Source organism: Budorcas taxicolor, chromosome 11 (assembly GCF_023091745.1).
Source record: "Budorcas taxicolor isolate Tak-1 chromosome 11, Takin1.1, whole genome shotgun sequence".
Lineage (NCBI taxonomy): Eukaryota > Metazoa > Chordata > Mammalia > Artiodactyla > Bovidae > Budorcas > Budorcas taxicolor.
In genome coordinates, this window is record NC_068920.1 from 65287385 (window position 1) to 65431563 (window position 144179).

The window sequence follows — 144179 nt, forward strand, 5'->3', positions numbered from 1 at the left end:
CCAGCTGCGAGTACGCTATATGATAGAGTGTATCCTCGACGGGATGGAAATGTCCTCTCGTAAGGTTGTAAACCTCCTCAAACTAGATGAGGTGACCCAGGGGCCCGACGAAAACCCAGCCATGTTCCTTAATCGGCTGACCGAGGCCCTCGTCCAATACACCAGGCTGTCCCCTGAGTCCCCCATCGGGGCGGCCACCTTGGCCAATCGTTTTATCTCCCAGTCTGCCCCCGATATCCGAAAAAAGTTGGCCAAGGCTGAGGACGGCCCTCAGACCCCTATCCGAGACCTGGTAAAAATGGCTTTTAAGGTCTACAATGCCCGCGAAGAAACTGCTGAGGCCAGCCGAGAGGCAAGGCTCAAGCAAAAGGCCGAATTTCAGGCAAGCCTCCTAAACCAGCAAACCCAGGCCTTGGTAGCGGCCCTGCGGCCGGCGGCGGGCTCGGGGCCTGCTTCAAGTGCGGCCAAGAAGGGCACTGGGCCAAGATGTGCCCCAATCCGCGGCCTCCTTCCAAGCCGTGCCCGTTGTGCAAACGACGAGGACACTGGGCTAGTGACTGTCCCCAGGCCTCTCGGGCCTCGACCTCTAGGGGCCGGGGACCAGAGCGCCCCAGGGAGACCTCCTGCCCTCCTCCGGCTTTGGAGCTGCTGAGCTTTGACGGTGACTGACGCCGCCCAGACTCGGGGACCCCAATAACCCAAGGCGAGCCCAGGGTAACACTCCAGGTAGTGGGTAAGTCCATCAATTTTTTGGTTGATATGGGGGCTACCTATTCGGTCCTTCCCTCTTTTGGAGGCTCTCTACGTCCTTCCCAGGTTTCGGTTATGGGCACTGACGGCCAACCCCCGTGTCCGCTCCAAACCCAACCACTATCCTGTCAATTAGATTCCTGTCTATTTACCCACTCCTTTCTGGTCATTCCCTCCTGCCCTACTCCTCTCTTGGGAAGAGATATACTTGCTAAGCTGAAGGCCACTCTTCAGCTAGCTCCAGGATCGGCTCCCACGTCAGGGGCCTTCCTAATGCTACTTGTTGACCCTCCAACCCCTTCTGTTAATCCTGAGATCTGGGACACCCGAGTCCCGGTGGTGGCTCGGCACCACCCTCCAGTCCTCATCCGGCTAAGGGACCCCACCTGTTTCCCAGCCTGGCCCCAGTTTCCTTTGTCTACTCGCAACCTCAGGGGGCTAAAGCCCATCATCGACTGTCTCATGGGACAGGGCCTCCTGATCCCCACGACCTCCCCCTGTAACACGCCCATCCTCCCTGTTCGAAAGACTTCAGGAGACTACCGGCTAGTGCAGGATCTCCGCCTGATCAACGCGGCGGTGATCCCTGCCCATCCACTTGTCCCTAACCCCTACACCTTCCTTTCTTCCATACCTCCGCAGACCTCTCATTTCACCGTTATCGACCTCAAGGATGCCTTTTTTACCATCCCACTCCACCCCGACTGCCAATTTCTCTTTGCGTTCACCTGGACTGACCCCGACACCCAGCTGACCACACAACTCACATGGACTGTACTCCCTCAGGGGTTCAGAGACAGTCCCCACTACCTCGGGCAGGCTCTGTCCCGGGACCTGGCCAGATGCTCGCTTCGCCCTAGCACCCTCCTCCAATACGTAGACGACTTGCTCCTTTGCAGCCCCTCAGAAGAGACCTCCCGACAACACACTACAACTCTCCTCAATTTCCTTGGTTCCCAGGGTTACAGAGCCTCACAATCCAAAGCCCAACTGACTCAGACTTCTGTCGTCTATCTGGGCCTCCAAATCACTCCGACCACTAAAGCCCTGACAGCAGACCGGTGTAGCCTCCTCAGGTCCACCTGCCCTCCGGCCGACGGAGACCAGATATTGTCCTTCTTAGGGCTGACGGGATTCTTCCGACACTGGGTCCCGAATTATGCTACCCTGGACAAACCTCTATATGCGGCAGGTAAAGAGACTCCCACAGGGCCGCTGTCTTCCCCCACTGAAGTGACTCAGGCCTTCCACCTTTACGCTCAACCCTATTGGCTGCACCCCCTCTCTTTCTCCCAAATCCCAACTATCCGCACCACCTATACTCTGATGAAAGGGGAGGGATAGCCTTTGGAGCCTTGGTGCAACCGATTGGCCCCGAATTGCTGCCTATTGCTTACATATCCAAACAACTTGACCCCACAGCCAGGGGATGGTTCCCCTGCCCGCGGGCACTAGCGGCAGCGACTACGTTGTACGCCGATGCTAAAAAGCTGATTCATGGCCAACCCCTGACCATCTTCTCGCCTCACCGTCTTGGCGACCTTTTAGCCTCTAGATTTCTTTCTGAACTCAGCGAGTCCAGGCTCCAACAATTTCACCTGGTATTTCTGGACAATCCTCAGGTTTCCGTGGGCCGCTCCCCACAATTAAACCCGCTTTCCTCGCTACCCTCACTCCCTCTCTCCTCAGAACCCCCAGCCCACTCATGCTCGGAGGCCCTTGAGTCCCTTATGCAACCACCCCACAACCTGTTCTCCAAACCTCTACCAAATCCAGAGCTAACTTTGTTCGTCGATGGGAGCTCAAAGCGAGACCCCAGTGGAAACCGAAGGGCGGCTTATGCTGTGGTAACCACCCGGGAAGTCCTAGCAGCTCAGCCCTTGCCACCCGGGACGACTTCTCAGAAGGCTGAACTAACAGCCCTAACTAGAGCCTTACACCTAGCAGTAGAAAAGACGGCCAATATTTACACAGACTCCAAGTATGCCTTCTTGATTGCCCATTCTCACGCGGCAATCTGGAAAGAACGGGGCTTCCTGACCACTAAAGGATCCCCCATCTGTAATGCCCCCCACATTACTCGACTGTTGGATGCCCTATCCCTGCCCAAAGAGGTCGCTATCATACACTGCAAGGGACACCAAAATACCCATGACACTGTCGCTCTGGGTAATAATATGGCAGATCAAGTGGCTTGACAAATTACCTTACAACAAGCTCCCGAGCCCCTGCTGACTTTGAGATCCACCCTCAACCCAGATTATTCAAGCGAGGAAGCCAGAGCCTTGCTGGCGCAAGAAGGGGCTCGGAGGCACCCGTCGGGATGGACACTACTCCATAATAAACCGGTGCTTCCTGAGCACCAGGCTAAGGCCATAATATCCCAAATCCACAATACCCTCCACATCGGACCAAGGGCTCTCTTTTCCTTTCTCAGCCCTGTCTTTTCTCCCCTACATCTCAGACAGACCATATATGCCGTCCACCGCTCCTGCCTAACATGCGCCTCCACCTCTCCTCAAGGAGGACTCCGACCCCCACAGGAGACTCACCAGTTGAGGGGACATATGCCCGGGCAGGATTGGCAGATAGACTTCACCCACATGCCCAGACATCGAACCTACCGCCGTCTGCTGGTCTTGGTGGACACCTTTTCAGGATGGGTCGAGGCCTTCCCCACCGCCCGGGAGACGGCAGCGGCGGTGGCGGAGGTCTTGACGGCCCATCTCATTCCCAGATTTGGGTTGCCAAACTCTCTCCAGTCTGACAACGGGCCTGCATTTATCTCGCAGATCTCTCAGCAGGTGGCTGCGGCCCTGGGTATCGACTGGCATCTCCACATCCCCTATCGGCCCCAATTGTCAGGCAAGGTAGAGCGGGTGAACGGCATCATCAAGACGCATCTGACCAAGCTTGCCTCAGAACTGCGGCTGTCTTGGGTCGACCACCTTCCTCTGGCGCTCACTCACATTCGCACCACACCACACTCCAAAACAGGTTTGACCCCTTTTGAACTGCTCTACAGCAGGCCCTATCTCCTGACTCACCTCCCCGAGGGAGAGGCTCCCCCACTTGCAGGATACCTCCCCCTCTTCTCCCTCCTACGATCCTTGCTGAGGGAACATGCAGACTGGGTCCTGCCACAACCGACAGACGACGAGGGGCCCACCCGGCCTCTGGCCCCAGGAGATCAGGTACTGCTAAAAACCCTGAGTCCCCGCCCACTACAGCCTCGCTGGACGGGACCCCATACTGTAATCCTCACCACTCCTACAGCAGCCAAACTCCTGGGACACGAGCCCTGGTACCACCTGACCCGACTCAAACGAGCTCCCACGGGTCTCCCAGAGACAGGGGTGGCCCCGGCCCCGACCACTTCTCTCGATCACTCCTACCGCTCCACCCCCATGGGGCCGACCAAACTGACCATTACCCGAACCCCTCTGTCGCCGATTCCTGAGTGACTGAGAGACCACAGTCCAGTTCGATCCGATGCTGGCCTGGCATCACCCGCTGTGGCTGCTGACGATTACAGCTCTGACCATACTTTTTACCTATACTTTCACCTCCAACAGCTAACTGAGACCTCATGGGCCCAGGCATATCTCAGAAAGGTCGGGTTTTATGCCTGCCCAGGACATCAGCGGGAAAACATAAAGACCTGTGGGGGAATGGTGAGCCGCTACTGTAAATCCTGGGACTGTGTCAACACAGTCCAGCTGATGGTGCTGCGACAGCAGTACCAAGGGCTTCCAACAAGCACTCTGTGACAAAATTAACAGCAGACGCCCCCTGTCATCCCGGCCACACCCTACCCCTCACCACCCCCATTCAGCAGGAAGTAGCCAGAGAGGACCGACGCCCCTTGTCCTATATCAAAAAGGCTGGGATGAAAGGTCGGGCAAGGTCGGGCATGTTGAGGCAAGCCCAGACATGTTGAGGCGTGCCCGGGCGTGTTGAGGCATGCCCCGAAAAAGTGCCGCAGACAAGTCCCGGAGGCGGGCCGACAACCAAGCCATCCAATCAGGTGCCGACACGGAGCCCTTCGACACCAACCACCGCTGAGCCCGCGCTTTCTTCCTTATATGGGAGCCCGGCCCTGGCTATAAAACCTTTCCCCACCCCTTATACCTCGCAGACTCCCTTTGCTTCCTTGCTCACCCGCCCCCGGGAGTTCTGCCCAAGAGCGACCGCCCAATAAAGGCTCTGATCAACGGTCCATAGAGGGGGCTCTTTCTTCCCAAGGTGTTTCTTACACTACTGAGATCAGTGGAGAACTAACTCCAGAAAGAGTGAAGAGACAAAGCAAAAGCAAAAACAACACCCGGTTGTGGACGTGACTGGTGATGGAAGGAAAGTCCAATGCTGTAAAGAGCAATATTGCATAGGAACCTGGATTGTTAGCACCACGAATCAAGGCAAACTGCAGCAGCGGGAGGCCGAGAGGAGATAGGCCATGTCCAAGGTCAGGAGTGGCGGTCGAGAGGAGATACCCCACATCCACGGAAAGGAGCAGCAGCTGCGCTTTCCTGGAGCAGCCGTGAAGAGATACCTCAGGTCCCAAGTAGGAGAAATCGTAGTAAGATGGAAGGAGCTGAGAGAGGGCATCAGAGGACAGACAGACTGAAACCAGTCACAGCAAAGTAGCCAATCTGATCACATGGACCACAGCCTTGTCTAACTCAATGAAACTAAGCCATGCCGTATAGGGCCACTCAAGTCAGACGGGTCATGGTAGAGTTCTGACAGAATGTGGTCCACTGGAGAAGGGAATGGCAAACCACTTCAGTATTCTTCCCTTGAGAACCCCATGAACAGTATGAAAAGCAAAAAGGATAGGACACTGAAAGATGAATTCCCTAGGTCGGTAGGTGCCCAATATGCTACTGGGATCAGTGGAGAACTAACTCCAGAAAGAATGAAGAGACAAAGAGAAAGCAAAACACCACCCGGTTGTGGACGTGACTGGTGATGGAAGGAAAGTCCAGTGCTGTAAAGAGCAATACTGCATAGGAACCTGGAATGTTAGCGTAAGGCCGGACCCTGGGGCCATGATGGGCCACCCTCGTCTCTCCCGCCGGTGAGAAAGCCCCTAACGGAAGGATCCTCCCAGATCCCAGGGAACCAACGACAGCACCTTTTGCCAGCTAAAGCCGCCCCACCCCAGCCACGTAGAAGGACCTATCAGCCTGCGCGACACCTCGACCTAACAACCTGTCCGAACCCCCGTCCACTAACTGTACCTTTTGTGGGTGATCTAGCCTGACCACCCCTCGCAACGAACGCATATAAGCCGCTCCCCAGCACAGCCCGGGTGCCTCGTTCGGGTCCGGGAACCCCGCCCGGGGGCGCCTGTTAAGACACTCTTTTGGTGTCCTGGTCGTCTTTTACCTAACGCTTGGCACCCACCGTGGGGCTCGAGGTGAGGGCCCATCCTGCGACGAGCGGGATTTGCAGCCCCCTCGGGTCTGGCCTGCACCTGACCAGGTCACCCTGCCACCCCGCTGGGACCATCCAACCGTCTGGCAGGATATGAGGTTAAGTTCCACTGGTCAGGTTCTGGGGGGTGTTGCTCCCACGGTGATTATTCCTAGGGTGTCTCGGTCCTTTTAAATCGCGGCCGCGTCCGGACCCCTCCACAGGCCAGGCCTGCTATTCCTCGGCGCCAGTCAACTCGGAGACGTCTGTCTTGGCTGAGTGGCCCTCTCCTCGCTGGGTTGACGGCCCGTCTGGGGACGCCTGACCGGACCACTCCCAGCTCCACTAACGACTGGTCCAGAACCTTCATTTCATATTCGCCATGGGGGCAGCTGCCTCCAAGGCCGACCAACCCTGGTCTACACCGCTAGAATGTGTACTCGCCAACCTCAGAACTCTACATATCTCTGGAGAAATTCACTCCAAACGCTTAGCCTTCCTCTGTTCTGAGGCATGGCCCCCATATTCTTTAGATAACGGCTCACAGTGGCCGCCAACCGGAACTTTCGATTTTAACATCCTCCGTGACTTAGATAATTACTGCCGGAGGATGGGAAAATGGTCTGAGGTACCCTACGTACAGGCTTTCTGGCTGTTGCACTCCTGTCCCACCCTATGTACCCGCTGTTCCCCTTCTGAAATTCTCCTAACCATGGCTCTCCCTAGCCCTACACCACGAAGGCGGCCATCAGCGGCCCACCCAGGGATGCCCGAGGCGGAAACTTCTGCCCTCACAGTGCCTCCGGAAGACCTGGTGGCCCCCCCACCTTACACTCCGGCCCCTGCTACTTCCTCGACCCCTCCACCCCTGTGGGGCCCCAAGTGGAGAAACCCCTATGGGCATAAGAGTAACATGCTAAGCTTGGGCTTAAAGAAAACACACGCATTGCGGTTAGAAGCTAAGATAGCGCCTGCAGGAAGGAGTGAAGGCCGAATCTATATTGTTTGTCAAAATTTTTGATTGGCTCTCTTGATTTCCATGCTCGTGCACAACAGGTGATCACCATAGACCCGTCATGATGTAAGCGCATGGTAATCTGACCTTTAACTTGATTGGCAGAACTATGGAAAGTCCCTTGCAGAACCCCCTTGCTTGCCTATATAAACCAAGAGTTTGTGGCAATAAAGCGGAACTGCTCAGACAGAACCCCTGTCGCGTCTGATTGTCTCTCGCTCGCCGGGGGGCTGGGTTGGCGGACAGCAGGCTCACCTCTCCTCGGGACCCCTCGGCCTTGCTGAGGGAAGTTCCACGGCCTCTCTCTTTCTGCGGCGCACCCACTGCAAAAACTGGCGCCCAACATGGGGCTCGAAGTGGACCGACTGAGGCTGTGACACCGTGTGGCTTTGAAAGAAGCTACCAGTGGCCACTAAACGGGCCCCGGTGCGGCGTTTCCCTGAAGAGAAACGACACCCAGGTAAAGCCAGACTTCAAGGTGAGTCCCCCGTATAGGGGAATTGGTGAAACCGTCTTTGCTCATTTTCCTTCTTTTTCTCTTTTCTGATTTATCCTTAGTTTCTTTTTTCAGGAGTTTCAGTGAACAGGCAAACGGTTGTGGAGGCAATTGACAAGTCCCGGCTAGGGCCACTCTCTGGTGGACTTTGAAGGCCCCATGATGGGTAAGCCTCAGTAGCTAGAGCCCGATCGGGTGAAACTCTCCTTCAAACATTCTGAACTGAGGACTTGGCCTAGAATCTTACCTGTGGGCACGCGTCAGGCACTTAAAGACTCCCGTGACAGGACAAGGGGGTCACAGAACGGGCTGGAGACCCTTAGGGTGCCCGCCCCCAGCAAGAAAACTTCCGTGCAACAGTGTAGGCACATAAATAGTTCCAAAAGCATACCACAAACCCAACTTCCTGGCCGCCACCGCTCCCGGTAGGATTTCTGGTGGTTGTCCTCAGTGACTCTTCTCTCTGTTCTCCCTTGGCAGCATGGGAAATAACATCGGCCAGTCTGATGAGCCTGCACTCAAGGCACTGAGATGTATGTTCAAAAGCAGGGAACTTGAGATTTCCGACGCTCAGGCCATCAAGGTCTGGGGGACCGTTGTATGGTTGGCCCCCTGGGTTGCTTCAGCCAATTTCTTCTCTTGGGACACTTGGGATTGAGTGCAAACCCTTGCTAGGCAACGAGAGGTTTGATACGGCGAGAAGGCCCCCTTAGGGTTCTGTCTGACCATTTCGGCCCTCAAGCTCTCCTTTTCACGGAGCGAGGAGCACGCCACTGATACGGGTACCCCCAATTCAAAGTCAGAAAAACAATGAGAGAAGTTAGACGAGGAACGAGTCATGTCGGACCAAAATACAGCAAAAGAGACTGCAGGGGATAAAGACTCTAGAGCAAATAGTGGGCCATGGGAGCCTTTCGGGGATGATAAAGGGACGGAAGAGAATAGAGACCCCCGTGACGCCTCGGGACCGGGAGCCCAGGGGAGAGACCTGTACCCCTCCCTGCCTCCCCCGGTTGAGGAAGTTTCAGGAGCACCTTGGGTGGGAGAGACAATGAGGTCACCTTGGAGGGGGAGAGCCTATCCCGAGGACCCTTGGGGATCCTCGCTGCCCTTTATTGGCCCGACTCAAGCCTTTCCTGTAATTATTAACCCGGGGGGGGGGGGGGCCAGGCCGGCCGCCTGGTACCCCTGGGAGGCCAATGATTTAAAAGAGCTCAAAAAGGCAGTGGCGGAGGATGGCCCAAACTCCCCGTGGGCGGAGACTATTCTCCAGGGCCTGGCTCATCAACCTTGTACGACCCAAGACTGGATGATGCTATGTAAGGCAATGCTCCCTAGCAGCACCTATATCAAATGGTGTGCCTTTTTCAAAGGAGAATGTCATGCTCAGGCAGAAAGAAATCAAGCTGCCAACCCTGCTATCCCGGTGACTTTCGGGATGGTGTCAGGGACGGCAGATCAATGGAGCACGGGGCCCCAGCAGGCCACCATTCCTGCTCCTTATACTGATCACGTACAGGCCATATGCCTAGCTGCCTGGAAAAAGCTTGCAGAGGGCCACAGTGAGCCTCCCATGTCAGGTATTACTCAAAAAATAATGAAGACCTCTCCACCTTCATAGATCGGGTGGAAAAGGGCATACAGAGAAAATTTCCTCCAGGGCCCCTGAGAGATCAATTTGTTAGGCTATTAGTCTGGGAAGGGATGAACTCAGACCATAAATTGGCTTGCGCAGGACAGAAGGACCGCTCTATGGAGCGATGGATTGTAGCCACCAAAGACGTGGGGACACAGAGCCATCAGACCCGCTCTATTTTGACTGCCCTTCAGGCCCAGACTGAAGCCCTTACCGAGGCGATGACCAAGGCCCTCTCCGCTATGACGGCCTCTGGGGGAACCGTATCTAAGGGACCCCTACTCCCCCCAAAACTGGGTCAATCCTTTGGCTGCGGACAAGAGGGACACTTTAAGAAGGAGTGCCCTCAAGGCGGGGGAAGACCTCCTGGTCGGAGACCCCCCACTACTCCATGCCCGCAATGCAGGAAGGCAGAGTGCAAATCTAAGTTTGATAAAGACGGCAAGCCTTTAAACTAGATGAGGGGCAACCCCCAGCCCCGTCACCCCAAGGGGGACCTTGTTTCTCTCCAGATTATATTGAAAAGCTCCTTCAAAAACCCTTCCCCGGAGGATGCGTTTCGCTCCAACCGCCTACCCGGCTAATGGGGATCAATAAGGCCAAAGAGCCCCCCAGAGCCAATTGGACTGTGCCTACTGTGCCTGGATTAAGGCCTAAAATGGATATTACCATAGGAGGAAAGAAATTTCGATGTCTCATCGACACAGGAGCTAATCGGACCATCCTCAGAGAAGAGGAGGTCCCACCTAGTTGGAAATTGGTCCCTGGGCCTCAATTATTGGGTGTTGGGGGGAACACTCGATCTGAAGAGACTGATGAATGACTCCCCTGGAAAGATGCTGATGGTTCTACAGGAGAGGCTCGGCCCCTGATAGCTTCTGGATTGAATGTAAATTTGCTTGGTCAAGATATTTGGGGACAGGCAGATGTATATATTACTACTGATTATATGGGTTCTTATGATGACCCCCTCGATGAGGAGGAATATCAACATTTTAAATGTTCTCCCATACCAAACTATAGGGGAGATTCTGGATTTGATAAACTTCGCAAGAGAGAGCCCCTAACCAATGGAAGGTGCCTCCCAATCCTAAGGGCCACTGCCCCCCAGGTCCCTCCTACACAATGGAAACCCAGACCTCCAATATGGGTGGAGCAGTGGCCTCTTCCATCCACAAAGTTACAAGCCCTTAGAGAAATCATCTCTGAACAACTAAATTTGGAACACATCCGCCCTTCCACTAGCCCTCGGAATACCCCGATATTTGTAATTAAAAAATCCTCGGGAAAATGGAGGATGTTACAAGATCTTAGAAAGATCAATGAGAGAATGATCATTCAAGGGACACCCCTAAGGGGGTTACCCTGGATACCAGCTATTCCTAGTAATTTACGTCTTATGGTAACAGATACCAAAGACTGTTTCTTTTCTATACCTCTACAACCCCAAGATTGTGAAAAGTTTGCCTTTTCGGTACCCTCCACTAATTCTGAGGGGCCTGATGAGCATTGTGAATGGACAGTTTTACCACAGGGAATGGCAAACAGCCCTGCCTATTGTCAAAACTATGTGAAAGATCTTCTCCAACCAGTTAGAGATTTGACATTATATGTTTATACGGATGATATCATCTTGGGTGCCCCGACTGCTAAACCGCTGACAGAAGCATATAAAATCTTACAAAAGTGTCTATCAGAAGGGGGACTCCATATATCCTCTGATAAAGTCCAGGTTGTCCCGCCTTTTAAGATTCTGGGGTCACAGCTGTCCCTAGAAGGTGTGAGCCCCCTAAAACCTCAGCTGTACATCCAAGACTCCTACTCCCTGACTGGCCTACAACGGGTCTTGGGAGAACTCAATTGGCTACGACCCTGGATCCCTGTTTCAACAGGACAACTCTTGTCCCTCTTTGATCTATTAAAAGATAGACAGCCCAATGATGAGATAACCCTTCTACCTCCCCACAAGAAGATCTTTCAAGACATTCAAAGGCCCCTCAATGAGGCCCAGCTTGCCAGATATATTCCTGAAGAGAGTTTGCAATTGTGGGTCCTGCCTAATCCGTCCTTACTTACGGCAGCCTTGGTAAAGAGGGAAAGCCTTTACAATGGGTACACATCTCCTTGGGGGGAACTCCCCGAGTCTATACCTGTATAGATCAAATGGCTGACTTAACACAGAAGGGAAGAGATATCGCGGTCCGATGCTATGCGCATGAACCCGATAGGATTGTTATCCCATATAGACTATCAGATTTTGAATGGATTCAAAGAAACAATGGGAGAACAGCCTTAGCCCTGGAGGGGTACCTAGGCATCCCTGACTGTCATTATGGGCCACACAAATGGGTTACTTCTTTTGGCCGCCTAGATGGGAGGGTGTCCCGACTATTTCTCTTTAAGCCTATACCAGATGCCCTCAATGTTTTTTCTGATGGAGGAAAGAGTGGTGCAGCAGTCGTCATGTTCCGGCCACCACAACAGTCACAACAGGCAAATCAACATATACGAAAATACTTTGGGCCTTGTGAGGGGTCCGCACAGTTTAAAGAATTATTTGCTGTTGTCATGGCGCTCACAAAAGTCCCTGAGCCGATAAACCTGTTTTCTGACAGTCTCTATGTAGTAAACTTGCTTCCAGGATTGCTACATTCTCACATACGGCTAGACAGCAATCCTATCACACCCCTCGTGGTACAAGCCCGTACCCTGTTACTTGAACGGGTTAACCCCATTTATGTACACCATCTTAGGGGTCATCTAAATTTACCTGGATTGCTTTCAATGGGAAATTCCTTGGCCGATGGAGCGGCCTCCCTCACAATCCAAGCTTGTAATTTACAAGATGCCTATGATCTTCACGATCTTGCTTACATAAATTGGAGAGGACTACATAAAAGGTTCCAACAGATCCCTATTAGAGAATTAAAGAAAATTATACATACTTGTAAATCCTGTCTTGTTTACAAATACCGCCTTTACAGCCCCCAGGAGTAAACCCTCTAGGGCTAAAACCCAATGTGCTGTGGCAAACTGATGTAACCCATTACTCCCCTTTCGGAAAACTTAAGTATGCCTTTGTGTCCATTTACACTTACTCTCATGCCTGTTGGGCTACTGCCTACACAGGAGAGAAAGCAAAACACGCTCAAAGCCATTTTTTACAATGTTTTGCGACGTTGGGCCTTCCCCATCAAATAAAGACAGATAATGGCCCTTGCTTCATCAGCCAGAGCTTACAAAAATTCTTCCAACAATGGCACATTCGTCATAACACCGGAATCCCACACAACCCCCAGGGACAAGCCATAATTGAGCACCACCATCAAAATTTAAAGGCTCAATTACGAAAACAAAAAGGGGGAATAAGCCCTCACCAGCAACTTGGAATGGCACTCTTTACAATAAACATTTTAAATTTTTCAAAAAGGAACAGATACCATGTTTTCAAAAACATTGGTCTAACCAAGAAATAAAACCTGAAATACAAGTGAGATGGAAAGACTCCATCACTGGCCAGTGGAAGGGGCCTGATCCACTCCTTACAACGGGAAGAGGATTCGGATGCGTATTCCCCACTGGGGACCCCAGCCCTATACGGATACCAGCAAAAAACCTTAAATAATACCACAGGATAGAGATCAAATCTCAAATCTCAAAATCTGACACATATTAATGAGACACTCACGTATGAGCCCAAGAACAAAAAGTTCCTGAGGCGATCTTTTCTTCCCTTTCAGATCACCGATGCGGCGACCCTGGTGGACACTGCTTGAAAGGTCGGGCATATTGAGGCATGTCCAAGCATGTTGAGGCATGCCCCGGAAAAGTGCCGCAGACAAGTCCCGGAGGCGGGCCGACCCCCTGCAACCTGGTCCAATCAGGTGCCGACACGGAGCCCTTGGACACCAACCACCGTTGGCCGAGCCCCTGCAACCTGGTCCAATCAGGTGCCGACACGGAGCCCTTGGACACCAACCACCGCTGTAGCCCGCGCTTTCTACCTTATATGGGAGCCCGGCCCTGGCTATAAAACCTTTCCCCACCCCTCATACCTTGCAGACTCCCTTTGCTTCCTTGCTCACCCGCCCCCGGGAGTTCTGCCTGAGAGCGACCGCCCAATAAAGGCCTGGATCAACGGTCCATAGAGGTGGCTCCTTCTTCCCGCGGCGTTTCTTACGTCTGGTGCCCAACGTGGGGCTCAAGGTGAGGGTCCCCGGCACTCGCCGTTGAGGCCCCCTCGAGCTCCACCGCCGCAGTAGCCCCGGACCCAGGCGGCTGACCAACCCCCCGGACGGCAAGATACGGGGTAAGTCCCTTCGGCTTTGGGGCCCGCCCTCCCTGGCGACCACCTCCTAGGGCTCGGTAACGAGTGCGCACTTACTGGGCCCTCCCGGTCACCAGCTTGTGGGGGAGACATCCCCAGCGGCTGAGCAGACCTCCGGCTTCGGCCCCTCCTGTTCCCCAGCTCGTGAGGAAGCCATTCCGAACGGCTGCACGGACCTCCGGCTTCCCTTGGCACGTCCGAAGACGTTCGGGCAGCGGGGGTTGCCTCCACGCTCTGTGGTCACCATGGGATCGACGGCCTCCAAACCCGATCCCCAATACTCCACGCCCTTAGAGTGCCTGCTGGCTAACCTGCGGACCCTAAGACTAAAGGGATATATCCGCCCCAAGCAGCTCACTTTTCTGTGTTCACGAGCCTGGCCTCAGTATCCCCTAGATAATGGCTCACAGTGGCCAACCACAGGGACATTGGACTTTGACGTCCTTCGTGATTTAGATAATTACTGCCAGAGCACGGGAAAACGGTCTGAGGTCCCCTACGTTCAGGCCTTCTGGGCGTTGCGCTCTCGCCCCACCCTGTGCACCACGTGTGCTCCCAGCCAAATCCTACTTACCATGGCTCCCCCGACTCCACCCTCCCGGGCCAAGCTAGCTCTCCTCCCTATACCTCTCCCACGGTCCCTACCCCCTCCACTCTGGTTCCTGCCCCCTCCCCTTCCACTCCGGTTCCTCCTACCTCCACTCCCGCCCCTGAGACTCCACCGCCGGCCCCGGATCCTCCGGCCCTTAACCCCATCTCGTATCCTCCTCTTCTCCCCGTCACTCCCTCCCCTTCCCCGGTTAGCTCCCACACTCGCTCCCACAGCAACCCTCCGGGAGCCTCCCCTTCCCTTCCCCCAGCCCCGCTATTCCCTCTCCGACAAGTAGCCGGAGCTGAGGGTCTAGCCCAAGTCCATGTCCCTTTCTCCCTCCAAGACTTAGCACAGATTGAGGCCAAACTGGGTTCCTTCTCGTCCAACCCCACTCAGTACATTAAGCAGTTTACTGGTCTGACCCGCACATACGCCTTGACATGGCAGGACATATATGTCATCCTGGGGTCTACCACCACCCCCGAAGAGAGGCAGGCCATCTGGACGGCAGCCAAGGCTCAGGCCGACCAGCGGCACTATGCCAACCCCTCCCCCGAGCGCCCCCCGGGGGCCCAGCCGGTTCCCGACACTGACCCTGATTGGAACTACCAGGAAAGGGGTGGCGGCCAGCTGCGAGTACGCTATATGATAGAGTGTATCCTCGACGGGATGGAAATGTCCTCTCGTAAGGTTGTAAACCTCCTCAAACTAGATGAGGTGACCCAGGGGCCCGACGAAAACCCAGCCATGTTCCTTAATCGGCTGACCGAGGCCCTCGTCCAATACACCAGGCTGTCCCCTGAGTCCCCCATCGGGGCGGCCACCTTGGCCAATCGTTTTATCTCCCAGTCTGCCCCCGATATCCGAAAAAAGTTGGCCAAGGCTGAGGACGGCCCTCAGACCCCTATCCGAGACCTGGTAAAAATGGCTTTTAAGGTCTACAATGCCCGCGAAGAAACTGCTGAGGCCAGCCGAGAGGCAAGGCTCAAGCAAAAGGCCGAATTTCAGGCAAGCCTCCTAAACCAGCAAACCCAGGCCTTGGTAGCGGCCCTGCGGCCGGCGGCGGGCTCGGGGCCTGCTTCAAGTGCGGCCAAGAAGGGCACTGGGCCAAGATGTGCCCCAATCCGCGGCCTCCTTCCAAGCCGTGCCCGTTGTGCAAACGACGAGGACACTGGGCTAGTGACTGTCCCCAGGCCTCTCGGGCCTCGACCTCTAGGGGCCGGGGACCAGAGCGCCCCAGGGAGACCTCCTGCCCTCCTCCGGCTTTGGAGCTGCTGAGCTTTGACGGTGACTGACGCCGCCCAGACTCGGGGACCCCAATAACCCAAGGCGAGCCCAGGGTAACACTCCAGGTAGTGGGTAAGTCCATCAATTTTTTGGTTGATATGGGGGCTACCTATTCGGTCCTTCCCTCTTTTGGAGGCTCTCTACGTCCTTCCCAGGTTTCGGTTATGGGCACTGACGGCCAACCCCCGTGTCCGCTCCAAACCCAACCACTATCCTGTCAATTAGATTCCTGTCTATTTACCCACTCCTTTCTGGTCATTCCCTCCTGCCCTACTCCTCTCTTGGGAAGAGATATACTTGCTAAGCTGAAGGCCACTCTTCAGCTAGCTCCAGGATCGGCTCCCACGTCAGGGGCCTTCCTAATGCTACTTGTTGACCCTCCAACCCCTTCTGTTAATCCTGAGATCTGGGACACCCGAGTCCCGGTGGTGGCTCGGCACCACCCTCCAGTCCTCATCCGGCTAAGGGACCCCACCTGTTTCCCAGCCTGGCCCCAGTTTCCTTTGTCTACTCGCAACCTCAGGGGGCTAAAGCCCATCATCGACTGTCTCATGGGACAGGGCCTCCTGATCCCCACGACCTCCCCCTGTAACACGCCCATCCTCCCTGTTCGAAAGACTTCAGGAGACTACCGGCTAGTGCAGGATCTCCGCCTGATCAACGCGGCGGTGATCCCTGCCCATCCACTTGTCCCTAACCCCTACACCTTCCTTTCTTCCATACCTCCGCAGACCTCTCATTTCACCGTTATCGACCTCAAGGATGCCTTTTTTACCATCCCACTCCACCCCGACTGCCAATTTCTCTTTGCGTTCACCTGGACTGACCCCGACACCCAGCTGACCACACAACTCACATGGACTGTACTCCCTCAGGGGTTCAGAGACAGTCCCCACTACCTCGGGCAGGCTCTGTCCCGGGACCTGGCCAGATGCTCGCTTCGCCCTAGCACCCTCCTCCAATACGTAGACGACTTGCTCCTTTGCAGCCCCTCAGAAGAGACCTCCCGACAACACACTACAACTCTCCTCAATTTCCTTGGTTCCCAGGGTTACAGAGCCTCACAATCCAAAGCCCAACTGACTCAGACTTCTGTCGTCTATCTGGGCCTCCAAATCACTCCGACCACTAAAGCCCTGACAGCAGACCGGTGTAGCCTCCTCAGGTCCACCTGCCCTCCGGCCGACGGAGACCAGATATTGTCCTTCTTAGGACTGACGGGATTCTTCCGACACTGGGTCCCGAATTATGCTACCCTGGACAAACCTCTATATGTGGCAGGTAAAGAGACTCCCACAGGGCCGCTGTCTTCCCCCACCGAAGTGACTCAGGCCTTCCACCTTTACGCTCAACCCTATTGGCTGCACCCCCTCTCTTTCTCCCAAATCCCAACTATCCGCACCACCTATACTCTGATGAAAGGGGAGGGATAGCCTTTGGAGCCTTGGTGCAACCGATTGGCCCCGAATTGCTGCCTATTGCTTACATATCCAAACAACTTGACCCCACAGCCAGGGGATGGTTCCCCTGCCCGCGGGCACTAGCGGCAGCGACTACGTTGTACGCCGATGCTAAAAAGCTGATTCATGGCCAACCCCTGACCATCTTCTCGCCTCACCGTCTTGGCGACCTTTTAGCCTCTAGATTTCTTTCTGAACTCAGCGAGTCCAGGCTCCAACAATTTCACCTGGTATTTCTGGACAATCCTCAGGTTTCCGTGGGCCGCTCCCCACAATTAAACCCGCTTTCCTCGCTACCCTCACTCCCTCTCTCCTCAGAACCCCCAGCCCACTCATGCTCGGAGGCCCTTGAGTCCCTTATGCAACCACCCCACAACCTGTTCTCCAAACCTCTACCAAATCCAGAGCTAACTTTGTTCGTCGATGGGAGCTCAAAGCGAGACCCCAGTGGAAACCGAAGGGCGGCTTATGCTGTGGTAACCACCCGGGAAGTCCTAGCAGCTCAGCCCTTGCCACCCGGGACGACTTCTCAGAAGGCTGAACTAACAGCCCTAACTAGAGCCTTACACCTAGCAGTAGAAAAGACGGCCAATATTTACACAGACTCCAAGTATGCCTTCTTGATTGCCCATTCTCACGCGGCAATCTGGAAAGAACGGGGCTTCCTGACCACTAAAGGATCCCCCATCTGTAATGCCCCCCACATTACTCGACTGTTGGATGCCTTATCCCTGCCCAAAGAGGTCGCTATCATACACTGCAAGGGACACCAAAATACCCATGACACTGTCGCTCTGGGTAATAATATGGCAGATCAAGTGGCTTGACAAATTACCTTACAACAAGCTCCCGAGCCCCTGCTGACTTTGAGATCCACCCTCAACCCAGATTATTCAAGCGAGGAAGCCAGAGCCTTGCTGGCGCAAGAAGGGGCTCGGAGGCACCCGTCGGGATGGACACTACTCCATAATAAACCGGTGCTTCCTGAGCACCAGGCTAAGGCCATAATATCCCAAATCCACAATACCCTCCACATCGGACCAAGGGCTCTCTTTTCCTTTCTCAGCCCTGTCTTTTCTCCCCTACATCTCAGACAGACCATATATGCCGTCCACCGCTCCTGCCTAACATGCGCCTCCACCTCTCCTCAAGGAGGACTCCGACCCCCACAGGAGACTCACCAGTTGAGGGGACACATGCCCGGGCAGGATTGGCAGATAGACTTCACCCACATGCCCAGACATTGAACCTACCACCGTCTGCTGGTCTTGGTGGACACCTTTTCAGGATGGGTCGAGGCCTTCCCCACCGCCCGGGAGATGGCAGCGGCGGTGGCGGAGGTCTTGATGGCCCATCTCATTCCCAGATTTGGGTTGCCAAACTCTCTCCAGTCTGACAATGGGCCTGCATTTATCTCGCAGATCTCTCAGCAGGTGGCTGTGGCCCTGGGTATCGACTGGCATCTCCACATCCCCTATCGGCCCCAATCGTCAGGCAAGGTAGAGCGGGTGAACGGCATCATCAAGACGTATCTGACCAAGCTAGCCTCAGAACTGTGGCTGTCTTGGGTCGACCTCCTTCCTCTGGCGCTCACTCGCATTCGTACCACACCACACTCCAAAACAGGGGGGGCTCTGCGCAGCCCTCAAAGAAGAATGCTGTTTCTACGCTGATGATACTGGGGTGGTTCGAGAGTCCATGGCTAAAGTAAGAGAGGGATTAGAACGCAGGAAGAGACAGAGGGAGGCCCAGCAGGGCTGGTTTGAGTCCTGGTTCCAGAGCTCCCCTTGGCTGACAACTTTGCTATCCTCCCTAATGGGACCACTCGTCATTCTCCTGGTGCTCCTGACTTTCGGGCCCTGTATCCTAAATAAACTTTTGGCCTTTATCAAACAACGGCTCAACACATTCCAGCTGATGGTGCTGCGACAGCAGTACCAAGGGCTTCCGACAAGCACTCCGTGACAAAATTAACAGTAGACGCCCCCTGTCATCCCGGCCACACCCTACCCCTCGCCGCCCCCGTTCAGCAGGAAGTAGCCAGAGAGGACCGACGCCCCTTGTCCTATATCAAAAAGGCCGGGATGAAAGGTCGGGTATATTGAGGCATGTCCGAGCATGTTGAGGCATGCCCCGGAAAAGTGCCGCAGACAAGTCCTGGAGGCAGGCCGACAACCAAGCAGTCCAATCAGGTGCCGACACGGAGCTCTTGGACACCAACCACCGCTGGCCGACCCCCTGCAGCCTGGTCCAATCAGGTGCCGACACGGAGCCCTTGGACACCAACCACCGCTGTAGCCCGCGCTTTCTACCTTATATGGGAGCCCGGCCCTGGCTATAAAACCCTTCCCCACCCCTCATACCTCGCAGACTCCCTTTGCTTCCTTGCTCACCCGCCCCCGGGAGTTCTGCCCGAGAGCAACCGCCCAATAAAGGCCTGGATCAACGGTCCATAGAGGTGGCTCTTTCTTCCCGCGGCATTTCTTACACTGCTCCTGGCGATCGTCAGAGTACCTATCCTCTCCTTGGTGACCTTCGTCATTGCCACAGCTGTGCAACGGTTTTTAGAATCTTTGAAGCCTGGTTTAACGACACACAAGGCCATCAACCATGAGGGTACAACAGTGTCAGCATCCGTGCTGAGAGTTCAACAAGCTCAGACCATCGAGGTTATAAACAACATATCCACTGCCTCTGCTCAAGGATTTCAAACCAGCTCACACCAGCTCAAACACCTGAGATCTTCCGGCGGGAGAGATAGGGGCGTGGGGCGGGAGAGATAGGGGCGTGGTCTATGTTAAAGTTTTTGATTGGCTCTCTTGACATCCGTACACATGGACAGTGCGTGATTACCATAGACTCCTGTTAAGCTCATGACGACTTGACCTTTTATGCATATTATAATTTGGCCTTTAACGTGATTGGTGCAACTATGGCACATTATAATTTGACCTTTAACGTGATTGGTGCAACTATGGGAGGTCCCTCGCAGAACCCCCTTCCTTGCCTATATAAACCAAGGGTTTGTGGCAATAAAGCGGAACTGCTCAGACGGAACCCCTGTCGTGTCTGATTGTCTCTCGCTTGCCAAGGGGCTGGCTTGGCCGACAGTAGGCTCACCTCTCCTTGGGACCCCTCGGCTTTGCTGAGGGAAGATCCACTGCCTCTCTCTTTCTGCAGAGCGCCCCCCGCAAGCTCCGAGAGGACATCAGAGGACAGACAGACTGAAACCACAGTCACAGCAAAGTAGCCAATCTCATATCACTGACCACAGCCTTGTCTAACTCAATAAAACTAAGCCACGCCTTATAGGGCCACCCAAGTCGGATGGGTCATGGTGGAGAGTTCTGACACAATGTGGACCACTGGAGAAGGGATTGGCAAACCACTTAAGTATTCTTCCCTTGAGAACCCCATGAACAGTATGAAAAGCAAAACAGACAGGACATTGAAACATGAACTCCCCAGGTGAGTAGGTGCCCAATATGCTAATGAGATCAGTGGAGAACTAACTCCAGAAAGAATGAAGAGTCAGAGCCAAAGCAAAAACAACAGGCTGTGGATGTGACTGGTGATGGAAGGGAACTACCAATGTTGTAAAGAGTAATACTGCATACGAACTTGGAATGTCAGGTCCACGAATCAAGGCAAATTGGAGCAGCGAGCAGCTGAGAGGAGAACCCCATGTCCAAGTTCAACAGTGGCGGCTAGGAGGAGATACCCCACGTCAAAGGTAAGGAGCAACAACGGTGCTTTGCTGGACCAGTTGTGAAGAGATACCTCACATCCAAAGTAAGAGAAATCCTAGTAAGATGGTAGGAGCTGAGAGGGCATCAGAGGGCAGACAGACTGAAACCACAATCACAGCAAAGTAGCCCATCTGATCACATGGACCAGAGCCTTGTCTAACTCAGTGAACCTAAGTCATGCCGTGTAGCGCCACCCAAGACAGACGGGTCATGGTGCAGAGGTCTCACAAAATGTGTCCACTGGAGAAGGGATTGGCAAACCACTTCAGTATTCTTGCCTTGAGAACCCCATGAACAGTATGAAAGCAAAAAAGATACGACACTGAAAGATGAACTCCCTAGGCCGGTAGGTGCCCAACAGGCTACTGAGAAGAGTGGAGAACTATTGCAGAAAGAATGAAGAGACGGAGCCAAAGCAAAAACAACAATCAATTTGGATGTGACTGCTGATGGAACAAAAGTCCAATGCTGTAAAGAGCAATATTGCTAGTAACCTGGAATTTTAGGACCACCAGTCAAGGCAAATTGGAGCAGCCAGAGGCCGAAGGAGATATGCCATGTCCAAGGTCAGGAGCAGGAGCCAAAAGGACATACCCCGCGTCGAAAGTAAGGAGCAGCGGCGGCGCTTTACTCAAGCAGGCATGAAGAGATACCCCATGTCCAATGTAAGTGAAACTCACGTAATATGGTAAGAGCTCAGAAAGGGCATCAGAGGACAGACAGACTTAAACCACAGTCACAGCAAAGTAGCCAATCTGATCACATGGACCACAGCCTTGTCTAACTCCATGAAACTAAGCCATGCCATATAGGGCCACCTAAGTCAGATGGGTCACTGTGGAGAGTTCTGACACATTGTGGACCACTGGAGAAGGTAATGGCAAACCACTTAAGTATTCTTCCCTTGAGAACCCCATGAACAGTATGAAAAGCAAAAAGGATAGGACACTGAAAGATGAACTCCTGCCGGGAACGAGCCCAGGAGATCCCACCCATGGCAAGGTCATGCGAAAGAGACCTGATAAGCAAGGCACAGGACTCGAGGGACTCCCTTGGCCGATCCCACCTGTGACAAGGTCATGCGGAAGAGTCCAGATGAGCAAGGCGGATCAGGACTCGAGGGACCCCTGGACCTGCTTGAGCATCTACCCCAAAACCAGAATCTGTCTGTCTTACTCTTTTATGCCTTTCACCAACTCTTCTGACATTAACGGGGGGCTATCCCCGACCACCTTTCTCTGGAGAAAATCAACTTAGGGCTCTAGTTGATAAATCTCCTGGGCATGAAAGGAGTATTTCAATTCAAACCCCCTGTTAGCCTTCTAGCTTACTAGGCAGGTTTATCCAGACTCGTGCAACATTGTTGAGCCAATGCTTGCTGCCAAGTTCCCTCATCCCTTATGCATTGTATTCCTGGGAGTGCACAGAGTTAGGATGTAGAAAAAACAAGTAGTAGCCTTAGCATTAGCAACATTAGACTTTGAGTTAGTAAGTTCTTTCTTTGCTGTAACCCACTGAACCTTTGCTCCATAAAAATGTAACTCTGTACTTTAAGGGTGACGCAGGCTAAGGAATTTAAGAGAAAACATTTCAAGGGAAATAAGTGTTCTAGCTGACCAACCTTTATCAAAAAGGGGTCATAAAATGTCAACAGGCCTCCAGGCCAGAAGATAATGTACAAAAAATAAGACCCTGGTTTATGAAACGGTATGCAGGAAGAAACCTGGTATCGATAAAAGTTAATACTGATGGAATGTTGAGCTGACTCTGCATTTTTTCACTTTGCTCAATGTACAACTCAGGGTATAAAAGCTCCCTCTGAAAATAAAGCGACGGGCCTCACTCACCGAAGCTTGGTCACCCCGTGTCATTCTTTCATTCTTTTCACCAACGCCGTCCATTCTGATGTTATCCCTGGACTCTGCTGAGGCTGGACCCCAGCAAGTGGTGCCCGAACAGGGACATCCAAAGGTAAGCTCCCCCACTGTGCAGTTTTTCGGGATGGCTAGGACCCCACTCAGGGTGTCGTGGACCCCCCTGCATAAGATAGGTAGGTTGAGTAGGAGTGGGTAGTGTTGAATCTTTCTTTGCAGACAGAAATCTCTGACATGGGTAACAACGAGTCAAAAGAACGACAAGTCTTTATAGAGTAATTTTGCAACTGTTAAACAAGAGAGGAATTAAAGTTAAGGCTAATGTTCAATCCTTTTTTACATTTGTACAAGAGCAATGTCCTTGGTTTCCAGAAGAGGGCATTGTTGATTTAGATACTTGGGAGAAGGTTGGGAAACAGCTGAAAACTTATTATACTTTGCATGGGCCAGAAAAGGTTCCTGTAGATGCTTTTGCTCTGTGGAATATGATTAAGAATGTCCTGGATCCCCATCATGAGGCTGTTAGACAGCCTATGGGGGAAGCTATAGCAGTGGATGGTGGTGGGTCTCCACCTTCTGCGCAGATCATATTTTCTGCCATTGACAAAGAAAAGGAGGGAGACTGTGCTCTGCCTCCCGAGAAAGGAGAGGGCTTGCAGGATGCTCTGGCCAGGCGCCCTGGCGAGCCCCCTCCCCCTCTATGCAAACCTTTAAAAATTTATCCACCACTTTCTGATTTAAGGTGACCACTACCACCTCCGCTGCACCTACCAGGGCCCAGGAGTTCCCCACTTTGCCTCCAAAGCCTCCCAGAGCATTGCATAAGGCTAAGAAAGATAAAGAGGTTTTTTTTGAAACAAAGGAGCTTTTAAAGCAGACAATATTTAAATGCAAAATTTAAATGCACAATATACAGAGCCTGCTCCTTGGAGAAAACGCCCTCAGGGGGGCCTCACCCAGGCTAAAAAAAAAAGAAAAATAATCATAATAAAAAAGATTCTACAAATAAAAAATGTTTCTCTTGTGGCCAAATGGGGCATTTTTGCCAGCAATGTTCTGCCAAGCAGGGACAACAAGCCGTGCCAATCAACCCCACGTAGCTCAGGACTGGACAACAAGCCATGCCAATCAACCCCAGGTAGCTCAGGACTGGACCTCAGTTCCACCACCACACAATATTAAGCCCTGATGTGCAGGTTACTCCGATTCCAATGGGAGTGGCCGGCCCCCTGCCTGAGGGCATTATAGGACTTGTGCTAGGGCGTAGCTCGCTTTCTTTTCAAGGGATTTCGGTGGTGCCTGGTGTAGTCGATTCTGATTATACTGAGGAAATTAAAGTTTTGATCTTGCCGCCTGCTAAAACTGTACAAATAAAGGTCAAAGAACAGCACGGCCTTTGCTTTCACCTTATTATCAGACAGGAAAAACCTTGGCTTCTCAAGCTAGGGGCCCCAGAGGATTTGGATCTAGTGACCTAGCTTTTTGGGTGCAGGAAATTACAGCTTCTAGGCCTTTAAAAGATCTTTTAATTCAAGGAAATAAAATGTCAGGGCTGTTAGATACTAGAGCAGACATCTCTTGCATTGCTGGAAAAGATCAAAAAGACAGTTAACTGCTGAAGCTCAAGAGGCTTTACATAAGGTAAAACAGGCTTTGTCTAATAGCTATGTAAAAATAATTAACCTCATAGCCCCTTGGCAGTTTCTTTGCCTAGCTACTCCCATTGCACCACAGGTGCCTTGTGGCAGGAGGGCCCTCTAGAATGGGTTAATTTTCCTGCTCAGGCCAAAAGGGTGGTAGCCTCATACCCGGGACTCATGGCTGCTCTTATATTAAAAGGGAGAAGATGTAGTCTTGAATTATCTGGCAAAGAACCATTAGAAATTGTAATTCCATATAACAAAGAAAAGCTTGATGCTCTTCTAATGTTTGATGAAAATTGGCAGATTGCTATAGGAAACTATTTTGGTCAAATTCTACATCATTTACCCTCACATGCTTTGTTAAACTTTATATCTAAATACCCAGTTATTTTCCCTGTTAGGTGCAAACAATTCCCTATTCCAGATGCTCAAATGGTCTTTACTGACAGGTCAGCTAATGGCAGAGCTTCTATAGTTACAAGAAATCAGCATAAGGTTTTACAAACACAGAAAACTTCAACTCAAAAAGCTGAACTCACAGCTGTTATAGAGACTTTCGTTATGTTTGCAGAAGAAAAATTTAACCTTTATTCTGACTCTCAGTATGTGGTCAGGCTGTTTCTACACATTGAGATTGTGGTTCTGCCTGAAAACAAAACTACAATATTTCACTTATTAACGAAATTACAACATGAAATTTGGAAACGGAACCAAGCCTTTTACACTGACCATATTCAAGGCCATTCTGGATTGCCCGGCCCTTTAAATGTCCTAAATGATCTGACAGATTCGTTAACCAAGGTCACAGTGACACCTGCCTTTGAAGAAGCCCGAGCCTCTCACTCACTTCATCATCAAAATGCTACCGCATTAAGGTATCAGTTTCAGATTCCTCGAGAATCTGCTCGAGAGATTGCTCGTTCCTGTTCACTGCTATGAAAAATTTGCCTATGAGAGCTAACCCTCGTGGTCTTAAACCTATTAGGCTCTGACAGATGAACGTGACTCATATTTCCTCATTTAAAAAATTGTCTTTTGTTCATGTAACCATAGATACTTTTTCTCATGTCATCACTGCAACTGCCCGCATGGGGAAAGCATATAAAGGTATAGTACAACGTCTCTTTACCTGTTTTCTCCTATTTAGGCTTACCAAAGGCTTTAAAACCTGACAACGCTCCTGCTTACACTTTCAAGTCTTTCCAAAAATTTTATATAAAGTTTCAAATAAAACATAACACAGGCATCCCTTATAACCTGCAAGGACAAGCTATAGTAGAAAGAACACATCAAACATTAAAAATACAAATCCAAAAACTGCAAAAAGGAGAGTTCAAATATAGTTCCCCCCATCAGATTCTTCAACATGCTCTCTTTGTAATAAATAACCTAAATGCTGATTTGTCCAAAACCACTGCAATGCTTCATCATTGGTATCCAGAACAACAAAATACAAAGCCGTTGGTGAAATGGAAGGACCTCCTCTCCGGACAGTGGAGGGGTCCTGACTCATTGTTAACTAGCAGTTGAGGATATGCTTGTATTTTTCCACAGGACGCAGATTCTCCGATTTGGATCCTGGACAGACTGATTCATCATGTCGCAGCCCCCCAGGCACCCGGTTCCCCCATTGCCTCGACCACAAAAGAGGAAGGTCACTCCTCTGCCCCTGCCTCCGGTGCCCACCTGGAAAGTCCAGCAGAACCCAAGACAACCGACGTCAGAGATCCCGGATGAACAGTGAGTGGACCCACCCACCAGACAGTTGTCACAGCTCCATATAAGAGATCATGTTCCCCCTATTCCTTTACACCACAAAAAATCACCAAGACGCCCTGCTTGGGCGACTCAGCAAGCCTCCATACTTACCTGGGGGCAGATTAAAATGCTCTGCCACCAGGCACAGGGGATAGCTTCTGCACAGGGATCTTCAACCTCCCGAGAGAGTGTTTATTGCTATGCTTGCCTTACTATCTTGCCAGGTAAGCGCCTCCTCTTCCACAGCGGGAAATAACTGGACATACTTCCTTGATCCTCCAACTTTTGAAGTAGTTACATGGAGCAGTGACCCTATAAGGGTTAATACAGACCAACCTCGTCTTCTGGGAGGATCTTATACTTCCTATGTAAAAGGCCACTACCCTATTAATTTCAATTATACCTTTAGGGGATTGGCAGATGATCATCCTGTTTGCTTTAACTTCCCCTTTAGCCATACAGAAAACTTTATTACTCCCACTATAGAGGGATATATTGGAGCCTCCAGAAAGGCAATTCTGACAGATTCCCCAACCTCAAGATTTACATTTAAAGGGGATGGGTCAGTTTGGATATTACAAGCTCGTATGCCCGGGGTCCTTGACCCCTATAAATCCTTATTCCTCAAAGCTCCATCAAAATATCCAAATTGTAATGATGTTGCTCCCTCAGATGTCATATGGAAAACTACAGACGACCGTTTAGGGTATCTGATTTGGAAATCTTGTACTTATAATTAGAAAATTGATTACAGAATACCAGAAGGAGGAAATTATACAATTCAGGACTGGAACAACCCAAATCCAGGTCAGGACGCAACATCCGATTGTGATTTTACCGACAGACTTGCCGATTGGCAGGAATACTCGGTTCCGTGGCCGTTAGCCACCAACAGATGGCACCATAATCAAATGGTTCCTCCTATGTGGTCCTGTGCGACCAAAGACAGAACCTTTTGGCATCCGGAGACTGGGAGAGCCCTTGCCGCTACTGCCTCTATTACGTTAACCCAGCCAGAAAATGATTCTAGTTACTCTATTTTAGCCTGTCTACCCTCTCCCTGTGGTTTTCTCTTCACTAATGATTCCGGAAGACTTAATATGCAAGTGAATTATTCAGGTGGACCTAACGTAGTATCTTGTGCACAATGTATGCTCTCATCCTGTTTGACCCCTCAATATAACGTTTGTTCCTTTGTGGTGTTGCAACGTCCACCCTGTATTATGGTGCCTGTGACTTATTGGTATAACTATGGTCTTGCTGTGTTACAACAATTACAAGATTTAATGCGATCGCAATGGTTTGTGGGCTTACTTATCTTGGGAGTATCAGCTTTAATAACTACAATTACTTCTGTTACTGTGGCAGCGATAACACTGCCTCAACAAGTGCATACTGCTCAATATGATCATGTCTAAAAACGTTTCTGTAACACTGGCAACACAGGAAGTTACAGATAAAAGGCTGTAAATGAAGGCAGATGCCCTGGAAGGAGTGGTAACCATACTGGGACTGAATCACAGACACTAAAAGTGAAGCTGGCACTGTCCTGTCATGCCGACTGCCAGTGGATTTGTGTAACACCCCTAAAAGTGAACGAGACAGATTATAACTGAGAGAAAATTAAAAACCACATTTCGGGGGTATGGAATAGTTCCAACATTAGTCTAGATTTAGGGAAACTTCATAATCAGAGAAAGACCATGGAACACTCCCGATTAGATTTTACTGCTGCAGGAGCAACAGATGACTTTTCCCATACATTTTCTAACTTTATTTCAGGGAGAAACATTCTGTCTAGTATTTTTAGCTATGCTGCCGTGGCTGCTCTATTTCTGCTTCTCATAATTATTCTTCCTTGTATTGTTAAATCTCTTCGACAGAACACTCAGAAGCTTGCGACTGAATTACATCTGGCTATCTTAAAAAATAAAAGAGGGGGAGATGCCAGGAGCCAGCACGAGAGATCCCACCCATGACAAGGTCATGCAAAGGAGACCTGACAAGCAAGGCTTCAGGACTTGAGGGACTCCCTGGGCCTATCCCACCCATGAGAAGGTCATACGGAAGAGACCTGAAGAGCAAGACACATCAGGACTCGAGGGCGCCCCCGGACCTGCTTGAGCGTCTACCCCAAAACCAGAATCTGTCTGTCTTACTCTTTTATGCCTTTCACCAACTCTTCTGACATTAACGGGGGGCTATCCCTGACCACCTTTCTCTGGAGAAAATCAACTTAGGGCTCTAGTTGATAAATCTCCTGGGCATGAAAGGAGTATTTCAACTCAAACCCCTTGTTAGCATTCCCATTGTGTTCCTGGGAGTGCATATAGTTAGGATGTAGAAAAAACAAGTAGTAGCCTTAGCATTAGCATCGTTAGACTTTGAGTTAATTAAGTTCTTTCTTTGCTGTAACCCACTGAACCTTTGCTCCATAAAAATGTAACTGTACTTTAAGGGTGACGCAGGCTAGAGAATTTAAGAGAAAACATTTCAAGGGAAAGTAAGTGTTCTAGCTGACCAACCTTTATCAAAAAGGGGTCATAAAATGTAAACAGGCCTCCGGGCCAGAAGACAATGTACAAAAAATAAGACCCTGGTTTATAAACGGTATGTAGGAAGAAACCTGGTATTGGTAAAAGTTAATACTGATGGAATGTTGAGCTGACTCTGCATGACTCTGCATTTTTTCACTTTGCTCAATGTACAACTCAGGGTATAAAGCTCCCTCTGAAAATAAAGTGATGGGCCTCGCTCACCAAAGCTTGGTCACCCCGTGTCATTCTTTCATTCTTTTCACCAGCGCCGTCCATCCTGAGGGTATCCCTGGACTCTGCTGAAGCTGGACCCCGGCAAACTCCCCAGGTCGGTAGGTGCCCAATACGCTACTGAGATCAGTGGAGAACTAACTCCACAAAGAATGAAGAGACGGAGCCAAAGCAAAAACAACACCAGGCAGTGGATGTGACTGGTGATGGAAGGGAAGTACCAATGTTGTAAAGAGCAATATTGCATAGGAACCTGGACTGTTAGGTCCGTGAATCAAGGCAAATTGGAACAGTGAGCGGCCAAGAGGAGAACCCCATGTCCAAATTCAACCCCAGTGACGAGAAGAGATACCCAACATTCAAGGTAAGGAGCCACGGCCGTGCTTTGCTCAAGCAGCCGTGAAGAGACACCGCACGTCCAATGTAAGTGAAACCCAAGTAAGACGGTAAGAGCTCAGAGAGCGCATCGGAGGACAGAGAGACTGAAATCACAGTCACAGCGAAGCAGCCAATCTGATACCACGGACCACAGCCTTGTCTAACTCAGTGAAACTAAGCCATGCCATGTAGGGCCACCTAAGACGGACTGGTCATGGTGGACAGGTCTCTCAAAATGTGTCCACTGGAGAAAGGAATGGCAAACCATTTCAGTATTCTTGCCTTGAGAACTCCATGAACAGTATGAAAAGGAAAAAAGATAGGACCATGAAATATGAACTTCCCAGTTCAGTGGCACCCAATATGCTACTGGAGATCAGCGGAGAAAAAACTCCAGAAAGATTGAAGAGACAAAGCCAAAGCAAAAACAACACCTGATTGTGGATGTGCTGCTGATGCAAGGGAAGCACCAATGTGGTAAAGAGCAATACTGCATAGGAACCTGGTATGTTAGGTCCACAAATCAAGGCAAACTGGCCCAGTGAGTGGCCGAGAGTAGACCCCACACGTCCAAGGTAAGGAGCAGAGGCTGCGCTTTGCGGGAACAGATGGGAAGAGACAACCCACGTTTTAAGTAAGGAGCAGCGGCAGTGCTTTGCTGGAGAAGCCGTGAAGAGATACTCCACATACAACGTAAGAAAAACCCAAGACGGTAAGAGCTCCGAGAGGGCATCAGAGGACTGAGAGACTGAAACCACAGTCACAGCAAAGTAGCCAATCTGATCACATGGACCACAGCCTTGTCTAACTCATCAAAATAAGCCATGCCGTATAGGGCCACCCAAGTCGCACGGATCATGGTGGAGAGTTCTGACAAAATGTGGTCCACTGGAGAAGAGAATGGCAAAACACTTCAGTATTCTCCCCTTGAGAACCCCATGAACAGTATGAAAAGCAAAAAAGACAGGACACTGAAAGATGAACTCCCCAGGTCGGTAGGTGCCCAATAGGCTACTGAGAAGAGTGGAGAACTAACTCCAGAAAGAATGAAGAGATGGAGCCAAAGCAAAAACAACAATCAATTTGGATGTGACTGCTGATGGAATGAAAGTCCAACGCTGTAAAGAGCAATATTGCTAGGAACCTGGAATTTTAGGACCAAGAGTCAAGGCAAATTGGAGCAGCCAGAGGCCGAAGGAGATACGCCATGTCCAAGGTCAGGAGCGGCGGTCAAGAGGAGATACGCCATGTCCAAGGTCAGGAGCGGCAGCCAAGAGGAGATACACCATATCCAAGGTCAGGAGCGGCAGACATGAGGAGATACACCATGTCCAAGGTCAGGAGCGGCGGTCGAGAGGAGATATGTCATGTCCAAGGTCAGGAGTGGCAGCCAAGAGGAGATACGCCATGTCCAAGGTCAGGAGCGGCAGCCAAGAGGAGATACACCATATCCAAGGTCAGGAGCGGCGGTCGAGAGGAGATATGTCATGTCCAAGGTCAGGAGTGGCAGCCAAGAGGAGATACGCCATGTCCAAGGTCAGGAGCGGCAGCCAAGAGGAGATACACCATATCCAAGGTCAGGAGCGGCGGTCGAGAGGAGATATGTCATGTCCAAGGTCAGGAGTGGCAGCCAAGAGGAGATACGCCATATCCAAGGTCAGGAGCGGCGGACATAAGGAGATACCCCGCGTCCAAAGTAAGGAGCTGTGGCGGCTCTTTGCTAGAGCAGCTGTGAAGAGACACCCCACGTCCAAGGTAAGAGAAACCCAAATAAGATGGTAAGAGCTGAGAGAGGGCATCAGAGGACAGATAGACTGAAACCACAGTCACAGCAATGTAGCCAATCTGATCACATGGACAACAGCTGTGTCTAACTCAATGAAACTAAGCCATGCCATGTAGGGTCGCCCAAGACGGATGGGTCATGGTGCAGAGGTCTCACAAAATGTCCACTGGAGCAGGGAATGGCAAACCACTTCTATATTCTTGCCTTGAGAACCCCATGAACAGTATGAGAAGCAAAAAGATAGGACACTGAAAGAATGAGTCCTCAGGTCCGTAGGTGCCCAATATGCTACTGGAGATCAGTGGAGAACTAACTCCAGAAAGAATGAAGCTGCTAAGTCACGTCAGTCGTGTCCGACTCTGTGTGACCCCATAGACGGCAGCCCACCAGGCTCCCCCGTCCCTGGGATTCTCCAGGCAAGAACACTGGAGTGGGTTGCCATTTCCTTCTCCAATGCATGAAAGTGAAAAGTGAAAGTGAAGTCACTCAGTCGTGTCTGACTCTTAGCAACCCCATGGACTGCCTACCAGGCTCCTCCGTCCATGGGATTTTCCAGGCAAGAGTACTGGAGTGGGTTGCCATTGACTTCTCCGAGAAAGAATGAAGAGACGGAGCCAAAGTAAATACAACAACCGGTTGTGGATGTGACTGGTGATGGAAGGAAAGTCCAATGCTGTAAAGAGCAATATTGCACAGGAACCTGGATTGTAGGTCCATGAATCAAGGCAAATTTGAGCAGCGAGCGGGTAAGAGGAGATACCCCATGTCCAAAGTCAGGAGCGGCGGCCGAGAGGAGATACCCCACGTCCAACTAAGGAGCAGCAGCTACACTTTACTGGAGCAGCCATGAAGACATACCCCGTGTCCAAGGTAAGAGAAACCCCATTAAGACAGGAGGAGCTGAGAGAGGGCATCAGAGGGCAGACAGACTGAAACCACCATCACAGCAAAGTAGCCCATCTGATCACATGGACCACAGCCCTGTCTAACTCAATGAACCTAAGAGCCAAACCCTGTAGGGCCACTCAAGATGGTTGGGTCATAGTGGAGAGTTCTGACGAAAAGTGGTCCACTGGAGAAGGGAACGGCAAACCACTTCAGTATTCTTTCCTTGAGAACCCCATGAGCAGTATGAAAAGGCAAAAAGATAGGACACTGAAAGAATGGGTCCTCGGGTAGGTAGGTGCCCCATATGCTACTGGAGATCAGTGGAGAACTAACTCCAGAAAGAATGAAGAGATGGAGCCAAGGCAAAAACAACACCCAGTTGTGGATGTGACTGGTGATAGAAGCAAGGTCTGATGCTGTAAAGAGCAATATTGCATAGGAACCCGGAATGTCAGGTCCATGAATCAAGGCAAACTGGAAGTGGTCAAACAGGAGATGGCAAGAGTGAACATCGATATTCTAGGAATCAGCGAACTAAAATGGACTGGAATGGGTGAATTTAACTCAGATGACCATTCTATCTACTAAGGGTAAGAATCCCTTAGAACAAATGGAGTAGCCATCATGCTTAACAAAAGAGTCCGAAATGCAGTACTTGGATACGATCTCAAAACCGATGTAGTGATCTCTGTTCATTTCTAAGGCAAACCATTCAATATCACAGTAATCCAAGCCTATGCCCAGACCAGTAACGCTGAAGAAGCTGACGTTTATCAGTTCTATAAGACCTACAAGACCTTTTAGAACTAACACCCAAATAAGATGTCCTTTTTATTACAGGGGACTGGAATACAAGAGTAGGAAGTCAAGAAACACCTGGAGCAACAGGCAAATTTGGCCTTGGAATGTGGAATAAAGCAGGGCAAAGACTAATAGAGTTTTGCCAGAGAACGCACTGGTCATAGCAAACACCCTCTTCCAACAACACAAGAGAAGACTCTACACATGGACATCACCAAGCTGCTTCCCTGCCCTGCCTGGCCTTGCCTGCAGAAACATCAGTACGATGAAGGCCCTGCCCCCTGCTTTCCCTTCACTCCTGTGCCTGCCTCCCCGACTATGCTGCTTCCCCAGAGCAGCGTGTCCCTCATTTCCAGCAAACTGTGAGTAACAATGAACCTTCTTTCAACGGCACTGACCCTCTCCATGTTGCCACTCAGTCACTGTTACAAATTAAGACCCAGGCACAAATCAGAGCTACTGCCCCAACACGGCCAAGTACAGTGGCAGGACGTTCATTTCTTCGTTATTTATTCTGCAGAAATACCCTAATTCAATGTTTGTTGTTCAGCTGCTTAGTCGTGTCTGACTGCTTGCGACCCCATGGGCTGCAGCGTGCCAGACTTTCCTGTCTTTCACCATCTCCTGGAGCTTGCTCACACTCATGCCCACTGAGTCGGTGATGCCATCCAACCATCTCGTCCTCTGTCTCCCCCTTCTCCTCCTGCCCTCACTCTTTCCCAGCACCAGGCTCTTTTCTAATGAGCTGGCTCTTTGCATCTGGTGGCCAAAACATTGTCTTTTTGATACATACTTAAGATTCACTACTAAAAGCTACTTAATAGGATTCAGCAGATTTTGGTACTTTGTTGTTTTTTTTTTTTTTTTTAGCGCTAAGTTGAGAGGTGAAAGTCCAGGTAAGGAATTGTGAAGGTGAGAAGACCTTCTTCTGGGACACAGAAGTCAATGGCTTAGAGTTAGGCATCCAGGCCTAGTGCAGGGAAGGTGATATCTGCCAACTTTCAGGGTACCGTTTCGCCTGTGTGGCTGGTACAGATGTCCCTACCATTCAAATCTGGCTCAGATGATAAAGAATCCACCTACCAACGCAGGAGACATGGGTCCAACCCCTACGTCGGGAAGATCCCCTGTAGAAGAGGATGGCAGCCCACTCTGGTGTCCTCGCCTGGAGAATTCCATGGACAGAGGAGCCTGGCAGGCTACCATCCATGGGGTCGCAAAGAGTTGGACATGACTGAGCAACTAACACTTTCCTTGGGAATTAGGTGTTGATGAACCATAGAATCAGAACAGGGCCTTTCAGGAGGGATGGCGTGCTAAACACTGAGAGCTTCTTCCTGCAAGCTGCCACTGCTACTCACGTTAAAATGGGAGAAGGGAAACCTCCCTACCTGACTCCAGGCACAGCTGCATAAAATGAAACCCGTGCTTTACACAAAAAGAAACCACCCTCGTTGATTTTCCTCCTAATGAGCTATATTGATTCTTCTCCATATTTTTTAGATTTCTTTATTATTTGAAAGACAGCATCTAATTTTAAACAGTAATTTAAGTGGTGGGAGAAAATATAAAGAAAGACAAGGAGGAGAAGAAACAGATGAATATTTTTTAAAAAAGCAGGTCATAGATCCGAATGACTTTATGTAATATAGCTAGGTCAGGCAACAGAGTATTTTCGTTGTATCAATGGCCAACTTTCAAATAATTTTATGACAAAATGGTAATATCATGGTTCACAGCAATTTTACCATCTATAAATTTGTTCTTTGATGACTGAAAAGCCTTGTCCTAAGACCTGACATATGTTAAGAGTTGAGTTACAACTTACTAAATATTTTCTTGGCGTTTTCTTGGTTTGAGTAAAGAAGCAGTTCAAGCAAAGACATCTCTTTGATTATAAGGATGTGATCCTTATTATATAGAATGGGATCACCCTTCAAAATTTGGCATGTGAATTGGTTAGAACCTATGGTGGTTGCATGGATAAACCTTGAAACTTTAAAATTTTTTTAAATTTGGAACTTAAAAAAAGATTCTTTCAATTCAGATGACAGGGATACACAGGAAACAAGATACCCACCCCCGACCCCAGCAAAATTGCCTGGACTTTCAGAATACTGTCTGTCACGGTATCAGCTGCATTTCAAAGACACAGGCAGGGATGGAATTATGAATCAAGTCACGCAGGAGAGTGACTGGAAAAATATCTAACAGAGTGTACTGTGCTTCCAGTGTTAAAGGAAGAAAAATTACTCCCCTACACTTTCATCACTCTAAGCAGATTCTGCTTTTATTCTGATGTAACTAGAGCATTAGGACCAGAAAGTTTTCAGTGAAGTTAAACTGGAATGCTCCGACTTTGAACAAGGAATTACATTATTATCTGAGATATCCTTAGAAATGACATCTCTATCATAGTAAAAAAAAAAACAAAACAAAACAGGAAGGCAGGAACAGGGAGGCATGTGGACCACTCTGTTTTAACTAGACTTGTAGCAAACCAGAGCTGGGATTCCTGGAAGTTTGTAAAAGGAAGCTTTCCTCCTAATACGACTTGGGATATTGTTTCTTTCATTCGGCTTCATGATAAATAATGTAATCCAAGTGCTCAGGAAGCACCCCCCTCCTTCTGTTTTGAATGATGTGGAGGTGTGAGGCTCCACAGAGCATGAAGCAGCGGCAGTCCATTCCCTTTGGTGTCAAAAACCAAAAAAATAAAAAAAGAAGCTTTTGACTTTGAAAATGAACTTATGTTTGCCAGGGGAATGGATAATTAGGGAGTCAGGGATGGACATGTACACACTGCCATATTTAAAATGGCTAACCAACAAAGACCTATTGTGTGGTACAGGGAATTCTGCTCAATGTGATGTACTAGCCTGGATGGGAGCAGGGTTTGGGGGAGAATGGATACATGTATATGTATGGCTGAGCCCCTTCAATTTTCACCTGCAACTATCACAACATTGTTAATCTGCTATATCCCAATACAAAATAAACAGTTCAAAGTTAAAAATAAAGGAAAAAATTTCTGCTGCTCTGGTCTGCATCATCACTGCTGACCAGGCTTTTATATGAGAACACTCGGAATGACAATATGGCTCAGAAAGGGGCAGACCGAATCAGGAAGAGGTAACAATGACTCTGGTTAAAGAACTGTGCGAGTTACGACATTTCAAGAGTGAGGCTGAGAAAGCTATAGCATCCAGCTGGTAGGAGGAAACTCTTATACTCTGAGCACAGAAACTTAACTTCAGGACATCTCCTGGAGAAAGTAGGATCACATTGTGGTTATCTGGACACCCCCACACAGAACAGCAATGGTAAGGCTTTAAAAGATTTTCAAGAAGAGAAAGACCACGGTCAAGGAACACCCACGGCAGCCAAGAACCACTCCTAACAGAGGCTGCTGGTACACTGCAGCTTTGCTTTCTGTTCGGTGATCAGCTTAGGCTGTAATGCCTAAAAATGGTGACCACTACTGTCCGTGCAGGGGCTTCCCAAGTGGTGCTAGGGGCAAAGGATTCACCTGCCAATGCAAGAGAGGCCTGGGGCGGCAAGATTCCCTGGAGAAGGAAACGGCAACCCACTCCGGTATTCTTGCCTAGAAAATTCCCTGGACAGAGGAGCCTGGCGGGCTACACACAGCCCATGGCATCGCAAAGAGTCGGACATGACAGAGAGATTGGGCACACACATTGTCAATGCATGAATTAATAGCATATTTCAGAAATCACTTGGCCAAATTGCCTTTAAACCATGTTTAAGATGAGATTTGAGATACACAGTGTGTAAGGCACTGGAAACAGGGATTGGAGAATACCTTCAAATTTTCTCTTTGTGATTAAGATAAGTATTTGCTCACTCCATAATGAAACTGAGTTTTAGCCACTGAAACCTCCTACAACTAAAAACAAATATGACTATGAAGTCTTTCTAATAAAAATGCTTGATGGGATTGATGAACCAACCACCATTGGTCATCATTAACTGCATTTTTTAAAACTCAAACATCACATATCTTGAATGAATAATAAAGCAAAACTCAAAGCTGTGATAACTCTCTAATGTGGTTTTCATCATCTCGTCATCAAAAACATCCAACTCACAGACCAAGAAGCCACCTAAACATACCAGCTGTTAGGCCAGTGAGAATGAGTCAGCACATCATGTTCAAATGGTTATTCCAACTAACATCATCAATATGCACTAGGGGGTTGGAAGTTATAGACTGTATTTCAATAGATAACAACTAGTCGGATCATAGTAAAACTTAAAAAAAAAAAATTTTTAGGCTGGGTTTGGAAAAAAAACTTGCTAAATATTTACATCCCATACCCACCTCCCTCTCTTTGTATACTGTCCTGGTATGCTTTCTTGGGATAAATAGATACCGAATTCATAGCAGGTTTTTAATGTCTATCAGTGGATGGACTACTACTACTACTACTAAGTCACTTCAGTCGTGTCCGACTCTGTGCGACCCCATAGACAGCAGCCCACCAAGCTCCCCTGTCCCTGGGATTCTCAAGGCAAGAACGCTGGAGTGGGGTGCCATTTCCTTCTCCGATGTATCAAAGTGAAAAGCGAAAGTCAAGTCGCTCAGTTGTGTCTGACCCTCAGCGATCCCATGGACTGCAGCCTTTCAGGCTCTTCCATCCATGGGATTTTCCAGGCAAGAGTACTGGAGTGGGGTGCCATTGCCTTCTCCAAGTGGATGGACAGTGAGCTCAAATTTACTGATGAGTCTAACATCTAATGCCATTCTGTGTAGAAACATGACATTTTCTAAATGCTTCACACCCACTGGATTAATAAGACACTGTGTTTCCAAGGGGTTCTCTGCACTATTTTGGTTGTATTCTTAACATCCCAATATGGGTAGAATTCTAGCTCCCTTTATTTATCCTGTGATGTGTGGGTGTGCATGTGGGTGTGTATGCATGCACAAATACATATCCTCAAATCAACTACACTATTTTCAGGTTTTTCTACATCCAAAGTACACCTTTTTATATTCTGATATTCATTTAGCTACCACATTCAAACTACTGCAGGACACAAGAACACAGCTCTATTTGGTTCTATACTACTTCTTGGATAAGGACTAACTTCACCCCCCACACTGGACAACGATTTGATTGCTCCATTTCACAGTGACACACAAAGCATGTTTTCAGCTAGCCTGGACTCTGAGAAATATGCTTCCAGATAACAAGACAGTTTCCCTCTTACTATCCACGCACCCAAGCGAGCTGTTCCCATCTGGAGGAGCAAGACACTTCACTGGGAAGGCAATCTTCTTTCTGGCAAAACCTAAACCACTTGTCAATCATCTTTAGTGTATTGAGCACTGGAAGCATCTGTTCCAGAGAGATTTTTTAGGTTGTTTTCCAACCATGGGATCCATTCAGATTTCAGGCTCACCTTGTATGGAGTCAGATTCCATCTAGAACAGACTTAACTTCTGAGTAGGAGACAACATCTGCCAAGTGCTCCATTCTGGAACCCTATCAACAAGCATTTTACAAAGCATGGTGGATGGATGTTAACTCGTCCGTGCCTGGCACGCCTCATAAAAACTCACGGCCTTCCAGAAACCTCGACAGAAATCAACTACTTCTCTCCTTGCTATTAACGCGCTCCTGCTGACTATTCCTCTTACGCGTGATGATGACTAATATTCGCCAAATGGCAAGCAGGTGCTCCTTCACCGAGATCATGCCCAGTGTGGTCAGTTGAGCCTTCCATGCCAATGGCAACACCGCCAGCATCCACCAGGACCACATGGGACCACCAGGGTTACTCTGCAAAAGAAAGGAAGACAAAATCACCAGCTCAAGTAGAAGCCTGTTCCCAATGTGGTCTTCTGTCTCATCGACACAAGCAAGAATTAAATGCTGCCTTCTCTTTGAGATCTTCTGCACCATTCATTCAGCACTAAAACACAAAGCTTACTTTTTAAAAAGCTTTTTATAATTTACTTATTTCTGGCCGTGCCGGGTCTTTGCTGGTGTGTGGGCTTTCCTCCAGCTGCCGAGACTGGGGGCTACTCTCTGGCTGCAGTGCGCGGGTTTCTCATTGCTGTGGCTTCTCTTGTTGTGAAGCAGGGGCTCTAGCGTGCACAGGCTTCAGCACTCGCAGTTTCCAGGCTTTACAGCACAGGCTCAGTACTTGGCACACATGCTTAGCTGCTCTGTGGAATGTGGGGTCTTCCCGGATCGGGGATCGAACCCGTGTCTCCTGCACCGGCAGGCAGAGTCTCTACCACAGAGCTACCAGGGAAGCCCGGACAAAGCTTTCTTGTATGTCACACACTTAAATGGGGGACATTCACATAAGGAAGAACCTGCCAAGAGACGCATCTTCCACAGGAAAACTCTTCATGAATTAGTCGTTCTTAGCCCCTTAAAGCTCTAGTTCACAATTCCCCTGGCAGCTCAGTGACTAAGACTCTAAGCTCCCAATACAGGGGGCCTGGGTTCAATCCCTGGTCAGGGAACTGGATCCCACATGCCACAACTAATAAGGCCAAGCACAGCCAAATTAATAATAAAGCTCTAGTTCAAAGTCTATGACCCATTAGAAGAAGCGATCATAATTTTTATCTCTACTTTCCAATGTTCTGTTATTGTTTTCTAAACATGCTCTACAAAGCAAACTGTTTATAAAGAAACAGTATAGGCACAAATTTGACTGTTATAAATCTTACAATAAAGTCAGTGAGACAAACATACATATATATAAAATAGCTATATGTATGAGTTACTGTTAAATATATATATGTGTGTGGTATCATGGTTTAATTGCTAAGTCGTGTCTGACTCTTGTGACCTCACGGACTGTAGCCCACCAGACTCCTCTGTTCATGGACTTTTCCAGATAAGACTACTGGAATGGTTAGCCATTTCCTTCTCAGGGGATCTTCCTGACCCAGGGATCAAACCCAGGTCTCCTGCAATTTAGGTGTAATTTTTTACCAACTGAGCCACCAGGAAAGCCCATTTAATGAGTTACTATTAAATATATATATGAATTATTATGCCACCTGATAGCCTTTATTTCATAACCAAACAGGCACTTCTGGATTGAGCTCTGAGCAAAAGGTAACCACAGAGTTGTTTTCAATATTCCCAGAACTGAAACCAAGATACCCAGGTCTCCCTGCTTCTCCTCCATCCCCACTCTAGAAGCAAGAAGAATCCAAACTGGGAACCAGGGAGGGTGGCTCCGGGCTCACCTTAGCTCAGGGTGAGAGATGAAGAATGGCACCAAGGTCAAAGTGTATGGTGCAGCCCACATCATGGTACAGAAGGCACCCACCTCCCCTCCAAGGGAAGACGGCACAAGTGTTGGACAACACAACCTTCTGTATGGTTCATACTCTTTTCTCTCCTCACTTTACTGAGTAGGGAGACACTGAGTAGCAGGCTTAATGGGGAAGCCTCAGCATAAAGGGTCGCTCGGACGGTAAAGAATCCGCCTGCAATGGAAGAGACCCAGGTTCGATCCCTGGGTTGGGAAGATTCCCCTGGAGAAGGGAATGGTTACCCACTCCAGTATTCTTGCCTAGAGAGTCCCATGGACAGCGGAGCCTGGCGGGCTACAGTCCATGGGGATGCAAGGAGCTGGACACAACTAAGTGACTAACGCTTTCACTTTCAGCATAAAAATAACTCCCACATAGGACCTAAAATCCTCCGTGGTGGGAAGACAAGCGGTCTCCCAAAGGTGTTCACCTTTCGGTTCCTGAAGCCCGTGACTATGCAGCTTACACGGCGGCAGGGACCCTGCAGATGTGACTGAGTGAGGGACCTGGAGGAGTGCAGAGATGATGCTGAATTGTTCCTGGCGGGTTCAACCTCATCACAAAGGTCCTTCCAGCAGAGAGCTGCTCTGGGCTGTGGTCAGAGTGGGGTACGAATTATGGAAGAAGGGTCAGAGGTCAACTCTGCTAGCCTGGAAGATGGAGGAAGGGGCCAGAGCCAAGGAACACCAGTAGCCTTTCAAGCCCAGAGAAGGGGAGGAAATGGACTCCCCTTCAGAGCCTCCAGCAAGGAATCAAGTCTTGCCATCACTTTGATCACAGCCTGGTGAGGCCTGTAAGGGATTTCTAATCCCCAAACTGTGCGATAATAAATTTCTGCTGTTTTTAAGCCATGACAATCATGCAATGTGTTACAATTAGAGAAAAATTTGGGTTAAAAGCAGAAGCACCTAGAAAACAGGGTAATTCACACTGTCATCAAGGTAGCCTGACCACCTTGCTTTCTGAATCTGAGCTACAAAACAGAAGAGCAGCAGAGATTATAATAGAGCGGAGGGTGAGGAATGCCTGAGGGTGACTTTTGACCGAAAGCATTTTCCTGGGTCTGGAAAACACAGAACTCACACGAGACACGAGCCACCAAGAGACACGGAAAGAAAGGAAAATCGATGGAAACAATACAAAAGACACTTCGCCTGACCCTAAACCCGCCGAGACCTGGCCCTGTCCCCTCCGCTGCCTCCAGGACAGGTGAGCAGGCACAGCAGGAGCAGCTATACACTCAGTCACAAGCCCGCACCAGCCCCTCTTGGCTCCGCACACGGGGCAGACGAGCCATTTGCACTTAGCAATGCTTCACAGACCTGAAGCCTGGTCATCACTGAAATACAACGGAATATTACTCATCCATAAGAGGAACAAAACTGGGTCCTCTGGAGCCATGTGGATGAACCTAGAGTCTGTCATACAGAGCGGAGTAAGTCAGGAAGAGGAAAACAAACGCTGTATATTAACACATGTACATGGAATCTAGAAAGACGGTGCTGATGGACCTATTTGCAGGGCAGGAATAGAGGAGCAGACGTACAGAACAGAATTGTGGACACAGAGCGGGAAGGAGAGGGAGGGACGAATGAGTCAGGAGCACTGAAATATACCCACTACTATGTGTAAAAACAGGTAGCTAGTGGGAATGTGCTATATAACACAGGCGCTCAGCTCGGTGATCTGTGGTGACCTAGGGGGTGGGATGCTGGGGGAGAGGAAGGAGGCTGAAGAGGGAGGGGATGTATGCACTCACGTGGCTGATTCACTCTGCTGTACAGCAGAAACTAACACAACATTGTAAAGCAACTACACTCCAATAAAAACAAAACCCTATGAGAAGCCATAACGGAAAAGAACACTAATAAAAGAATGCACACATAGGTATAACTGAATCGCTTTGCTGTATAACAAATTAACACTGTAAATCTACTATGCTGCTGCTGCTGCTGCTAAGTCACTTCAGTCGTGTCTGACTCTGTGCGACCCCACAGACGGCAGCCCACCAGGCTCCCCCGTCCCTGGGATTCTCCAGGCAAGAACACTGGAGTGGGCTGCCATTTCCTTCTCCAATGCATGAAAGTGAAAAGTGAAAGTGAAGTCGCTCAGTTGTGTCTGACTCTTAGTGACCCCATGGACTGCAGCCCACCAGGCTCCTCTGTCCATGGGATTTTCCAGGCAAGAGTACTGGAGTGGGGTGCCATTGCTTCTCCGGTAAATCTACTATACTTCAATAAAAATAAATAAATAAGAAAAAGAAAGAAAACCCAGCATCACTGGAGCACTCCTGGGAGCAGAGAGAAAGCCCGTGAAGATGGACAGAGGACTGGGAACGCCTCTAAGTTAATGACAGAGAATTTCCTCATTTACTCAACGCCTGTTCAGTAGGGGTAAGGCAGGATTAGGTACAAAACACAGAGTCTATCCTGCTGATAGACGACAATTACCAAACCTTCTGATGCTGGTGAGAGAAGTACAAGAGACAGCCAACCAGAATAAACTGATTACTGACAGAAAACAAATTACCTTCACGTAGTATTTATCAGAAAGCATTTATCATTCTTGCTCCACAAGGCACATGCTAGTCTACCAGGTGCTGATAAATGAAAGTTTCATAAACGGCCGTAATGGAGTTGGCAGCAGAGCAGGCACTGCCAAGCTTCACTGGGGTGTGATGTGTCTCAGCACATGACGGCAGGAAGTATCAGCACAGCATACCTGAGGCTCAGGTTCTCTGTCTGGCACTGACCCACAATGGCTTGAAATCTGCTCTTTCATGGGATCCTGAAGTGACGCGAACCAGGACACAGACTGCTGATAAACTGAATCGCGCAGCATGCCGAGTTCCTCGCACTCTGGGCCTTCCACCTGGTCAAGGGAGAGAGACAGCCTTTTCAGTGATTCATTATCACACTTGTGTGTCCATTACACAGTGACCACGGCCACGTCTGCTGAGCAGATTCCTGGCATTAGCACTTCAGTGATTCATCAGCATTTCAATAAACGGACAGGTGGCGCTACTGGTAAGGAATCTGCCTGCCAACGCAGGAGATGTGGGTTCCATCCCTGGGTCGGCAAGATGCCCTGGAGAAGGAAATGGCAACCCACTCCGCTACTCTTGCCTGGGAAATTCCATGGACAGAGGAGCCTGGCAGGCTGCAGTGCTCGGGGTGCAAAGATCGGACAGGATGGAGCACACATACACAGGTACACAAGCTCAATGTGGAAGTCTGCACTGTTACACAGCGGTGCCCGACCTATCCCATGTCCATCGGCAACACCCAGATGCTTCTCTCACTATCTTAAGAGAAAAATGCATCTGAAATGATCAGGAATCATTTTTAATGGCTACGTGCAATCCTACATTTGAAATATACCACAACTTATTCAACCATTCACATAAGATGTATTTTATTAATAAGATAACACAGATAATATTAAGTAATTATGCAAAGTGGTTTTCTTCATATGTGCGTGAGAAGGGGCTGTCATTGCCTCAGGACAGATTCCCAGAAGCAGAATTACCAAGTCAAAGAGTGTTGTTTAGTTGCTTAGTCGTGTCTGACTCTGTGACCCATGGATTATAGCCCACCAGGCTCCTCTGTCTATGGGATTTTCAGGCAAGAATACTGGACTGGGTTGCCATTTCCTTCTCCAGAGGATCTTTCCAATCCAGGAATGGAACTCTTGTCTTCTGCACCGGTAGGCAGATTCTTTACCACTGAGCCACCAGGGAAGTTCAAGTCAAAGAGTTACAGCAGTTTAAAACCTGTATTTCATGCCACCAAACTATACTTTAAAAGATATGCTACGGCAACAGTCCACTCACAGCCTGAGCCTGATGCCAGGGGAGATCCTACGGCTTTAGAAGGACACACCCTGCTGCCTGGGCCCCTCTCACTGCCCAAGGCTCCGTCCTACGTAGGAACACTGAGCAGAAACAGCTCCAGGGGGCCCGGGTTTGTTCTGGCTTCGTCCCTGCCTCTCATGTGGGAATGCTAGCCAGTTGTTCAGTTGCCTTAGGGTAGAACTTCCTCATCTGTAAAACAGGAGTAAACCACTAAGGTCCTTTCTGATTGCAAGACTACAGCATTTATGAAAACTGGGGTAGACTCTGGAATTAGACTATAACACACAACCATTCTTAATTTGATTAAAAAGCAAAGACATCATTTTGCCAACAAAGATCTACATAGTCAAAGTTACGGTTTTTCCAGTAGTCATGTACAGATGTGAGTTGGACCATAAAGAAGGCTGAGCGCCAAAGCATTGATGCTTTCAAACTGTGCAGTTGGAGAAGACTCTTGAGAGTTCCCTGGACAGCAAGATCAAACAAGTCAATCCGAAAGGAAATCAACCCTGAATCCTATTTGGAAGGACTGATGCTAAAACTTAAGTTCCAATACTTTGGCCACCTGATGTGAAGAGCCAACTCACTGAAAAAGACTCTGATGCTGGAAACGACTGAAGGCAGGAGAAGGGGATGACAGGATGAGACGGTTGGATGGCATCACTGATTCAATGGACATGAACTTGGACGAGTTCCAGGAGATGGTGAGGGACAGAGAAGACTGGTGTGCTGCAGTCCATGGGGTTGCAAAGAGTCAGACACGACTCAGCAACTAAACAGCAACAGCAACAACAGAAGAGGAGCCCCGAGAGCCGCCACACTCAGCCATCATCTTCCAACCAGTTCCCCGTGCCCCGGACCTCGCCGTTCACCCGGCTGCATTCTGCCCTCTGGCCCATGAGGCCCGGTGCCCACAGGGAAAGAGCGGCTGGAGAGGGGACGGGGCTGGCCCTGCAGGTGTGACTACCCACCCTTTCATCTTCTGAGTATTCAATGGCTGCCTGTTGTAGCCGTCTCTGTGACGGTGGCTCAAAACCCGGAAGCAGCCGATCCCCACGGCATCAATGACGGAGCCGCCATCGGGGAATGTCCTGACGTCCTTGACTGCCAGCATGCAGCCGTACTCTGAGACCCTGGCGGGACAGGTGGGAGAGACAGCCAAGAATCAGCAGCTGTGATGTTCAAGGGGAAGGAGTGGGAGCCGAGACTAGGATGAAAGGTGAAATCACAACACAGATGTCCCCAGGCTTATACTTCGTTGTGTAATAGGAGCCACTAGGGATTACCAACATCATCTTAAGTTGTTCTCTAAGAAAAACGAAAAATGATGCATTTAATTATAAGCCCCCTCCTCTTTTTAATCTTTTGGCTGCACCACACAGCATGTTCACAATTACACAGTGTCAGTCGCTCAGTCCTGTCCAACTCTTTGTGACCCCATGGACTGGACCGCCAGGCTCCTCTGTTCATGGGATTTTCCAGGCAAGAATACTGGAGTGAGCAGCTGTTCCCTTCTCCAGGGGAATATTGCCAACCCAGGGATCAAAACCAGACCTCCACGTTGCAGGCAGATTATTTACGATTTGAGCCACCAGGGAAGCCCCGCCACTCAGCATGTGGGATCTTTTTTCCCCAACCAGGAATCAAACCTGTATCCCCTGCATTGGAAGCGTGGGGTCTTAACCACTGGGAAGTGCCCAGAACCTTCTCTTTGAATACTGGTAACTCTTACCCCACGTGCTCAGCAGATAAACACATGCCACTCCATTTGGTGCCTGTTTCCAGGCATCTTCGTATCATAAGCCAATAGCGGGGCTCAAAGACGTGGAGCAGGCAGGGCACGGTGGGGAAGGCTATGGCGCACACAAAGATGGGCACATCTCTGGTCAGACTGTGGGGTAAGAGGAAGTTAACTAGATGTGGGAGCTGACAGACACGGAAGGGCATGACAGCCGCGGTTCTCTTAATGACAAAACCCTTGGGCTTGCCTAAGCCTTAGGTGGGAAAAGAAAGTCAACAGTCACAGCATGAGAAAGTGCTCAGCAAGCCCTCTTATTTAATCTAATGAGAGAACTTGCTTAAGATCACTATGAACACATTCTCATGACCTTGAGGGCTCAGCACTAAGTGACGTAAGTCAGACAGAGAAAGACAGAAAGTGTATGACTTCATTTAAATATGGTATCTAAAAACAAACAAAACCAAGTTCATAGATACAGAGGACAGACAGGGTTACCAGGAGAGAGAGAGAGTGTGTGTGTGTGTGTGTCTGTGCGTGTGTGTATCTGTGTGCGCAATGGGTGAAGGGGGTCAAAAAGCACAAAGTTCCAGTTATAAAATAAACAAGTCCTGGAGATGCAAGGCACAGCATGGTGACCATAGTTAATAATACTGTATTGCATATTTTAAAGTTGCTAAGAGAATAAATCTTAAAAAGCTCTTATCACAATAAAAATATTCTGTCTGGAGACAGATGTTAACTTAGATTTACTATGGTGATCATTTCACCATATTCACAAATGTCAACTCACTCTGTTGTACACCTGAAACTAGTATAATGTTAAACGTTGGTTACATCACAAGAGAAATAAATAAGAAAAAATTCTGATGAAAGCAAAAATGACAGATGTCAAATGTAATGAGTTCTACTAATAAATAAAAAAGACAAGAAGAATGATAAGATCTCAATACAGGGTACTACAACACAAAACTTTAATCACTTTAAAAGAAAGAAAAAAAAAACAACTGTCAAACCTATTTTGAGGGGAAAAAAGCCTGTTTTCAAATACCTTCTGTTTTGAATGAACTGTGCCTTTTCAGTTCTGAAAAATTCAGTATTGCTTATTTAGATATAAAAAGCAGCCATATGATTTTGTCAAAACACGCTTTTGGAATATTTCTTACAACTTTCTTCAATTAAATTCCATAAACTCTTTGCAATTAATTTTTTTTATTTTTTGAGGCCAATTTTTCTGTCAAAGAGGGGGAAAAATAACAGATAGAGCTGTGAGGTTAGCCAGGATTTTCTTCTTGTAACCTCAACTCAGCACGAAGTACCTAGAACACGAGGACTTACCGTGACAGCTCCGTCATTTCTTCATCACAGATTCTCTTTCTGTCAGACAGCTAATCTGAGAAATACCGAAATATTAATTCTTCGGCCAGAGTAGTTGTATTAAATTTTCTGCTTGCTAACAACTGTAACAAAACAAAGTTAAATAATGATGCCATTTTTCAAGATTTCTCTTTTTTTGACGTGGACCATTTTTAAAGTCTTTATTGAGTTTGTAAAAATATTGTTTCTGTTTTACATTTTGGTTTTTTGTCTGCAAGACATGCCAGATCTTAGCTCCTTAACCAGGGATGGAACCCATGCACTCTGGAGGGGAAGGTGAAGTCTTAACCACTGCACCACCAAAGGAAGTCCTATGGTAATCAGTTCTTAAGGAAAAAGAGCTCTCTTTTGTAGGGAGCTGGGGTCTCAGAAGACAAAAGGGACTGAGGAGAGAGAGATGGAAGGTCGGGCCCGTGAGGAAGGGGCAGGCTGTCCCTCCCCCAGGAAAGCAGCTCAGGAGACAGGGTTTGCCTGGAAGAAGGAAGAGGCAATTCCCATCTTGCTGGCGTCTACACTCCATGGAGAATCAGGTCAGGGAGGGTAGAGGGACTGAGTAGCAGGTGGTGGAAGACAAGAGAAATATCAAAGAGTCGCCCTGGAGAGTGAAATGTTGAAGCTACCAGAGCAGCACAGCAAAAATGACTAATGGTGTATCAAGTCTCAGATTTAAGATTGTGAATTTCTTTAATCCTCCCTACTTTGTGGGCCCTTTCCCAATAAAATCTCTTGCTTTGTCAGCACACGTCTCCTCGGACAGTTCATTTCCGAGTGTTAGACAAGAGCCCAGTTTCGGGGCCTGGAAGGGGTCCCTCTTCCTGCAACAAATGGTGACTCTGGCGGGACTCTTCTTTGCTGAGACTGACATCCTGACCACTCAGGGTACTCAGGGGCCAGCCTGCCTGCCAATGGACCAGACCCAGCGGCCGCAACTGGGACCCTTTTGTCCCTGGTCTCCTCTTGATGCGGACAACTGGCCAGAGTGCCCTGACTGGTAAGGAACAAGAGACTTTATTGACGTCTCTCCCCTTCCCTCTCTCTTTCCTCTCCTTAATGCTTCCTATCCCTCCCTGTTTTTCTAGTCCCCCGGTCCTGGACGCAGGAATCTGGTTGAAGGGCCCTCAGCCTGAGCTGAGGATTGGAGACTGATCACCTCCTCTTGGCAGAGAACTCGAATTCTGTTTCTGGTCTGGTCTAATTTCTGACAGGGCCAAGTTCCAGTCCTCCCTTCTCTGGAGGCCCAGGGAAAAGTCCCATAACGTCTGAGCATCTGTAGGTGGCAGGAGATGTCTGTAAGGCCACCCCTTTCGCCCCCCTCTCCCGCCTCTGCCCCCTTCTTCTTTCAACCTGGCTTCCTTTCCTCCCTTGAAATCTTTGATGTTAGTACTTGGATTCTTGTATTTAAGGCCTTCCCTGGTGGTGCAGAGGTTAAAGCGTCTGCCTGCAATGTGGGAGACCTGGGTTTGATCCCTGGGTCGGGAAGATCCCCTGGAGAAGGAAATGGCAACCCACTCCAGTACTCTTGCCTGGAGAATCCCATGGACAGAGGAGCTTGATGGGCTACAGTCCACGGGTCGCAAAGAGTCGGACACGACTGAGCGACTTCACTTCACTATACAGACACACACAAAAGCAAAAAGAGCTGACTTTGTCAGGACTGAGAATGGGAGCTAAGGGACCAAGGAATTAAAAGCTGCATGTGAAGGGAAAGGAGGTGGAGGGAAATTTTTAGAAGTGCCCGGATTTGTCATTTCCACAGAAATACTTACTTCTGCACAAGGGACAATGCAGGGCGTGGTCCAGGCAGCGCTCGAGGCATTTCAGGCAAAACATGTGTCCACAGGGCGTAGTCACAGGTTCAAAGAACAACCTGCAGAAACATCTGGGTTTTCAGCAAGACATGTCCACAATAGACTTTCAAAGAATCTATTCATTTTATAAGAACTCTAGAAACCACTTATACCCATTTTCCATTTTTATCTTACCAGATTTTTATAAAATAAAGCAATTGTTATTGAGGTGTACGTAATTTCTCTGACAATAGGAGACACAGAGGTAAAGAGCAGACTTTCTGACTCAGTGGGAGAAGGCAAGGGTGGGATGATTTGAGAGAACAGCATTGAAACATATACATTATCGATGTAGAACAGATGACCAGTGGAAGTTTGACGCGTGAAGCAGGACAACTTGGAGGAATGAGGTGGGGAGGGAGTTGGGAGGGGGTTTCAGGATGGAGGGGACACAGGTGTACTTATGGCTAACTCAGACAGATGGGTGGCAAAAACCATCACAATATTGCAATTAACCTCCAATTAAAACAAATACTTTTTTAAAAGCCCATTACATTTACGATACAAAGTTCAGAAAGGCTGGATTTTTCACAGTGCCGTAGATGCTATGTCACCATACCTCATACAAAGGGCACACTCAAAGTCAGCCACCTCTATGGGGAGCTCTTCACTTTCTCCTGTGTTAGAGTTCACATTTCTTTGGGGTAAGGAGTCGGCCTCTGAAAAAATTTAAATGCTATAATTAACACTTGCACATCTGGGTAAGAGAAAGCAATAAAGTGTATTTCCTCTGGCTAAAGTGTGTTACAGGCTTCTCTGGTGCCTCAGATGGTAAAGAACATGCCCACAATGTGGGAGATTCAGGTTCAATCCTTGGGTCAGGAAGATCCCCTGGAGAAGAGCTATCCACTACAGTATTCTTGCCTAGAGAATTCCATGGACAGAGGAGTCTGGTGGGCTACAGTCCACTGGGTCACAAAGAGCTGGACATGACTGAAGCGACAGAGCACGCACGCAGGGACACATTTAGATGAGTTTTAAATGTCCTTGACAGTTCTGGGCTCCCCAGGGATGCCAAGATCCCTGATGCTGGATGGAGTCCCTTACAGAAAATCGTGTGGTGTTTGCGAATAACCTAAGCACAGCGTCCCACACACAGACACAGCCCAGAGGCATCTCGGGGTCCGTTCCAGTCCACCGCAATAAAGCGAATACTGCAATAAACTGAGTCATACAAACTGTTTTTGGTTTCTCAGTGCATGTGAAACTTACACATGCCTTCCCTGGTGGCTCAGGGTTAAAGAATCTACCTGTCAAGGCAGGAGACATGAGTTTGATCACTGACTCGGGAAGATCCCACCTGCCAAGGGAAAACTAAGCCTGTGCACCGCAACTACTGAGCCTGTGCTCTAGAGCCGGGGAGCCGCAACTACTGAAGCCTGAGCACCCGCGAGCCCGCTCTGCCACAGGAGCCGCCGCTGCAGGAGGAGTCTGAGCACCGCAAGAGAGTAGCCCTCACGCCGCACCACTAGAGGGAGCCCTCGAGCCGCAACACGGACCCAGCACAGCCAAAAATAAAGTTAAAAAAAAATCTTATGTTTACACTATATTGCAGCGCGCTAAGTGTGCAGCAGCATTATGCCTAAAAAGCAATACACATACGTTAATTTAAAATAGGGTTAGTCACTCAGCCGTGTCTGACTCTTTGTGACCCCATGGACTATAGCCCACCAGGCTCCTCTGTCCATGGAATTCTCCAGGCAAGAATACTGGAGTGGGTAACCATTCCCTTCTCCAGGGGATCTTCCGAATCCAGGGATCAAACCTTGGTCTCCAGCATTACAGGCAGATTCTTTACCATCTGAGCCACCAGGGAAGCCCTAATTAAAAATGATTTATTGCTAAAAGGGCTAACCATTTCCTGACAACACAGGTTTGCCACAAACCTTCAATCTGTTAAAAATAATAATAATAATCTGCAAAGCACAATACGTGAGGCACGCCTATACCTTAAATCATCTCCAGATTATTAAAACTACTTATAGCAATACATGTAAATGTTATGTAAACAGTTGCTACACAGGGTAAGTTTTGCTTTTTGGCACTTTCTGAAACTTTTTTCCCAATATTTTTGATCCGTGGTTGGTTGAATTCACTTGTACTGAGGCCTGACTATATATAGCCATTATTTATCTATAAGCCTTGAATAAAAGGTAAAGTTATACCTAAACTTCTCTGCTTTTTTTTTGGCTATGAAGTCTTTATAGAAGTAACCACTGAAACTGGCCTATAATCTGAAAGGTGATATATTCATCTCATTATTCATCTTAAACTGCCTGTATAAAATTTTTTAAAGTGTATTCAGCATCAGCCAATTGTCTCTCACTCTATGGTCACATACTCCAAGACAAACAGCCTACTGACCTTTCCTGGGAATTTTCCCAGGGGCATTCACAGCATGTGCATCCTCTGAGTCATTTGGAAACTGTCTCTTTAAACCAGCGCTGGGCTCCGTTGGAAGGATGCCGTCTAACACCTCCTGATCCTCTTCACAGTGTAAGCCCAGGATGAAACGCAAAACTGAGGAACTGCTATTTCTAAACACATCAGGTTTCTCAGATGGATTCTGATAAAGTACAAAAAAAGAATCCTGAATATTAAAGACATCATAGCGTAAGAAAAAAAGTTCATGCAATAGGGAGCAACTGAATACCGGTATTCATATATTCAAATTATCCCTGTGCTTTCTTTTCTCTAAGACAAAATAATTTCAAATCTCCTGAGGTTTTGGGTGTTTTGGAATATTCTAGAAGTTTCTTTCAATCTTCAGTGATTTTCTTTTTTTTTAATATTTTATTTATCTACTTGGCTGCCCCCCTCTTAGTTGCATCATGTGGAATCTTTAGTTGCAGCATGTGGGACCTAGTTCCCTGACCAGGGATCAAACCCAGGCTCCCTGCATTGCAGGCACAGAGTCTTAGCCACTGGACTACTAGGGAAGTCCCATCAATCTTCAGTGATTTTCAGTACTTCCACCAACATCTTTGGAAAGTTTTAACTCTCAAGAGGAGAAGCCAGAACTGGTCTTGAGAAGTACTAGCTAATGGAATGTCAACATCTGAATAACCTGTAAATGTTCAAAACTATATTAAGCTTAGTCGAGATAATTTTGACAGTGACTTCCCTGGTGGTTCAGCGGTTAAGAAGCCACCTCTCAATGCAGGTGACGTGGTTCCATTCCTGTCCAGGGAACTAAGCAAAGCCCAAGAGCCACAATTGGAGAGGCCGTGTGCTGCAACAAGAGATCCTGTGTGCTGCAACTGAGACCTTATGCAGCTCAATTTAAAAAAAAAAAAAAAGATAATGTTGACAAATACATGCACTTCCTACCTTAGACCCTCCTGCACTGCCACCTTCCTCCACAGGACCCTGGCTGTTCACATGGCTCTGATATTGAGCCTTTAGTCTCACGTTCAACAGTATACTTTGGGTGGAAGATGTTAAATTCTTTTTTTTTTTTTTTAAAGATATTAAATTCTGAGGCATGTATTCTGAGGCTGGGAAAAACACCTCACACAGTACCTAAAAAATTGCCAAGAGGAAAAAAGCATTTTTTAAAACACTTTTGAAAAATACGTAACAAACTAACTTAAAAGATTCAGAGGAAATGTAAAAACAAGAACTCACGGTCACTGGAAATGCTATTTTTAACAGGGCAGATCTTTACACCAAGTGTGACTGGATGACCTCTAATAAGATGAGGCTAAAGATCTGCATAAAAGAGTAGATATGTCTGCATCTTGTTGGTGAAGCTTTCCTGAAAATTTCAAGTAAAGCTATGCAGCTGAATTGATAGATTTTGCACATAGCACAATGTCTTTTATGTGGCCCCTGCACTAACTATAACATCTGAATTACAAACCCTAGGTTAAATCATCTTGCATCCCCAGCGTCATGCATTAACCTCGTCTCACTGATACATGTCATTAGTTCAGCAGAAGTGAGATATCTATGCCTTGACTCGTGAAATGTGCTGCATTATCCATGGATGACAGTTATCAAACGTGTGAACTCATCATTATCACTGTGCATTTGAAATCACACTGTCATGAATATTCAGAGTTACATTTCTTGCTTATTTTACACAAAGGAGCTACTCAGCATGAATACAAAGGCAGAAAGTAAGACTCAAAGAAGCAAAGCAAGTCATTGAAAGGGAATCACACCTTCTGGGCTGCTTTCTTCACTGAGTTACACTCAAGATTTAGAGCAAGGCAGTAGAGAAACTCCCTCCACGTCTCCTTACTTCTTCCCAGTCCAGAGAGAGCCTGGGCTTTCACATGATGCCCCTGGATGCATCCAAAGACAAACATTTGAAAAAAACAGTGTGATGATACACTTGCGTACAAACAGCCCTGAAAAAAAAAAAATCACTGGAACTGTTTTACTTTCATATTAAATAGAATAAACACAAGCTCACAGAGGATGGCTTCAGATCGACCACTTTCCAAATCGGGCAAACCTGAATGTCCCACAAGCATGATCCATGATCAGAACAACAGAGTCCACACTTGGGGTCTGATCCCAAAGCAGATCCAAGGGACCGGCTAAGAGAGCACTGGACGCCCAGCACCTTTAACTCACTCAATGATCAGCAGTCACTACCAAGTCCCCATCTTCAAGGTGCATATGGTCTTGTGGGAGCAGACACACATGACAGAAGTAACTATAACAAAGTGTTGGCATACAGAGTGCCACAACAGAAATTAACAAAACACAACATGGGTCAGTATTTCCCAACAGCATTTTGTTTTTGCTTTATGGATGCAATATTTTCTCAAATCACTGTATATATTGTGCTTTGTTTGACTAGTTCACGTGTTACATTTCCATTGGAGTCAGTTGTTTCCATCATTTAATCTTTCTCTTCTGCACTGTTGAATTTTTTTCTTTTTGGTCCTCAGTTCTTTGCTCGTATTTAAGAAAGATGAATTACTTCCAGCAGGTTTCCCCTGACACTGGGTCAGTTAGAGCCTTGGATGACTGGATGGATGGATGGACACTGGATAGATGGATGGATGGATGACTGGATGGATGGATGACTGGATGGAAGACCATATAGATGGGCGGATGGATGACTGGGTGTACGGATGACTGGTAGGTGAATGACTGGGTGGATGACTGGACAGATGGACAGGTGGATGACTAGATAGACAGACGGATGGATGGATGAATGGATGGGTGGATGAACGGATAGATGGGTGGATGAATGGATGAATGGATAGATGGATGGATGATTGGATGGATGAATGATTGGATGACTGGATGGATGGATGTCTTGCTGGATGGATGACTGGCTGGATGAATGGATGACTGGATGGTTGGATAGATGAGAAAATGAATGGATGGATGGATGACTGGGTGGATAAAATAAAGGAAAAAGGGAGAACAAGCTACATATTATCTATTAACCTCGGTTACTGTTTCTTCGGTGTATCTAAAACAAAGGTAATTAGAAAGTAATACAGCAGGAGGAAAAATATCTTAATTATTAAATAGAGAATGCTATAGGTGTTCATCTCATCACAAGTTCTTTAAAATTTTAAAATCTCTTAAGGAGTTTAAAATTCAAAGATTCATGAAGAAAGGTATACCTTTTATTCTTTGGCTTATAAACCTTCTCAAGGACAACTTAAGCTATCATTGTTAGGTCAGTTCAGTTCAGTTCAGTCGCTCAGCCATGTCCGACTCTGTGACCCCATGAATCGCAGCACACCAAGCCTCCCTGTCCATCACCAACTCCCGGAGTTCACTCAGGCTCACGTTCATCGAGTCAGTGATGCCATCCAGCCATCTCATCCTCGGTCGTCCCCTTCTCCTCCTGCCCCCAATCCCACCCAGCATCAAAGTCTTTTTCCAATGAGTCAACTCTTCTCATGAGGTGGCCAAAATACTGGAGTTTCAGCTTTAGCATCATTCCTTCCAAAGAAATCCCAGGGTTGATCTCCTTCAGAATGGACTGGTTGGATCTCCTTGCAGTCCAAGGGACTCTCAAGAGTCTTCTCCAACACCACAGTTTAAAACCATCAATTCTTCGGCGCTCAGCCCTCTTCACAGTCCAACTCTCACATCCATACATGACCACAGGAAAAACCATAGCCTTGACTAGACGGACCTTAGTCAGCAGAGTAATGTCTCTGCTTTTCAATATGTTATCTAGATTGATCATAACTTTTCTTCCAAGGAGTAAGCATCTTTTAATTTCATGGCTGCAATCACCATCTGCACTGATTTTGGAGCCCAAAAAATAAAGTCTGACACTGTTTCCACTGTTTCCCCATCTATTTCCCATGGAGTGATGGGACCGGATGCCATGATCTTCGTTTTCTGAATGTTGAGCTTTAAGCCAACTTTTTCACTCTCCTCTTTCACTTTCATCAAGAGGCTTTTTAGTTCCTCTTCACTTTCTGCCATAAGGGTGGTGTCATCTGCATATCTGAGGTTACTGATATTTCTCCCGGCAATCTTGATTCCAGCTTGTTTCTTCCAGTCCAGCGTTTTTCATGATGTACTCTGCATAGAAGTTAAATAAGCAGGGTGACAATATACAGCCTTGACGCACTCCTTTTCCTATTTGGAACCAGTCTGTTGTTCCATGTCCAGTTCTAACTGTTGCTTCCTGACCTGCATACAGATTTCTCAAGAGGCAGGTCAGGTGGTCTGGTATTACCATCTCTCTCAGTATTTCCCACAGTTTCTTGTGATCCACACCGTCAAAGGCTTTGGCATAGTCAATAAAGAAGAAACAGATGTTTTTCTGGAACTCTCTCGCTTTTTCCATGATCCAGCGGATGTTGCCAATTTGATCTCTGGTTCCTCTGCCTTTTCTAAAACCAGCTTGAACATCAGGAAGTTCACAGTTCACGTATTCCTGAAGCCTGGCTTGGAGAATTTTGAGCATTACTTTACTAGCATGTGAGATGACTGCAATTGTGCGGTAGTTTGAGCACTCTTTGGCATTGCCTTTCTTTGGGATTGGAATGAAAACTGACCTTTTCCAGTCTTGTGGCCCCTGCTGAGTTTTCCAAATTTGCTGGCATATTGAGTGCAGCACTTTCACAGCATCATCTTTCAGGATTTGAAATAGCTCAACTGGAATGCCATCACCTCCACTAGCTTTGTTCATAGTGATGCTTTCTAAGGCCCACTTGACTTCATATTCCAGGATGTCTGGCTCTAGATGAGTGATCACACCATCATGATTATCCTGGCCATGAAGATCTTTTTCGTACAGTTCTTCTGTGTATTCTTGCCATCTCTTTAATATTTTCTGCTTCTGTTAGGTCTAGACCATTTCTGTCCTTTATCGAGCCCATCATTGCATGAAATGTTCCCTTGGTATCTCTAATTTTCTTGAAGAGATCTCTAGTCTTTCCCATTCTGTTCTTTTCCTCTATTTCTTTGCACTGATCGCTGAAGAAGGCTTTCTTCTCTCTTCTTGCTATTCTTTGGAACTCTGCATTCAGATGCTTGTATCTTTCCTTTTCTCCTTGGCTTTTCGCTACTCTTCTTTTCACAGCTATTTGTAAGGCCTCCTCAGACAGCCATTTTGCTTTTTTGCATTTCTTTCATGGGGATGGTCTTGATCCCCGTCTGCTGTACAATGTCATGAACCTCATTCCATAGTTCATCAGGCACTATATCTATGAGATCTAGGCCCTTAAATCTATTTCTCACTTCCAATGTATAATCATAAGGGATTTGATTTAGGTCATACCTGAATGGTCTAGCGGTTTTCCCTGTTTTCTTCAATTCCAGTCTGAATTTGGTAATAAGGAGTTCATGGTCTGAGCCACAGTCAGCTCCTGGTCTTGTTTTTGTTGACTGTATAGAGCTTCTCCATCTTTGGCTGCAAAGAATATAATGAATCTGATTTCGGTGTTGACCATCTGGTGATGTCCACATGTAGAGTCTTCTCTTGTGTTGTTGGAAGAGGGTGTTTGCTATGACCAGTGCATTATCTTGTCAAAACTCCAGTCTTTGCCCTGCTTCATTCTGCATTCCAAGGCCAAATATGCCCGTTACTCCAGGTGTTTCTTGACTTCCTACTTTTGCATTCTAGTCCCCTATAATGAAAAGGACATCTTTTTTGGGTGTTAGTTCTAAAAGGTCTTGTAGGTCTTCATAGAATCGTTCAACTTCAGCTTCTTCAGCATTACTGGTTGGGGCATAGACTTGGATTACTGTGATATTGAATGGTTTGCCTTGGAAACGAACAGAGATTATTCTGTTGGTTTTGAGACTGCATCCAAGTACTGCATTTCGGACTCTTCTGTTGACCATGATGGCTACTCCATTTCTTCTGAGGGATTCCTGCCTGCAGTAGTAGATATAATGGTCATCTGAGTTAAATTCACCCATTCCAGTCCATTTTAGTTCACTGATTCCTAGAATGTTGATATTCACTCTTGCCATCTCCTGTTTGACCACTTCCAATTTGCCTTGATTCATGGACCTGACATTCCAGGTTCCTATGCAATATTGCTCTTGTGATATTTTGTATCACAGAGAAAGAGATATTGGAACTTTCCAGCCAAGACACAGAGATTAAAATTATTCCAGAATATATACAAAACTCATTCTTTCACTAACATTGCTTATATTCACCATGTATATTAGGGCTCAACTGCTAGACATGATTATTATATGATCTTCCTATTTAAACTGTAATTTTAAAAATATATTTTAACTCACAAATTTATAAAGTTTTTTTACTTTGTTTACCTATTTGTTCAGTGCATAAGGCATATTATTCAGTTAATCATCTACCTGGTAATCTAAATTAGTGTTTCTTATCTAGATCCAGTTGGAAACTTGGTCTTTTCAACTGTGCTGGATTACTATGAAGTAGATTGCTACATTTAGACTACCCATAAACTGAGAGAAATGTACACTGTCTATAGCTGCCTGATCACAATAGTCTTATTTAATAATTTATTAAGAACATTCCATAAATTTACATTTATTATCTCCAAAGCTGACCCATACAAATACCTTAGACAAGAGAGGTTCGTTCTGACAAACTTCACCAGCATCCTGCAGAGCCTGTTCATAGTTCTTCATGGATAAATACAACTCTGCTCACAGCAGCAATAATGAATTATCACCAGGAGCTGAAAGACATCAGGGATGGAAATAAACAAATATGACTGCACTTTAAGAAATCATCTTTAAGTGATTAGAAATATTAAATTAGAAAACGAACATAAAGGTAACCCTACTTTGTTGGTGGGAATGTAAACTAGAGAATGCAAACGGCCACTATGGAGAACAGTATGGAGATTCCTTAACAAACCAGGAAGAAAACTACCGCGAAAGTGAAAAGTCTTCAGTCGTGTCCGACTCTTCATGACTCCATGGACTACACAGTCCATGGAATTCTCCAGGCCAGAATACTGGAGTGGGTAGCCTTTCCCTTCTCCAGGGAATCTTCCCAACCCAGGTCTCCCGCATTGCAGGCGGATTCTTTACCAGCTGAGCCACAAGGAAAGCCCAAGAATACTGGAGTGGGTAGCCTATCCCTTCTCCAGCAAATCTTCCCATCCCAGGAATCAAACTAGGGTCTCCTGTGTTGCAGGCGGATTCTTTACCAACTGAGCTATCACAGACAATAAGAAAACTACAGTTCATAAAGACATATGTAAAACCCTGGTGGTCCAGTGGCTAAGACTCCAAGCTCCCAATGCAGGGGGCCCGAGTTCGATCCCTGGCCTGGGAACCAGATCACATGCCACAACTTAAAGGAAAAAAAAAAGAGATCCCACATGCTGCAAAGAAGATCGAAGATCCCATAGGCTACAACTAAGACCCAGCCCAAATAAATTTTTTTAAGAAGACACAAGTACCCCAGTGTTCACTGCAGCACTATTTACAATAGCCAGGACATGGACGCAACCTAGACGTCCACCGACAGATGAATGGATAAAGAAGTTGTGGTACAAATATACAACGGAATATTACTCAGCCATAAACAGGAATGGATTTGAGTCAGTTGTAGTGAGGCGGATGAACCTAGAGCCTGTTATACAGAGTAAAGAAAGTCAGAAATAGAAAAACAAATATCATATATTAACGCATATATATGGACTCTAGAAAAATAGTACTGATGAACCTATTGACAGAGAAAAAATGGAGATGCAAATGTAGAGAATGGACTTGTGGACAGAGCAGGGAAAAGAGAGGCTAGGAGAAGCTGAGAAAATACCATTGACATATATACAAAATCATATGAAAAACAACTAACAGGAAGCTGCCGTAATAACACAGGGAACCCAGCCTGGCACTGTGTGGTGACCTAGAGGGGTGGGATGGAGGCAGCAGGCTCAAGACAGAGGGAATATTTTTATAATTATGACTGGTTTGCACTGATGTATTGCAGAAACCATCACAACATTGTAAAGCAATTGTCCTCCAATTTTAAAAAAAAAAGGTAAAATAAATAATTTCTTCTCAAATCATATGTAGAGTTTCGTAGTTTGGTAAGTATATTTTACACAGCTTCTCTCAGGCAATCAGAAACAAGAATGAGGGATATCTCAAAATGCATCAGGAAAACAGACTGCTACACACACAGTAGCTACAACATAATTTCCACTGAGTAAATGCTGAGCCATCTTAATGTTGTAACTAGGCACGGAAAAATAAAAGATTTAGAGTAATTTTCTTGAAAGTACACAAGGAAATTTGCGCTTAAAAACATAGTAAAATATAATTTGTTTTTCTATACAACTGAGTGGGTGCAGATTCATAACCATAATTGTACTCATAATATGTTCAAGTAAGTGGGAAAAGAAGGAAAAAAAAATCTTTTCCCTAGAGTCTTCAAACAGAAGAGCTCTTGAGAATTACTCATATGCTACTAAGAACCTAAGTCCAGCTGCACAGAAGCCAAGAGAACTAAGGACAGTGTTGAGAAGGCAGGGCACCATGGAAGCACGACACAGCCAGAGCTCATGAAAGCAGAACCAGTACGACTACTTCTTTTGCTGCTGGGCATGATTCACTCTACCCGTACTCGTGGTAGGATCTCTGAAACAGGGCTGAAGTGTGCCTTTTAGTTGATCGATAAATATTCCGGGCACCTAAGATGTGTTCTCATCTCTCTACTTCACACATGTTTTCAGCTTGCTCAAAACCCTTGAGCTTGACTTTTTCTCAAAGTAAGTACTTGGTGCTTTCGAAACCCTACTCTATATCTTCTTAGTTTACACAGTTAACTGGGAAAACACGCATAAAAGAACTCATGCAAAAAGATAACTGTATCGAGACACGGTGAGCAGGCACTGCTCATAAATGTGTTATTGCTACAAGTGTAGAATATACAGAAGGGTATGACAGGGGCAAAAGGGGGCAGAGGAGAAAGGGACAGCAGGAATGGAAAGCCAAACAAGAAAAAGCTGAATTTTTAAAAAAGACATTGACTAGCTACGACCGAGATCAGCATCTTTTTCTTCTGCAAAAGGCCAGGTATTAAATACTTTAGGCTTTGCAGGACAAGCGGTCAACTTGAGGATATGCAGGTATTTACATAACAAGAAAACAAATTTTTATAACTTACTTGTTGACAAAATTCAAAATATTTTTGTAATATAGGTTCATGGAGTCACAAAGAGTCGGACATGACTGAGCGCGTGCACGTACACACACACACAATTAGAAAAATGGAATTCTCTTCCAGAAGGTAAAATTTTCTCAATTCAGGTGCAGAGTTAGCGTCCCTTGTCATAAAAATCAACTGAAAATGTTCACCACCTGATCTATAATGAAATTTTACATATTCATCTTTGAAAATGCTCACAGGTACTATGCAATATTGATGTCAGTCCACAAATGTGATTTTAAGATTATTTTTGATGTGGACCATCTTTATAAAGTCTTCACTGAATCTGCTACCATACTGCTTCTATTTTATGTGGTTTTTTGGCTGCCAAAAAACTACCTGGGTAGTTCCCCCACCAGGTATTGAACCCAAGGCCCCTGAGTTGGAAACGTGGAGTCTTAACCATTGGACCACAAGGGAAGTCCCAAACATGTAATTTTTAGTTGAGTATTTCACTGCCTGGAAGGTGTTCATAGAATTCTATTATATTCGTCTCATGATATTAGCCTCTGTAGTCAGTCTACACTGAACATAATTGCAGATTAATCTTTTCACACCCAATATCAGGTTAAAGTGCAAGGGCATATAGTTAAATGCATTTTGAAACACAGAAATCTTTAGAGATTTTTGGAAATCTAAAACAAACCAAAAAAAAAAAAAAACAGAGAAAGAAAATGCTGCTGGAAATATATTCTGAGCTTGGGAAATATACCTACTGCAAATCTATGTGAGAATGGACATTTCCATCTTGTTCCCACTTTGCTATAAGCTGATTCTCTGGAATGCTCTAAACAATCACACCTGATGAAAAAAAATAGCTGACTCTTGCATTCTAGTATTTGTACTGTTTCCTTCGATGTTGCAACAACAGTGGTGGTAGTGAACATTTTTCTCTTATTCTTGAGTTTTTAAAAAAAGTGTCTAATGTTTTAACATGAAGTATGTTTGCTAAAATCTTCCAAAAGAGAATATTTATCAAATTAGGTTAAGCTGCCTCTTATTCCTAGTTTCTTACAAGGGCATTATAACATGCGGGCATGTTACATATAACATGTCTCCCCGCTGGTATTACTGAATGGTTTATCTAATGTTGAATTACCCTTACATTTCAGGGGTAAGCCTTCCCTCTTGACCTTAACTCTTACTACATAGCTGGATTCAAAATACTAAGAAATTTAAAGTTTTGGCATCTATGTACCTACGTAACGTGGTGGTGGTGGTGTAGTCGCTAAGTCGCGTCTGACTCTGCGACCCCAGGGTCTGTAGCCCGCCACACTCCTCCCTCCATGGGGTTTTCCAGGCAAAAATACTGGAGTGGGCTGCCATTTCCTCCTCCAGGGGATATATAACCATCTAAAAAGCTAATTACACCCTAACAACACCTAACGGCCTTTGAGAGAGGAGAGAGGTCAGAGTCTGACTGCAGAGCGTAAGAACACCCTTCCTGGGTTCACCCGCTGAATCCCCAAAGCAAACCCGGCCCCACCGCAAGGTTCCCTTCTGCGCCCTGCCCCAGAGCGTGAGCCATCTGCATTTCCCTGCATGACCACCGGAAACCCTTCGCTACACTCCTAAGATAGGGTGAAAAACAGCCTTGGCCTCAACAAGACGGTTCAGCAATGCCACGGAGGTCCTGGAAAATACGGCCGCGGGTGGACTCGGCCTCTGCTCTTCGCCTCACCACCTGCAGAAAGCAAGTTCTCCCGTCCCGGGCCTGCGGCTCAATAGGCGCCCGCGCCCACTTACCCGGGTCCAGGGCTTGCTGACACCTGGCTAGCGCGGCCTCGGGCTGCCGCTGGCGCTGCGGGTTCCGCGCCTGGCCCGCCAGCCTGCGCGCCCAGCACTCGCCCGGGAAGGACTTCTCCAGCAGGCCGCTCAGCACCACGATGACCCGGCGCGCGGGCCCGGCTCGGCGGAGCGCCCGCACGCGGTGAACCCGCACGGTAGCGTCACCGGCTTGTGCAGCAGCCAACGGCAGCGCGGGCAGCCCAGCAGGTCCCGGGGCGCCTCCCGGGGGGGCAAGCCCGGGCTTTCCCGCAGTTCGCGCGGGCCCAGGGCGCGCGCAGGCTGGCCGTCAGTTCCCCCAGCTCGTCCAGCCGCTGCGTCCCCAGCCGCGCGGCGCCGCGGAACGCGCCCAGGCACTCGGGGAGGCGGCCCGCGCGGGCCAGCGCGTCCCCCCCCGCAGCCACAGGCCGCGGTCTGGCTACGCCAGGCCGGCCCGCGTCGAGCGGAAGAGCTCGGCCGCCGTGTCGTACTCGCCCGCGCGGAAGGCCTCGTCGCCCTTGTCCACCGCCGTGCCGGCGGCTCCCCGCGGTCGCCGCCGCGACAGGGTGGCGGGACCGGCTCGGGGCTCAGGCCGCACTGGCACCCTCGGCGGCGGGCGCAGGGAAAGCCCGGCACAACCGGCTTCGGGCAGCTGAGACAGCCCCGCCCTGCGCAGGCCCGCCTACACCCCCCCACGGCGGGCGCAGGGTAAGCCCGGCACAACCGGCTTCGGGCAGCTGAGACAGCCCCGCCCCGTGCAGGCCCGCCTACCCCCCCCACGGCGGGCGCAGGGTAAGCCCGGCACGACCGGCTTCGGGCAGCTGAGACAGCCCCGCCCTGTGCAGGCCCGCCCACCACCACCCCCCAGCGCCGGCGGCTCCCGCAGACCCTCCTCTCCTCGCCCCGGGCGCCCCCGCGCGCGTCTACGTGCGCGCTCGTCTGCGTCTGCACGCGCCCCCCGCCCGCACGTTCTCTGCACGCCTTCCTCGACTTCTAGGGCCCGCAGCCACCTCCGCTCTTGGAACAGGTGCCCTCAGCCCGCCCGGCGCTCAGCTCCGCGCGCTGAGTGCCACCCTGGCTCCAAGGCCTGGCCAAGACCACCACCTGCGGCTGTGGTTAAAAAGAGAACAGATAAGTACCAAGGGTGAAAGGTGTAACATGATTACTATGGCTAATGCGGCCGTACCATGCACAGGAAAGTTGTTAAGAGAGCAAATCCAAGAGTTCTTATCACAAGGAGAAAATTTGTTTTTCCCTTCTTTTCTTTCCTTTCTATCGCATCTGTAGGAAAAGATGGAGAAGGGAATGGTTACCCACTCCAGTATTCTTGCCCAGAAAATGCAAGGAAAGGTCTAGCAGGCTGCAATCCATGGGGTCACAAAGAGTCCGACAGGACTGAGGCGACTCTGACCGCACACAAGATCACATTCTGTTTGAGAGGAACTTAAGGCATCACAGTGGATGCTCCCAATTAGGAGAGGTCACTCAGGTTACACAGCATGAACATAGCCGAGGTCAGTGGGCTTGACCACTCCACACAATCCGGGTGGAGCACTAGTTGAGCACCCTAGGCCAGATGGGTCATGATGGGTTCCTAAGAAGCCCACCTTCAAGACCATTCTATTGAGTTCCATCACCTCTGCATTGTTTGGGGACCACATGCCGTGGATTATCTATTGATAATGATCAATACATAATTGAGGCTCCAAAGGATCTCTGCTGGTGAGTGCTCATGGCTAGTTCCAGCTCCTCCCAGAACAGCCTGGGTGGCTGGGCTTTAGGTCTTACCCCCACCCCCATTCTAATGAACTACTGCCTAATTATGAACCTAATTAAGCTCACCTACTGGGGAAATCAGCCCCTCTGATCCAGGTTCCTGTTGCACTGGACACAGTTATTTTGTCCCTAGATGATCAGGGCTGACTCGGGTTTTCACCGTGTTTGGTTATCTGTAAACTGGCCTCCAGTCAGTCACCTGGATAATGGGGAGTAGACTGTGCTGTGGGGCGGGGGCACAGCTCCCAGACATTGCTGCTCTAACGGTGCTCTGCCAGCCAGCGGCACTGACATCACCTGGAGTTGATTAGAAAGGAGAGATCTGGGGCCCCACTCAGAATAGGCCCTTTAACAAGAGCTGCAAGCGAAAGGAGACACACTGCCCAAGACCCAGCTGTACCCCTCAGAGAGTGGGGGAGGGGGAGCCACCTTCAGGCATTTACCTCCGCTGGAGGGGAAAGGAGACCAAGTGAGCAGCAACCAAACTGGAGGAGTGAAGGGGGATACAGGGACCTGATACTACCTGATAGACTGCTCCCAGCCCTTGATGGACACTGAGTATATTGTTGTTTAGATGCTCAGTCATATCCAACTCTTTGCAAACCCATGGACTGCAGCCTGCGATGCTCCTCTGTCCATGGGATTTCCCAGGCAAGAATACTGGAGTGGATTGCCATTTTTTTTCTCCAGGGGATCTTCCTGACCCAGATCTTGAACCTACAGCTCCTGCACTGGCAGGCGGATTTTTTACCACTGAGCCACCTGGGAAGCCTGGGCGCTGAGGATGCTTGTTCCCTATTTTCACAATTATATTCACACTACCATTATATTGAGAAAACATCAGTTCAGTTCAGTCGCTCAGTCATGTCCGACTCTTTGCGACCCCATGAATTGCAGCACGCCAGGCCTCCCTGTCCATCACCAGCTCCTGGAGTTCACTCAGACTCACGTCCATCGAGTCGGTGATGCCATCCAGCCATCTCATCCTCTGCCGTCCCCTTCTCTGCCTGCCCCCAATCCCTCCCAGCATCAGTCTTTTCCAATGAGTCAACTCTTCACATGAGGTGGCCAAAGTACTCGAGTTTCAGCTTTAGCATCATTCCTTCCAAAGAAATCCCAGGGTTGATCTCCTTCAGCATGGACTGGTTGGATCTCCTTGCAGTCCAAGGGACTCTCAAGAGTCTTCTCCAACACCACAGTTCAAAAGCATCAATTCTTTGGTGCTCAGCCTTCTTCACAGTCCAACTCTCACATCCATACATGACTACTGGAAAAACCATAGCCTTGACTAGATGGACCTTTGTTGGCAAAGTAATGTCTCTGCTTTTGAATATGCTATCTAGGTTGGTCATAACTTTTCTTCCAAGGAGTAAGCATCTTTTAATTTCATGGCTGCAGTCACCATCTGCAGTGATTTTGGAGCCCCAGAAAATAAAGTCTGACACTGTTTCCACTATTTCCCCATTTATTTCCCATGAAGTGATGGGACCAGATGCCATGATCTTCGTTTTCTGAATGTTGAGCTTTAAGCCAACTTTTTCACTCTCCTCCTTCACTTTCATCAAGAGGCTTTTTAGTTCCTCTTCACTTTCTGCCATAAGGGTGGTGTCATCTGCATATCTGAGGTTACTGATATTTCTCCCGGCAATCTTGATTCCAGCTTATGTTTCTTCCAGTCCAGCGTTTCTCATGATGTACTCTGCATAGAAGTTAAATAAGCAGGGTGACAATATACAGCCTTGATGCACTCCTTTTCCTATTTGGAACCAGTCTGTTGTTCCATGTCCAGTTCTAACTGTTGCTTCCTGACCTGCATACAGATTTCTCAAGAGGCATGTCAGGTGGTCTGGCAGTCCCATCTCAGAATTTTCCACAGTTTATTGTGATCCACACAGTCAAAGGCTTTGGCATAGTTAATAAAGGAGAAATAGATGTTTTTTCTGGAACTCTCTTGCTTTTTCCATGATCCAGCGGACGTTGCCAATTTGATCTCTGGTTCCTCTGCCTTTTCTAAAACCAGCTTGAACATCAGGAAGTTCACGGTTCACATATTGCTGAAGCCTGGCTTGGAGAATTTTGAGCATTACTTTACTAGCATGTGAGATGACTGCAATTGTGCGGTAGTTTGAGCATTCTTTGGCATTGCCTTTCTTTGGGACTGGAATGAAAACTGACCTTTTCCAGTCTTGTGGCCCCTGCTGAGTTTTCCAAATTTGCTGGCATATTGAGTGCAGCACTTTCACAGCATCATCTTTCAGGATTTGAAATAGCTCAACTGGAATGCCATCACCTCCACTAGCTTTGTTCGTAGTGATGCTTTCTAAGGCCCACTTGACTTCATATTCCAGGATGTCTGGCTCTAGATGAGTGATCACACCATCGTGATTATCCGGGTTGTGAAGATCTTTTTTGTACAGTACTTCTGTGTATTCTTGCCATCTCTTCTTAATATCTTCTGCTTCTGTTAGGTCCAGACCATTTCTGTCCTTTATCGAGCCCATCTTTGCATGAAATGTTCTCTTGGTATCTCTAATTTTCTTGAAGAGATCTCTAGTCTTTCCCATTCTGTTCTTTTCCTCTATTTCTTTGCACTGATCGCTGAAGAAGGCTTTCTTCTCTCTTCTTGCTATTCTTTGGAACTCTGCATTCAGATGCTTGTATCTTTCCTTTTCTCCTTTGCTTTTCGCTTCTTTTCACAGCTATTTCTAAGGCCTCCCTAGACAGCCATTTTGCTTTTTTGCATTTCTTTTCCATGGGGATGGTCTTGATCCCTGTCTCCTGTACAATGTCATGAACCTCATTCCGTAGTTCATCAGGCACTCTATCTATCAGATCTAGGCCCTTAAATCTATTTCTCACTTCCAATGTATGATCATAAGGGATTTGATTTAGGTCATACCTGAATGGTCTAGCGGTTTTCCCTACTTTCTTCAATTTGAGTCTAAATTTGTTAATAAGGAGTTCATGATCTGAGCCACAGTCAGCTCCTGGTCTTGTTTTTGCTGACTGTATAGAGCTTCTCCATCTTTGGCTGCAAAGAATATAATCAATCTGATTTCGGTGTTGACCAAAACATGGTGATGTTCAAATGAGTGTTGTTCAGTCTGACTCTTTGTGACCCCATGGGACTGCATCACTCCAGGCTTCCCTGTCCTTCACCAACTCAGGGAGCTTGCTCAAACTCATGTACATTGAGTCTGTGATGCCATCCAAACAGCTCGCCCTCTGTCATTCCCTTGTCCTGCCCTCAATCTTTCCCAGCATCAGGGTTTTTTCTAATGAGTCAGCTCTTCACATCAGGTGGCCAAAGTATCGGAGCTTCAGCTTCAGCATCAGTCCTTCCAGTGAATATTCAGGGTTGATTTCTTTAGGATTGACTGGTTGAATCTCCTTGCAGTCCAAGAGATTTTCAGGCATCTTCTCCAACACCACAGTTTAAAAGCATAAATTCTTCAGTGCTCAGCCTTCTTTATGGTCCAACTTTCACATGCATACATGACTACTAGAAAAGCCATAGCTTTGACTATACTGACCTTTGTTGGCAAAGTAATGCCTCTGCTTTTTAATATGCTGTCATAGCTTTTCTTCCAAGGAGCAAGCATCGTTTAGTTTCATGACTGCAGTCACCACCTGCAGTGATTTTGGTGCCCAAGAAAATAAAGGCTGTCACTGTTTCCCCATCTGTTTTCCATGAAGTGATGGAACCGGATGCCATGATCTTAGTTTTTTCAATGTTGAGTTTTAAGCCAGCTTTTTCACTCTCCTCTTTCACCTTCATCAAGAGGCTCTTTAGTTCCTCTTCGCTTTCTGTCATCAGGGTGGTGTCATCTACATATCTGAGGTTATTGGTATTTCTCCCTGCAATCTTGATTCCAGCTCAAATGAGTAGGACTCTCTAAGCACTGGAGCTAAATGATGGATGAGGGATTCCTTTAGGATGGTGAAGTGAAAATGTAGGAGACATCAGTGTTCCTGGATCCTATATAATGGCCGTGGGCAGACAATTTTTAAACATCAGGCAAGATACTACAGGATTCATGGAGATAAAAATAAACCATGGGAAACGTTCCAGCCATCTGTTACACAGATGCACAGTGAGCAGCAATGGTGTGCCTTTCTGCAGAAAATGACCATCAGTCCTTTCTTGAAACTTCTTGCTGAAACTTGTTGCTGAAAGCGGAAACAAGCCATCATTAGTGTTAATGGAGTTACTGGCTGACAGGTAATGAGCTATTGATCGGATAAAAGCTCTGTGGCCTTTTTCCTCCTTGGAACTCCCTGATCCTGAGTGGGTGCAGGATTACAATGGAAATTTCTCTCAACAAGTCCTTTCCAGTAAGATGCAATAAATCTTCACAAGTTGTCCTCAAATATATAACTTAGTTTCATATATCGTCTAACTATGGTTTCCACTGTCCAGAAACATCTGGTGAAAAGACAAGCAAGTAGGCTAAAAAGAAACTTAAGACATAAAACCATCCTACCCATTCTGCATTATCTGTACTCACAGCTCATTTCTTAGGTTCCCTCACTATATACCTTCCTGTTCTTCACTCTTGGCTGTGAAAGATTGTACCCACCAAGGTCTCCCCAGTGACTATGTTCACATGTGGGTTCCAACCTACATTTTTAATGACGTTTTCCATCAATACAGCAAAGGCAGAAACAAGATGCCTTGACTTCCCTGCACAGGACAGTTATCTCAGGTGCTATGGGTTGAAGCTTGTCAGCGAAGTATGTACATGATAACAGGGGAAGTTTTTCCAGTAGTCATATACGTATGTGAGAGTCAGACCATAAAGAATGCTGAGCGCCAAAGAATTGATGCCTTCATCAATTGTGGTGCTGGAAAAGACTCCTGAGTCCCTTGGACTGTAAGAAGATCCAACCAATCAATCCTAAGGAAAATCAACCCTGAATATTCATTGGAAGGACTAATGCTGAAGCTGAAGCTCCAATACTTTAGCCACCTGATGCAAAGAGTCGACTCACTGGAAAAGACCTTGATGCTGGGAAAGATTGAAGGCAGGAGGAGAAGGGGACGGCAGAGGACAAGATAGTCAGATAACATCACTGACTCAATGGATGTGAATTTGAGCAAACTCCAGGAGATAGAAGAGGGCAGAGGGGCCTGGCGTGCTGCAGGCCATGGGGTTCCAGAGAGTCGGACACAATTTAGTGGCAACGACAATGAAAATTTCTGGTCAGTCCCAGTGAGGTAGCTTCTGTCTCCCATAGGTAGCTTACCTAAGCCCGAAACAATCCACTCTTTCCCTCCATCTGCTTATAACAGCCTTCCATTTTATACAGCTTCTCAAAGCTCCTCTCTGCTTGCTAGAAGGAATGCTGCCCAGTTCATGAATCATTTAATAAAACCAGTTAGACCTTTAAATTTTACTGTTAAATTGTTAACAATATGTGTGTACAGACAGACACACATGCACACACATGTCTGTTGCACCCAAAGTTTTTCCTGCATATCTTGATTTTACTGTTTGCAGAATATTAAGCAGGAAAAACTTCTGTAGAATAATTGACCTGCAAGTTCAAGCAGTTGTGGAATAGAAACCTGATCATGAAAACATTATACTCTTGGGTTTTGTTGATGCAGGAAGGGAATAGGGAAGATTTCTTTTTCTGCAACTCCCACCAAAGCACCGAGGAGTGTTTAAGGTCCAGGTGGGCTGAGTCCTCCGTGGTCCACGGTGGCTGGTGAGGACAGCCCCTAGCAAAGAGAACAGCTGCCTTGGGCTCACAGCAGGTCCCCATTCCCTTTGGAACTAGAGAGTTAGGTGGAGTTGCTGCCACTATCACTGAGGCAAGTTTCAAGAAAATTGGGTGACATCGTACAAAGACCAGAGCATCCCCGATGGCTCATTGAGTAAAGAATCTGCCTGCAATGCAGGAGATGCAGGTTCGATCCCTGAGTTGGGAAGATCTCCTGGAGGAGGAAATGGAAACCCACTCCAGTATTCTTGCCTGGGAAATCCCGTGGAGAGAAGAGCCTGGCGGGTTAATGTCCTAAGGGTCACAAAGAGTCAGACACGACTGAGCGACTGACACATACACACACTCATACAAAGACCAAAGCAAGAGGTCCCAGTCTTTTACTAAGAATTATCTTCTGGGAGAAAAGCTTTCTGTTTTAGAGCTTATGACTTAATAAATTAATAGACAAAATTTCCATTTCTGTGGCTCAGAGACTTTTGGCAATCTCTCTATGTAGACTTTGATTTCCTATCTTTTACCTGCTCTTCTGCAGAGAAAAATCTGACTACGTACATCCTGGACCTAATTTCAGAGGAGTAGTGTTTTGTAACCATCCTTACTGTAGCTTCTAAGCCTACCTTAATGAGTTTTCCTGTCTACATAAAGGGAACCTAGGTTTAGCGGGCGCTAGAAGAGACAGCGGCCCCCCCAGAAGAAGATGGTGAACAAAGCTGTTAGAGAAACTGATGACCAGAAGGCTTACAATGACCCAAGGCACCTTTGATGTCCCAGTGTAAACTGGATATTCTCACCATCCTCAAGTCATGGGATGTGAAAGGCGGCAAGGAGGAAAGGTGAAAAGGAGGAAAGGTGAAAAGGAGAAAAGCAGCAGCTTAGTTCATGACTGGCGGCCCGCTGAATGCTGGGAGCTGGGGATGAGGGAGGTTCCATGCTGCTGCAGTGGTGCGGCGTGTACAGCAGATGGGCAGCCACGGGGGTCAGCGAGCATCCCTGTAGAAAAACGCCACGCTCAGAACAACCCGGCCAGGTCGAGGCAACATTCACTGAGTATTTGTTCAGGCTCAGGATCTCACTGAGTATTTGTTCAGGCTCAGGGTCTCACTGAGTATTTGTTCAGGCTCAGGATCTATGGTGATAAATGCCAACACTTCCTGCTCGTGAGGGGCACATGATCTTGGGGATGCGGTCGGGGGGGGGGGGGGTGAGTAGTAGGAGGTGAAGGAGTAGGACATATGAGGATACAGTTCCGTGTACAACTTTCTTTCCTATAACAGATCACTGACCTGAGCCATACTTCCTTGCATTGGGAGGAGTTAGGTTTATTTAGTCCAATATTCTGTTGGCCGTCCTAGCAAGCCCTCAAGGACTTGCAGGAGAAGGAGGCCTCGTTTATCCCCTTGGACATAAATGTTGGAGATGTGTGGAGGCTGTTTTTCCTAGCAGCTGAACTTGGCTCTGTAAGTAAGTCACTGACGGCTTGTGCTGTGGGAAGAGGACACGCGATTCAAGGTGAAGAATGAGGGTTCGCTAGAGCCTCACTAGTCGTATGATCTTTGTACTTGGAGTGGGTTTACTGCACACAACATGTACCTGGGCCTGTGTTGTTGTTGTTTTTTTTTTAATCCACTCTTTTAATTAGTGTATTTTGACCATTCACATTTTTTTCCTTTCTAAAAATGTTAATTGCAGGATAACTCCTCCTACTACTCACCCCACCCCCCCGACCCGCATCCCCAAGATCGTGTGCCCCTCATGAGCAGGAAGTGTTGGCATTTATCACCATAGATCCTGAGCCTGAACAAATACTCAGTGAGATCCTGAGCCTGAACAAATACTCAGTGAATGTTGCCTCGACCTGGCCGGGTCGTTCTGAGCGTGGCGTTTTTCTACAGGGATGCTCGCTGACCCCCGTGGCTGCCCATCTGCTTTACAACATTGTTGCTTTCTGCCATACAGCAATGTGAATCAGCCCAGGGGTACATGCATGTCCCCTCCTTCTTGGATCTCTGTTACACTGGATTTCCGGCATTTCCTTTTGATTTTTCTTAGTTTCTGTCTCTCTGCTCTTACTGCTCATCTGTTCTTACATGATGTCTACTTTTTCCGTTAGAGCTCTCCACATATTAATCAGTTATATTAAATTCTCTGCCTGATAATTCCAACATTTGTGTTATACCGGAGCCTGGTTCTGATGCGCTTCATATTATTTTTTTATCTTTTAGCATGTCTTGAAGTTTTTTTTGTTAAAAACCAGACATAGCAGGTAATAGGAGCTGAGGTAAAGGCCTTTTGTGTTATGTTAACTGTGGAGGGCCTGGGCTGTTTAAGGTTTGTTGCAGCCGCAACCTCTCCACATTGCAGTCGGAGAAGGCAATGGCACCCCACTCCAGTACCCTTGCCTGGAAAATCCCATGGACGGAGGAGCCTAGTGGGCTGCAGTCCACGGGGTCAAGAAGAGTCAGACACGACTGAGCAACTTCACTTTGACTTTTCACGTTCATGCATTGGAGAAGGACACGACTGAAGCGACTCAGCAGCAGCAGCAGCAGCAGCCGCCACAGGTGCCTGTCTTTTAATTAGTGTATTTTGACCACATTTTCCCCTTTAAAATTTTGGTTTTAACTGGAGGATAACTGCTTTTAATTCATTAGCCGGAGACGCTCCAGCTTCCTTGTGTCCTTGTTGCTGCCCACTGTCGTCTCTGGGCTTCCCAAGTGACTCCTCCGTATAGAGCCCGCGCTTGCAACTCTTTCAGCTCTAACTCACCGCCATTGTACTTGATTTCTGGTAATGTGGTGGCTAGGTGTGTGGGAGAGGGGCAGCATTCTATAATCGTGTGATTAAATCTCTCAGTGGGCCTATGTCTCTGGGCTGTGACCTGTTTTTTCACCCTTGAGGTGAGACAGAAAGGCTTGAGGGGTAAATGCCTGTCTCCCATGGCTCTGGTAAAATCTTTCTCTGTAGAGAGTAGCCCATGTTATGGAGGATATTCTGGGCATATTTCAAAATGGTTACCTTTTGCATCTACCTGAAGACCCAGGAGATTTTTCTTGACTCTTCATGGTAACGATGTCTGGTAGCTCACAGTCAACGTCCAGCAACTTGTCAAAATTATAAGTGATCCTGCTGGTTCATGGATGGCATTTTTGAAATATGCCCAGACCATCCTCTGTAACTTAAGGGATTCCCTTGTGGCTCAGAGGGTAAAAGAGTCTGCCCACAATGCGGGAGACCTGAGTTCAATCCCTGGATTGGGAAGATCCCCTGAAGAAAATGGCACCCCACTCCAGTATTCTTGCCTGGAGAATCCCATGGACGGAGGAGCCTGGCGGGCTACGGTCCATGGGGTCGCAAAGAGTCGGACACACCGAGCGACTTCCCTCTCACTGCTTCACGGCTCTGGTGGCTCTGCTACAGGTAAGCTGGCCTCTGCTGAGATTCTGTGTTCACCCATTTCTCAATTCTCTGATGAGTATAAGGTGTTGGTTTTCAGTTTTTTCAGTGTTTTTGTTAACAATAGGAATGACAACTTCCAGGCTTTTCACACATTGAACCTGAAACCAGAAGTCTAGCTGTATAACCTTGAGCAAGTTAATTCCTGTGAAGTCATTTCTCCCTTTATGATACGGTGATTGTAAGCCTTTTAGGCCTACTTCATGTCATTATTTAAATCAGATAGTAAAGCACTATACTTCCATAAGGATTACCCTCAATTTATCGACGTTCACTGCAAATTTGTGGAGTTGTCACCAGGAAATGCCCATCAAACTTGGAGTTGCATCTCCCAGTTCTGCTGAAACTGCTTGGATGCTGTGAAAGACAAGTGTCCCAGTTCCATGACTGGTTCATGATGCTGCCCCCAGTGGTCCTCCTACTCTTCTCCTGGAAGCAGAGGAGCATGTGACCTTTGGGCATAATGGAACCACAAGAAGGAAAACTCCCTGCTTATGAGGAACAGACCATTGGGTTATTGTGTGTGCAAGAAATAATCACATTATTGTCTTTAGACACTGCAACTTTGGTTTTTGTTAGGACAGCTGATGTTACCCTAGTTAATAAAGCAACAGTCATCCTGCTATTGGGGCTGCAGTTGTTTTGTGCTAAGTTGCTTCAGTTCTGTCCGACTCTCTGCAACCCTACAGACTGTAGCCCACCAGGCTCCTCTGTCCATGGGATTCTCCAGGCTAGAATACTGGAGTGGGTTGCCATGCCCTCTTCCAGGGGATCTTCTCGACATGGGGATCTTCTGGACCCAGGGATCGAACCCATGTCTCCTGAGTCTCCTGCATTGGCAAGTGGATTCTTTACCACTGAGTAACCTGGGAAACCCTTTCATTTTTAGGCTGAACTAATACGGGGCTGCAGTCACAAAAACTTAGACTATGTGTTTTTCATACTTCATATTAAGTGTTCAGGAGCTGGGTGGCTGAAAAAAGAGATATGGTAGTCTGGAAAGATTGAGACTCATCCAGCGCTGCAGTGCGGTATTCAGTGAAGTCGCCTGTGGAGAACACAGAGACTGCTGGGGAAAGTGGAGGGAAAGGGGGAAACGGGCATGTGTACTAACTATTCCTCTATTTCCCAAGCAGAGAGAGAGGTGGGGAGGGAGGATTGGCCAGTTGAAATTGGCAAGCACAAATGAAAAGTGCAGAATTTTCTTGATGTCATAAAAATTGAGTTTATAGATTCCAAGCAATAGGGTATAAGACTGAAGAAGGCTCTGTGCAAAGGCCCATTAAGACTTACCAGGTAAACTGACTCGGCCTTGAGGACAGTACAGATTGTGAATATGATGTTGCTGTCCAAGTTTTGGTTTAGACAGTTTCAAGATAACTGCTATTAACCAGACAGAGAGACTGGCTTGAAGGCGAAGAAACAAACATATTATTCCTCCTGTGTACCAGCCACCCCTTCCCAGCCTCTCCTCCTGTGAGGAGAGGGTTCTGCGTAGCTCTGGAACCCCACAACCCTGGGGCAGGGCTTGGCATGTCCAAGGGGCTTAGAAAATGTCCTGTGAAATACATATTTTATGGCAAAACAAGAAAAATTTAAACATAAAACATTTTCTCTGCCATCATCTCTTCCCTCCACTGTGCACTGGGCATTGACCACACCTCCCCATTTGCAAAAATACCTGCTCAGCCATAAAGAGCAACTTTCTCCCAGCTTCACCAAGAATGTTATCCTTAAAAAGAGAACATTCCTTCTTAATCTTGCCAGGGGTCACGACGATCCACCACTTTGTACCTGAAGATCTGGATTGTGTAAACTGTCAATAATACATCATTTAATGTGCAACCCGCTGTCTCAAAGACTAACATAATTGTGTTCTGACTTCTAACACGGGCAACAGCTCCGGGAGCTTTTTGAGAGGTTCCCAGGTTATGTCTGATTCCCTGGTGGCTCAGTAGTAAAGAAGCTGCCCTCGATCGGGAAGATCCCCTGGAGAAGGAAATGGCAACCCACTCCAGTATTCTTGCCTGACAAATCCCATGGACAGAGGAACCTGGCAGGCTGGTACATGGGGTTGCAGAAGAGTCAGACACGCCTTAGCAACTAAACAATCACTCTGTGCATCAGGCGCGAGGTGACTCCAGCAAGACGTTGCTGGAACATGGCAGAAAGGTGCTGCTGCAGCCTTTGCAGGCGGCAGGCCGCCTCGTGGGCCGCCGTCAGCGCTGCGGGCGGGCGCGTGCCCCTCACCGTCACCAGCCCTTGGGACACCGTCCACGCGGCACCTCCCTGGGAACCACAGCCCACATCAGCTTGGCACGTGTTTTTTATTTTGTGTTACTTTCACATTTACAAACTCAGGAAGTCACACTGAGAAAGGGACGGCGGGGGCTTCCTGGAGGAAGAGCTGGGCTCCCGAGCCCTGTGTGGCCTGGTTGGACACTTGGGACTTTCTGCAGGGAGACTGTCCTAGACCTTGAGGGGCCTCACTGTCGGACGGCACATGAAGTGGTTAGTGTGGCCCACTGCTCCTCAGTGCCTGGAAGATGCGTTACGTGGGCTGCCTCGACCCAGGGTTTTATTGCTGGTGAATCTGATTATCCGACTTGGGTCAGGATGACGGCATCATCAGAAGTGGGCCTGGTGGGACACGTTTTGCTGAGATGAAAGGAGACTAAAATGTGTACACTGCACTGGTCTGGCGATGCTGGCATGCTGCCCGTGCCTGCCTTCAGCCCCCAGGAGAGACTGGTCCTGGAGGAGATGGGTGAAGACCTCTGTGCCTACCCCCGCACGTCCGTCAGAGACAAGAGGCAGAGTCATTGGGAAGGACATGCCCAAGTCCAGGGCAGCCTGAATTCCAGCACCCAGCCAGCCCTGCCTCTTCCCAGGCCACGCTCCCTTTAAGGCCCCCAAAGAGGCTCCCTTCCTCAGGTGGGAAGAATGGACACTCCCCTCACTTCCCAAAACTGGATCTCTTGGACTGAATGAGATAATCCCTTGGCAGGTAAAAGTGTGGAAATCTGGCCAAGGAGCACACAGCATGTATTCTAAAAAGGTGAACAGCTGAGGAACACCCCTGGGTCATTCCTGAACTACTTGGGAACTAGAGAGCCATGGAGAGAAGGGTTTGGCTCTGCGATGACAGCGGCGGCCAAGATGAGAGCCAGATGCGTGACTTTATCACTCAGATCTGATCCTGTCTTGGCCCCTGGGATGTCTGCAGGGTACTGGCTTGTCCACCTCTCTTCAAAGTGCTGGGTGCCATGCCTGCTGTCCCCTGGGGACACACAGGACAGCCCTGCCCTGCAGGTGTCTGACAACTGAGGGAGACGACCAAGGCCGTCTGATTTCCCCCCGGCTCTGTTTGACTGCACGTTTAATGCTATCCCCACCACCCTGGGGAGAGCAGAGGCTCGGTGGCACTGGAGGGTGGGGGCCAGGACCCTCCATGTACCTTATGTGCAGACTACGTCCTAACAGTCAGGGTCCAGCTTCACTGGGCAAGGTGCGCCCCGGTCCTCAGGGAGTGGCTGTCTTCAAGAGGAGGGAGATGGAAAAAGTGTCATTTCTGTGCCTGCGCTCCACCTGGTTAGCCTCTGGTCTAACGAAGATATCTGAACGCATGGTCCTACACGTTAGTTTAGCAAAAACTCTGGTTTCTGGTACCCAAAGAGCTTAAAGTCCCCCTCAAACCGCGCATACAGGCGCCGGATGTCTCGTTTGCTGATGCCCAGGAAGTAGTGCTCGACCTTGGTTCTGTTGTACGCAGTGATGCCCAGTGGGATGGTGGGGTAGGACACCAGGTGGTCGATGCCCGCCTCTCTGAGGATGTACGGGGCGTCATCCTCCAGGGTCTCGTGGTGCCCGACAACGCTGTATGTGATCTCACAGGGTGCACACAGCTCCACGTACGTCACCCAGTGGATAATGTGGTCCCCGAACTGGAGATCCAGCCACCTGTGGTTGGGGTCACCCAGGTAGCGCACGAAATCCTCAAACTGGATGCCTCGGGTCTCCGTCCGGTTCCTCCTGTACTTTCTGATGATGCCGGGGGCGATCTCGTGCCTGTACCAAGGCTCAAAGCGGGGGTTGTGGACAAACTTATCCTTAAATGCTGAGATCAGTCTCTCAAAAGGATCTCTTACGATAAAAAATTTGAAGTATGTTTTCAAGCTAAGGAAAAAGGTGGAAGATAAAGAAGAAGTTAACCCAATGCTGCTGGTGGTGCTGGCTATGGGTTGTGAGGCGGGGAAGAGTGAAGCGTGATGGCTGGAGCAACAGCAGCCACCAGGCTGGGCCCTGTGCCAAAGGCATTGCACACAGTTCTTACTGAATTCACGCAGCCACCCTTGGAGGCAGATCCTCTTGTTAATCTATTACCCCATATGAACTTCAGGAATGTTTTTAAAAGTTTTGTTTTGGGGCAGAAAACCAAAAGAGTAGAAACCTGCTTGATCAAGTGAGGAACAGCTGAAGCCAGAGGAAGTGAGTGACTCTATTCAAAATTGCCAGGGGAAGGAAAAATGGGGGGTGGGGGGAGATTAGAGAAAATGGGAGTCACCAGGCTCCAGCTGGCAGGAAGAGGGTCTGGGGGAGCTCCCGGAGGGGGCGGTGGTGGCCCAGGGGTACCTGTGTGAAGAGCCTGTAATGATGATGACACTGCTGTGACCCAGGCACTCCCCCAGGCCAGGCACCCTCTCAGCGCTACTGCTGTGACCCAGGCTCTCCCCCAGGCCAGGCACCCTCTCAGCGCTACAGGTCTCGGTTCGGCTGCTCTCACAAAAGTCCCACAAGACCAAAGCTGAGGGGGGTGACAGGACCACCTGCCCCCAGGACGGTCTCTGATTTGGCATTTGGCATTTCTGAGGCTGTACAAGCTGCAAAGAGTGAACAACCAGAGCCGGAAGCAATGGAAGTGAAGCAGCTGAAAAGCAAGGGAGCTCAAAGACCACTCAGTGCCCTGACACTGGCTGGCATACTGTGCACTTGTTCCTTTTAAACCTCGTCTTTTGGGGCCATTTCACAGCTCTCAAGAGAACTGTCCAGTCAGCTCCGGAACCCCTGTGCCAGTCTCCATCCTGGCTGTGGCCAGCGAGGCCGGTCCCCCTCTACCGCTGCTGGGTCTAGCCCACCTGGCCACTCATTAGGGGACTGCTGCCCCGGAGGCCCACGCAGCACCACAGAAGGAAATGAGAAGCGAAGTGGGATCTACCTGCAAGCCAAATCCCTCTCTTATGAAACAAAGGTCATGCTCAGAAACCCATAAAACATTACCAAAGCAAAGCAGAACAAAAACGACCAGTCATTTTCACTAAGACCGCCATGTAACTTTCATTTTGATGGCCTGTGTGAAGGTTAGGGTGGCGAAATTCGGAAATTCTCATGAAAAATGTGAATTTAAATGCACTGAACATTGGGTGTGTGCCTGGTTGCCTCTCACCAACACAAATGAGCAGCTCTTGGAGATGTCTGGGTAATGCAACGAGTAGAGGAGCGGAACCTGGGCTTTTATCAGCGTCCCCCTTTCCCCACCCCTGCCCATCCCCCTCCTCCCCATCCCTCCCCACCTTCCTCCTCCCGACCCTCCTCCTCCCCACCCCTGCCCATCCCCCTCCTCCCCATCCCTCCCCACCTTCCTCCTCCCCATCCCTCCCCACCTTCCTCCTCCCGACCCTCCTCCCCCCGACCCCTGCCCACCCTCCTCCCACCCCTGCCCACCCCTGCCCACCCTCCTCCTCCCCACCCCTCCCCACCCCTCCCCATCCCCATACCCCTCCCTACCCTCCTCCTCCCCACCCCTCCCCACCCCTACCGCTTCTGGATTTCGGCCTCGCTGAAGGAGGAGAGTCGTGGGAGGCCGTTCTTCTCGTGGTCGTGCACCACGTTCTCAGGGATCTCCTCGATGGAAGGGAAGGCTCCTGGGAAGCAAACGGGGGGTGGGGTGGGGGGGAGAAGTTGTGTTGGTCTGGTCGCCTCTTAAGCTAGCCACTGCTGCCCTTAAAGAGAGATGCCCATCTCAGAATGCAGGTCCACACTCCCCACAAACCATCCCCCAGCATCCACATTTAGGTCTCAGCTCCGAATTTCAACTGCTCCTGTGGCAGGGTGAGACTGAAGAGCAGCTTTTGGTGATCCAAGAGCCAACGGGAGGAAACGGAGGAGTCAGGAAGAGGGAGTTAGGCCTACAGGCAGGAGCACATGAATGAGGCTCAACCTGCATGTAAGGAAGATCACTGCCTGCAAGCAGGACGCCTGAAACCTGTAAGGCTTCCTCTCCTCTGAAACTGGGGGCAAACATCAGAGAAGCAGGACCAGGAAGCGCCCGGCTGATCCGCTCCATCGCTCCCAGCACCAGAGCACCCGGGCCTAAGAGGCTTCTGGGTAACCTCATAGCATCCCAGGCTGGCAAGTGGCCAGCGTGTTTGGTGCTAGATCAGCCAGGTTGATGCTTGGGGGTGAAGGGATGCAGATAAAGCAGGGCTCAGAGGAGGACAAGGAGCATCAGAGGAGGCAGGGTGGGACCAAGAGCCACAGTGCTGGACCCAGGCTGCCGAATGGAACCTGGGGGGCTCCTCCCAGGGTTGGGGGAGTTGGGTAGGTGTTCACTCATTTCTCAACTCAGGCAAATGGAAATAAAGTGTCGGTGTGCTGGGGTGCTAGTCAAGGCCTCGCCACCCTTCACATCCACCTGTGTGTTAATCCTTCCCTGTTAGACTCATGGTCTGGCAGGGAAGGGTCTCTGCTGGGCCTTCAAAGCAGGGACTGCAGTCTCTCCAGAATATTTAAGCCCTGACCCAGAACCCTGCACTAAGCACTGAGACTGGACAGTTGTAAATGAGCAAGGTGTCCCATCCACTCCCAAGGCTGACAGGAGGGCAGCTCTGTGGGTCTGCACCCGGACCTGCTCTGGTACTTGTCGCCTTGCGGGTGCGTCCAGGGACAGCCGAAGGCAGCCTCAGGACTGTCGTCCTCCTGCTGTGCCAAGTCACTTCAGCCCTGTCTGACTCTTTGCCACCCCATGGACTGTAGCCTGCCAGGCTCCTCTGTCCGTGGGATTCTCCAGGCAAGAACACTGCAGTGGGTTGCCACGCCCTCCTCCAGGGGATCTTCCCGACCCAGGGATGGAATCCATGTCTCTTGTGTCTCCTGCACCGGCAGGCGGGTTCTTTACCACCGTGCTGCCTGGGAAGCCCATATATGCACTGGCAAACTGCGCCCGTTTGTGTCCTGCTCTCATCAACGGATTCTTCTCCTTCAGAGACAAATGCTTCATACTGTGGCAGCAAACGTGTAAGACTGGTACATCTGTTGTTTTAAATTTGATCTGTAACCTCATTCTCCAATGTTAAAAGCCAACATACTGTCAGATTACTCCAGAAGCATGTTGATGACCACCAGAAGATAAAGCAAGTGTCTCCTTTCCTTCCCCAATCAGCCAGTGAAAAGGTCAAATGACACCAGCTCTAACCACTGCCTCTGAAAGCAGCAGTAGGCCCAGGGGGCAGGGGGACGAAGACCCCACGGGGCTCCGAGGTCCGATTCTTGATTCGGAGTCACACTGCTGTCCATTATGATTATTTTTCTTTTGAAGCTGAATTTAATACAGCCCATAATTATCGTGGGCGGTTCAGAGTAACTAGAGTTTAAACAAACAAACACGGCATCTGGAAACAGTGGTGAGGAATCGAAACATGCAGAGCATGAGGGCACTTTCCAGTGATTTAATTTGCTCCTGAGTAAACACTACATTTCCTGAAGCAAGTCAATTAAATCCTCTGAACATGGCTGCTCGTTATAAGATGGGGTTGACTGTGGGTGGGGAGACCCCCAGACCCACTGACAGGGGTCACCCCACCCCGGGCACTGGCTGTGGGTCCTTCTCTGCACAGGAGAGCAGCTGTGAGGGCAGCTGCCAGGTGACTCAGTGAGTGTAGAGCCTTGACCTCCTAAGACAGAGCGACAGATTCATAAGAATCAATGCAGTGACTCTGAAGGGAAGAAAAGGGATGAACTTGGGAGGCAGGGGCGGCAGGCAGAATTGGAGGGAGCCGGAAGGCCCTGATGGTGGGTATGGACTGCCTGGGTGAACCCTGCCAATATATAATGTGAGACAGGAATAGGAAAAACACCAGGGAATTTCCAGGTGGTCTAGTGTTTAAGACTCCTCACTTCCACTGCAGGGGGCACAGGTTCAAGGCCTGGCTAGAGAACTAAGATCCCACCTGCTGCACAGCGTGGCCATAAAAAGGAAAAACACCAGCGAGCTGTCTGTGAGTTGCCGGCCCTCCCAGGTCTCCCTGGCTGCCCTCCCCAGACCCTCCAACCTCCTCCCCGCAGACCCTGAGGTCCGGGCGGGACGGGCCTCACCCAGCACTGCACACACCATTCAGCACAATGAGCACTTTCTTCCACTGGGTGTTGCCCACTTTGGGGGTCTGGCAGAAGAGAATCTTGTGCTTGTCACAGACGAAAATCCGGTCGAGGACAAACTTGGAGATGGCGGTGTGGGAGAGGTTCCTCAGAGTATCCTCCCTGCATACGTTCCTCATGAGCTCTAGGCGCTGCGTGTAGACCAGGGGCTCAACCAACATCTTCCCCGTCGGCTGCAGGGAACAAGGCAGAACGGGCACCAGGGCATCGTGAGTGCCTATGGGAGGAGCCCTGCCCTGCCCTCATGCCGTTAACTTGTGGAGGCCAGGGCCGCCCGACTGAAACAGCTGGACAGCAGGCGCGAGTTTCAGGGGCCTGGGGCTCAGGCTGTGGATGCGCCAGACCACAGAGCAGCCAGAGGCTGCTGACCCCGTCTCTCCTCAACCTCAGCCTGGACAACCCAAGGGGCGGGTGGGCTGTCTGTCTGCCTGGCACTGTGCTGACCGCACGAGGGCCCCTGATGCCCTGGCAAAGGCAGGGTCCTCGTCATTCAGGAATTTTAGGGAGGCCAGCTCTGCTCCCTTGCTCCCCACCTCCACGTAACCTGAGTGTAAGCATGCGAGCCGCACCTAAGGACCTGCTGTCTACACAGATGGTGGCTGTTCAAGATAATCTGGTACACTGGTGTATTTGCTTTATTAATTTAAGAAAATGCCTTAGGCCACTCAGTATGGGTTTTTCAAAGGCAGAAGCCATCATTCCACCTCCTCAGTGCTGAGCACACAATTTTGCTTCTCTGAAATGTAGCCTGAGACACGTGGAAGGCAATGCCTGGCAGTCGCATCAGGGTACCAGAAGTTTAGCCTCTGTGAGCAGGTAATGGAGCTCACCAGCCCTGGTCCTGTTCTAACGAGTCCAATGATGGGAGAGCCCCCTTGGGGCTGCAGGGGAGAGCAGGTGAGAGGGAGATGCTCTGGGAAGAACGGGCAGGGGGGTCAGCGCAGGGCCTGGCCATGCTCACCTTCAGCTCCTCAGGGAAGTGTGTCTCTCCTGGCGACCTCCCTGTGTCAGGCACAGCAGTCAGGAACAGAAACTCCTGCTTGGCGCTATAGGCTAGGAGACGGAGAGGTTAAAACATCTTCCTGTGCAGGGGCAGACACACAGAGCAGTGCCACAGCCCAGAGACCCCAGAAAGAGACCCAAACAAACACTTCCAAGTGATGGCTGACAAGGCGATAAGGAGCATCTTCTGAACAATGGACCCAAGGACCTGGACACCCCCAGGCACGAAAGGAGCATCTCCCTAAACCTCAGTCTTTATTCAAGAACAAACTCAAAATGGATCAGCATTTAAATGGGAAACACAAAACTAGAAAAGTTCTTTAAAAAGCATAATGTAAATCTTTGGAAAAACTGATAAACTGTATCTCATCAAAACTTAAACTTCTGCTCTGCAAAAGACCCTGTGAAGAGGATGGAAAGACAAGCTACAGACGGAGAGAAAGTATCTGCAAACCACACATCTGACTGAGGACTAGAATCTAGAATAAAGAAGTCTCAAATCACAGCAAAAAATGCAAACCATCCAGTTAGAAAAGGGGCAAAACAGGAACAGACATTTCACAAAAGAGGCTCTGCAACAGTAGGTGAACTCAGGAGAGGATGTTCAACGTCGTTAGCCATCAGGCAAAGGCAAATCCAAACCACAGTGAGATACCGCGACACCTAGCAAAATGCCTGAAACAAAAAAGTGAAAACCCCAAGTGCTAGTGAGGACGCAGAAAAATGCAAAAAGGTGCAGCAACTCTTAAAAACTAAGTCTTCAACTACTGTATGACCCACTCCTAGGCATTTATCCCCGAGAAATAAAAATTTATGTCACAAAAAACCTGTATGTGGGACTTCCCTGGTGGTCCAGTGGATAAGAACCACCTGCCAATGCAGGGGACACGGGTCGGGGGAGATCCCACATGAGACGGAGCAAATAAGCCCATGCCCCACAACTAGAGAGGGCGTGCTCTAGAACCTGTGAGCTAAAACTACTGAAGCCTGGGTACCTAGAGCCCACGCTCAGCCATGAGAAAAGCCGCTGCAATGAGCAGCCCGCTCACTGCGACAGAGCAGCCCCTGATCATAGCCACCAGAGAAAACCTACACGCAGCAACCGAAATCAAGCACGACCAAAACAAAATACTTACATGCGCACATTCACTGCAGTTTTATTTCTAATCGCCCCAAACAGAAAGAACTCAGTCCTCCTTTAGCGCCTGAGTGGTTAATCAAAGACCGGTACATCCAAACCATGGAACACTGCTTAGCACTAAAAAGGAATGAGCTACTGATACGCACGATAAGCTAGATGAATTTCCAGGTTACCATGGTGAATTGAGTCCATCGCAAAAGGTCGCATATACAACATTCTTGAGAGGACAAAATTACGGACAGGAGAAGAGATTAGTGGTTACCAAGGCCGGGGTCGGGGGGAGAGGGGCTGGAGGCTGGGGAGAGAGGAGTGGCTATAAAAGGACAACCCAAGGAATCTTTGTGGTGATGAAGATGCTCTGCATCCTGGTCAGTACCCCGCCTGTGACTCTGCACTATGGTCCTGCAACGCATCACCCCCGAGCAGAAGAAAAAAGGGTATGAAGGACCCTCTGTCTTACGTACTTACAACTGTGGGTGACTCGAGTGATCTCAAAATTAAAGGTTTAACGAGACAAGATTCAAGTCAGCAGTCAGGTTAGTGCTTACATGTTATTTTTGAAGCTTATGGGAATTGATGATTTCCCTGGTGGTGCAGTAGTAAAGAACCTGCCTGCCAATGCAGGGGACATGGGTCCAATCCCTGAATCGGGAAGATCCCCTGGAGTAGGGAAATGGCAACCCACTCCAGTATTCTTGCCTGGAAAATCCAACAGAGAAGCCTGGCGGGCTAGAGTCCACAGGTTGCAAAGAGTCGGACACAACTGAGCGACTATATGGCACAGGAATTGATATTCAACTAGAGGAAGTCTTACAAAATGCTAGAGCACAGTAATCATTTGCAACAAACTGATTTGGGGGAAAACTCTGGGTAGAATTTTTAAGAAAATTTTCAAATCTCTACAATCAAAGAAACATTTGCTTTCAAAATTTTGCAAAGCCTAAATATAGAATTAGAATGAAAAAAGTAGTTATCAAAAAAAGCATAGAAATCAGCCTAATAAAGCGTAAGCAAAGGCACATTTCACTTTTGTTATAAACATCAAAACCTACTCCTCTTGGGTCATTACCACCAACACTCTGCAGGCTTCACTGCGGCCCCTACTTCAGTCTGGCTGTTTAACTGCACCCCCAACTCTTCGCCTCACCCCCCACTCCCCAGCCAGCCCCGCTGAAGACAGGCACCAGCCTGATGTCCTCCCTGCCCAGCGGGGAGAAACCCATCCTCCTGGAACCCCACCAATGATAATAACCCATCTCCCACCCCTCATGCCTCTGAGTTCTCCGACTCCAGTAGAAATCTTGGCCACACACTTCCGTGAATCCCGAGGAAACTGTTTCTTCCTTTCTCCTGCCTTTGAGTTGAAATGCAGCCCAAACCAGAGGAGCCACTCTGCGCCTGCTGTGAGGCCAGGGACGGTATGAAGACAGAGAGGCAGTGCCCTGGGCCACCAGGCTCTGAAAGGCACCCAGAGGGCCAGGAGGCCAGCGTCCGCCCTCCCCGTCCTCCTCAGCCTCATCCCCAAGCACCCACGTGCTCAGGGGGACATCACCTCCTACTCAGGCCTGGTTACCTCACGCGCCCACGTCTGTGAGCCGCACAGCAATGCTCGGCTCTGCCACAGGCCATGTGGGTTCCTAGAAACCTAAGCCTCCTCGGTGACATTCTAGATGTAAGATGTAGTCTGAATTCTAAACAACTGACTTACTAGTGAATCTCTGAAAAGTGTCTTATTTCACACACTCAAGAGCATGGAGAATGACCAGCCACACATACCAGCCAGCCATCCACCAATTCTTAACAGCTTCTTTTACTGTTAACTCCTGGTATTTGCTCCCCAACCTTCCTCGAGCCCAATTCAACGAGATTCGAATAAAACCAACAGCACAACTTAATGTCTGGTTTTGCTTTTCAGTTGCTCTGCCCACACCTGTTTATTCTCACTGGATGCCTGCTGTCACCACTGTGGCCAAAGATCACACCCGTCCCCACCCTCAGGGGCAAGGCACCAGCGCCAGGCCCAAGGGTGATCAGCAGGTATGACCAGGCGTCAGAACATAAGAGCTCACTCTCCTTAGAGGCGCCATCATCTCCGCTTTACAGAGCGTCCCGGCATTGCCAGGCGAGTGCTGCCTTGTCTTTCTAGACGTGACCGCATCCCCTCGTCCCCTGACCTCGCTGTGTGTCCAGCTGCCCAGGGTACCCACTGCATCACACGCCGGATAGAGGCCATGCGGACATCACATCATGGGTTCTGCCCTTAAGCGGCTGGCAGCTGAGCTGAGGCAGAAGATTGGAAAGAGCGGTCAAACAGAAGCGAGAAAATCAGCTTCTACGCCTACCCGCCAGATTCACAAGGATGTCGCTTCTGAGTTCAAGTGTCCACATACCATGCCGTCAATTTTCCACCACTGAATGGGATTTATTTCCCTAGGACAAAGGCTAGTTCAATACAGCACTGAAGTCTGTTAACCGCACTGAATCACTGCCACAAACATCGCTGTGGCTTCACTGCTGAGTCAGAGAGAGATGCGCGCGCGCACGCGCGCACACACACACACACACACACACACACACACGGCTTTAAACCACAACATGCTCTTCCTATACACACACAGACACACAGACACACAGACACACGGCTTTAAACCACAACATGCTCTTCCTATCCACCGGCTGGTAGAAAAGCCATTAAGAATAGGGAGGTACAGGACTCCCCTGGTGGCGCAGAGGATAAAAATCTGCCTGCCAGTGCCAGAGACACGGGTTTGAACCCCCACCCTGCCCCCGTCCAGGAAGCGCCCACGTGCCGTGGAGCAACTAAGCCCTTGTGCGACAACCTGTGAAGCCCGTGTGCCTTAGAGCAACAGGGGAAACCACCCCAGTGAACAGCAGCCCCTGCTGGCAACTGGAGAAAAGCCTGCAAAGCAAGGGAGACCCAGCACAAAATAAACGATTAAAAATAGAACAGGGAAGCCAGAAGCAAGCCCCTTCATCCGCTGACTGGGAAACTGGGACAAAGCTCACCTCCTCGGGGTCAGAGCTGGAAGAAGCCGCCCAGGGACTCCGAGCACACTGGCTCCCTGAACGCTGGGGCCGGGGATCGGCACCCGCTGTGCACAGGCGGGCTTCACCGCGCAGGACACCCCTGCACGTCAGGGACTCCCTGGTGATGCCAGCTCACAGTGCGCTCCTGGGTCAAGAGCAAAAACACTGAACGCCAGTGAAACAAACTCCAACCCAGAACAGAAACCGCCAGCTGAGAACAGCGCTGGCGGCTAATTTCAGCGCCTCCTTCTCTTGCCTGCCCGTCTGCCTTCCCACCTTGCGCCTCTACAGGGAGGATGGAGGCGGGGTGGGGCATCGGGCAGCCTCTGCACAGTCGGGACAGCCCGGGGGGGCTCTCCAGGGCGAGCAGGGCCCGGAGCCCGCTGGCCATACTGCCAGCCCAGGCTGTGCAGCGCATGGGTGGGAATCAGGGCGACAACCATGGGATCCTTTTCTACTTCCCTTCCCTAAGGGCCACACCTGCACGTGGACGTCAGACCCTGCGTGGAATAAACATACCCTGCAATTCCTTCCTGTCAGGCTGCTGTCTCCAGGCCAGTCTACAGCTGCTCACGGGCCCTCCCTGGGGGCCTGGCCTCCCACCATCCCTGAAGGAGTTGTCGCCTTGGGGCTCAAATGCCCATCCGCGCAGCTCCTCAGTCACGCCCAGCACCTCCTCACAGGTCACTTTCAGGGCCTCACTGTGCTGGGGTTGGGCTTGGAGCTGTCAGCCAGCTGTCAGCTGTCACAGCAGGGAGGACGCTCACTTCACAGAGAAAAACAGTAAGGCCCAAGCAGTGGACAAGGGCGTGAACCAGACACAGCTCTTCAAAGACTGGGTTGGGTCCTCTTAACATGTCCTCATCTGACATCGAGTCAACGGGAGTTAAAAATCCCAGCACACATCTATTTACACCAACTTCCTTCCGGAGCCCTGAAGGTGACCTTCAAACAGCTGCCCCCAGCAGGCAGCATCTCACCAGGACACCAAGCAGGGCTGGTCCCCAAACCCGGAGCCTGAGAGGACGTCGAAGAAGCCCCTAAGGAAAGTGTGTCCCCCCGCCCCTAGGGGAGGTGACGGGCAAGGACCCCTTCATCCCTGTCCACCTCCCCTCCCGAGCCTCAGCACATCACTTGGACACAACAACCTCCTTCTGGCATGAGAGTCCTTTGATTCTATGTCACTGCTTCTCCGGGCAGTTACCCAGGAGCAGTATCACAGCAAGGTCTGAATTCACCAAATCCATTCCACGAGGCGGCATACCTACCATCAGGGTCTTTGAAGGTCAGCGTGATGAACTTGCTGGCCACCATGAACATGAAAATCACCCAGAAGCACGCGGCCAACAGAAGCCACTGGTGGTGCATATTGTCAAACATCAGCCATTCAGCGACTCTTCCTGGAAAACACAAGCCAAATGGCCCTGCTGTTTACACATCAGTCAGTTACGCCAAGGACAACAGAAAGAACAGGCAGCTTCAGTTAACAGCCTCCATACAAATGTTTTAAAATTCTATTCTACTGATACCATGGGTATTTGAACTTGGCAACATTATATTTTTAATTACTAACAATTTATAAAGTTGATCGGTTTCCCAGGTGGTGCTAGCAGTAAAAGATCCGCCTGCCAATGCAGGAGACACAAGAGATACACATTTGATCCCTGGGTCAGGAAGATCCCCCCAAGAAGGACACGGCAACCCACTCCAGTATTCCTGCCTGGAGAATCCCATGGACAGAGGAGCCTGGCGGGCTGCAGTCCATGACTTTGCAGAGTCAGATATGATTGTGCATGTGTGCAAGAAAACGTTCATAACAAATCAAATTTTAACGGAAAGGAGCCATTTCTATTTGGTTTTAGAACACATGATAAGCCTTTACTCCTGCAGTTGTGCCAGCTGACTCTTTCTGGCCCAGGCACCTGCCAATGCCTGGAAGCCAGGGCATGAAGGGGCTCACTTTGGCCTGGACTTTTGCTGTGGCTAATTCTCAGAAGGCAGACACTATCCTGAGCAAATTCCAAGCAGGTTGTGGTTTTTTTTTTGTTTGTTTGTTTAACTTAAATTTATTTTAATTGGAGGCTAATTACTTTACAATATTGTATTGGTTTAGCCATACATCAACATGAATCCGCCACGGGTGTACACGTGTTCCCCATCCAGAACCCCCCTCCCACCTCCCTCCCCGTACATTCCTCTGGGTCATCCTAGTGCACCAGCCCCAAACATCCTGTTGACAAGCTTCAGCCACACCTACAGAAATGAAGTGTGGTGCATGCATGCTCGGTCATGTCCGACTCTTTTGCGACCCCACCAGGCTCCTCTGTCCATGGGATTTCCCAGGCAAGAAAACTGGAGTGGGCTGCCAATCCCTTCTCCAGGGGATCTTCTCGACCCAGGGTTAAACTTGGCATCTTCTGCATTGGCAGGTGGATTCTTTATCACTAGTGCCACCTGGCGGAGCAGGCAATGGCACCCCACTCCAGTACTCTTGCCTGGAAAATCCCATGGGCAAAGAAGCTTGGTAGGCTGCAGCCCATGGGGTTGCGAAGAGTCGGACACGACTGAGCTACTTCACTTTCACTTTTCATTTTCATGCATTGGAAAAGGAAATGATAACCCACTCCAGTGTTCTTGCCTGGAGAATCCCAGGGACGGGGAAGCCTGGTGGGCTGCCGTCTATGGGGTCGCACAGAGTCGGACATGACTGAAGCGACTTAGCAGCAGCAGCAGCAGCAGTGCCACCTGGGAAGCCCTGTAGAGATGCAGAGAATCTCTGGAACCCTAGAAATGAACTCTGGAGCGTCCAGCTCCATGCACTTGCCTGCCAGGGCCTGGGAGGAGCCTTGGGGGTGGGCATTTCTCATGTTATCGCCACCTGGGAGTGATGTGGGGCACTTGGGTCCTCAGTGAGTCACATGAGCCACACGCTGCTGCAGGGGACACAGAAGAACTGGAAGTTGCACTCAATTCTTGGCAAGAGAGACAAAAGAGTCTCTTTATTCACATGTCACCTTTAACACAGGACTTCTTGAAGCCAGACCCAGCCACACAGAGAGACTACACTAGGCTGGGTTAGTTTCTGTCAGCTGACAGGCCCGCTCATCACTCCCGGGCGGCAGGGAGATGTTCTATTCCACATAGACCGTCTGCCAATGGCAGACGACTTCAGAAAGCCTGTGTGCGCTGGTGCACTGAGCTCACCACGGCCTGGGTGTCAGCTCTCCACCTGTCTCCACGGCAGATCCCTGCCTCCTAGACCTCACTGCGACTCTGAATTCCCACCCCCAAGGGCCTCTCAGCTTATGAGGGGGGTTCCCCTCCGCCACTGGCCTGCATCTGTACCTTCACCCTCAAGTCCCCACAAAGCAGGTGCATTGTTTTCCCGGAGTCCCCTGGTAGAAACAGAGGGGGAGAAACGGAAACAGTGACAGACTTTATTTTCTTGGGCTCCAAAACGACCACAGGTGGTGACTGCAGCCTTGAAATTTAAAAACGCTTGCTCCTTGGGAAAAAAACTTATGACAAACCTAGACAGCACATAAAAACCAGAAATGTCACTTTGCCTACAGAAGTCCGAATAGTCAAAGATATGGTTTTTCTAGTAGTCATGTATGGATGTGAGAGTTGGACCATAAAGAAGGCTGAGTGACAAAGAACTGATGCTCTTAAACTGTGATGCTGGAGAAGACTCTTGAGAGTCCGTTGGACAGCAAGGAGATCAAACTAGTCAATCCTAAAGGAAATCAACCCTGAATATTCACTGGAAGGACTGACGCTAAAGCTGAAGCTCCAAAACTTTGGCCATCTGATGTGAAAAGCTGACTCATTAGAAAAGATCCTGATGCTGGGAAAGATTGAGGGCAGGAGGATAAGGGGGCAAAAGAGAATGAGATGGTTGGAAAGTATCACCAAATCAATGGACATGAGTTTGAGCAAATTCCCAGAGACAGTGAAAGACAGGGAAGCCTGGCTGCTGCAGTCCATGGGGTCACAAAGACTCAGACACAACTAAACGACTGAACAACAACCTAGTAGAGCTGCCAGATTAAACAGATAAACACACAGGATGCTCCATGAAGTTTCAATTTCAGATTAAATACTAATTTTCCAGTTAAACTCCTCTGTCCATAGGATTCTCCAGGCAAGAATACTGGAGTGGGTAGCCCTTCCCTTCTCCAGGGGATCTTCTCAACCCAGGAATCAAACCCAGGTCTCCTGCATTGCAGGTAGATTCTTTACTATCTGAGCCACCAGGGAAGCCCCAAATTTTCAGTACTTTAGTATAAATATGGCCCTGATATTGCATGGGACACACTTAATACTTCAAAAAGTTACTTGCTGTTTCTCTGAATTTCCAGTTTACCAGGGTGTCCTGCGTTTTCTCTGGCACCACCCAACAAGAGGAGCGCGCTCCCTCTCTGGCCTCCTCAAGCAGCTGGCCTGTCTCCACAGGGTCGTCCCGTTCCCTCCTGCCACTCCTCCTCTGGGACCTCCCAGCACAGAGCCCTGGAAGGCCCCAGCACTCGCCAGCTCTGGGACTCCCGAGGTCACTCACCCTCCCTAAGCTGAGACAAGGCCCTCCTCCTTCCAGGGTGGCCACAAGGATCAGGCAACAAACTGCACCGAAAGGACCAGCTGCCCAGGAGCAGACCCTCTAAGAACAGAAACTGGCCGGTCGCTCGGCATCCTTTGTGACCTTCCTGTTTAATCTCCACATATCCAGAAAGGTGGCTCAGTGGTAAAGAACTGCCGGCCAGTGCAGGAGACTCGGGCTCAATCCCTGGGTCGAGAAGACCCCTGGAGGAAGAAAATGGCACCCCGCGCCAGTATTCTTGCCTGGAGAATCCCAGGGGCAGAGGAGCCTGGCGGGCTACAGTCCAGGGGGTCACAAAGGGTCGGACAGGATGAGGGACTGAGCAACAGAAGGAGATGCAGACTTGGAGAGCAGACTGTCGGGCAGGGGCAGGAGAGGGTGGGATGAAGGGAGCCAGCAGCGTGGAAACACACACACCACCACACGTGAAACAGAGAGCCAGTGGGGATTTGCTGTATGACTCAGGGAGCTCAAACTGGGGCTCCGTGACAGCATAGAGGGGCGGGGAGCGGTGGCAGATGGCAGGGGACATATGTCCCCCTATGGCTAATTCACGTTAATGTATGGCAGAAACTAACAGATTACTGTAAACCAGTTATCCTTCAGTTAAAAATAAGTAAGTTTTAAAAAAAAGCTACAGCAACGTCCTGGGCCCCAAGAACACCTGAGCCAAGACCGCGCAGTCCTGTGGTGAAGGCTGCAGGCCAACCGGCGAGGACGAAGCTGGGCGAACCATTATGTGGGATTTGCAAGCGTCTGATGAAGCTCAACGCAGGATTAAAGAGGTTTGCTGTTGTTCAGTCAGTAAGTCGTGCCCGACTCTTTGTGATCACATGGACTGCAGTACCCTGGGCTTCCTTGACCTTCACTGTCTCCCGGAGTTTGCTCAAACCCATGTCCATTGAGTTGGTGATGCCATCCAACCATCTCATCCTCTGTCACCCCCTTCTCCTCTTTCCCTCAACCTTTCCCAGCATCACGGTCTTTTCCAATGAGTCAGCTCTTCACATCAGGTGGCCAATCAGTATTAGTCCTTCTAATGAATATTCCAGGGTTGATTTCCTTTAGGACTGAGTGGTTTAGTGAAAACAAAGACCTCCTTGACATATATACACTACCATGTATAAAACAGATAGCAGCTATATAGCACAGGGGGTTCAGCTGGGTGCTCTGTGATGATCTAGAAGGGAGGGAGGTCCAAGAGGGAGGGGATATATGTATACGTATGGCTAATTCATGTTGTTTTGCAGCAGAAACCAACACAACATTGTAACACAATTATTCTCCAATTAAAAATAAATAAAAGTGATAAATAAAAAGACCTCCATCACTCTTTCCATTTACTCCTGTTTTAGCCTTCCCAGCTATAGATAACTAGCCCCTGTAGAATTCTGGGCTGACCTTGGAAAAATCAGCATAATTTGCCCCATTTTTTTTTTAAACAAAAAGAAAGTCATTTCAAATTCCCATAGTCCCAGCTCCTCTCGGCCTGCCCACCACCTGTAGTGTTTCCTTGAACGCACAAACTCCCCACAGGTCTGCTTCCTGTCCAAGAGCGACGGGCTCAAGGCTCACCATTTCTGTCTGCAGAGAGGCTGGGGCCTGCCCCCACAGACAGTCCTCTCCTCACCCCCAAAGTCAGGGGACAAATGGCCTTTCAAAAGCCGGACACTTTCTGTATTTAACTCTCCTTTGTTCAAGGAGCCAAGACAGCTCCCAAGGTACCTCTTACAGATAACAGAGGTGAGTTTGAGTGTGCACCCCAGTGGAGGAAGGGGCAGCCCAGCTGTCTGTAGAGCCTCCCTACTTCAGACCATTATGTGAGATTTGCAAGCGTCAAGGTGTCAGGCCAGGAGGCCAGCTCTTTGAAAACCCATAGGGCAGAGGTGGAGGATAAAGAATGATGGACAGATGGGGAAAGCAGGGCCGAGGATGCAGGAAGGTCACTAAAGATGCAAGAAACACTAACCTGTCTGTCTCTCTCAGTGAAGAGGAAGACAGCACACACATGACGCATCTGTAGTAATAACAACCCCTCTGGCGCTATTACCAACTCTGCCGCAAATCTTCCCTGTCCTGCACTTTCAAAAAGATGCTGTCTGAAAGCATCCATTTTTGCAGCTGCCAGTGGCTCCCCACACCCCGTCTGAGCTGTCATCCAAAAGCAGTCTTTCTGAATTTGTGCTAAAGAGTTGGACTCCCCCTTCCCCTACCATCTAATTCAACTTGTTTTTTTCCTAGTTCTACTTTTACTATACACAATCACTCAACCTGTGGTAAATAAGCCCATTTAGCTTTGTAAAACAGTTAAAATTTTTTCAAAACCTATTGCTCTAGACAGGGCCGAGTGTGCACACAGCAAGAGAGAAACCTCAAAACCGCGGTGCAAAAGGAATACAGCAAGAATAGAATGAGATATATGACGCTGTGCCATTTACGTAAATTAAAGACACAGGCGCTAAAACCAAAAATACATGTTCTACGAAAACACAGAGAAAGAAAGAAAAGGATGACCTTTCCAGTGATTTCTTATGTGGGTGGGGTAGAGCAAATGCGCTTGAGGAAAGGGAATTAGAAAGGAATCTCCAAGTAAGCAAAATGAGAGAGGGGCGCTGGAGACATGAGAGACAGTATCCCAGGAGTTAGCACCCATTCAGCTCCTTGAATGGGAAGGAGAGAGAGGGATGGACAAACAGATAGAGGAAGGAGATGAGATTTAAAGAGACCAAAAAACAGCTTTCCCCCAAATGTCATTCATTCAGTTACATTTACCAAGGGCTTACTCTGAGCCAGGAGCCATCAACCAACCTACCCTGCTCTCCTGGTGGTTTGTTCTAATAGAGGCACACGGGACATGAACAGAGCCATTAACGTCCAAGATCACACAGGCGCTAAGTGACATGGTTAATAACACAGGAGGGTGAGGGATGAAGGAGGACCTGGGAGGAGACTATGTTGAGAAGATGCTCAGCAAAGGGAGGGGACCCATCACAGAGCACCTGGCAAGGAGCTCAGTCTGGGTCCAGAATCACCAGAGCGGCAAGGAGTGAGCAAGAGGGCAGGGGAGTGGCCCAGATGAACAGTCCTGTCCAAGGCCCTTTACTGAGATGGAAACTGACTCCTGGACCCTTGCTCCCATCACACGTGTACCCTAAGGAAAGGATTCCCTGTCCGGGGTTCAGTTTTTAAAACACTCATTCAAAACCTATCCAGACACTAAAGGAAATGTCACAAAAAGAATCTGGTCATGCACAATTTCCTGTCTCAGAATGACTGCTCATCCTTAGTGACCCGGAGGGAAACACACTCTTCTCTGTGGCAGATGGAGAACCAGTAAGAGGTGAAGACAGATTCTCATTAATGACGATGACGAACAGCAAACACGCCTGCAGAGGGCGCCGCAGGCCACGCACTGCTTTCTACAGATACTAAACTCGTCTAATGCCCTGCCTGAGTTGTGTCTGTGCATGCGTGCATGCTCAGTTGCTAAGCTGTGTCCAACTCTTTGCAAACCCATGGACTGTAGCCCACCAAGCTCCTCTGTCCTTGGAATTTTCCAGGTAAGAATACTGGAGCGGGTTGCCATTTCCTCCTCCAGAGGATCTTCCCAACACAGGGAGTGAACTGGTGTCTCTTGCATTGGCAGGCAGATTATTCACTACCACACAACCTGGGAAGCCCCTGCCTAAGAGGGCACTCCTATTATCATTATGGTTAAGAATACATTTCTAAGAATACATGCACAAACTCCTGTTTACGAGTTTAAGCTTCTGTAAATCTCCATATGAGCAAGAATGGAAAATGCTATTACATGACACGGATTTCAGATAACTGGTGAGGTGTCCATAGCTTCTGAGCCTGATCCACATTTCCTTGCAGTATCTGCTTTGCCTGAAGTTCTCGGCTCCTCCTGTAACTGTATGGGACAATTAAAAAAAAAAAAAGCACCATTAAAAGTTACAAGACCAACTTACTGAACACAACTTGCTTTATACTTGGGAAACAGTTAACCAGTATTAACAGCTAACCACTTAGGTTATTCGAGTATATTTCGCATACCAGGTCTCTCACAGAGAGGGGTTATCTTTGGGGATGGCTTGGCAAATGAATAAATTATTCTAAACGTACCAAAAGAGCTAGCTGTTTAAAAGATTCTTCCCTGTAATTTAGTATGAAAATGAAATCATTTTTGGAGCAAAAATAATAAAACCCAATTATACCACTTTTGTATGTTTGATATTGGGTAAACGATTTCTGTATAAAATGATCAAATCTTTCAATGCAAGATTTTCGCTGGGTTTTGTATTTCTTCATGCTTTAATGACCTGGCAAATTCAAGGCAAATGTCATAGCATGAATGAATAATTGGGAACAAGCCAAACTCATGGAGATAGATTACAGATTTAATAGAGTGAGCTGGCAAAATAAACATCCAACTCACTGAAAACACAATACAGCCCAGCAGTCTGGGATGGTCAGAGAAGTCTAGCTATGCTTTCTTTTATGCTTATGAACTCAATATTAAAATGAAAAGCAATTTCATATTACAAAGATGGAAGGATTAAGCTTTATGTACTCACATGCAGATTCTTCTAGACCTGTGTCAAGACAAAATACTCTCTTGGCTTCTGTAATCCTTCAGGCCCTTTCCTCTCATCCACCTTTCTCCCTTGTTCCTATTCTATCATATAACCTCAAACATTTGAAAAATGTTCTAAATATAACTGAGAATTGCCCAGGATAGTAACTAGTTCCTCCCTTTCTTTGTTCAGTTCTGCAAGAAGTCCAGTTTCCATTCCAGGGAAGAAGAGAATTTCTCTCTCAGGTATTTCTTGGAGATTTTTATTCTTGAGGGTCAAGAGCAAAGATGGAAAGATTTTTTTTTCCCCCATGCTGAAATTCCTATTTCAACCAAGATGAACTATGCCCTAATTATAATGGGGGGAAAAAAGACAGAAGATCATTTCAGTCTTCGTGTCTCTTCTTAACCCAGCCAATGAAAAGAGTGAATAAGCCTGGAGCAGAGCTGCCTGGTTTTAAGAATATCTGAGACATTCTTCACTCTGACAGTGAAAACTGTCCAATGACCAACTCTTCAGGGCCCAAGGTCCCTGACTTCGGGTGTTTCAGACAAAAAACCCCTTTGTGACGATCCTCGGGCTCAGCTAACCAGAACCTGGCTGTACCGTTTCCCATTCAGTGGCTGGCCCTTTCTCCTGCCTTTCGCAGACTTGGAAAGTAACAAGGCAGCTTTTGGAAGATCTGGTTCATCTTCCGGTCCAGACGTGCAGAAATGAATGCCTCCACCTCCAACTTCTGACAGGCCCCTTCTGTCCAGATTTGAACTGAGGGCACCCTGGAGCCTACCTGGCAGGACACACGTATTTCCAACCATCCTTTTCCCTCCTACCTACCAGTGCGCGCGTGCTCAGTCGCATCCGACTCTTTGCGACCCCATGGACTGAAGCCTGCCAGGCGTCTTTGGCCATGGGATTCTCCAAGCAAGAATTCCCTCCTCCAGGTCCACCCACCGGAGACGTGCTTAATTGTGCACTTAGAAAACTGCACATGGTCCTTCTTTCCTGGCCTCTCTCTCTCATCTCTGCATGCCCCCTGTGCCCAAGTGGAACATCTTCCTCTTTCCGCTCCCAATGACAAATGCAAATTCTCAGGCAAGGATGAAAGAAGTAAACTATGGATCACCGAGAACCGGTGATGCCGCGACTACAGCATCCCCAGCAAAGACGCTGCCTTATTGCATAATTACCGTGTTGAAGGCTCTCCCCTTTCATTCCACGAACGAGGGAGGCCTCAAGTCGCCGAAACACACTGGGATGCCGCTGGCAAGGAGAAGCCGGTTCCCTCGGTTTTCCCGTCCACCCGGGGTGGGGCAGGGGTCGAGGACTGTGACGCCCACCCCCCGCCCTCGCGCGTCCCCGAGCTCACCCTCCGTGGAGCCGGAGCTGTCGGGGTCCTCGGGCCCTTCTGCGGTCTCGGGGGCTTAGTTCGGCTTGGGCCTCGCGGGCCTGGGGGCGAGGCGCGAGGGGCCCAGGCGTCCCGGGAGCGCGGGAACCCGGCCCGGAGGCCTGGGCGCCGCCACCAGCCCTCCCGGCCGGGAATGTGGCGGCGGCGGCGCCGGAAGGAGGAAGGCTTATTCGCGAAGCTCTCTCTGGAGGCGAGGCCGCCGCCGCCCCCGCGCCGGTCAGCGCCGTGCGCGCTCCTGCCCGGCTCTGCGCGCCCCCGCCGCCGTCCCCGCCGTGCGCGCGCCGCCGCGTCGACCAAGGGGAGGCGCAGGGAGGCGGGGCCAGAGACCCCAGGACCCGGCTCCACGCGTGGCCATTGCGGCCGAGCTCCAGTCCCACACCAACCCCCTCCCCCAAAGTCCACGAGAGTGTATCCCAGGAAATGACAGAGGGACGTATGGCCAAACCTTATTCCACCAGGTCACCATCCATAAAACAGGTTGGGTGTTTGAGAACGAAAAAAAACCACACAAACTTGGAAAAATGAAAAAGAAAAAAATCTAAAAGTGGAAAAAGGCAAAAGTGCTTGAGTTTGGGGTGCCTCCCAGCATTCCTAATCAGCCTGCATGGTTAAAAAAGAAAGAAAAGGAAAAACAGAGCCATCAACAGGGCCTTTTCAACAGCCGCCCCCCCCCCTTGACTAACAGTCTGGAGGATGTCACCCCCTTGTCACGGCATGAAAAAAAAAGTGAAAGTGTTAGTCGCTCAGTAGTGGCCCACTATTTGCTACCCCGTGGACTGCAACCCACCAGGCTCCCCTGTCCATGGGGTTCTCCAGGCAAGAATACTGGAGTGGGTAGCCATATCCTCCTCCAGGGGATCTTCCCGACCCAGTATAGAGGTTCATAAACGAGGCACAAAGACCAGGTCAGACTGCAGTCCAGTAGAGCTGCAACTTCTTAACCTGAGGAATGTGGTTAGGCTTGGGGTTTTAGGGAAATCATTTTTAAGATTTTTTATGAAGTAAGCCCCAAAGGTGATGCGAGTTTTACTGCACTAGAAAACGTAAACCAGAAGGCAACGGCACCCCACTCCAGTACTCTTGCCTAGAAAATCCCATGGACTGAGGAGCCTGGTAGGTTGCAGTCCATGGAGTCGCTAAGAGTCAGACACGACTGAGCGACTTCACTTTCACTTTTCACTTCCACGCTTTGGAGAAGAAACGGGCAACCCACTCCAGGGTTCTTGCCTGGAGAGTCCCAGGGACAGGGGAACCTGGTTGGCTGCCGTCTATGGGGTCACACAGGGTCGGACACAACTGAAGCGACTTAGCAGCAGCAGCAGCAGCATGTTTGTTAACTACCTAAATATATATATCCATTTAGTAAACAGGGTAATATAGATATGTGTGTACATACATGCATGCACCTGGACTCATAAAATTTTGTCAAGCTTTTCAGGAACCAGGTTTTTTGTTGTTAATTTTTTATTTACCCTGTTGATGTCTTCCTTAATGACTTAAATACAATATTGATGGGGCTTAGTATTATAGAATTTCACTTTTAACGTGATTACTAACCACCCATGACTTAGAGATGGCAAGGCGGTTTAAGGGCGACTTGCTAGGTTTTTTTGACCACTTGTTCAGATATTTATTAAGCCCTTTCTTGGGGCAGTACGTTGACAAGAGACATTTGCTTTCTCCTTGAGGATTTGAATGGAAGCATATACGTGACAGAAGCGCAATAAATGAATTTGGAGCTTAGATGTGACGTTGAATAATATGCAGGGTTAAGGATCCAAGCTCTGGGAGTTAGAGGTCGTGGGTTCAAGTCCTTATTTCACCACAGAAAGCTCATGACCCTGTCAAGTTCTTCTGTCTCTCTGTGCGCCTCGTTTCCTCATCTACAAAATGGGAATATTATCTAGTGTTTACCCTGGAGTTTGATTGCAAAGAAAAATAGAAATAAATGCATTTAAAGTACATAGCTCATTTCTTCCCAGTAGTAAACATTACAGTAGACATAAACTTTCATTATTATTGTTTACTTTTTATTGCAAACCTAAGATGCTGTTCAAATAGTGAAAGATACAGTGCTTTCAGGAGGCTTATGCATTGGTGACTAAGGTAGCTGAATATTTTTGTTGGGGTTTTTCCAAATTTTTCTAGTTCTCCTTTTTGTTTCTATAAATGACCTTAAGGAAAGTATTATTATGCAGTCTGTATAACAGCAGGGTACTTCCTAAAATAGCAATTCTCAGAATGTGATCTGTGGACTCCTGAAAGTCTCCAAGATCCTTTCCGGGGATCTGCAATATCAAAACTACTTTCAAAATAATATGAGAACACTAGATGTCTTCACTATTTTTTTTAACATTTTCAAAATTGAAGTATAGTTCATTTATAAGGTTGTCTTAGTTTCAGGTATATGGTAAAGTGATTCTGTTATATATGTATACCTGAATATATATATATATATATATATGTTCTTTTTCAGACTCTTTTCCATTATAGGTTATTATAAGATATTGAATGTGCTATGCAGTAGATCCTTGTTGGTTATCTATTTTATGTATGTGCTCAGTTGCTCAGTCATGTCTGACTCTTTTGCTATCCCACGGAGTATAGCTGGCCAGGCTCCTCTGTCCATTGGATTTTCCAGGCAAGAATACTGGAATGGGATGCCATTTCCGCCTCCATTTTATGTATAGTAGTTTGTTAATCCCAATTTCCTAATTTATGCCTCCACTGCTATCCCGTTTGATAACCAGAAGTTTGTTCTCTATGTCTGTGAGTCTATTTCTGTGTTTTTTTTAATTTTACATCAGAGTATAGCTGGCAACCCACTCCAGTATTCTTGCCTGGAAAATCCCATGGACAGAGGAGCCTGGCAGGCTACAGTACACGGGGTGGCAAAGAGTCGGACACGACTAAGAGACTTCACTTCACTTCACATAGTTGATTAACAATATTGTGTTAGTTCAGGTATACAGCAAAGTGATTCAGTTATACATATATATGTATCTATTCTTTTTCAAATTATTTTCCCATGTAGATTGTTACATAATATTGCTAGCAGAATTAATAGCAGAGTTCCCTGTGCTATACAGCAGGTCCTTGCTGGCTATCCATTTTAAATATAGCAGTGTGTACATGTCAATTTCAAACTCCCTAACTATCTCTTGCTGTCACCCTTCCTCCTACCGTAAGTTCCTTCTCTAAGTCTGTGAGTTTATTTCTGCTTTGTAAATAAGTTCATTTATATCATTTTTTAAGACTCCACATCTAAGTGATATATATTTGTCTTTTTCTGACTTAGTTCACTTAATATGATAATCTCTAGGTCTATCCATGTCACTGGAAATGGCATTATTTTATTCTTTTTAATGGCTAAGTAATATTCCATATATTCCACATATACGTATATGTGTGTGTGTGTATCCCATCATCTTTGTCCATTCCTCTATTGATAGACATTTATGTTGCTTCTCTATCTAGCTGTCTTCACTGTTTAGACATTTGCTCTGATGGCACAAAAGGAGTGGTAGGTAAAACTGATGATACGTAGCATGAACCCAGGCAGTGGTACAAAGCTGAGCTGTCCGTCATCGTGCTCCTCACCATCATGCACATGCAGTAAAAACAAACATGCAAACGAAAAGCACCACTGAGGATTGGAGCAGCTCTCCTTTTTGGGATGCGATGGTAAGTGCACAGGAGCACTCTAGGGATGGGGATTGTCTGGAACCAAAGCTCTGGGGCCATGATTTGCAGTTCGGAACACTAAGCTGCTTTTTTTCATTGAACACCATTTTTTTTTTTTCATTTGCCAAGGTTAGACAGTTTATTCAACAAAAATCAATTCTACTCAAATTAAGCAAAGTTCTCATTGCCTTTCTGCAACTTCCACAATTGTCACTACTCTAGTTAACATACAAGTTATGCGTTCGGAATTTAACATCTCAAACGCTGTCCCCTGGAACAGCGTGATCATAATTTGCAGTAAAGTTTTAATTAATATTACTTCATTTGGTCCCCTAAATATCCCAGATTCACGTCCTCCTGTATTCTCTTTAAATTGCTGATTTGGTTCATGGTTATGATTGTGCTAGCCAAGTAGCTGATAATGTATACATCCACTTCTATTTGACTTTAAATAGTTTAGAACTGATCAGACCTTGACAGTTTCAAGGACCAGTTGTTTCCTGGTTCTAGGGGGACAATCTGAAATGCTAAATATTTTAAGAGAGTAACTGAGGGCAGCTTCTTGAGTCAGCTTACTTTTAGTTATCCAACTACTGAACCAGAGTGAAGTGAAGTGAAAGTCGCTCAGTCATGTCCAACTCTTTGTGACCCCATGGACTACACAGTCCATGGCTGAACACCATTTTTACTTGAAGGAAGACCTGACAGACAAGCCATCATTCCACAGGCTTGAGGATTTGGCAGGCATTTTCTCTAAAATGAGTGAAATGAACCTGTCACTGCAAGGAAAATAACTAACAGTATTTGTTGCCAATGACAAAATTCAGGCTTTCAAGTGAAAATTCAAACTTTGGGAAAACCTGTATCTGCCGCTATGAGTTTGACAGCCTCCCAATACTTGAAGATTTTTCTGATGAAATCATTGGTGATGTTGACAGCCATTATTATTTTTGCACTGTAGACTGATAGACCGATTGTGGCACAATAAGAAATGTATATTTGGCCTTTTCCCTGGTTCTTGACAGAGATTCTAAGACCTTTGAAATTTCTCAAATAATAGGGGTGATAAAGCATCTTTTTTTTTGAATATTTGGCCTTTGTTCTGGTTCTTGACACAAATATCTTAAATTCTTTGAAATTTCCTGGTTGACTGTTGTTCAGTCGCTAAGTCATGTCCAACTCTTTGCTACCCCATGCACTACAGTATGCCAGGCTCCCTTGTCCTTCATTATCTCCTGAAGTTTGCTCAGATTCATGTCCATTGAGTCGGTGATATTATTTAACTACCTCATCTTCTGCTGCCCTCTTCCCCTTTTGCCTTCAGTCTTTCCCAGCATCAGGGTCTTTTCCAGTGATTTGGCTCTTCAGATCAAGTGGCCAAAGTATTGGAGCTTCAGCTTCAGCATCAGTCCTTCCAATGAATATTCAGGGTTGATTTCCTTTAGGATTGACTGCAGTGTTCTTCAGAGAAGGCAATGGCACCCCACTCCAGTACTCTTGCCTGGAAAATCCCATGGATGGAGGAGCCTAGTGGGTTACAGTCCATGGGGTCGCTAAGAGTCGGACACGACTGAGCGACTTCACTTTCACTGTTCACTTTCATGCATTGGAGAAGGAAATGGCAACCCACTCCAGTGTTCTTGCCTGGAGAATCCCAGGGACGGGGGAGCCTGGCGGGCTGCCATCTATGGGGTTGCACAGAGTCAGACATGACTGAAATGACTTAACAGCAGCAGCAGCAGCAGCAGCAGCAATGGGAGCAGCTTTGTTAAACCTGTGGAGTCTGATGGTAACTCTGGGTGGCGTCATAATAGAATTGTAGAACATTCCATTGGGGTCTGGAGAATCTAAGAGTTGGTGGTTGGAAAACACGCCAAGGCTGATGAATTGTAATGTAAGAGTACAAAAAGTCATTGATAGGAACTTGAGTTCTATGTTGTACCAAACTTTAAGAAACTACCACTTGCTGAATTGGGGTGTAGTATTAAAGAAAAACACCAAAAAATATCTGAAAAGATGATTGAACTACTTTCTCCTTTTCTACTTATTTGCATGAGGAAGGATTTTCTTCTTATTCTTTGGCCAAAATAACATTGCAACAGGTTGACTGCAGAAGTGTAGGAATCCAGTTGTCTTCTACTGAGCACTATGTTAAAGAGATTTGCAAAAAGGAGAAACCTATATGCAGGCCAGGAAGCAACAGTTAGAACTGAACATGGAACAACAGACTGGTTCCAAATAGGAAAAGGAGTATATCAAGGCTGTATATTGTCACCCTGCTTATTTAACTTATATGCAGAGTACATCATGAGAAACGCTGAGCTGGAAGAAGCACAGGCTGGAATCAAGATTGCCAGGAGAAATATCAATAACCTCAGATATGCAGATAACACCACCCTTATGGCAGAAAGTGAAGAGGAACTAAAAAGCCTCTTGATGAAAGTGAAAGAGGAGAGTGAAAAAGTTGGCTTAAATACTCAACATTAAGAAAACGAAGATCATGGTATCTGGTCCCATCACTTCATGGGAAATAGATGGGAAAACAGTGGAAACAGTGGCTGACTTTACTTTTTGGAGCTCCAAAATCACTGCAGATGGTGACTGCAGCCATGAAATTAAAAGATGCTTACTCCTTGGAAGGAAAGTTATGACCAGCCTAGATAGCATATTCAAAAGCAGAGACACTACTTTGCCAACAAAATTCCGTCTCAAGGCTATGGTTTTTCCAGTAGTCATGTATGGATGTGAAAGTTGGACTGTGAAGAAAGCTGAGTGCTGAAGAATTGATGCTTTTGAACTGTGGTGTTGGAGAATACTCTTGAGAGTCCCTTGGACTGCAAGGAGATCCAACCAGTCCATTCTAAAGGAGATTGGTCCTGGGTGTTCTTTGGAAGGAATGATGCTAAAGCTGAAACTCCAGTACTTTGGCCACCTCATGTGAAGAGTTGACTCACTGGAAAAGACTGTGATGCTGGGAGGGATTGGGGGCAGAAGGAGAAGGGGACGACAGAGGATGAGATGGCTGGATGGCATCACCGGGCATGAATTTGAGTGAACTCCAAGAGTTGGTGATAGACAGGGAGGCCTGGCGTGCTGCAATTCATGGGGTTGCAAAGAGTTGGACACAACTGAGCGACCGAACTGAAACAATGCTAAAGTTTTCTTTTGGAAAATGCAGTTATTTTTCCTTAAAAAATATGTTATTATGGTAACATACAATGCTAATAACATTATTTTCAAGTCAATTAATAAGAAAATGTTTTAAATCTGTCAGTTTCAATTACTAATATTGTCTGCATGTATGCATGTGTGTGAAGTTCCTTCAGCCATGTCCAACTCTGTGCGACCCTATGGAGCCTGCCAGGCTCCTCTGTCCTTGGGATTCTCTAGGCAAGAATACTGGAGTGGTTTGCCATTTCCTTTACAGTTCAGGTTGACAAAAGCTCTTTGTGTTTCTTGATCATTTTAGGAGTACAAAATTATCCTTGGACCAAAATGTTTGAGAACTGCCGTTCTAAAAGAAACCCTCATTCTTAAAAGAAAAGTATACCAGATCCTCTTACCCTCCACAGTCGTCAAGGGTGCATCTTTAAAGTGAAGGCTGGAGGATTGACGAAGTTAACCGCTGGCCAAAACCTATTTCTATCTGAACCAAACTAGTGGAATAATCAAATAGATACATTTAGAGAAAACCAGATGCCTCTTACAGGGGGTATGGGTTATATGGAGAGCCATCATCCTGTAAGAGTAGGAATTTGCCAGTTCCTCTAAGCATTCTGTGGTATTGAGATTTCATAAATTTCTCTCCAGTTCTTCATTTTTGGTAGGCATGTACGGACTTGGAGTTCTTCAGTGCTGGGTGCCAGAAGTTGACATTGTTTTCTTTCTTGCCTCTTTCCCACTCCTAACTATGCCACAGAGAGGCCCCTGCCTTCCCCATGTTAGCCAGGGCAGGAGACAGTTCTCACATTACTGCCCTCCTCTTTCTGACCTCAGTATATACAGTGGACACTAGCCCCTAATGGACACCAGCCCCTCACGGGCTTCCTTAGAGTTTCTTTAAAATAAAGTGGGTTTGGGGCTTCCCTGGTGGCTCAGTGGTAAAGAATCCGCCTGCCAATGCAGGAGATACAGGAGATGTGTGTTCTATCCCTGGGTGGGGAAGACTCCTTGGAGGAAGAAATGGCAACCCACTCCAGTATTCTTACCTGGGAAATCCCATGGACAGAGGAGCTGGTGGGCTACAGTCCACAGGGTCACAAAGACTTGGACACAACTGAATGACTGAACACGTACCATGAACACAACCGGAAGCCTTTTTAAAAGGATGCCTAAACGGGTTGACACGGACTCAGGACCTAGATGTATACCTTCTGAGAAGTATGGTGGTGTCAGATATCACAGCAGGGTAATTGTAACTGCAATAATTCTGTGGCTGTCTCACAGTAGAAAACTGAGTCACTCCATGAACTGGTCAGCGGACTTCCCAAAAAGAAAATTACTCAGATGAGAAGAGAAGGAATAAATGTGTAGTTCCAGCCCTGTTTTACTTCCAGTGAAGCAATTGCTTTCTCTGTAGTGTTCCTATGCCTCAGTGCTCCCATGGTATCATGATGGGTAATACAAACACAGACTCCTGCAGAGGAGCACCGCTCCATGGTATTAAAATATGGCCTTGGGATGGAAAGAAATGAGCTTGTGACATCTGACTAATAGGGAGATGAAGCGCTATGCGAATTATTCATAGTGGGTCATAAAATGGAAAGGCTAGGATGCCCACGGAGCAGGGCAGCCAGCAGTGCTCAGGGGCTGTTTGCATTCTGCTTCTCGAAATGACAAATTCTAGTCATCTGAGCCTTCTCGAAACTTCCCATCCACTAGGGCTGGTTAAATTAGTGCATGCATGATGTTTTTACACATGTGGGTGGCTGTGCATAGATCTCACGGATGCTAGCAGCTATGATGGAGCCAGACCGGGGCACAGATCACTTGAGACATTCCATGTGGTTTCCAGGGAGTCCTGTGTTATCTGTTTATTTTTGGTATAAGATTTGTCTTTGTCTGTACTTTCACAGAATCAATATAACAATACCTTTGTGTTGTCTGTACTTTTACAGAATCAATGTAACAATACCTTTGTGTGTCCTGAATCCAAAATGGGCTGTGAATGAGCTACTGAGTAAACAAAGGAAATCATCTACTTAAAAATTTTTTTAATTTAATTTATGTATTAGTTTTTGGGGGGATAGGGGTTTCCCTGATGGCTCAGATGGTAAAGAATCTCCCTGCAATGTGGGAGACCCAGATTCAATCCCTGGGTCAGGAATATCCCCTGGAGGAGGGAATGGCTTCCCATTTCAGTATTTCTTGCCTAGAGAATCCCATAGATGGAGGAACCTGGTGGGCTGGAGTCCATGGGGTTGCAAAGAGTCGGACATGACTGAAATGACTTCAGTTCAGTCTCTCAGTTGTGTCCGACTCTTTGCGACCCCGTGAATCGCAGCACGCCAGGCCTTCCTGTCCATCACCAACTCCCAGAGTCCACCCAAACCCATGTCCATCGAGTCGGGGATGCCATCCAACCATCTCATCTGTTGTCGTCCCCTTCTCCTCCTGCCCTCAATCTTTCCCAGAATCAGGGTCTTTTGCAAAGAGTCAGCTCTTCACATCAGGTGGCCAAAGTATTGGAGTTTCAGCTTCAACATCAGTCCTTCCAATGAACACCCAGGACTGATCTCCTTTAGAATGGACTGGTTGGATCTCCTTGCAGTCCAAGGGACTCTCAAGAGTCTTCTCCAACACCACAGTTCAAAAGTGCCAATTCTTCAGTGCTCAGCTTTCTTTATAGTCCAACTCTCACATCCATACATGACTACTGGAAAGACCACAGCCTTGACCAGACAGACCTTTGTTGACAGAATAATGTCTCTGCTTTTTAATATGCTGTCTAGGTTAGTCATAACTTTCCTTCCTAGGAGTAAGTGTCTTTTAATTTCATAGCTGCAGTCACCGTCTGCAGTGATTTTGCAGATGACTTAGCACACACTTATTTTTTTGGGTGCACTTGCAGGCTTTCTCTAGTTTTGGTGAGCAGGGGCGGTTCTCTAGTGGCTGTGGGTGGGGTTTTCATTGTGGTGGCTTTTCTTGTTGCAGAGCACAGGCTGTAGGGCATGGGGGCTCACTTGCTGCTTGGCATGTGAAATTTTACCGGACCATGAACTGAATCTGTGTCCCCTATATTGCAAGGCAGATTCTTAACTACTAGACCACCAAGGAAGTCTCAGAAATCATCCACTTTTGTTTGAACTGAGGTTCTTAATCTGTGGCCCCTGAACCCATAGGAAGAGCATCTCAAACTCAGAGGGCAGCAGAGGCCTCTGAGAAGTGGGTTTTCAGTGTCAAGTCCCGTGTGCCACACCTGGCAATCCTGATTCTCAGGGTCCAGAACAGGGCCCATGAACCTGCATTTTTCATGCATACCCTGGGTGTTTCTGAAGCATATGGTCTGGGGGCTGCATTCAGAAGAATCCTCTCCTGAGGGTGGGTGGATGTCGTGGTGAGGGTTCATGAAAAAGGACTATAGCATAGAAAACAAATCGTGGTTACCAAAGGGGAAAGGGTGGGGATAAACTGGGAATTTGAAATTAACAGATACAAAGTACTGTATAGAAAAGAGATAAACAAGGTCCTACTGTATAGCACGGGGAACCATATTCAATATCCAGTGATAAATCACAATGGGAAAAAAATGAATAAGAATATATCTATATATATGTATAACTGAGTCACTTTGTTGCATACCTGAAGCACTGTAAATCAACTATACTTCAATTAAAAAATAAAATAAAACAGACACACACACACACACACACACACACACAAGGTAAATGGATAACAAATTGTGCTAGGTCCACATAGGGGAATGGTGGTGGTTTAGTCACCAAGTTGTGTCCGACTCTGCATCCCCGTGGACTGTATACTGCCAGACTCTTCTGCCATGAGATTTCCCAGGCAAGAATACTGGCGTGGGTCGCCATTTCCTTATCGCAACACAAAGGAATACTGTTCAGCAGTAAAAAGGAATGAACCCCTGATACACCCAACAAGGATGATGCTAAACAGAAGAAGAAAGATGCAAATCGCATGTCAAGTATGATTCCATTTATGTGAAATTCTAGATTAGGTAGAACTAAGCTACAGTGACTGACAGATCAGTGGTTTCCCAGGGCTTGGACTTGGTGTGCGGACCAACTGCAAAGTCAAATGAGGAAAATTTTGGGGGTGATGAAAATGTTTCAGATTCTGATTTTAATGCTGGCTATTTGGGTGTGTTTAGTTGCTCAAAATTCCTGGAAGGATACATTTAATATGGGTGCATTTTATTATATGTAAATTTTAACTGGATAAAGACAAAGGGTGGAAAATACCACATGCCTGAACTTCTGAAATGCTCTGAAAACTGGGCATCAACATGTGTCTGTGCGTTTTTCAGAGACGAGAATGCACAGCATCCCTCACATACCAAGAGACATCTGTGTCCCTTTAGGAGTTACAATCCCTGATGGCACATGGTCCCTATGAAAGTAATGATTGTAACATCTTATGGTGAACCCAAATGAAGTTTTTGGCCAACTCAATAAAGCACAAGATGCTCGTTTCCAACTATATCCCTGGCCCCTCCATTTGCATCCTCAGCAGGCCTATAACCAGCCCATCAACTGACCGCCCTCCCTCCAAGCCCACATCCCAGTCTCAGTCGGGGCTGCCACTCTGCTCTCCACTGAAGACCTCACTCCCTGAAGGCCTCTCAGCTCCTTCCTTTCCTTCAGCCTCCAAACACACCTAACTCCCGTCAGTTCTGCAGTTCAGATGTCTGAATGCGCCAGCTCCTCTCCATCCCTGGTAACACTCTCACGGGCGTGGTCCTCACTATTCTTCACCTGAAGATGACGCCACCTTCAGATCCCAATATCCTGCCTTGTAACTGTGAGAATGTCCTGATTCTTACATAATACATCCCACTCCTGATCGGCACAGCAGGCTCTTCAAGTGCAGCGGCAGCCTTCCATGCCAACCTGGTTGTTAACCAGTGTGCTCCTCTGCCTTCTCACTTCCTTTCCTTCAAGAGGAGGCCAGATTCCACCATCAGATGATGCCCAGCAAGTGGTGGGCAGCTACATTTGCAAATGGAGAGAGTAAGCAGATAAAAATGACATTACTTGTTGACCACTCTCTCTACAAGTCTGCAGACTGATAACCTTCATTGAACCCTTCATTCTGCTTCCCCATCATCTTTTATATTAAAGATTTTATTTTCTATTTTTAATTTAATATTTATTTATTTATTATTCTTGGCTGTGCTGGGTCTTTGCTGCTGGAAACAGGCTTTCTCTAGTTGCAGTGAGTAGGGTCTACTCTTTGTTGTGATGCATGGGCTTTTCACTGCGGTGGCTTCTCTGGTTGGAGAGCACAGGCTCTAGGCATGTGGGCTCCAGGAGTTGCAGCATGCAGGCTCAGTAGTTATGGCCCCTGGGCTCTAGAGTGCAGGCTCAATTGTTGTGGCACAGAGGCTTATTTGCTCCAAGGCATGTTGGATCTTCCTGAACCAGGGACCAAACCCGTGTCTCCTGCAGTGGCAAATTCATATCCACTGTACTTCCAGGGAAGTCCCTCCCCATCATCTTCGACACAGTCCCGACGACCTCTCCAAAGATGCCATGGCTCTCTCTCCTCCCACTCTAGCTATCAGCCTTGCTTCTGTCCCCAACCGTTGAGAGCACCAAACTTCACTTTTCTCTGATGCTTTCTCACCTTCGTACCTTTTACACTGCCCTTACCTGCCTGCTCTGCTCCACAAACTCCACTTGTCTTTTAAACCCGTGTCAAAGCCAGCTCCACTGTACAACCTACCCTATTTTGGGTTTTGTCCAAGAGCAATTTCCAATCAATTATTTACTCTGTTTCTAACGTAGCATTTTATATGTGTGTGTGCATGTTACATGTGTATGTTAGGTTTAATTAATTAATTCTCTGAAATTTATTTTCAATGATAGTCTGAAAAAGGGAATTTTTTCCCAGATGGATAGCCAGTTGCCCTAGCCACCGTTTATTGAGTAGTTCATTATTTTTACACTGACTTGAAATACCACCTTGACTCTTCGTTAAACTGGTCTGGGACTTCCCTGGCAGTCCAGAGGTTAAGATTCTGCACTGCCAATGTTGGGGGTGGTGCAGATTTGATCTCTGGTCAGGGAACTAAGATCCCACAAATTGGGAAAAAATATTTGTAACATATATAATAAACATTTTTTTAAAGCTGATCTGCTTCGATGCTCTCTTTCCATTGATCTATTTGCCTGTTCATGGATCATTAACAAAATGACTACTATAACATAATTACTATTGCTTTATAGTACGTTTTCACATTAACAAAGTATAGTTCTTTTTAAAAGAAATTTCTTGCATATTCCTGAATATTTTCTTTCCCAATTTAATTTCAAGAATCAGTATTAAGATTCTATGAAAAGTAATTTTAGAAATTTAATAAGAATTGTGCTGACTTTATAGATTAATTTGCAAGCAGTTGGACCTTTAACAACATTGAATGTTGTCAAGGATCATGATGTACCTTTTTATTTATTCACATATTCTTTTATATCCTTCAGTAAAGTTCTGTACATTTATTTTCTCATATACTCCATATTTATTTTTTCATTTAGTTCTCAGTATTTTACAGATATTTAAGCTAGTCACATTTTCTAATAAATATTTTTCTGTTTGTTTCCACATAAGTCTAAGAAACAAACACATTTTCTTTCTAAGGAAAGAAAATTATTCCTGAAAATAGTTTTCTTTAACTCTGGCTGTTTCAGTAAACTCTTATTAATTCTGATAATTTGCCAATTGATTCTTTTGGATTGGGGGAGGTAGATAATCACATCATTTTAAAAAATATGAGAGGTTCCATTTTTTGCTTCAATTTCATTATTTTATTACTGGGTTTCCATGATGGCTCAGAAGTAAAGAATCCAGCTGCAATGCAGGAGACACAAGAGACACAGGTTTGATCCCTGAGTGGGGAAGATCCCCTGGAAGAGGAAATGGCGATCCACTCCAATATCTTGCCTAGGAAATCCCACGGACAGAGAAGCTTCGTGGGCTATAATCTGTGGGGTCACGAACAGTTGGACACAACTGAGCACACATGCATTTATTATTATTTTTGGATTGTACTGAACTGGCTAAAAATCTCTCTCTTTCTGTCAGTTGGTTTGGACTGTCATAACAGAAGATCACAGACTGGGTGGCTTAAACAACGGAAATTAATTTTCTCCCAGTTTGGAGACTGGAAGTCTGAGATCAAGGTTCCAGCAAGGTTGTTTCTGACAAGACATTTCTCCTCTGCTTGCAGACAGGGCCTTCGTGCTGCGTCCTTTCCCAGCCTTTTCTCTGTGAGCACATAGCAGGGGAGGCGACAGCACGCTGGCGTTCTTTCTTCTTTTAAAGAGCACCAGTCCTATTGGCTTAGGGCTCCATCCGTGTACCTCACTTAACCTTAGTTAGCTCCTAAAAGTTGGGCTGTGAAGAAGGCTGAGCGCTGAAGAACTGATGCTTTTGAACTGTGGTGTTGGAGAAGACTCTTGACAGTCCCTCGGACTGCAAGGAGATCCAACCAGTCCATTCTAAGGGAGAGCAGCCCTGGGATTTCTTTGGAAAGAATGATGCTAAAGCTGAAACTCCAGTACTTTGGCCACCTCATGCGAAGAGTTGCCTCATTGGAAAAGACTCTGATGCTGGGAGGGATTGGGGGCAGGAGGAGAAGAGGACGACCGAGGATGAGATGGCTGGATGGCATCACGGACTCGATGGACGTGAGTCTGAGTGAACTCCGGGAGTTGGTGATGGACAGGGAGGCCTGGCATGCTGCGACTCATGGGGTCGCAAAGAGTCAGACACGACTGAGCGACTGAACTGAACTGAACTGAAGTTCCTTAAAAGCTGTTTTCAAATTAAGTCAACTTGAGGGGTCAAGGCTTGAACACAATTCAGTCTACACCAATGTTTTGAATAATATCAATGCAGAATTTTTCTCAGTTTTTCCTTTTCCCATTTCTGAATTATTATTAAAAATAATTTTTTATCCTGAATATGAGAAACAATGAATTCAAAATAGGCAAAGGAAACAAATTTGATACAAGTCAGTTATCCTGTAGGTTTATTTGAAAAATGTATGTTTGTGCATAGAGCACCCAGTTGACTGGTAGACACAGACCAGATGTTTGAAAAGTTATTGTTGACTGATGCTTTATAGAACTTTGCTTTTATAGAATTTATAGAACACAAATCTTTGCTATTTGTGTGTGTTTTGTGTCTATAATGTCCATAAGCAGTTGTATTCAATATGATACAGATAAGAGGTTTATGTTCAAAAAGCAATCATTCATTTTTTTTCTTTCATTCAGTAGACTTGCTGTTCAACTGTATTTTAATACAAAAGACATCTTCTCTCTGTGGTGTTTAAAGACCTTGGTTATTCTCCTTGAACCAAAGTGGTAAATACTGTAATAAATAGAAATCTATATTTCTTATTGGATCAAAAAAGTAGGCAAATATTATGGCTATAGTTTATAATTCCACTTTGTTACGAATTAGAATTTTTTTGACAAAATATCACATTTTAAGTCATAAATAAATAGTTCATGCTGAGCAACTTCCACCAAAACTTACTCTCCGAATTCTTAAAAGCAAAAGTTAAAGATATGCATGGTGAAAAAAATCCTAAAGCTATTTCGTATCTGCCATGTATATTACACTTTTCGCAAGCTCGCTGATTTCATTCTTCTTCTATCTCATATCCAACCTCAAGGAGGCTCTTTTTAGAAAAATATAACACATCGACTAAAATCCCACACTTTTAGTGACATGTACCTTGAGTCCAAATCCCTGGTTTGCATCCTTGATGGCTTAGTGATCTTGGCAAGTTCCTTACTCTCTCCCAGCCTCAATTTCTCCATTCATAAAGTTAGGAAAGAGACACATTCTTAATGGGTTTCCTGCAAGATTGTGTAAAATAACCTATATGATATCCCAAATGAAAGCTCAGTAGAGGAAGTAATTTTGCTATTATTATTAAACACTGTCATAATTTCTTTAATACTGATGTAATTTTAAATACTTTACTTGTTCATAGAAACGAATCTGGAGAAACCTTAAGAAGTCTAATTTCCAATCATACTTAATTTTTGAAAAACCCTAATTGAACTTCTGCGTTACTTGTAAAGTTATACCCAGGACTACAAATTTTGTTCACAGATGCACCAAAGACTATAAAACATCCTTTGTTAATGGTGGAAAATAAACATCTTCTTACAAAATAAGACTTCATCATTCAAAAGTTTATAGATTTATGCCCAGTGCTTTGATTTTTAAAAAAGAGAAAAAGCCTTTTTTTTTTTTTGAGTCAGAAATGTTTCTCAAACCACTATAGAATAGCAATTATGACTCTCCACTTTTTATTTTTATTGCTGGCTTGAAAAGATGACTCTACAATGCCTACATACACCAGGAAGATATTATTCTACAAATAAGGGCCCAGCATGACATTTATGAGAAAGCCAGTCCTCCTGCACAAAGCTGATTTGTGCTCAGCCCATGCGCTCCAGGGCATTGCAAATAAAGGTACCTTCTCCACCCGGCTGGTCAGACAGAGGGTGAAGGGTTGTCTTTGCCGGTGGAATTTCAGGAAATGCTCAGCTCCTGTCCCAGCAGAACACATCTGTGGCCAGCAACAAGAATCTGGACTTTGAAGATGAAATGTCTTGCCCAGTTCCCATCCATCTTGGCCATCTATTGCTTCTGCCTTCTACAAATTCCTTCCTCAGGTAAGGGGACCCCTTCCAGGAGACCCCAGCTGGTCTGAGCTCTAAGGAAGACTGGGACAGACCTTGATCCTTCAAGGCACTTCTGGAAGGAGTCTAGCTTGATCTCCTCACCCACCCTTTAGAAATGGCTTCCATTAGAGAGGAGGGACAACGCTAGATGTCACTGCCTTTTACCTAAGGAGGTTACTTTCCCATGTGGAACCGCCTTTAAACAGCTCTTGCCCTGGGGCTGGCCCCAGGATGTGCCACTGAAACTGTGAGGAATATGAGCCAGGGGGCAACTCCAGCGTGTTAGTCATGTGTGGTCTTAGAACTCTGAAGACATGAGAGCAGAGATGGTAATACTGAGCTTACAGTCCCAAAGACTGAAGACTGGGGGACAGCTGGAGAGGGGCAGTACACACAGGAAGAAGGAGTCTTTTCATAGTCTTTTCTCTGGATTGGACAGGAGTGTTGGGAGGGGTGGTGGAGGGGAAGTAGGGTGGGGGCAGCGTCCCAAGAAGCGCCTGTCTTCCAAGGCTTGGGCGCTGTCCGAGGTGCTGACGGGACTCGGGAGGTCGCGTCAACAACTGAGAATCAGTGTGTTTGTAGGGAACAAGGGTTAGGCATGGGGTTCGCAGTCAAAATTTCTTACTCATCTCCAGGTAACTCGCTATATGATACAGGAAGCAGTAGAAGCTCCTGTTGGAAACACAGTTATTTAAAAATTTTTGATTTTTCCATTAGAATTTTGGTTTAAGGAGTAGAATATCTGTGAAAATATATTCAACCAGAAAATACATTTCAAATGGCATATTTGTTTTTCTGTGTTCTGCGGTGTAATCACAAAGGTTGGGTGTTGCAAGGCACCATGAAATTCGTCTAGTTTAGCCTCTCAGAAGAGCAGGGATCACCTCTATGGTTTCCCTATTTGATTACTTTCAGGGATACTCAGCTCACTACCAGACCAAGTCAGCCAGTATCTGCCTCCCCTGGTTTCCAAAAGCATCTTATTAATATTACAATGTCTTATTACCTTTTATTTATCTGCTTACATATTTATATCCACCTCCCTCTTTTTATAATTTAATTTTCTGTTCCCTGAGGATGGGGTCCTTATGATCTTTATCATCGTATTGTTAACACAGAAATTCTTAATAAATCCTTAGGGGATTATTTTGAATTACTTTGCATTTTTTAATACCTCCAGTCATCAAAAACTTTTTTACATCAATCTGCAATATGATCACATGTACTTTCTAACCATTAGCCTTAGTTCTGCCCTTGGGGGATATACAGAATAAGACTAATATTTCTTATGACAGTTCTCAAAATAGTTGAAGGCAGTTAACACACACTTCATAATTTTTCTCTTGATGAAAGAAACCTATGCTCAATTCCATCAGCTCACTACATATCCTATCATTTCAGGTAAGACTTCAGGTACCTTTCAAGGTTGGAACAGTATTATTTGCATACAGTATTATTTTCTTGGCTTATAGCGAGACTGCAGAGAGCAAAATATCACTGAATATTAAAAAAAATACTACTCTTGAGCTAGATATTCCCTGTTTCAGATTTTAAAAATCTGAATTGGGCGTCTCATATTTATCCCATTTAATTTCATTTTGTTAGTTTTGATCTATCCTGCAGCTGATTCTTTCAGTTGCAGTGTTAACTATTTTTTCAAGTGTTGCATTGTATGCAAATGAGATGAAGACTTCATTTAGGTCAGGTAAAAATTGACAGGCAGAGGGTTCAGGTACATGCCAGTAGCAACTTTCTTCATAATCCTATCCTTGAAGTGTCTGATGAGGCAGAGAGACAAATGGCCATATTTCTTTAAAGTTCTAAGACTAACCCTGTTGCACATACTTATTTTTTTTTAAACAATGACTGCATTTTATTAATGTAATTAGGAGAAAGATAAAAAACAAAGTAGGAATGTATTGTAGTGGTAAATACAAGGTTTTGAGGAGGTTGCTTTTTAAATTAATTTTTATTGGAGTATAGCTGATTTGCAATGTTGTGTTAGTTTCTGCTGTACAGCAAAGTGAATCAGCTTTATGTATACATATATCTCCTCTTATTGACATATCCTGTCCTATACATTCCATCTAAATACAAATTGAGCTATTACCTAGGAGTTTTTTCTCTTCTTTCCTGACTTGCTAACTCTTGGTAAATATGAAAAACCATGCAATTTTAAGTTAATTTTGGCACAAGCCTGAGATTTGCTAGTGGTAGGTAGAAGTGTGTTTTCTTTGTCAGTCCTTTTAACACCATCATATTAATAGAATCACTGTATGTTTTCCATGGAAAAGATTTAAAAGTTAATGCTACTACCTCTGTTTTCCTAATGGAGATTTTTATGATTTCTCACAATAGGATTTCCTCAACCTTTCGCTGATGCTTCAGATGGCCTGGATATTGTGAAGTTTGAGGTACACCATTGTTCAGTAATGTGAGATTTTTATTTAGTCTTAACCTTGAAAATATCATGTGGACAATGTTCGCTCAAAACTATTTTCAGATCAAACTATTTTCAGATCAGATTCTTGGCTACAGCAGAAACTCCCTGTTGTCATTTTCATGGCCTCGTTTAAATTATCTTAGGAGTTGTGTTGAAATTCATGGTTGCTGTGGGAGAAGATAAAGGTTCATAAAGGAAACAATTTTAGAATTTAATTTTAATTCTATTGCTTAAGGAATTTGTACTTATCTTTGATTTGTTTTCCTCATTTTTTTTTAGCGGATGGCATATTGGGCAAGTCTTTCTAGACAACCTAAGGTAAAAAAAATTGATGCACGTAAGATAAATCTTATATTTATAACAGTGCACCTGTTTATGCTGTAATCAATATCTGTAAATAAGCACTCTTTTGCAACCTACAGAATTCTGTGTGTATGTATTGTGTGTATAAAAATATTGTTTTAGGAAATAACAAGTGAATCTCCTAAGTAGAAATGACCATAAAATATTGGTAGTTCATCTGCATTCTTACAATTATCATAGTCACATATACATATCATATACATAATCACATGCTGAGCTGCGCTTAGTTGCTCAGTCGTGTCCTACTTTGTGACCCCATGGACTCTAGCCCACCAGGCTCCTCTGTCCATGGGATTCTCTAGGCAAGAATACCAGAGTGGGTTGCCATGCCCTCCTCCAGGGGAATCATTCCAACCCAGGGATCAAACTCAGGTCTCCCACATTGCAGGCAGATTTTTTACCGTCTAAGCCACCAAGGAAGCCAAAGAATACTGGAGTGGGTAGCCTATCCCTCCTCCTGGGGATCTTCCCGACCCAGGAATTGAACCAGGGTCTCCTGCATTGCAGGTGGATTCTTCACCAGCTGAGCTACCTGGGAAGCTCACATAATCACATATATACATATAATTGCATACTATGTGGGGATACAGTACTGATCCAAATGAACAGAATTACTTGCTTTCATGGAACTTATATTCTAGTTGGGGAAACAGTCTATAATATAGATAACTAAAATTTTTTTAAAAAGCATTTTTTCTCTAAAAAGAAAAGAATAAAGCAAGGAAAGTACATATGATCTTGAGAGCTGGCATTCATCACCTAGAAAATCATCTTCAAAAAATGTTTTTGACTTGGAAAGTAATGGTATAAAGTTGATAAACATGGTAACAAAAATATTGTTTACCTGATATGTGTCCAGAACATGCACACACACACACACACACACACACACACACACATATACACCACACATACACAACACACACACACTTCTTGAACAGATGCTCACAAAGAGACCAGGAGTTGTTAAAGTAGTAGGCTGGTTTAGAAATGGCGATGGTAAGGAAGTAGAGAGTTAGTGTCCACTGAGCCTCTGCTGTTAATGGTTTAGGTTCATTTGTGTGTGTGTGTCCATATGCATGTGTGTGCGTGTACACGCATACCACACAGAGAAAGAGAGAATTACGTAAGTACTGGTTACTGAAGAAAGTCTCCACAAAGTTTGTAGGAAGATCTACTCACAGCAACAAAATCAAAGTGTTCCTGACAACTTTCGTTCCTGTCTTGATTGAAGTTTGAACTGATTCAACAATGTTTATAAATGAGATGCGATCAGTCAGTATTATAAATGAGATGAGACCAATAGTAACCAGATATTTGCAAGATCATCCACAGTACATCTTCGAGTAGGATATGCTGCCAGGACAGCTTTTCCTGCACTGTCATTCATGCAGACAGAACAAAATGATGCTCTAACAAGGATTTGGAAATTAAAAGCTGGATTTTCTGGAAAAAAAAAAAAAAGTGAAGATTCATGTAGAGAGATTTTAGGGGGGGAAATTGGGCTATATGAACCAACCCTCAAAACACTGAATTCTAGCATATGCCCAGGAGCAAATTAAAAGTTGCAACCATTATTTTATCCCACCTCTTAGTCAGATGGCTATCTGGGAATTGATGAGGGTATTGCTTCAACGCATTATAGAGTATGTTTTCCCTGAAGATCGAGAGGGTAAAATAAGATTAAGTTTTAAAGTAATGTTATTGCTGGCAAATTTCCTTTTTGCAAGATTCCACATCCACTACAGCCTTATTAAGGTGGTAAAATGATTTCCTTTTAGACTGCCAATTTATTTCATAATATTCAGTTAAGTCAAGAAGGTGCCTGCTGAAATTTCTACTGGAAACCTGCCCTAGTAAAATTCTATGTGACATCCTCACTATTCTCTTTTCAGGATAATCAAGACATATACAAAAGGGTGAGTACTACCAGCCCAGTAACAAATTATGCAATTACTACACTTTTGGCAAGTGACACTTAGAATTAAAATCAATCTTTTTTTCCCTTCTTATTTAGTTTTTATTTCACTACTCCAGAACTCGGGAGCCGACGCATCCAGTTAAAACAGGGGTCAGTATTTTATCATAATCATCTTTCTGTAAAAGTCACTTTCCTCTGCCTGCCTTTGTCCCTTCTCATTTAATATAGGCAGATAGGGACTTCCCTGGTGGTCTTGTGGCTAAGACTTCGCCTATCAATGTAGGGGGTGCAGGTTCGATCCCTGGTCAGGGAACTATGATCCCACCTGCCTTGGGGCCAAAAAACCCAAAACAGAAGCAATATTGTAACAAATTCAATAAAGACTTTAAAAAATGGTTCACATCAAAAAAATCTTTAGTATATTCAGATAAATAGAAAAACAGGGGGCTTACAGACACTCTTGGTGCTTTTTTCCAAGGACTACAAGGATCATCTCTCTCCCTCTCTGGGGAAGGGGCCAGGGAGGTTGACAGATCTGAAAAGCTAGAGAACTCATTACAGAAAAGGAAAAATTAGTGAGAAGTCACTTTTTATTATGCACTTAAACAGAGGGACAAGAAGAGCCTGGTAAAGACTGAACTCTATTTACATTGCTCATTATTACCTTTTCTTTTTAAATTTTGGAAAACTACTTTGTGAAGTGTAAAGTGCCATATTCCCAACAGTCATCCGCGGGCGTCTTTCATCGCTGTCACCGTGTAATATGTGCTGTGGGAATTAAAAGCATCACCTCTAATTTTCTTATTATAATTTTGAGTTATCCTCAGGGAGAGATGGTTGAATTTCTACAGGGTATGATTTGGAGAATATTGGGAAAATCATAGAATAGAATTTTTACTAGAATTTCAATCCAGTTATAGTGATTGAAATTATACTATTAGAAAGTTGCTTATTTATTTAATCAAGACTTTCCAAGTCTTCAGGAAGAACCTTAAAAACAAGCACACAAACAAACATACAAATACCAAGCCAAATGTTTTTTTCCTTAGAGGCAAAGACTCAAGAGTAGTACAGATTTAGTCATGGGGATCAGGTAAGGAGGGGGATATCGTCAAGGCAGGCCATGGGCCCTGCAAGTGCAGCAATGTCAGTGATGGAAGGAGGCTTCCCTGGCAGTCCAGTGGTTAGAACCTTGCCTTCCAGCGCAGGGGGTGCAAGTTCAATCCCTGGCTGGGGAGCTAAGATCTTACATGCCTCACAGCCAAAAAACCGAAGCATAAAACAGGAGCAATATTATAACAAATTCAATAAGGACTTTAAAAATTGTTCACATCAAAAAATCTTTAAAAAAGTAAAAATGGGTGGGAGAAGGTAAATTCCATGCCCGTGATGCAAGTTAACCTTTGTTGTTGCTGTTCAGTCACTAAGTCGTGTCTGACTCTTCTCTTTTGTGACCCCATGGTCTGTAGGCGCCTCTGTCCATGGGACTCCCCAGGCAAGGATACTGGAAGGGATTGCGATTTCCTTCTTCAGGGGATCTTCCCAACCCAGGGGTCAAACCCATGTCTCCTGCATTGACAGGTGGATTCTTTACCACTGTGCCACCAGGGAAACAAAAATTAAGTTTTACTCTGAGCCAAAATGCCTGGGGAGAATTCACAGGACTAGATAAGGTAGGGTGTGTATGTCTGAGTGTGTGCTGGGCACTCACAGATGAGACATTCAGGGAAATAACATGCGTTGGGTGGTGATGATGAATGGCACCTTTTAGCCTTGTCCCTTAGAGGAGGAGAGCACACCTGGTGAGCCAGAGAGGATCTTCACAGAGATGCTTCTGTGAGATAAAGTACTCCACACTGGGACAAATGCTTGGGGTTAATGCAGATGCAAGTCTGATTTCCCTTAAAGGAATATTTTTAAGTGATGTGTTGGAATGAAATGTGTGAGCCAGGCAAGCAATTCTTTATTGATATCATAAAACTTCAGGCTTAGGCTTGGAAACGGATCTTACTCTGAAAATTAAACCCATTTGTAAGAGGGTGAGCAGACAGGATTGCGCATAGCCCTGGGCTCCATCCTGGCACTATCTGACCCTCACCGCCTCTTTGCCAGTTTCCTCCTGTGCACCCTCTAATGCGTCTGGCAGCCAAGCTTGCTGATCGAAGGATGAAGACATTTTGGCGGCGCGTATGTACTTTTTCCTTCCACCATACTGTTAATACCGCTGAAAGTTCACTTCGCGGTGGTGAATGCCTTTCGTCGCCTTGGGTGGTGCTCGCTGGCACTTTCTCCTTGTACAGTCTTCACACGGTGGCTTCAGGGCTGGGGTCGGGGAGGGGCTGTGGTCCAGCTTTGTGACCATCTCCTCATCTGTGCTCTTCATCCTTTTCCATTTTAGTTTTTATGCCATTTTTTTCACTTTCCCTGCTCCTTCTTATTCTTCCTCATGACATAGACACCTGCCCTGGTCATACACACTGCTTCCCATGGTCCCACCTGCTCCTTTATTTTTATCTCAGAGCTTTGTTTCCTTTGTTTTTTAAAAAAAATATTTTCATTTATTTATATTTGGCCACTCTGAGTCTTTAGGTGCAACATCAGAGCTTTGTTCCTTAAAAAAATCTCTGATACTAACACAACGTTGTAAATCAGCTATGTACTAATATGAAATAAAAAATTAAATTTCAAAAATGAATCATTTTGATTAAAATTTAAGTTTAGCTATGACTGGTTTCAATAATGGTCTTCCCAGCTGGCACTAGCGGTAAAGAACCCACCTGCCAATGCACAAGACGCGAGAGACTTGGGTTTGATCCCTGGGTCAGGAAGATCCCCTGGAGAAGGGAATGGCAACCCACTCCAGTATTTTTCCCTGGAGAATCCCATGGACAGAGGAACCTGGTGGGCTATCGTCCACAGGGTCGCAAAGAGCCAGGCACGACTGAAGCGACTTAGCGTTGCATTGCGGTTTCAGTAATAGCTGAACCTGTTGAAAAGGTCCATCAAGGTTTTGTTGCATGAGACCAAAACAAAGAAACACAATTTTTGGACAATGTGAGTCCAAGTAAGGTGACCGACTCATTGCAGTTGGCCCAAGACATTCCTAGGTTTAGCTCTGAAAATGCCAAGACCCCAGAAAATTGCTCACTTCCTGAGAAGCCAATTGGTCACCCTGAGCACAGGCCGTCACAGTCTATCTGCTCAGATGCTGACAGCAGGCTTCCAGCTTGAGTCAGCCTCCACTACGGGCCAGATTTACTGGCACAGATGAGCTGAAAAAACTGAAATCGTTTATCCTTGAAAAATATGCCTAAGCCAGGAGTCAGTTTCAAGTGGAAGCTGTTGGGAAGAACAAGCAAGTTTAACATTGTCCTAGACCTTAAGGCAACTCAATCAAGCAAACATCCTCACCATCCAGAATATGAAATTGTAATTGTCTCCAAGGTTAGCTGTCTCCTCGAATGACGTTTTTGCATCTGACTTCTGGTTATCTTAGAATGGAACCAGGGAGGGGCCAGGTCACAGCACCACTGCAAGCCAGGGAGCAGGGGGTGAGTTTCCTATTAAATGAACCAGGTCCTCATTCCTTTACAGGATTCCAGGGCCACTGTAGTGGATTTTACCAAAAAGGTAGGTAAACCTTACGGTGAACGCCACCCCCAAAAAGAAAGATCTGCATCTCCTAGAGATGAGGGAATGCTTGCAGGCTCTTTGGACCACTTCTGCAAAGAACTGGCCTCACACTATGCTCTGGAATTCTCTGAGCATCTAATTTGGGGTTTCCCTGGGCTTGTCCTGGAGCAGAAAGAAACCAAGGAGCCGTGCCCCTGGATGGTACTATTTCATGTCAGTTCTTACAGGTGAGTCATGTGGGGCCATTTGCTCCTGGAGACTTGAGTTCTGGCTCAGGGGCCCACAGGCCAGTTGTGCAAATCTGGGGAGGGATCCTGCAGGTGTCACGAACCCCATGTATCAATGCCTGTGCTTCTCCTAGTTGACCATGAACCGTAAAAACCTGGGACCTTGTTAAAATGCAAATGGCTGGGCCCCAACCCCAGAGAATCAGTGGGCACCTGAGGTGTTGCATTTCTAACAAGTTTCCAGGTGTCGTTGATGCTTTGTGTCTGGGGACCACAGTTTGAAAACTACTGCCATAGACATCTTTGAAAGACCTTTGGCACAGCCTGATTGGGTAACAGTTTGTGTTTTTCTCTCTCAGGATTACACTGCCACCTTGGGAAGACCGTTTTTCCTTTTCAGGGTAAAGCATGTTTCTTCTGTTTTTCACCCTGATTCCGTTCTACCTCCCCAATTATGGAGTTATTACTGAATGAGCCCGGCCAGGGCCCCATGGGGAACTGGTGAATCACTGAGAGAACATTCTCACCCTTAGGGTGTGAGTCATCACTGGGAAAGGCGAAGGTCCAGCAGGGCACAGGCTGAGCACAGGAGGGCTCTGGGAGGAGCTCAGGGGTGGGAGGCAGGAGCTATGTTGATGGACAGATGCAGGGACCAACCATAGTTGGAGTCCATTTTCCCTAGCACAAAGGTCCAGAAAACTTGGCCCTCTCCCGGGAATAGAAGTCTACTGGTCCTTCTCCTGATGGGACTTGAAGCCTCTTGCAAAAGTCACATATGATGTTTTAGTTATTGATCTACCACTCACTAGCTGTTTCACCCCTTAGATCTTCAGTGTTTGCATCAGAAAAACGTGTGAGTCAGACTAAGCGTATGCTCCTCCTTCTTCATTCTGGGGTCACTGGTGCTAAGAATGCTCTGCAAAGGTCAAATATGGTCAAAACCACTGCACCTGACACTCCAGAGTTTACAGAGCACACTTCCACGTCCTTAGGAAACAAGCTCTTTAATGTGGCTCAATCGTACATTTCCAAACTTACTTAACCACAGAAATTCTTCCCACCTCCATGACACCCCAAGTACACCTTTTAAACCTGCATGCCCTGTTGGTGGTTGTTCTCTGGAAAGTGCTTGCAGAAACAGTTGGTCTGGGTCTGATGGTGTCTCTAGGGTGAGAAATCTCGTGATGAATGGTTTGGGGATGGTCCTGCCATATAAACAGAGGCTGCGGGATGGGGTGGTGGGGTGGGAGACAGTGTCAGGAATGCAGGAACAGCAGGGGTCCTGGGGCACTGTCCAGAGGACCCACAGACCCACTCCCAAGCTGAGTGCCCAAGGAAGCTGCTAATATCCCAGTTAGGGGAACAGAAACTTAGGGTAGTAGAGAAAGAATCTGGAACCAAGAATCAGATTCCAGGCAGTTTGGTCTCAGCACTATAAGTGGCTCCATTTTTTGTTTGTTTGTTTTTCAGCCAAGGAATGGAAGAAACCTTGACTTTGACACCTGGTAGGATTGTCCAAGGTCAGCCTCTCTGCAACTCTTCTCCAAATAAACGTTTTATGTCAGACATGGGGGAGTGAGAGGCAGCCAGAGGGGTGATAGTTCCAAAAAGCTGGGACCATGTGGAACCCCTAAGGACCTCTGCTCCCTCCCTTTCACGCTGTCAGCATCACAGAGGCCCCACTGCAGCCTGGCATTGTCCCAAAAAGGCAGTCTTTGCAGGTGCTCTGTCTCCAGCAGCCGCTGTGAGGAGACAGAGCTTTTGTGACTTCTCACTGGGCCCTTGTGATGAGGCAAATCCACATATCTGGCATGCTTGGTGGGGACGAGTTTTCTATAGTGGGAGCATCTCTGACTACAGCCAGGCCAGACTATTCCCTCCATTCAATTATGCTCGGAGACCCCGAGGTTAAATCTCAGGGGATTTCTCGGCTTCTGGCCTGTGATGGTGTTGGGGGAGTCTGCATGAAGGCAACTCTGGACCTTTTCTGTCTCCTACATGAAGTGGTTCCAGGAACATGAGGCTGCTGTCCTTCAGGGGTGCCCCAGCCTCCCACCTGGAGCACAGCCTGGACCAACCCGCAGTGACTGAGGCCCTGGCAGGCCAGAGTGTCTGAGAGCTCTGTCCAGATGCTGGGGAGCACGCTACCCCGGCTGCACAGGGGGAGGTGGTCCCTGAGGCCATCCCCCTCACACTGACCTAGTGGCCTGATCAGTTACAGCAATAACACATCTCATGAGTCCTGGTTCGGGGCCTTCATGCCATGTCAAGTGAGGCATTTTTAAATATGTTGTGTAATAACATGCCCCTCTGCTTCGTCTCCATTCTGATAATGATTCTATCGGACCTGTACATTTTTCCTTTTTCTTTTCAGAATTCAATGCCAAAGAGAATCTGAATCAGGCAATCGAGCAGTTATTTTGAACAAACGTCAAATTGCTTTCTGTGAGCACTATTTAAAGAGAATTCTCTTGCCTCTCTATTCACTAGAATATTCAATTATGTAAAAAATAAAGTAGCATTGACATGACATTTTCATTTCTTATTGGAGAGTGTTGGGGGAGGGATTGGATATATTTTTAAAGTGTATGTGTGTTAGTCGCTCACTTGTGTCCAACTCTTTGTGACCCCATGAACTGTAGCCAACCAGGCTCCTCTGCCCATGGGATTTTCCAGGCAAGAATGCTGGAGTGGGTTGCTATTTCCTTCTCCAGGGAAATTCTTCCCGACCCAGGAATCGAACTTGGGTCTCCTGCATTGCAGGCAGATTCTTTACTCTGAGCCACCGGGGAAGCTTTAAGGTACATGTGTTTAAAATGTGCTGGATTTGGTATTGTTTAGCATGTCTTGACGACCTTGTTATTCTTGAGAATTGAGAGCACAGGCTTGGGAGCATCTGATTGGCTTCAGATCCTGACTCCGCCTTTTAGTTGGAGGACTGTGGGTTGGTCACTTCCATGATAAAACGGGGCTGGTAATTACAGCATCTTCACATCATTTTTGTGATGACTGGGTAGATAGTCCATATAACGGGCTTAGAGTGGTGGTTCCCAGTGAGCACTCAGGGAGTGTTGGCTCTAGTTACACTTTGGAGATGAATTTTGTTATACAAATGGTACCAAAGGGACTTTCCCTAATGAGAACTGCTCCTATACTGCTGACTAGGGGCTCAAAGTTACAGCATCAAGTTAACACATACTAACTCCAACATGATCCAGTAATCCCACTCTGGGCATTTGTTCTTGTTCAGTCACTCAGTCGTGTCCACCTCTTTGTGATCTTATGGCGTATATCCAGACAAAACTATAATCTGAAAGGTTACATGCACCTCTATGCTCATGGCAGCCCTATTTACAATAGCCAGGACATGGAGACAATCTAAATATCCACTGACAGAGGATGTTGTGTACACACACAAGGGAATATTACTCAGCCATAAAAAGAATGAAATAATGCCGTTTGCAGCAACACAGATAGACCTAGAAATTATTATACTAAGCAAAATAAGTCAGAAAGAGAAAGATAAGAATCATATGCTATCACTTATGTGTGAAATCTCAAATACGACACAAATGAACTTATCTATGAAACAGAAACAGGCTCATAGACATAGAGAAAGATTTGTGGTTGCCAAGGGGTGGGAGAGGAATAGACAGAGTTTGGGGTTCAGTCAGTTCAGTTCAATTACTCAGTCGTGTCCGACTCTTTGCGACCCCATGAACTGCAGCATGCCAGGCCTCCCTGTCCATCACCAACTCCCAGAGTTCACTCAGACTCATGTCCATCAAGTCGGTGATGCCATCCAGCCATCTCATCCTCTGTCGTCCCCTTCTCCTCCTGCCCCCAATCCCTCCAGGCATCAGGGTCTTTTCCAATGAGTCAACTCTTGGCATGAGGTGGCCAAAGTATTGGAGTTTCAGCTTTAGCATCATTCCTTCCAATGAACACCCAGGACTGATCTCCTTTAGGATGGACTGATTGGATCTCCTTGCAGTCCAAGGGACTCTCAAGAGTCTTCTCCAACACCATAGTTCAAAAGCATCAGTTCTTCGGTGTTCAGCTTTCTTCACAGTCCAACTCTCACATCCATACATGACCAGTGGAAAAACCATAGCCGTGACTAGATAGACCTTTGTTGGCAAAGTAATGTTTCTGCATTTTAATATGCTGTCTAGGTTGGTCATAACTTTCCTTACAGGGAGTAAGTATCTTTTAATTTCATGGCTGTAATCACCATCTGCAGTGATTTGGGAGCCCCCAGAAATAATGTCTGACAGAGTTTGGGATTAGCAAATGCAAACTATTCTATATAGAATGGATAAACAACAAGGACCTACTGTTTAGCACAGTGAATTATATTCGATATCCTATGATAAACCATAATGGAAAAGAATATGAAAAAGAGTATATATGTGTATAACTGAATCACTCTGTTGTACAGCAGAAATTAACACCACATTCTATGTCAACAAAATTAAAAAAACAAACCAAAAAACCCATAAAATCCCACATACCAACTCTGCTGCTGCTGCTGCTAAGTCACTTCAGTCGTGTCCGACTCTGTGCGACCCCATAGACGGCAGCTCACCAGGCTCCCCCGTCCCTGGGATTCTCCAGGCAAGAACACTGGAGTGGGTTGCCATTTCCTTCTCCAATGCATGAAAGTGAAAAGTGAAAGTGAAGTTGCTCAGTCGTGTCCGACTCTTAGCGACCCCATGGACTGCAGCCTACCAGGCTCCTCCGTCCATGGGATTTGCCAGGCAAGAGTACTGGAGTGGGGTGCCATTGCCTTCTCCACATACCAACTCTAGACTCTTAAAAGAAGCAGTGAGTATCTGGCCTTTACCTTCTCAGGTGGCTCCTCTGTAAATGACATTTGAGGAGCCCCAATGATACATGTTGTGAACATAAACTGCACTCAACTTTCTTTCTTTGAAGTCTCTCAAGCTTCTCATCATATTTAAGAGTCCTCCTTTTAAAATGTTATTTAGCCATCACCCTTCTAGGAGTCAGTTTTTAGTTTTTTATTTTATAATGATTATTTTCACTTTGATAAGCTTTTGCAAGAAGTCTCAATCCTATTTTTTCCAAAGGAATATTTTAAGACCTATCTGTAGACCCTGCCATGCAGGATGACTTGAGCAAGTCTACTGCCATGAGATGTTGGGCTGTGTCACTAAATGGTAGAGTCAGAATTCAAACCCAGGTTGAAACGACTCCAACACCTACAGCTCTTTACCATCACAGGCCACTTCCCAGAAACATGGGATTAGCCATTGGCAGGGGTCAAGACCGAGATGATTTTCCTCACTTGATATTTTAAAGGCATTGTGTCTTCACAGTAAGAGTTACACAACCACACATGGTATTGTTTACATCAGCCCTTTTGTTTGAAACTTTGGACCTTTAAGAGAATATGGTTAAAGTAAAAAGAAAGAAAACAACTTTCAACTCAATGATGAAAGATGAAAGACCAACGGTAAATGTACTAAATAAACTGGACAACTAAGTAATTTTCAGATGTAAAAAGAAGAGTGTCCAAACTAACTTAAAAATGTCCCGAGTAGGACTTCCCCAGTGACACGATGGCTAAGGATCCTCAGGCCAATGCGGAGGACGTGGGTTTGATCCCTGGTCCGAGAAGACTCCACATGCTGTGGGGCAGCTAAGCCCGTGCGCCGCAGCGACTGAAGGCCACACACTCTAGAGCCTGCGCTCCACAGGGAAGCCACCGTGGTGAGAAGCCCCTGCACCACAAGGAACAGTAGCCTCCCCTGCCTGCAACCAGAGAAAGCCTGCACAAAGCAACGAAGACCCAGCACAGCCATCCTGAGTAGGATTCATTTTTGAAATTTAAAAACCACGCTTTAAGGGCTTCCCAGGCAGCACTAGTGGTAAAGAACCCGCCTGCCAGTTTAGGAGTCCTAAGAGGTGCAGGTTTGATCCCTGGGTCGGGACGATCCCCTGGAGCGGGGCATGGCGACCCACTCCAGTATTCTTGCTGGGAAAATCTCATGGACAAAGGAGCCTGGTGGGCTACAGTTCATAAAGTTGCAAAGAGTTGGACATGGCTGAAGAACACATGCTTTCATATATATTTGAAGGGATTAAAATCATCAGATCAGAATGCAATATCAAGACATGATTTAGTTAATAAGACATTTCCCACTAGACCTTATTCATGCCTTCCATACACTGATGGCTCCATTTATGATCAGATCACGTCTTCTACCCAGAGTCCTTCCATCTAGAATATCTTGTCATCATTATGTTTTCCTCTAGTTCTGGGACAGTCAATGTTGGTGGATGTTTGTCGAAAGACTGATACATCTTTATTAAAGTTAGACTGAAATGAGAAAATAGGAGGGAGATGAAATGCGGGTACAAGGTTGAGTTCCACAGGAAGTTGCAAACCTACAGACCTTGCCACCGTAGCCCTTGACTCAGGTGGGGATGGTGTTCCCAGCGCGAGAACAAAGTGAATCGAGAGTTCACCATGGCCAGGACTTCCCTGGTGGTCCAGTGGCTAAGACTCCCCATTCCCAATGCAGGGGGCCTGGGTTCAATCCCTGGTCAGGGAACTAGATCCCACATGCTGCAACTAAGCCCTGGTGCAGCCAAATAAATCAATAAAAAAAAAAAAGAGTTTACCATGGCCAGGGCCATACATGATTTGAGACCAAAAAGGGATCTGGATCCATTAGGAGAGTACCCTCCCCCACCTCTCCCAGGAGAGAGGAGACTTAGATGTTTTTCCAATGCAACATGTTTAGACTCTCTGGCTTTCTTAGTTTTTATAAAGTTACTCATCTTGTGTGTCCCAATACCTGAAAGAAACATTTTCCTGGCCCAAATAAACCACATCCAAAGATGCTGAAAAAATTCCACTTTGAGAGAGGGTTGTTTTTCTGCTCAATTTTTAATCTCTTTGCTGACTCTTGGTATTTCAGTTTAATATTAAAACCATCAATTTGCCTCAAGAGTTTAAGCCACGATCAATAGAAACCATGAAGGAGAGGCGGTAGGAGTTATTTTATTTATACCCTTAGTCTTTGTCTTCCAGACATCGTTGAAACAGAACTTGGAGGGTGACTGTGATAAAGCAGAGCCCAGCGGAAGAGGCTTCCCTTCAAAACAGCTGCAGAGATGCTAGGGTGCAGGACAGCCAGCTGGTAGACCATATGTCCACACACTTGGAGGATGCATGGTCCAGGGAGGAGCTATCATTTGTCACCCTCTTGGGGAAAACTCACCTTGACCTGAAACAGGTGAAAAAGAGTGAGGGGTGTCTGTGGGGAGGAAAGCACTCACTGCCAGCTGCCTTGGTGCCCACTGATGAAGCAATGAGTGCTTACTGCCTTGAAGCCTGCCGGTCTAACTGCCTTCCACTGCCTCCCTCTCCTCCAACGCACCCCTCTCTGCACTCTGAATGGGGCTAAAACCCCTCTTTATCCACCATCTCTTCCCTGGATGCTGTACCTCTCTTCCTTTCTCTTCCTTGATGACCTGGGAAGTGGTGGGAGTGGAGGCTTGGGAGGCTGCTCAGAGTCCAGAGCACCAGGGATTCTGGGACACCTTGGATAAGGGGTTGTCTTCCCAACCTTGATATTCCAGGTCAATCGCCCTCCGTCCTCCCCAGAGAGGCCACACTTCTTGGCAGCTCATATCTTCTGACTAAGACATCTTATCCCTTCTTCATCCTCTTAGCCACATCTACGCTACTGCCCCCGCCCCCCACAGCTTCTCTTGAGGGATGTGGCAGTTTGTCCAGGGTCCTTCTCTCTGCCTTGTCTCCTGTCCTCCTGCCTCAAAGCCCCTGTGAATATCTGTCTGACATGCTGGGCCTAGAGTTCTTGACCTCCTCACCCACAGAGCTCTTCCTCTCTTCTCCATGGCTGCCCCCTGGGTCCCTCTCCATGTCAGCATCAGCTTCCTGAAGGCCAGAGCCACGCCTCGTTCATTTTTAAGCTCTGAGGCCTAACACAGCCCTTAGCTTAAAGTAGACTCTCCAGAAATGTTTGTGCAAGTGAATGGACAAGTGATTATGTAAAGGAGAAGTACCAGGTCCGCATCGGGCCTCACCTCATTCTCTCTATGACTGAGTAGTATAGTCCACCGTGTATACGTGCCCTGTCTTCTTTATCCATATCTTTGTCGATGGAGGTCAGGTTGCTTCCGTGTTCTGGCTATCACAAACAGTTCTGCTATGAACACTGGGGTGTATCTTTTCAAATTAGTGTTTTCGCCTTTTTAAGATATATGTCCGGAAGTGGGATTGCAGGATCATACGTCAACTCTATTTTTTAATTTGTTAAGGAACTGCCGTACTATTTTCCTTAGTGGCTTCACCAGTTCACATCCCTATGCGTATTCTCTGTACTATCTCCACAACTCTACTATTCATCTACAGCTGTTCTGAAATTTAAAAAGTTATTTTTAAGTATACACACACATACACCCCTTCACTAAAAGAAAAGAAAAAAATATTCTCAGACGGAATTTCAGAATGTGGGAAGAGCCGCCTCTGGTAAGGAGACACATAAAGAGGATTCAGGGAGATACATTTAGTGCCAGAATTAAGAATTTTATCAAGCTCACTTTTTCTTTTACAAAGGAAAAGGAAGAAAAACACAACTCCTCCAACTATAGAGACTCTTCAAGTACCTGAAGCAGGAGACATTCAATTAGACTCATTACAGAGAAGTGGATGAGTTAAAAACTAGGTAACTATTACATTATCAAACTCTGCATTTCACAATAAAAAAAACTTAAGTAATATTAATTAGTGTAAATAAAAGTTCCACCATTTAGATTTTTATGGTAAAATTAAAGTATATTAAGATAGTGACTGCAGCCATGAAATTAAAAGACGCTTACTCCTTGGAAGAAAAGTTATGATCAACCTAGATAGCATATTCAAAAGCAGAGACATTACTTTGCCAACAAAAGTCTGTCCAGTCAAGGCTATGGTTTTTCCAGTGGTCATGTATGGATGTGAGAGTTGAACTGTTGAGAAAGCTGAGCGCCGAAGAATTGATGCTTTTGAACTGTGGTGTTGGAGAAGACTCTTGAGGGTCCCTTGGACTTCAAAAGATAAAACGAGTCCATTCTGAAGGAGATCAGCTCTGGGATTTCTTTGGAAGGAATGATGCTAAAGCTGAAACTCCAGTACTTTGGCCACCTCATGCGAAGAGTTGACTCATTGGAAAAGACTCTGATGCTGGGAGGGATTGGGGGCAGAAGGAGAAGGGGACGACAGAGGATGAGATGGCTGGATGGCATCACTGACTCGATGGACATGAGTCTGAGTGAACTCCAGGAGCTGGTGATGGACAGGGAGGCCTGGTGTGCCCCGCCCCCACCGTGGGGTTGCAGAGAGTCGGACACGACTGAGCGACTGAACTGAAGTATATAAAGTTAGAGTATATCAGTATATCAAGGTGAAAGTGGAGAGAGCTAGGGATGGGGAAGAGAAAAGGAGTCCAGGGTGTAAGCTAAATATCCATTGGAAGGGCGTTCCTGGTTACTTTACGCTCAAGCATCAGGAAAAGAATGAACACAGCTTGGGCTTAATTAAGTAGGTTTAGAAACATAACGAAGTCCCTGGTGGCTCAGATGGTGAAGCGCCTGCCTGCAGTGCGGGAGAGCCAGGTTCAGTCTCTGGGTTGGGAAGAAACATAACAGGGCTTCCTTGGTGGCTCAGATGGTAAAGAATCTGCCTGCAACACAGGAGACACGGGTTTGACCCCTAGTTCAAGAAGATCCCCTTAGAATAATAAGTGGCAACCCACTCCAGTATTCTTGCCTGGGAAATCTTATGGGCAGAGGAGCCTGGTGGGCTACAGCCCACAGGATCATAAAGAGTTGGACATGACTGAGGGATTAACATTTTCACATTTTCTTTTTCATAGCTGATTAATCATGTTGTGATAGCTTTAGGTAGACAGTAAAGGGACTCATCCATCCACATACATGTATCTATTCTCCTGCAAAGTCCCCTCCATCCAGGCTGCCACATAACACTGAGCAAAATGTTCCCTGTGCTGTATAGTAGGTCCTTGTTGGTTTTCCCAGGTGGCTCAGACGGTAACGCGTCTGCCTACAATGCAGGAGACCTGGGTTCAATCCCTCGGTCAGGAAGATCCCCTGGAGAAGGAAATGGCAACCCACTCCAGTATTCTTGCCTGGAAAATCCCCTGGACAAAGGAGCCTGGTGGGCTACAGTCTACGGGGTCACAAAGATTCGGACATGACTGAGCTACTTCACTTTCACTTTCACTTTGTTGGTTATCCATTTTAAACATAGCAGCAAATACCGTCTTCTTATAAGGATGCTTGTCATATAGGATTGGGCTTCCCAGGTAGCACAATGATAAAGAATCTACCTGCCAATGATAACCAAACCAGGAGACAGGGGTTTGATCCCTGGGTCAGGAAGATCCCCTGGAGGAGGAAATGGCAACCCACTCCAGTATTCTTGCCTGGAGAATCCCATGGACAGAGGAGCCTGGTGGCCTGCAGTCCATGGGGTTGGAAAGAGTTGGACACGACTGAGCACACACGCACGATTACCTCTTAATTACATCCTCAAATACTGCCACGTTCTAAGGTACTGGGGATTACGACCTCAACACATGAATATGGCGGGGATACAGCACAGCCCATGATCCCTTCCTGCACCCAGCGCAGGAGTGAGGAGATACACTGGGAAGCGAGGCAGGGGGCCCACTGCTAGGCTGTCACCCTTCCTCCCTAATAGCACCTCACCCCTTCTGTGTTGGGTTTGGCAATGACGGTGGAGGATAGAAGGGAAGCACTTTTTTTGCCGAATGGCCAGCAGTTGGCGTCTGCCGCTTTTCTTGCCACAATGGCCTGGTCTTGGTCTCTTCAGGAAAGGCCTCCCCAGTGAGCTCCTCAGAGGTCTGTTGTGAGCAGCGTTCCCACCCAGTGCCCTGGGAGCCAATCTCTTCACCTCGGCAAAAGCCTCAATGCCTCTCAAGTGCCAGAGACCCCTCACCGGACACCCAGCCATCTCTGAGAGCATCAGGCACAAGGGCCCATGCTTGGCTATTTCTAGACTTCTGGAAAACGTGTTTCCTTGGCAACCAAATGATGGCAAGGCAGGCTGCTCCAATTCCCTACTCAGGGTGGCACGGGGGCAAACTGCTTGTCATCACCAGACAGCTAACTAATTAATAAAATGCAAATGTAGGGGTGTGTGTGCCCAGTCATCCCCAGCTCTTTTGCGACCCCACGGACTGTAGCCTGCCAGGCTCCTCTGCCCACGGGATTTCTCAGATAAGAACACTGGGTTGTCATGCCCTCCTCCTGGGGATCTTCCCGACTCTGGGATAGAACTGGTCTCTCTTGCACCTCCTGCATTGGCAGGCAGATTCTTTACCACTGCACCACCTGGGAAGCCCAGAGACATCTTAGAAAGTCCAAGGGAGGGGTCTGAGTCCAGCTGATCAGCTCTTTTTTTTTGTCATTTAAATTGGAAACATATTTTCCTTTAAGGATTTTTTCTTTTTTTAATATAAATTTATTTATTTTAATTGGAGGCTAATTACTTTACAATATTGTATTGGTTTTGCCATACATCAACATGAATCCGCCCCGGGTATACACGTGTTCCCCCTCCTGAACCCCGCTTCCCACCTCCCTCCTCATATCATCCCTCTGGGTCATCCCAGTGCACCAGCCCCGAGCATCCTGTCTCATGCATTGAACCTGGACTGGCCATTCGTTTCACATATGATAATATACATGTTTCAATGCCATTCTCCCAAATCATCCCACCCTTGCCCTCTCCCACAGAGTTCAAAAGACTGTTCTATACATCTGTGACTCTTTTGCTGTCTCTCATACACAGGGTTATCGTTACCATCTTTCTAAATTCCATATATATGCATTAATATACTGTATTGGTGTTTTTCTTTCTGGCTTACTTCACTCTGTATAATAGGCTCCAGTTTCATCCACCTCATTAGAACTGGTTCCAATGTATCCTTTTTAATGGCTGAGTAATACTCCATTGTGTGTATGTACCACAGCTTTCTTATCCATTCCTCTGCTGATGGACATCTAGGTTGCTTCCATGTCCTGGCTATTATAAACAGTGCTGTGATGAACAGTGGGGTACACGTGTCTCTTTCAATTCTGATCAGCTCTTTAGAACAAGAGGCGCTTACTTCCCTCTGGCCTTCTCTGGGCTCGAAGCACCAGTCCCTACACAGTAGAAACAGGACTACCCCCCTGCCACCAGCATCGCCCCTGCTCAGGGAGCAGTGAGGATGCAGCATTGCTTGTTCATCCCCAAGGACTGTGGGTCCCTGGGAGTCCAGAAGGCGAAAGTGAATGTGTCAGCCGCTCGGTTGCGTCCAACTCTTTGTGACCCCATGGACTGTAGCCTGCCAGGCGCCTCTGTCCTTGGGATTTCCCAGGCAAGAATACCGCAGTGGGCTCCCATTTCCTTCTCCAGGAGATCTTCCAGGACCAGGGATCGACCCTGTGTCTCCTGAATTGGCAGGTGGATTATTTATAGCTGAGTCACCAGGGAAGACTTGGGAGTCCAGAGGGGTCAGTTAAAAAGGGATTAGTGCTGGGGAGGAGTTAAATATGGGAAAATCTGAACCATATTTTGAGACTGACTTACAATAATGATTTCTGAATCTCTACCTTCTTTCCCTCCATCCTACCATGACTCATCTTGATATTTTCAGTCACTCATTTCTCAGGGCTCAGTAATGGACTTGAATGCACTCGTGAGGCTTCAAAAAGCATTTGACATGACAAAGGAGCCTGTGTTCATTATTATAAAATGGATTCTAGATTCTCCCCCAACCAAAAAACCCAGGCAAGGCTTGCCTCTTTTCTTATATAAATGTGAGCCAATGACAGATTTCGTGGAGAATTTCAGTGACAGAACCACTGCTAAGAATAGCCCCGGACTTGGTTTCAGGAGACCTTGATGTATTCCTCCCAACCCCGTCTCTCTTGTCTTCATCTGTGAGACACTGAGCAGAAACCCAATAAAAGGAGAATATCTACTATTTCACATGGTCGCTATTACATGATTAGTTGGAAAAATGCATGATTTGGTACATGAGAAAGAAAAGAAACCCATTCCAGTGATTCCTGTCATTGTTCTCCCTTCAGATCCGAGCTATATTTAAATCTGTGTCTCTGAAATTTTCTCAGACATCAAAACTGCATTCAGTACCCTTCAACTGACAGGTTATGAAGCACAAAGTCAAAATATTCGATAATTTTGAAAGTACAATGAAATCAATTTTATTATGTCAATTTTATTATGTACATGTCAGGGAGAATGTCTAATTTAACCCTATAAATTAGAAAAAAACAATAGAAGCAAAGTAGGGTAGAAGTTAGGGCTTCCCAGGTGGCTCAGTAATAAAGATTCCATCTGCAATGCAGGAGATGCAGGTTCAGTCCTTGGGTTGGGAAGATCCCCTGGAGGAGAGCATGGCAACCCACTCCAGTCTTCTTGCCTGGAGACTTCCATGGAGAGAGGAGCCTGGTAGGCTACAGTCCATCAGGTCACAAAAAGTCAGACACGACTGAAGCGACTTAGCAGGTACACAAGCAGGGTGGAGGTTAAGCCTATGCGCTGTGGAGCCAGACTGGTAAATCCCAGCTAGGCTACTTACTGGCTGTGATACCTTTAGAAAATGACAGAGTATCTCTGTGCCTCAGTTTTCTCATCTGTAGAATGCGCTGATAGAATCTTTGCCTTTTGTGAGGATTAAAGAAATTAGCACACAGGAAACACCCATGGCACGTCAAACTCAATCAGTATTAACTATTGTTATCAAAGGCAGATACTCCTGGAGGAAGGGATGATGGCTCAGTTTCCAATTTAAAGAAAGTCCATGAGATCATTCCTGAATACAAGTTTGAAGGGAATGAAAGTAGAGACCCTGGACATGTGGGTGTGTGTGCTCAGTTGCGCTTGACTCTTTGATATCCCCATGGACTATAGCCTGCCAAGTTCCTTTGTCCAGGAAAGTTTTCAGGCAAGAATACTGTAATGAGTTGCCATTTCCTACCCCAGGAAAGCTTCCCTACCTAGGGATTGAACTTGAGCATTGGCAGGCAGATTCTTTACCACTGAGCCACCTGAGAAGCCCCAGAGGCTCTGGACTTATGATGTGTCCAGAATCCTCTGGTGGGCTGGTTAAAATACCGGTTTCTGAGATTGCTCTGAGGGCTTGGAATCTGCATTTCAAACAAGTTCTCAGATGGCACTGATGATGCTGTTTGGGGACTGTTCTTTGAAAGCCTACAGCCATATTCCTCATAGGGTTTGGGGACTGCACTGGATTTATCAGGAAGGTATATACGTCCCTGTGGCAAACACCCCACAAAGAGAGATCTCAAAGGGAAGGACAGGGAAGTGCTTGCAGCCAGGCTGCCCTGCAGCCCTTCTAGACTACCTCTGGAAAGAAATGGTCTTTTCTGGAAAGAACTGGTCTCTCCGCAAGATCCTGAAAAATCTTCTCTGAGGCTGAGCATGAAATCTCATGTTTCCCTGGACTTGTCCTGGGGAAAAAAGAATCACCGGTCTATTACTGTTACCGTGCTATTACTGTGCTACTAGCCTACAAGTGCTAACATATAATATATACAACACTTGATCAAACCCGCTCATGTACACGACTGCCTATTCAATAGCAAGGACCTTAAAAGTAGATATTCTGTTTTATTCATCTTTGGACGTTTAGCATCTTCCACTGAACAGAACATGGTAGAAACTTGATAAATGTTGAGTTCAATAAATGTTCATTATGTTTCTAAATGAATATTGCAATGTTCTAATCAATTAGCTATTGATTAGATGATTTGTTACACAAAGATGAAGGACAGCGTGCGATGCTTCTTCTTTTATCCTACATTTCCAGATTTTGTTTTCTACAAAAGATCTGAAGATTTGCGGGGAAATGACCCCATTATGAGCTTGGTTATGTCTGTCTGTTCTGTTCTGCCACACTTGTACCATATCTTTGGGTGTCCCAGGTCATTGTCCAAGGACATCACAGAAAAATCTGCTGATGTCATTGGAGTATTGACTCAGGAAGGACAGTCTTTCTTCCTTCCTTCAAATCCCTGGATGCTTCCTTGGTATCAACTCCCCTGATTCACACACCCTTTGACTGATGCCCCTGACCTTGGCTCAGACTCCACCATTCCGCAGAACACTACTGCTGTCCACGGCCCCTCTGTCCTCCGTACCATGGACCAGAGAGTGGACTAGAGGCAACAAGTTCCAACACTTGACTCGAGGCTCTGCCTGCATCAGCCCCCCTGGCCGCTGGACACAAGTGTTCAGGATACAGACATGGAGCATCCCAAATCCGGCTCCCTTAACTTCACGTAGGGCTCTCCTCATGGCTCAGATGGTAAAGAATCTGCCTGCAATGAGGGAGACCGGGGTTTGATCCCTGGGTTGGGAAGATCCCCTGGAGGAGGGCATGGCAACCCACTCTAGTGTTCTTGCCTGGAGAGACCCCAGAGACAGAGGAGCCTGAGGGGCTACAGTCCATGGGGTTGCAAAGCGTCAGACACGACCGAGCCACTAAGCACAGGTAACTTCACTTAACGAGAAGTTAGAGGTGACAATTTTTAGTTTTGAGAATGGGCAAATTTTATCTTAATCTCCTAGACTAACTTTATTTTGAGAAGCACAGAAATTAGCTTTAAGAATACTGAGAAAAATTTCAAACGTTGATGTGATTAGTTCGCTTCCTTCCTTCACAAAGGTAGCTAAACACTTTTCCTTATTGAATATGCACAAGTGCTAGGACAAATAGAGACATTCAAGTAATTTTTCCAGTACAATGGAATTGCAAAGCAGAACAAGGAACATGGTTTATTGTAAGTGCCTGCAGGAACTATGAAATTCCATCAATTTAAAAGCCTCATCTGAGATGACTGACACAGGGGGAAACAGCTAGTTTACCTTTATGTTTATCTTGAACAGTGGATGCATTCAGTTCAGTTCAGTCGCTCAGTCGTGTCTGACTCTTCTGACCCCATGGACCACAGCACACCAGGCCTCCCTGTCCATCACTAAGTCCTGGAGTTTACTCAAACTCATCTCCATTGAGTTGGTGATTCCATCCAACCATCTCATCCTCTGTCGTCCCCTTCTCCTCCTGCCTTCAATCTTTCCCAACATCAGGGTCTTTTCAAATGAGTCAGCTCTTCCCATCAGGTGACCAAAGTACTGGAGTTTCAGCTTCAACATCAGTCTTTCCAATGAACACTCGGGCCTGATCTCCTTTAGGATGGATTTATTGGATCTCCTTGCAGTCCAAGGGACTCTCAAGAGTCTTCTCCAACACCTCAGTTGAAAAGCATCAATTCTTCGGCGCTCAGCTTTCTTCACAGTCCAACTCTCACATCCATACATGACTACTGGAAAAATCATAGCCTGACTAGATGGACCTTAGTCGGCAAAGTGATGTCTCTGCTTTTTAATATGCTATCTAGGTTGGTCATAACTTTCCTTCCAAGGAGTAAGCATCTTTAAATTTCATGGCTGCAGTCACCATCTGCAGTGATTTTGGAGCCCCCCAAAATAAAGTCAGCCACTGTTTCCACTGTTTCCCCATCTATTTGCCATGAAGTGATGGGACCAGATGCCATGATCTTAGTTTTCTGAATGCTGAGCTTTAAGCCAACTTTTTCACTTTCCTCTTTCACTTTCATCAAGAAGTTCTTTAGTTCTTCTTCACTTTTTGCCATAAGGGTGGGGGCATCTGAATATCTGAAGTTATTGATATTTCTTCTGGCAATCTTGATTCCAGCTTGTGCTTCATCCAGCCCAGCAGTTCTCATGATGTCCTCTGCATATAAGTTAAATAAGCAGGGTGACAATATACAGCCTTGATGCACTCCTTTTCCTATTTGGAACCAGTCTGTTGTTCCATGTCCAGTTCTAACTGTTGCTTCCTGACCTGCATACAGATTTCTCAAGAGGCAGGTTAGGTGGTCTGGTATTCCCATCTCTTTCAGAATTTTCCACAGTTTATTGTGATCCACACAGTCAAAGGCTTTGACATAGTCAATAAAGCAGAGATAGATGTTTTTCTGGAACTCTCTTGCTTTTTCCATGATCCAGCGGATGTTGCCAATTTGATCTCTGGTTCCTCTGCCTTTTCTAAAACCAGCTTGAACATCAGGAAGTTCACAGTTCACATATTGCTGAAGCCTGGCTTGGAGAATTTTGAGCATTACTTTACTAGCATGTGAGATGAGTGCAATTGTGCGGTAGTTTGAGCATTCTTTGGCATTGCCTTTCTTTGGGATTGGAATGAAAACTGACCTTTTCCAGTCCTGTGGCCACTGCTGAGTTTTCCAAATTTGCTGGCATATTGAGTGCAGCACTTTCACAGCATCATCTTTCAGGATTTGAAATAGCTCAATTGAAATTCCATCACCTCCACTTGCTTTGTTTGTACTAATGCTTCCTAAGGCCCACTTGACTTCACATTCCAGGATGTCAGGCTCTAGGTGAGAGATAACACCATTGTGATTATCTGGGTCATGAAGATCTTTTTTGTACAGTTCTTCTGTATATTCTTGCCACCTCTTCTTAATATCTTCTGCTTCTGTTGGGTCCATACTATTTCTGTCCTTTGTTGAGCTCATCTTTGCATGAAATGTTCTCTTGGTATTTCTAATTTTCTTGGAGAGATCTCTAGTTTTTCCCATTCTTTGTTTTCCTCTATTTCTTTCCACTGATCAAGGAGGAAGGCTTTCTTATCTCTCTTTGCTACTCTTTGGAACTCTGCATTCAAATGGGTATATCTTTCCTTTTCTCTTTTGCTTTTCACTTCTCTTCTTTTCACAGCTATATGTAAGGCCTCCTCAGACAGGCCATTTTGCTTTTTTGCATTTCTTTTCCATGGGGATGGTCTTGATCCCTGTCTCCTGTACAATGTCACAAACCTCTGCATGTAGTTCATCAGGCACTCTGTCTATCTATCTAGTCCCTTAAAGCTATTTCTCACTTCCACTGTATAATCGTAAGGGATTTGATTTAGGTCATACCTGAATGGTCTAGTGGTTTTCCCTACTTTCTTCAATTTAAGTCTGAATTTGGCAATAAGGAGTTCATGATCTGAGCCACAGTCAGCTCCTGGTCTTGTTTTTGCTGACTGGATAGAGCTTCTCCATCTTTGGCTGGAAAGAATCTAATGCATTCTTATATTATAGGTGGATGCATTAAACACTCCTGAAGAGTTAACTGCCTCTTCCTCAGTTCCTAGGCTCACCCACCCAAGATCTCTGTCTTCCTTGGCACAAATGCTTTGTATGTTCCTATTTCTCATGTTCCGTTAGTCTGCAATTTCTCATTTTCTTATTTTCCATCATATTATGTTGAGCACATCTTCAAAATTTATCTTTGGAGGATGAAAGGTAAAAATCCATCCATATAATAATGATAGCAGCTAATACTTACAGAATTAAGCACCGAGGACTGTTCTAAGCATTCACTCAATACTCAACAATGCCCTTATGAGGCAGCTACTATTATTATGATAACTATTTTGTGGATGAGGAGCCAGAAGCTAAGCAGCTCGCTCAAGTTTACTCTGGCAGTGAGCATTCAAGCTGAAATGTGTCTGCAGGTGTTCTGGCTCCAGATAGGGGATAGAACTGTGTATGCATCAAGGAGGGAAGGATGCTGGATAGGTGAGGATCCCTGGGTTTCTAAGAGAACCTCAGTTACCCATGTTGTTGTTATGTGAAGAAAGCCTTAAGGTGTGTGTGTGGGTGTGTTAGCATATATACATGTGTATTTGTTATATTTTTTAAATTGGGGTAGAGTTACTTTACAATGTTGTGTTAGTTTCTGCTGTACAACAAAGTGAATCAGTTATACATGTACATATGTCCCCTCCCTCTTGGACCTTCCTCCCACCCCACCACATCCTACCCCTCTAGGTCACCGCAGAGCGCTGAGCTGAGCTCCCTATGCTGTACAGCAGGTTTGGACAGTGACATGTAAAAGAATGAATTTAGAACACTCTCTAACATCATTGTTTAGTTGCTCAGTCACGTCCAACTCTTTGTGACACCAAGGACTGTAGACCGCCAGGCTCCTCTGTCCATGGGAATTCCCAGGCAAAAATACTGGGGTGGGTAGCTGTTTCCTTCTCCAGGGTATCTTCCCACCCCAGGAACTGAACCGGCATCTCCTGTGTTGGCAGGCAGGTTCTTTACCACTGAGCCACCTGGAAAGCCCTCTCTAACACCATACACAAAAATCAACTCAAAATAGATTAAGGACCTAAATGTAACACCGGACTCTATGAAACTCTTAGAGGAAAACATAGGAAGAACATTCTTTGACATAAATCACAGCAAGATTTCTTGAACCCACCTCTTAGAGTAATGAAAAGCAAAAATAAACAAATAGGGCCTAATGTTACAATATTTAAGCAAGACGCCATTGGGCTGAGATGGCTCTATGCAAACAACTTAAAACCCAGGAGTGTTGAAGACTGCTCTTGGTGTTTGGATGCAGCACTGAGATGGAGCAGGATCACGTGGTCCTTGCCGCCCCCGCCTCCCCTCAACTTTCTCTGCCTGCCTTTTGCCTGTGGAAAACTTTAGTCAAAGAATAAGTTTAATCAGGAAAATGAGAAATGCTAAAACAAAGGAAAACAGTCAAAAAAGACTAAATAATAATAATGTAGTCATTAAGCACAGTCAAGGACCTTTAGCTCTTTCTCAAGGTCTGTAGGTAATATTCTGAGCCACACCCTGCGAGCTGTCTTATAGATACTAAAACCCCAGGTGGAGAAGTTAACTGTACCTAAGACTTGAGCTGCCATAGTTCCGAGAATTGACCACAAAGGAAAGATAGCAAATGGACTCTGGAGCTAAAGATTAACTGCACCTAAAATAACCAAGATGATGCTAGTCAGACCACTGATGACCAAGTTGAAGATGACGGTTAGAGATGACTGTACTGTTTCTGCATGTACCCCCCGCCACCGCAACCGCCACCCAACTTTGTCTATAAAAGTTTTCCTCCGCTGCTTGTCAAGGGCTTCCCTGGTGGCTCAGAGGGTAAAGTGTCTGCCTGCAGTGCAGGAGACCTGGGTTTGATCCCTGAGTAGGGAAGATCCCCTAGAGAAGAAAATGGCAATCCACTCCAGTATTCTTGCCTGGAGAATCCCATGGACGGAGGAACCTGGTAGGCTACAGTCCAGAGGGTCGCAAAAAATAGGACGTGATTGAACAACTTCACTTTCTTTCTTTCTTTTCTGCTTGTCAAGGGGGAGTCGGCCTCTGGACAGATATCCACTACCCTCCACCCACCCCCCTCAGTTGCCAGCATCTGAAATAAAGCAAACTTTCCTTTCCACCAACCCAGGCTGCTTATTGGCTCTGGAGCAGCGAGCAGCCAGGCCCCCCACGCATATCTTTGTAACAGCAGGACTGAGGGCTGCCTGCTGAGATCCCAGAAAATAGCTCTGCGGGGTTGGAAGCAGCTGTGAGGCTTCAGGTTTCACTGGTTTGTGCTCAATTTGGGGACCTCTCCACCAGGCATCAGCACCTGTCCTACAGGGAGGGCCAGGTCACCAGCAAGGACCATGATGACCGCCGTGGCCTGTGGGTGGGGACCCTGGCTGCTCTCTGTGCTTCTGGTAAGTTCCAAGGATTCTCCTCCAACCTGAGGAGGGCAAGTGCAGGAAAGAGGTCGAAGTCCCTCTAGCCAGAAGTCAGAGTAAATTTGACCTGGAAAATTAAAATAGGTGTCATTTCTTCCATTGATTTAAAAGAGAAAAGAAAAAGAAATGACACAAATGGCCTTATTTAACAAAACAGAAACAGACTCACAAGCTTAGAGGATGACTTTATGTTTACTGGGATGGGGGAGAATGGAGATAAGAGACAGTCAGGGATTTTGGGATGGACATGTCCACACTGCTGTTTTTAAGATGGATAACCAACAAGGTCCTACTGTAGAACACAGGGAACTCTGCCCAATGTCATGTGGCAGCCTGGATGGGACAGGACTTTGGGGGAGAATGGTTACATAGAAATGTGTGGCTGAGTCCCTTTGCTGTCCATCTGAATCTATCACAGCATTGTTAATCACCTATACCCCAACACAAAATAAAAGTTAAAAAAATAAAGAATGCATGTTAATGCCTAAAAGAGAAAGAGGAAAAGAATTGCTATTTGTGGGACTGACTTCATAAATACAACTTAATTAGACTTAGATGAGAAACTAATCAAATTAGATAAATTGGCCCTAAAAACCTAGCCTGTGCCACCAAATCAGGAGAAGGGAGCAGGAGAAGCTCCTCTCTCTCTCGAAGGGGTTTCAGAACCAGCAGGCGATGCAGGTGTGGGGTTTTCAGACTTTGATCTGCTTAGAAGGCAGAGGAGAGGCTCCTGGGGGTTTTCCAGAGAGCGAGGCAGGACCCCAGCCTCAGATGGGGAGAAGAGACTCTTCTGAGTCTGGAGAAGGCTGAGCCAAGGGTCTCTTCACAGCACATTCAACCTGTATGGGAGAGGGGACAAAGTCTTCCATGTTATAACCAAGCCTGAAAGCTGCTGTCACTTTAAATTCCCATCCTCCAAAAGCATGATGTGCCAAGTACCGCTCTTGGCTTCAGGAACACAGCTTCAGTAAACAAGCTCATCATTAGCGACAGAACGATAAAACACAGTGGCAGGTAAGTTCTATGTAGGCA

General features: G+C 47.0%; 3 protein-coding genes across 5 annotated transcripts; 1 reads left to right on the top strand and 2 right to left on the bottom strand.

Moving 5' to 3' along the window:
• Positions 1-38238: 38238 nt before the first annotated feature.
• LONRF2 (LON peptidase N-terminal domain and ring finger 2) lies at positions 38239-72391 on the bottom strand. The gene is given in 19 exon segments (XM_052648227.1): positions 38239-38433; positions 42657-42806; positions 44760-44791; positions 44794-44921; positions 45521-45679; positions 46865-46986; positions 48161-48170; positions 48666-48770; positions 49310-49409; positions 51115-51316; positions 52081-52272; positions 52917-53039; positions 57745-57863; positions 62096-62248; positions 62251-62412; positions 62415-62528; positions 62531-62638; positions 62641-63106; positions 72386-72391. Coding segments are annotated over 19 exon segments (2646 nt in total).
• A 2989-nt stretch (positions 72392-75380) lies between these two features.
• Positions 75381-97468, bottom strand: CHST10 (carbohydrate sulfotransferase 10). 3 transcript variants are annotated; one of them, XM_052648381.1, is made up of 8 exons: positions 97240-97468; positions 95105-95209; positions 89521-89629; positions 87965-88096; positions 82467-82558; positions 81459-81678; positions 78888-78993; positions 75381-77248 (listed from the first exon to the last, which is right to left on the bottom strand). In XM_052648381.1, exons 3-8 carry the CDS (start codon positions 89561-89563, stop codon positions 76711-76713), a joined length of 1131 nt encoding a protein of 376 aa, XP_052504341.1. In that variant the 5' UTR covers positions 89564-89629; positions 95105-95209; positions 97240-97468; the 3' UTR covers positions 75381-76710. The 3 variants fall into 3 exon arrangements, with proteins under 3 accessions (XP_052504341.1, XP_052504342.1, XP_052504343.1); XM_052648382.1 differs by lacking the exon at positions 89521-89629 and having other exon boundaries at positions 97240-97467; XM_052648383.1 differs by lacking the exons at positions 87965-88096; positions 89521-89629; positions 95105-95209; positions 97240-97468 and adding an exon at positions 84912-84953.
• A 16302-nt stretch (positions 97469-113770) lies between these two features.
• NMS (neuromedin S) lies at positions 113771-123948 on the top strand. Its single transcript, XM_052647464.1, has 9 exons — positions 113771-113843; positions 116211-116266; positions 116575-116613; positions 118554-118577; positions 118676-118729; positions 120692-120766; positions 122174-122209; positions 122799-122840; positions 123910-123948. The coding sequence occupies exons 1-9, from the start codon at positions 113771-113773 to the stop codon at positions 123946-123948; spliced, it is 438 nt and encodes a 145-aa protein (XP_052503424.1).
• The last annotated feature ends 20231 nt before the right edge of the window (positions 123949-144179 follow it).

What these genes read in the sequence shown, in the direction of transcription:
- CHST10 (XM_052648381.1), bottom strand. Translation starts at nt 89,563, where the DNA reads ATGAGAAATGCCCACCCCCAAGGCTCCTCCCAGGCCCTGGCAG. An exon ending in CTCCTCCCAGGCCCTGGCAG is followed by an intron (nt 88,097 to 89,520) that starts GCAAGTGCATGG and finishes TGTGTTTTCCAG; the next exon opens with GAAGAGTCGCTGAATGGCTG. An exon ending in GACCTTCAAAGACCCTGATG is followed by an intron (nt 82,559 to 87,964) that starts GTAGGTATGCCG and finishes TCCGTCTCCTAG; the next exon opens with CCTATAGCGCCAAGCAGGAG.
- NMS (XM_052647464.1), top strand. Translation starts at nt 113,771, where the DNA reads ATGAAATGTCTTGCCCAGTTCCCATCCATCTTGGCCATCTATTGCTTC. An exon ending in ATCAAGACATATACAAAAGG is followed by an intron (nt 118,578 to 118,675) that starts GTGAGTACTACC and finishes CTTCTTATTTAG; the next exon opens with TTTTTATTTCACTACTCCAG. An exon ending in GACCGTTTTTCCTTTTCAGG is followed by an intron (nt 122,841 to 123,909) that starts GTAAAGCATGTT and finishes TTTGTTTTTCAG; the next exon opens with CCAAGGAATGGAAGAAACCT.